The sequence below is a fragment of the Pseudorca crassidens genome, chromosome 12 (assembly GCF_039906515.1).
Source record: "Pseudorca crassidens isolate mPseCra1 chromosome 12, mPseCra1.hap1, whole genome shotgun sequence".
NCBI lineage: Eukaryota > Metazoa > Chordata > Mammalia > Artiodactyla > Delphinidae > Pseudorca > Pseudorca crassidens.
In genome coordinates, this window is record NC_090307.1 from 75,361,278 (window position 1) to 75,481,305 (window position 120,028).

A 120,028-nucleotide genomic window follows, 5' to 3' on the forward strand; every position below is an offset into this window, starting at 1 on the left:
TGCCCGCCCGCGGCCCTAACCTGGCTGGCCCTCCCTGCTCAGCAGTCGGTCTCCTAGACACCCAAGCCCTTATTCTCCTGAACTGCATCAACCCTGCTTCGTGCTGGAGCTCTCCCAGGGTGGAAATGGACCCTCCCGCTGCAGCCGGCTTCACATAAGCACGCACACACGCGCGCGCACACACACACACACACACACACACACACACACACACACTCTCTCTCTCTCTCTCTCTCTCTCTCTCTCTCTCTCTCTCTCTCTCACTCACTCACTCACTCACTCACACAGAGGGGGGGGTTTGCAGGAAAGCAGATTAAAGGACCATCTTTCCCTCCCCAGCAGCACCCAAGCAAGGACATGAGGGTCAGGGGACAGGTATGCTTTATTACTTAGTTCCCACAGGTGATCATCCCACAGCACGAATCAGACCACCCACCTGCACTCATTTACACTTTACAAAGAACAGGTTAATGGGATGCAGGGCAGCTTCCACAATGACCCAGCCCCGAGGCTACAGGGCCTGAGAGAACACTTCTGCTTCGAGGCCTGGTCATTCCGGGCCCCCACCGCACCCCACTCCTCCAGACTCCTGACCTCAGAGGAAAGAGGAGACGCTGGGTCTCACGCTAAGCGCCAGGGCCCACAGAAGAGAACTGGGGAGTCCCCAAGTGGTAATTTCTCCCTTCCCACGGCCCAGCCTCCAGATGAAGAGAATAAGGCACAGTCGGTGGTGGAGAGGGAACAAAGCCAAGAACCTGAGCTGAGGACGGGCATCCTCAGACCACAGCCCGGCTCTTCCTTTCTCCCAGGCAGCTCAGTCTGGGGCAGATAGAGCTGAGGGCGGCAGGTCCACCCAGAAGACTGGGTCTGGGGACCCTGGCAAGAGGAGGCGTGGCCCCCGCCGTTCTGCCCCACAGGCCTTGACAGGGAGTCAGGGGGAAGGCCACGTGGCTCCTGCCCACTTTCCCCTGGTCCTCAGGCCAGCCCAGATCCCCGCGGGCACTGTCGGGTTCAGCTCCGGTAGCTCCTGAGCAGGTGCCCGGCGATCACCAGCCTCTGTATCTCACTGGTGCCTTCATAAATCTCAGTGATGCGAGCATCACGGTAGTGCCGCTCGGCTGGCATCTCTGTCACGTAGCCCATGCCACCCAGGATCTGCATGGCCTAAGGCGGAAAGGAGGGGCTCAGGAGGAGAAGACCCCCACTCGAGGGGAAAAACAGGACAGGATCAGCCGGGGGAGGGGCAGCCAGCACACTCACTGCTACTCAACCCTTGGGACCTCCCTCGCCCAGGCACCGGGGGCACTCACCTGGTGGGTGATGGCAGTTGCGGCCTCCGATGCAGCCAGCTTGGCCATTGCGGCCTCCTAACCACAGGGGATGGTGGCGTCAGAAACTCGACCTTGGGCGGAGCGCCCAGCACATGGCCCTCAGCAGGGTGGGCCTGGGGGAGCCACCCCTTGTAGCAATAAACCCACGGGCCCAAGGAACCAGGACCCCGCCCAGATGTTTCCCTCAGTCCCTCCACCACCAAAGCTCTGGGCCGTGCCCAGGGAGACCCCAGCCCCACGGGCACCTTGATGAAAGGCCTCTTGTTATCCTTCAGCACCGCAGCGCGCCAGGTCAGCAGCCGGGCACTCTCCAGGGCCAGGGCCATGTCCGCCAACTTGAACTGCAACAACCCAGTCCCACCCCGGCAGTCGGTGTTTGCCCTCCCTCCCCTCTCCCTGCAAGACAGGAGGGAGGAGGGCAGAGGACACGGGAGCAGGTGAAAGCCATCTGGGAGGCAGAGCGGAAAGGCCAAAACTCTCTCCCTCCGCGGCACCGTGCCTCGTTACCTGGATGACCTGCAGCTTGGTGAGGGGCGCCCCGAAGGCCGTGCGGTTCTCGGCGTAGTTCACAGCACAGTCGAGGGCAGCCTGGGCGATGCCCAGGGCCTGGGAGGCGATGCCGATGCGGCCCATGTCCAGGGTTTGCTGTGAGGACCGCCCTGTCAGTGGCCGGCCAGCAGGGCCCCAGGGCCCCCGCCCCCGCAGCTGGGCTCACCATGGCAATCTTGAAGCCCATCCCCGGTTCCCCCAGCAGGTTGTCCTTGGGGATGCGACAGTCCTCGAAGATGAGGTTGGCAGTAGATGAGGCCCGGATGCCCAGCTTGTCTTCCTTCTTCCCTAGCGTGAGCCCAGGCGTTGGCATGGGAACCAGGAAGGCACTGATGCCCTGGAGGCCAGATGCGCCCAGTGACTTTTTCACCTGCTCGAGGCCACGCCCCTCACACAAACCACCACAGCCACCAGCTCCTGTCCCTTCCCTCCACCTCCCTCAGAACCTCGCGGTGCCGCCCTCTGCCGGCTCCTCTGGGGAAGGCGCCGCCCGGGGAGGGAGAGGGACAGGGACAGCGGCACGTGCCCCAGAGCAAGAACAGCTCCATCGGACCGAGGAGGTTTGGATCTAGAAACTCTGAACGTCTCACTGACCCTCTCTCTGGGGTCCCCACCTTGTTCTGCAAGGACCTGTCCGTGCTGGCGAAGACCACGGCGGCCGAGGCCTCCCAGGAGTTGGTGATCCAGGCTTTGGTGCCACTCAGGACCCACGAGTCACCGTCTGCCCAGGCAGTGGTGGCGGCGGCCCCCGCGTCGCTGCCGTTCCCTGCCCCACACGCAGACTCAGAGTCCACCGGCGCCTCCGCCCTCCGAGGGCACCGCCACCAACTCACCCGGAACCCAGCCTCACCCCTGGCTGGTGAGCCAGACCCGGGTCCAAGGGATCAGGGTCTGGCTCCTGAGAGAAGGCTCGAGGGCCGCACCGGCTCCCACAGCTCTCGGGGTGGGGGGATGGGGGGGGATGTGACAGCTGGGTGTCTTCAAGCCAAAGGGACCCCAGGGCCCAAGTCCCTCCCTCCCAGCTCAGCCGAGGCGAGCTCGGGCTCTGTGGCGATCCCAGCAGCCAGAGCTCCACCCCAGGCCCTCACTCCTGCCCTCCTGCCCCAGGAGGCAACGAGCAGCTGACCCAGCTCAGCACCGGCCCCAGCCTGAGTCACCCCGATTCTGAGGGGAGGGGACAGGGGCAGACCACTGTCCCACGGTGATACCTGGTTCACTGAGGGCAAAGCAGCCAATTTTGTCACCACTGGTGAAAGGAGTGACCCACTGCTTCTTCTGCTCCTTGGAGCCAAACTTCAGGATAGGCCCCAAGTAGAGGGACTGGGGGGACAGTGCAGAGCGGTCGGAGGCCTTCCAGCCCAGAACACCTGCCCGCCCGCGTACCCACCCCCAGGCCTCCTCTCTCCAGAGGCCCACACAAGGGACCAGGTCCAGAAGTGGTCAGGGGCAGGGAGCCAAGGTCGGGCTGTGCCCCGGATGTGGGGCTGTGTGGCAGAGGGCCTGCCCCCCACCCACAGGAGCTTCCCCTCCACCGGTGTATCCAGGGCCCAGGCGCGAGACTCACGTTGTTGACGCTCATGATGACTCCAGTGGAGGCGCAGCCCCGGCTGATCTCCTCCATGGCAATGGCGTAGGCCAGGTAATCGAGGCCGGCACCGCCAAACTCCTCGGGCACATCCATGGCCATGAGCCCCAGCTCACCCATCTTCTTCACCTGGCCCCAGGGAAGGATGTCATGGCAAGGGCAGCTGCCAGGGGACGGTGCCCACCCTCTCCACCCCCAACCCTCCTGCCCCTGAGCCAGTGCCTGCAGAAACTCAGGTCACATGGCCACATCCACCTACCCCAGGACCCCCGAGGCTGAGTCTGCAAGACAGCACCATTCATTGAAGCCGTCCTGTCCCCACATTCCGCCCCAACTCTACCCTGTGTCTACAGACACAACCAGTGAGCAAGCAGAAGGCACAAGAAGGCTTTAGGGGCCTCTGAGGTAGGGAGCAGAGCAGGGCAGCACAGTGCCACACAGACCTTCTTTCAGTCCCTCACACGTACCACACTTCTCCTCCCCACCACAGGGCCTTTGCACATGCTGTTTCCTGCCAGTGATACCCTTTATCAACTAGTTATTATCTCCTCCCGTCCTTGGGGCTCAGCTCAAGCATCGCTTCTGCTGCATGGCCATCTCTGACCTCACTGAGTCAAATCCTTTAATCACACGCTCCTGCAGCATCTGTGCCTCTCCTTAGTGGTGCTTGCGCAGCTGTAATTTCACACCTATTCACGTGCTTGTTCTGATTAAGGTCTCTCTCTGTGACCACGAGGGCAGAGACAGTGCAGTTTTGTCCACTGCTATATTCCAATGCCAGTGAAAGAATGAATAAAGGGGAAGAAGCTTGGAATTTTTGACTTGGAATACCAGTGGTGGTCATCGTTAATTATCAATGCCCAACACTGAAAAATGCTTTATGTGTACTCTTCAATTCGAGTCTCGCCGAAGCTCTGTGAGGACAATGCTGAGTCAACCTTATGTCACAGGTGAGGAAACCGGAGCTCAGGGAGGTGAAGCAACCAGTTCGGGGCGGAGCTTGTAAGTGGTGGGGCTGGGACTGAAACCCAGCACTGACTCCAGGACCTCAACCAGCTCAGACCCTTCAGCAGGTTCCTAGGACAGATTCCTTACCCTCTGTCAGCCTGCTCCCCACCTGGGAAACAGGGACCACAACAGAACCTGCGTAGCTTTGAGAAGAAACAACTAAAACCAATGGCCTCTACGGAGCAGGCTGGGGTAGAAGAGGGACCGTTGCTTTTCATTAGAAAATCATTTTAGGACTTCCCTGGTGGCGCAGTGGTTAAGAATCCACCTGCCAATGCAGGGCACATGGGTTCGAGCCCTGGTCCGGGAAGATCCCACATGCTGCGGAGCAACTAAGCCCAGTGTGCCACAACTCCTGAGCCTGCGCTCTAGAGCCCACAAGCCACAACTACTGAGCCCACGTGCTGCAACTACTGAAGTCCGCGTGCCTAGAGCCTGTGCTCCATAACAAGAGAAGCCACCACAATGAGAAGCCCGAGAACCACAACGAAGAGTAGCCCCCGCTCGCCACAATCAGAGAAAGCCCGCGCACAGCAACGAAGACCCAACATAGCCAAAAATAAATAAATTTATAAAAAAGAAAAAAAAAGAATCCACCTGCCAATGCAGGGGACACGGGTTCAATCCCTAGTCCAGGAAGATCCCACATGCCACGGAGCAACTAAGCCCGTGCACCACAACTACTGAGCCTGTGCTCTGAAGCCCACGAGCCACAACTACTGAGCCCACGTGCTGCAACTACTGAAGCCCACACGCCTAGAGCCCGTGCTCCACAACAAGAGAAGCCACCACAATGAGAAGCCTGCACACCGCAACGAAAAGTAGCCCCCGCTCACCGCAACTAGAGAAAGCCTGCGTGCAGCAATGAGGGAACAACGTGCCCAAAAATAAAATATAAATAAATTCATAAAAAGAAAATCATTTTGTCATTTGTATCCTGTAACCGTGTTCTTAGACTATGCTGACTTCAATGAAGCAAATCAGTAAGAATGTCTGCCATATTTTCTCATTTGTCTATAATTAACATTACTTCTGTGATTATAAGTTTGATTCCCCCCTTCCCCAAACAGTACTTACTTCATAGAACTGTTTTAAGGACTAACTGAGACAATATATATATAAAATGCTGAGCCCAGTACCTGGCACGAGGTGAGTGATCAGTGAATGGCACTGTTTAAAAAATTTTATTGAAGTATAGCTGATTTACAATGTTGTGTTAATTTCTGCTATACAGCAAAGTGACTCCGTTATACATCTATATAGTCTTTTTCACATTCTTTTCCATTATGGTTTATCACAGGATGTTGAATATAGTTCCCTGTGCTATACAATAGGACCTTATTGTTTATCCATCCTATATATAATAGTTTGGATATACTAATTCCAAACTCCCAATCCTTCCCTCCCCTTGGCAACCACAAGTCTGTTCTCTATGTCTGTGAGTCTATTTCTGTTTTGTAGATGGCTTCATGTGTGTTGTTTTTTGTTTTTTGTTTTGCGGTACGCGGGCCTCTCACTGCTGCGGCCTCTCCCGTCGCGGAGCACAGGCTCCGGACGTGCAGGCTCAGTGGCCATGGCTTACGGGCCCAGCCGCTCCACGGCATGTGGGATCTTCCCGGACCGGGGCACAAACCCGTGTCCCCTGCATCGGCAGGCGGACTCTCAACCACTGCGCCACCAGGGAAGCCCCACGTGTGTTGTATTTTAGATTCCACATATAAGTGATATCACATGGTATTTGTCTTCCTCTGACTTACTTCGCTTAGTATGATAATCTCTAGGTCCATCCATGTTGCTGCAAACGGCATTATTTCATTCTTTTTAATGGCTGAGTAGTATTCCATTGTATATATGTACCACATCTTCTTTATCTATTCATTGGTCGATGGACATTTAGGTTGTTTCCATGTCTTGGCTATTGTAAATAGTGCTGCTATGAACACAGAGCTACATGTATCTTTTCAAATTATAGTTTTGTCTGGGTATATGCCCAGGAGTGGGATTGTTGGATCACATGGTAGCTCTATTTTTAGTTTTTTAAGGAACCTCCATACTGTTCTCCATAGTGACTTCACCAATTTACATTCCCACCAACAGTGTAGGAGGGTTCCCTTTTCTCCATACGCACTTATTATTCATAGACTTCTTAATGATGGCCATTCTGACCGGTGTGAGGTGGTACCTCATTGTAGTTTTGATGGGCAGTTCTCTAAGAATTAGCAATGATGAGCAAGTGAATGGCATTTATTATCATTAAGTGACTGATAAGTTCTTGTCTTGACAGTGATGTCTGGGAGGAGGGGCACTGGTGAATCTGCTGAACTTCCATAATGATTTGTGTCCCTCCACGAAACTGCTTGTTTGATTCTGCCTTGAGTTGTTCCCATGGGAAACTCTTGTAAGACTCTAAGCTTGGGGTGGGCCTGACTGTGCTCAGGGTCTCCCGTGTAACACAGGGCAGGAGATGGCCAGTGCGTGGGAGGCAGAATGACAGCCCCTCAAAGACGAGCACGTCCTAACCCCCGGGACCTGTGAATATGTTTCCTCACGTGGCAAAAGGGACTCTGCAGGTGAGATTAAGAGAAGAATCGTGAGGTGGGGGGGCTTCCCTGGATGATCCAGGGGGGCTAATGTCATCGCAGGGTCCTTGTAAGGGAAAGACGGAGACAGGAGGGGCAGAGAAGGAGATGGGACAATGAAAGCAGAGGCTGGAGGGACTGGGATGCTGGCTGGAGGGGTGGGCGTCATGAGCCAAGGAATGCAGGCGGCCACTAGACGCTGGGAAAGGCAAGGAAGTGATTCTCCCCTGAAGCCACTGGAAGGGACGCAGGCCTGCCCACACCTTGATTTTAAGCCCAGAGAGACCCACTTTGGATTTCTGCCCTCCAGGAACTGTCAGACACTAAATGTGTACTATTCTAAGCCACTGAGTCTGTGGTAATTTGTTACAACAGCAACGGGAAGCTAGTACACAGTGATAAGTGGGACTCAGAGCTCCCAGAGATGTGTCATTTCGAGAATCGCTTAAAAAAAATTCTGTGGTCACCGCGCACCTGGGGCCAGCGGGGGTGATGCTGCTCGAAAAGCTGCATCATTGCAGCTGGTGGGAATCAAGGAGGGGGTGGGAGTGGAAAGTAGACAGTGGTTTAGGCAGGGTTGTCTCTGAACACGACCCGGCGACTCACTAAGCCCTGTGCCAGCACAAGCGTGGCATCAGAACAGAGCCCCCCCTTTTTTTTTTTAATTTTCTTTGGTTTTTGGCTGCACTGCACAGAATGTGGGATCTTCGTCCCCTGACCAGGGATCAAACCCATGCCCCTGCACTGGAAGCGCAGAGTCTTAACCACTGGACCGCCAGGGAAGTCCCAGAGCCCCTTCTGAACCCACACTTAGGGCCTGCAACAAACCTATTCCAGGGTGGAATAGTGTTTTATGGGGAATGCCTGTGCTGGGTCAGGAGCCAGGGTCGTATTCTACCAGGTGCCAGAAATACGCAGGGTCCCCAAGATTCATGCTCAGGCCTGGACAGGAACCCCGCTGAAGTGCTTTCTCTGGCCAAACAGCAAGAGAGACTGAGCTAAAAAAAAAAAGCCCCAATTGTCTCACCCTACACGCGCCACCCAGCTTCCCTGGACACTAAGACCCACCCCCTCTTCAGCCTCTATCTCCAGTACACAACCCTGGGATAAACGACAGATCAGCCGATCACACCATGACGCCATTTCACCCCAAGAAACAGAACGGGAACCAAAATTCCCAGATGGAGTGTAGGCAGGACAAGGATTATCCCATTTTCCTGTTACGGAAGGGGGCTCACGTGCAGATGGTGCCAGTCCCGGGACACCTGGATGGGGAAGCCAGAACTCCCGGCACTCGTCTCTACACCACACCACTGTCCTCTGACTCTCCTGACAGTTCTCTCTGTCTGAATAAAAAGCTGTAGGAGTTCACAATGACTGCACCCAAGCAACTTCACTAGCATGCTATTTCCCCCAACCCTTCTCATTCTGAAGTGGATCTCGAGATTTCTGGCAATATGCCATGGCCAGCTGCAGGAACATTCTAGAAAAAAATTGGAAACATGGACTTCCCTGGCAGTCCAGTGGTTAAGACTCCATGCTTCCACTGCAGGGGCCACAGGTTGGATTCCTGGTTGGGGAACTAAAATCCCACATGCCGCACGGTGTGGCCACAAAAAAAAAAAAAAAAAAAAAAATTGGAGACAATGGCAGTGGAGAGGAGAGACAGTACAATCAAAAAGAAGAAGAAATCAGGGACTTCCCTGGTGGCGCAGTGGTTAAGAATCCACCTGCCAGCGCAGGGGACACGAGTTCGGGCCTTGGTCCAGGAAGAAGATCCCACATGCTGCAGAGCAACTAAGCCCGTGCACCACAACTACTGAGCCTGCACTCTAGAGCCCGTGAGCCACAACTACTGAGCCCACATGCCTAGGGCCCGTGCTCCGCAACAAGAGAAGCCACCGCAATGAGAAGCCCGTGCACCGCAACGAAGAGTAGCCCCCACTCGCCGCAACTAGAGAAAGCCCGCATGCAGCAACGAAGACCCAATGCAGCCAAAAATGAATAAATAAATAAATAAACTTATATTTTAAAAAAAAGAAATCAGAAACAAAACAAAAAGCAGCAGCACACACACACAAAAAGACCGCATGTTCAGTTGTATAAATCATTCCTGATCTAAGCATGTTGATGGTAACTGGCTAACAGCTGCCAGGCTCCCTAATATTTTCCCCTAGCAGCCTGACCTTCAGAGCGACCTCAAGGGGAACCCCTCAGAGCTGCTACCCACGGTGGTTACTCTCGGCCCCTTGTGTCTGTGAACCAGGAGTCCAGACCTGCATCCCTGACTGGGCCAAGCCTGGTGGTCTCCAAACTCCCAAGAGAAAATGTGAGAAAGAGAAGGACCCCTTTCCTAGCAGAGTGAGCCTTCAGCACCTGCTGCCTTCATATTTGGGACACATTTAGAGGACACTTCATATAAAAATAGTGCTTTTAAGTCACTTCTAAAAGCTCACATGTTTAAAAAATCAAATTTGTCCCAGGACAAAGTCCCAGGGAGTCTGGGACTTCCCACCAGGGAAGTCCCAGACTCCTTTTAGAGAATCAAATTCCCTAACTTGTTGAAAATTTGTTGCTTTATTCAAGGGGAAGGGGCCACGGGAGCCACCTCCCCAGTTCCCACGCTGGGTCAGTGTGTGCTAAGTGCTGGGACAATAAGGACACTCAGGATGACTTAACCATAAAATTCAAGTCCATAAAGTTCAGCAAACATCTGCTGAATGCCAAGCACTTACGGAGGGCGAGGAGGTCGGGGCGTGAACAAGACCAATACGGGCCTTCAGAGAGGCAACTGTGGGAAATAACTGTTGACACAGGATACACACCATCACGTGACAAGCACACCCAGAGAATTAGGGATTATGAATGAACACTCCTGAAACACAGAGAGATGAATTCTTGCCGGGAGAGGTGAGAGGCAGTGCCATTCAGGGGACACTTCCAGGGTGGAATTCACAGAAGTCTGTGCACATGAGGAAGAAGAAAAATGGACTATGATTTGAGAGGTTTCTATGCAGTTAACTACCATCTGAGATAGGGCAAGAGGACGAAAAGCAGGTTTTGCACCTGATATATTAAAGTTACTCAATAAGGGACTTCCCTGGCAGCACAGTGGTTAAGAGTCCGCCTACTGATGCAGGGGACTCAGGTTCGAGCCCTGGTCCGGGAAGATCCCACACGCCACGGAGCAACTAAGCCCGTGCACCACAACTACTGAGCCTGCGCTCTAGAGCCTGTGAGCCACAACTACTGAGCCCACGTGCCACAACTACTGAAGCCCGTGTGCCACAACTACTGAAGCCTGTGTGCCACAACTACTGAAACCCGCGAGCCACAACTACTGAGCCTGTGTGCCACAACTACTGAAGCCCACGTGCCACAAGTACTGAAGCCCACACGCCTAGAGCCCGTGCTCCACAAGAAGCCACTGCAATGAGAAGCTTGAGCACAGCAAATGAAGAGTGGCCCCTGCTCACCGCAAGCAGAGAAAGGACCGCACACAGCAACGAAAACACAACGCAGCCAAGAATAAAATAAAATAAATTAATTTTTTAAAAAGTTACTCAATAAACATTCACTGAGTGAAGGAAAAGAAACTGGGTTCAGTTTCATACATATAAATATGCACATGTAGGGACTTCCCTGGCAGCCCAGTGGTTAGGACTCCACGCTTCCACTGCAGGGGCCCGGGTTCCATCCCTGATCAGGGAACTAAGTTCCCACAAGATGCTCAGTGCGGCCACAAAAAAAAAAAAATGCACATATACATTTCCAGGTTCCGGAGTCCAAAGCTGGTTTGGAAACACCATTCTATTTCCTATTTCCCTTTATAACATAAAAGCATTATAAACTCATAACTATTTCTTTTTTTTTTTTTCTCGGGGGCAGGGGTTAGGTTTGGACACAGAAAGAGTAAAGTTCCGCTTAGATTACAAAACAAGCCACGTGAGCAGAAACTGGCACTAGCTTTCCACCTCCTTCGTGGCCTGCCCACCTCTCAATTCTCCCCTTGACTCTTCCCCAGTAAACCCACTTTTCTTGGGGGAAACAAATTCTTCAGGAAAAAAATATTAGAAATCACTAACTAGGGACTTCCCTGGTGGTCCAGTGGGTAAGACTCCGCACTCCCAATGCAAGGGGCCCAGGTCGATCCCTGGTCGGGGAACTAGATCCGCATGCATGCCTCAACTGAAAGATCCCGAATGCCGCAACTAAGACCCGGTGCAGCCAAAGTAAATAAATAAATTTTTTAAAAGAAGAAAAAAAAAAGAAAGAAAGATATCACTAACTAAGCATCTCCTGTAGGCCGGTGGGGTCGGGGGGAAGCTCAGAGTCTACATCTGGCTCCTCCAATCCCAGCTGTGTGACTGCTGACCAAGAAATGTAACCCCTGGCTTCAGTTTCCTCATCTGAAGACTGGAGATCAATGAAGTAACTGCCTCAGGGTGTTTTGTTGAAGATTTAATGGATAAGCACCTGGAATACAGTAACCCTCAAATGATAGTTACTCCTGTTATTATTACTATGGTCATTTTAAAACACTAGTGGACACACAGCGCAGGGAGATCAGCTCGGTGCTTTGTGTCCACCTAGAGGGGTGGGATAGGGAGGGTGGGAGGAAGGGAGACGCAAGAGGGAGGAGATATGGGGATATATGTTTATGTATAGCTGATTCACTTTGTTATAAAGCAGAAACTAACACACCATTGTAAAGCAATTATACTCTAATAAAGATGTTAAAAAAATTAAAAAAAATAAAACACTAGTGGTATTATTTTTAATTTTGCAACCTGCCCTATTATCCCTGTGTCTACTGCTTTGACCCTTCTGCCTGTTTAAGCCCTGGATTCCCTTCTGTAATGGGGGGAGCTGAGCACTACCCACAATAACAGAGAGTGATAAAAGCAAAAAGCCAACCGGCCTCAATCCTTAGCGAAGGGCAACATTGAGCAACCTCTGCATCCCATCAGCCACCAAAACGACAGAGTCCAGTTTGTGTGGGGCAGGGGCAAGATCAGAAGATCTATTTCTCCCCAAGCTCTAAGACCTCAGGCAATTCCTACAACTGCTCCTACATCCTCTAGACAAAGGAAATAATAGCAGGACTCCTGATAACCTAACCAGATTACAGATATGAAAACACCTGTCCAAGATCAAACCAAATAAATGCTATCACTACTCTGAGCTAGGTCATGCATCAGCAAGTCTGGACTGTGCAGCCTCCGGGTGCCAGAATGTGTCAGAAGGTAGGAAGCTGATGCTTTTGATCTCTTCCTTCCACATCCATTTCTGCCACTATTTAGTGGCAGGATCAATCTGCAACCTTCCCCGCCTTATAAAGCAAGTAAGAGATTACAAAGCCAGAGGACTGGTGAAGAGTTGGTTGGTAGAAAGCCTGTTTCTACTGCCAGTTTTCTTGCACAAAGCAAGTCTATGTCTGTAATATAATAAGTATCATAATTTGAGGGAATATAGGAAAAATAAATCAAGTGGTCTGTCATTTGGCCAGAAAAGCCCCAATATACAGCCATGTCTTGGACAACTGCTCTGAGGGCAGCACCAGAGTGTGGCGGTATGGAGGATACAGGGGTAGTTTAGGCCCTTGACGATAATATTCCCGATTAGAACAGGGCTTCCCAGCTGGGCTTCTGGGACAAGCACGTGGCTAGGGGATGGAGCAGGGTTTTGGAGCCAATCACACCAGGTCTACTGGTCCATAGACAGTATGCCTTGGAAAATCACTTCACCTCTCTGTGCCTCAATTTTCTCAACTGTAATAAAAATAATAATAGTATTAATAGCTTCTGGTTTTCAAGTACCAGGCACCATGAACTTGACATATGTGATCTCCCACAATCCTTGCAAGCATTCCAGGAAGCCAAATGGAGATTAGACGTGCAGCTGGGGATGCCCTCAGGACTAAATGAGATGACATGATTTCAATGCTTAACACCTAAACGTTGCCCAACTAATTTTGGTGCTCAGAATGCCACTTGCCCACCCCACTTTGAGCTCCTTGGGTATTCCCACAGTCCAGGCACAGTGCCCGATACACTGTGAACACACAACATTCACTAAGCTGGAAAAGTGGCCCCAGAGCCTATGAGGCATGTGAATGGTGATCACAACTCCTGAATTCCTCAGACTGGAAAACAGGCGTGGAGAAGAGGCCAGACAGATTGGCTCTTTCACAAGTTATGTACTCAACAAATACCTATTGAGTATACTGTGTGCCAGACATCTTGCCAAGCCAGGGGATGGAGACAGCAGGAACATCTCAAACTTGTCATTATAGATGGAGTGATACAACGGCACGGGGAGGAGGGGACTGACTGGGATCTCAGCAGCCGGCAGAAGACAGACTTGGGTTCAAACTTTAGCTCTGTAACTTATTAGCTCCATGACCTTGGGCACATTTAATCCTCTCATCAATCTGAGTTTCATCAGCTGTACAAAAGGGTATGTAATAATGGCACCTTCATCTCATAGGACAGTTTTAAGAAACAGATAAGCTAGGGACTTCTCTGGAGGTCCAGCGGTTAAGAATCCGAGCTTCCACTGCAGGGGGGCGCAGGTTCTCTCCCTGGTCGGGGAGCTAAGATCCCGCATGCCACGTGGTGTGGCCAAATGAAAAGAAACAGGTGAGCTAACCCATCGGAACTTAGGACAATGCCGAGCACGTGGTCAGCATTTTATAAGCATTAACTATTACTATCAACACAACGCCCAGTACGTAGTAAGCATATCAACCATCCACCATTATTACTGTTATTCCAGAAGTTACATCCTGGCTATAGGCCTCATTCTGGACAAGGGAAACCTCCAGGGCATATTCTGGGTCCCAGGACCACCCCCCACCCCCCACTTAGGGTTCCTTGATTGCAGTCTCCGTGCCTCTGGATGTCACTGTCACCAATCATCCTGGAGCTGATGGTACCTGTACTCTTAAACTCTCACCTGAGCCGCCGGGAAGCGATGTTCCTTGTCCACCTGGGCCGCGATGGGAAAGAGCTCCTTCTCAGCAAAGTCCCGGCATGTCTGACGAAGCATCTGGTGTGTCTCGGGCAGTTCCACAGACTGGTAGATGGTATGTAAGCAACGCCAGTCCCGAGGCCGGAGAGCTGCCAATGAGAAGAGTAGTCAGTGGAAGGGGAACGTAAGAGGTCTTGCGTAGTAATAATAATAATAATAATAATAATAGTGATCCACTAACTGGGTGGTTCTCCACCACGGATGACTTTGTCCCCCAAGGGACATCTGGCAATGTCTGGAGACATTTTTGGTTGTCTCAACCGAAGGGTAGTATGGAGTGGGTAGAGGCCAGGAATACTGCTAAACATTGTATAGGACAGATACCATGACAAAAAATTATAGGCCCAAAATGTTGATAGCGCTGCTGTTGGGAATAGCACTGAATGTTTACTATGCTTGCTAAACACTTTGTACAACAATCCCACTCAATCACCAGTATAACACCAATAATAGTAAGAGCACAGCTCTGTGACCTTAGGCGAGGATCCTAACTTCACAGGTTTCTCTAAATGTGGAGGACAGCAGTACTCAGCTCCTGGGCTGGGAGGATGAGATACTGACTGTAGCACTTAGCACGGGGCCTGGCAGGCCCCAAGGAGGCGCAAGGAGCAGCCCAACTGGAGCAAAGGCCGCGCGTTGCCGGAGGGGCACGGCCAGCCCGTCTGCGTAAGGCGAGAATCGGCCTCCGGGTCCCACGCCCGCCCGGCCCGCCCCGGGCCGGAGCGCACTCACCTCCGCGGACGGGGCCGCAGGCCCGGGCGAGCAGTGTGGCGGCCATGGAGGACGGAGACCGGCAATGGCACTGGGCTTCTTCCAGGCGACCTCGGACCGCGAGCGCGGGTTCCGGCGCGGGGCGGGGGGCGGGGCCTGCGGGGCGGGGCCGGCGCGCGCTCGCTCTCCGGGGGCGGGGCCTGCCTCGGGTCCTCCTGAGCCCCGCCTCCCTCCCAAGAGATAAATCAAACTGTCCGGTGTTTGGGGAAGTCTCCGAAATCGGTTTCAGGCCGATCCTAAAGCTCTTCGAGGGGGGGGCCCTATCTCTCCTAAAATCCAATTCCGTGGCCTAAAAAGCCCTATCTGGCCTTCCCCCGCCTCCCTCCCCGGCCCCACGCCCACCATGCTCTTGCTGTAGCCTCACAGGGCAGCTTTTCTCTAATACTTGTAGCTGGTTCCTGCCTCCAAACCTTTGCAGTCACCGTTCCCTCAGCTGGAACTCTCCTTCCCTTCACTCGCTGAGGCCTGCCGTGACCGCAGGAGGCCAGTGTTTCCCCCCACACACTCTCCATCCCGTTGTTTTATTTATTCCTGGCACGTAGCATCTGAAATCTTATCAAGCCCCCTGTAAGTCTGAGCGCCAAGAGGGACAAGGGTCTTGTCTTGCGCTGGTGCTCATTATGTAGACATGGGGAGTTGGGTTGCTGGGAGGCTGTGCAGGTGGGGTGGCACTGCTGCTTCCCTGTTCCATTGTGGTCCCACCGTCTCACTCCCAACTGGGGGGCAGAGCCCCCCACCCCACCCCTCCACCGGGATCAGGGGGCACTGGTCCTTAGCGTCCGTCAGGACGCCTTCACCCTGCCCCCAAAACTACGGCGATTTCACTTGCCTGCCAAGGGTCTTGCATGGGCACAGGTGTGAGTCAGACTTCACAGGCTCCAGACACCTCCCACACGCCCCCAGGAACCCAGTCTCTACAGCTGCCTTTCTTCCCACATAACTCAGCCAGGCGTCTGTCCCCAGCACTGACCCACACGCCAAAAGTTCTGTCTTCCTTCAAGATCTTGCTCTGCTTCCTGCAGATCTATTAAAAGATGCGGCAAAGTCTTTCAAATGTTACCTTGCACTTAAAAGAAATGCATTCAGGGGCTTCCCTGGTGGCGCAGTGGTTGAGAGTCCGCCTGCCGATGCAGGGGACAGGGGTTCGTGCCCCGGTCCGGGAGGATCCCACATGCCGCGGAGCGGCTGGGCCCGTGAGCCATGGCCGCTGAGCCTGCGCATCCGGAGCCTGTGCTCCGCAACGGGAGAGGCCAAAACAGTGAGAGGCCCGCATACCGCAAAAAAAAATTAATAATAATTAATTAATTAATTAAAATATAAGTAAATTAATGGAGCCAAGATCTCAGCTTCATTAATAAATTAAAAAAAAAAGAAATGCATTCAAAAGAAAGCCTCTAAATCCACAGTACTTTTACTGTCGTTGGCAAATGCTCCGAAGTTTCCTCACCTTTCATCACTCTACCTGGGCACCAGGAAGAAAAGAGCAAGAAGCAGGAGAAAGGGGGAAATGAGTGATGTTTGTGGGCAGAGGCCAATAGGCCTTCAGGTGCCACAGACCATCTAAACCAGACTTATTTTTAACTTGTTTTGTTTGTGAGCTTAAACATAGATGTAAGTTTTATACGAAAAGTATACAAGTTTTCCAAAAGAGACACAAATCAGAAGATGGTTGCAAGGGGCTGGATAGAGGGAGGGAATGGGCTGCAAACACCAGACACTTGAGGGAACTTTCTGAGGTGATGGAAATGCCCTGTATCATGATTGTGATCATGAATCCATTTGTGAGAACTCATCAAACTGTACTCTTTTTTTTTGGTGTTTTTGTTTTTTGGTTTGTTTTTTTTTGCAGTACACGGGCCTCTCACTGTTGTGGCCTCTCCCGTTGCGGAGCACAGGCTCCGGATGCGCAGGCTCAGCGGCCATGGCTCACGGGCCCAGCCGCTCTGCGGCATGTGGGACCTTCCCGGACCGGGGCATGAACCCGTGTCCCCTGCATCGGCAGGCGGACTCAACCACTGCGCCACCAGGGAAGCCCCAAACTGTACTCTTAAATGAGGTGAATTTACTCTTAAATGAGGTATAGTTAAAACACACCTTAATGAACATGTTTTAAAAACATGTATATACATTTTTAATTCTCAAAGAACTCCATCAAAATGTAAAGCAAAAAATACTAAGCCTAAAGCTCAATACTGTGCCCTAATCACCCTAGAAACCAGCTCTACTCATTAAACCAATACTTACAGAAAGGCCACGTAAAGAAACTCAGAGCCCACCTCCACTCCATACCTGCCCGCCCCGTGACTCAAGGGGCCCAGTCAGGAGACCAGAGAGGGTACGCGCATACTGTGAAAATCTTTCTTTTATTACTGTCTCTTGTGGCAAAATAACATTTTATACAAATAAGTCACCTAGTTTACTTTGGACACAAAGACAATACAAACTGGAATGAGGACCTCAGGTGAAGGGGAAAGGGGAAGAAGGACAGACCAGGTCATTAACGCTTCTTACATTCTGTGAAAAATAGATATACAGGGGAAAAAAATAGACTTTCACAAGTTCAGTGACTTTACATGATCCTTTGTGCAACAAGGGGTAAATCCACCTCCACCAGACCCTTCTTGTACCTAAGATGTCCTGTGACACGGAATGTGAGAAACATGGTGATCTGACAATTGGGCCAGGCACGGCAGCACCCTCTGCATCAGGGGTCCACACACACAGACGAGTCTGTGCTATGATTCTGAGAACTGTCCCCATTCCCCAACCTCACTGACGTCAGAGTGACAATGGCCACCAGAAGGAAGGGACGTTACAGAAAAAAAAAGAGAGTACCCTGGGAGCCTATCGAGGGTGGCAAGACACACTAAAGCAAGACTCACCCAATCTGTACATTAGACACAGCCTATTAAGTCCATTCCGGAAATGAGTCCCACTTCAACTGAAGAAACAAGCTGAAGATTCCCCCAGCTACTGCCACGTCAAGAATCTCCAGTCTCTGCATAGCCCCAACGCCCCCAAATCACCGCCCCTATTTGAGAACTGGATGGCCCAAAGACTGTGACGTCTTCAGGAAGGCCGACAAGGCCCTGAAAAGTACTTTCCTTGCAAGACAGCTCTGAGCTAACACACGAGGAGAGGATGACCTACTTTATCCCAGGACTACTTTTACTTATTTCCTCTGTTTACTCTTTAAAACATAGAATAAAATAAACCAGGATCTTCTTTGCAGCAGCTGAAAGGGCATCTTAGCCCAAAAGCTCCACAGGAAAAGAGAGTCACTCTCCCAGGAGACTCCAGGCCAAAGGGACACGAAGGAGCAAGACACGAGAGGGAGGGGTGCAGGCAGCAGGCCCCCAGGCGCCAGCTGGGCCTGTCAGTCTGCTGGAATGTGTTACCTTTAGGCGCTTCCTCTCAGGTACCAGCTCTGAACAGAGGGCATGGTCTCCCCAGGCAGGTAGGTTTTTTCCTCCTATCTTATTGCCCACAGGTAACTGCTATCAATAGCCCAGCCTCCTTAACAACACGGCCTCCTGATTCAGCTTCTGATGAGTTCAGCTACTTTCAGAGAAGGTATGACTTCCAATTCTCTCCCCAGTTCGGGTACAAAAGCTTGAATTTCAGACTTACCCTAGCTAACACCCCAGAGAGGTAATGCTTCTCAAGGTTTCCTGAGTAGCTAGCCACAAGAATCCAGAGTCCCAGCTACAGAACACCAGACCTTCAGGAGCAGAAGATAGCAAATCCCTGTGCTGTTGGGCACAGATCAAGCATGGCCTCAAAACGGTCTCCAGTGAGACTAAAGCAAGCTCTTGGGAAGAGGATACAGCACTATTCAAGCCAGAATGCCTGCCTCCTCGGCCCTCTTCCCAGCAAAAGCTAACACTGCAGGTAAGAGACAGCCCACTAGCCTACAATACGTGGTCTGCCTGGGACACATTTCCAAGACACACTCTACTGAGCAGAGTTCTGGGCAGCTCCAGAAACCACATCCTAGATAATAATTAAACATCAAATAGTAGAAAAACTCTCCAGACTGGGTTCTGTCACAGAGAGAAGGGGTTATTCTGAAGCTCAGTGAACACAAATCTGTTGAGGGAGCCCCAGTGAGAAACAGAAGGTGAAGAGGCAGTGCTGATGTCTGTCCGGCAGTGTATGGGATGGAGCCACACGTAAGGCACCTGGATTTGCAGCCAACTCCAGTTCTGGGATTCACCGGTCTGGGGATGAGTAGCCCACCCTGCAGGGAACCCGGTCTCTTCCTCCCTCGGGGGTTAGGTGCAGTGCCAGCACACAGGGCTAACCAGGGTTTTCTCAGTGAGGAAGTTGCCAGCATCTGACACAGCCCAGACTCTGGCCTGACAAAAAGCACTGGACCACGGTTCAAGGCCACTCACGCTCTAGAATGCAAACAGGGAGCAACACCGGTCAGTGAAAGCACAGGAGCATCTGTGGCAAAGCGCTGGCCCTTCTCTCCCTGGCTCCACCTGGCCTTTCTCCCAAGCACCTAGGGAGACAGCTCTCTGGTCACAGATACCACGTACCTGGGCCCTTCCTACTGTGACCTTTCTAGCAATGCTAAACCCTGGCCGCAGCAACAGTCTTATCAGAGGGTCAGGAGCTGGGACTGAGCACTTAAATCGCCCGCACTGTCGGACAACAGTAGGGAGCTGAAGCGCAGACAGCCCATCCAGTGAGGCCTGAGGGATGTGTGAGGAAGATTTTTGAGAACACGTCTCTCTGATAGGCCACCTCAGCTGATTTCCCCCTTTCCCAACGCCCAAAGCCATTCCAAGTGGCAGACATTCCAAAACCACTCCAAAGGACCAGAATACACATTACTTAGGTCTGACCAGCCAGGATGATTCCAGGAACTACTTCAGTACAAAAGCAGGTACGACATGACCCAGATTAGCCCCGGGAGCCTGACTGATACTATCAGAAGTCTCGCCACACATCCTATATGCTGGGAATGCCACTGACATTTTATAAAGCCTCCCCACAAGAAGCTTAGAAATAAAAAAACAAAATACAATAAGGCCTGCTCTGGCCTCCAGAGATACTACAGTTCCAAGAGCAAAACTGACACATTGTATTTCAGGAGAAACTCAAAAGTTAGGAGCCAGGAGAAGCAGAGCAAGCTCATCTTTCCTCTGGAAGGAGAACAGGAAGGCACTGCCAGGTTGAAACCTCAGTGGAGCCCCAGGAGGACCGGCTGAGGATCCGGAAGTCAGACAGATAAGCGGCCCCTACGTAAGACAGATCCTTCAGTTTGGCAGCCTTGCCCACCCCAGTGCCTCAACTCCTGGCACCACTCCTTCCCTCTGCCCCCCGAGTTGGTTTAGGACGATGCACAGGCTGAGGTCAGAGTGTGCTGATGGCGACCCCGCAGGCGAGAGAGGAGTCTCAGCTTCCCACAGCGCCCCTGAACCTACAGAAGAGCCTTCTCTCCCCGGCACAGCTCTGCCTGGAGAGACCCAGGCTCAACAGGACAACCCAGAGGAGCCATGACTACATGAAAATAAACTTTCTATTTTTATCTGGATTCCAGAAGGCTTATGCTAAGTTTTACTATAGTACCTCCGTGACCTAAGGGGCAGGGAAAAAAGGAAGAAAAAATACTGGGGAAGGAAACACAGCACTGCTTGGCACCTCTCTTGGAGCACAGGAAACTGCCACCCCAGCCTCGGCTTCCTGGGGCCAGGTTCCAGATGTGTGTTGACAGACCGCAGCTTCAGCCACCTCCGTGCACCAGGACCTTGGGCCACAGCAAAGCACCTCCCCGTCCGCTCCTGCCACAGCTACTGGCCCCCGTTATAGGCATAGTCAGCCTTGTTGTGCATTATCAGCTTGTTGTCGACAAAGTAGAAGCTGTCAGAACGGGTCTCATAGGGATTTTCAATCATCAGACGAACTGCAAGTCAGGGAAAGGAAAAAAGCAAAGACTTATGTGTGAGTCTGCCCCATGGGCCAGGTGGGATAAAACTTAGCATTCCCTCTAAAATTCGTAAACCAGCCCTTCCTGAAAATGTGAGCACACGCTGTCAGAATAATGAAGTCAGAACAGAGGGAGCCAGGCCTTGAGAGCTGGGGAGACCTGGGGACCACAGAGGCCCCCAAACTGAGCATGCTGTCCACTTCAACAGAAGGATGCAACCAGCTCTGGACCTGACCCTCCGAGGCCATCGCCAGCCTGGTGCTCCGTCAGAACCCCAGGGAGAGGTGCCCGCCCGTTTGCCAACAGGCACCACAGCAGCCTGTTGACTTGGTGCTTCTGGTCCCCACCTCTAGACACTCTGGTCCAAATTCAGAAAGCTGCGCCTCACTGTGCTCACGTCCCGCAGGCAACCCTGACAACAAAGGAATCCCAGATGCGCATGGATGTAGGGGCACAAAGGGCAAGGAGCCTTCTCCAGAGGTGGCTCGGGGTATTAACTTGCCAACAATCCAGCAAAGGGTGAGCTTGTCTTGGGATCCAGATTTAAATCTTCTGTTTGTTCTGGCAGTTGCCCCGACCTCTTTAACCGTAACTGGAGGGTCAAGAGAACTGCGAGTCACTACCTCTGGTTGGTTCTGAGTCAATGGTCACATGCTATTCTGAATCCTCTGGAGGAAATGCTGTTGCTGACCACAGTTCTCAAAAGGAGAGCTGACTGTTTCAAGTTCTTTGGACTCAGCCAGGCCAGAGTTATTTAGTTCATATCCAGAGTACTGACCCCCACGCTCTTTTAGCTTACTTGGCTTCAAGAAGAAAAAGTTACATGGCCTTAGATAAAAACTTGAAATACTGTACATAATCTTTTCTCGCAAGCATCTACACATCCCAGCCCAGCCTGGGGAGCGGGCTTCAAACGAGGATCCTAACAGTTGATGCGGTCATCAACGCCCTGCGCACTCCTCAGCAATCCTCACTTTACCTGGGAACAGTACTGCTGCACCAGTCAAGAATACCTGTCAGAAAATGACAATTTTAAGGACCTGGGATTCTGAGAAAATTGGTCGGTGTATGTAGACCTTCGCCAACAATCCAACTAAACTCCACCACTACTCACAGGATCCCACTCACATCCTGACTGCTCTAGAACAACCTTCCCTAATTCCTCACAGGGGATGCCAATGTGAGAGGGCCAGACCGAAGCCATGGGAATACACAGCCTGTTCTTCCTCTGTCATTCAGTCCATCTCCTCCCCGGCCCAGCCTTCTCCCTCCGGCGCCTTCCCCAGTTCTTCCTCCCCAGAACTACAGGGTGACTCTTCCTCAGACACGGCTTCCCTCACGTTACTCCTTCTGCTCCGAACCTCTAACAGCTTCCTAGCGCCTGCTGGATCTATTCTAACAGTTTCATCTAATTAACCTTCTACCTGCAGAGAATGAGAAAGAGGTAGTCCTCAGGACTAGAATTCTACTTAACTCACAGTTTCCCATGTAGTTCTGATTAGGGAAAAAGCAAAGGGCTAAAAGGAGTGCCGAGCAGGAGCCGGTGACTAGAACACAGTGAAACCATGACTGGCCGTGTATTGAACTGGACTCCCAGGGATTGTCAGGGGCCTCCTCTTATCTCCCTCAGCCACTCTCTTCCCCGCAGCAGGCATCTAAAAGGGATGGCCTGTATTAAAACCTTCAGTGTTCCCATGCAGGCAGAGTCAGAGTTTGAAACATGAGACAGGAGCAATAGGAAACGAGAAGCCTGAGGTCGAAAGACTAGAGACGCATCATGTCCCTATTTCTCTGCAAATGAGGTCGTTGGACTAGATGGATTTCATTTCAAGGTCTGTTCCTCTAGCCTGAAGAATCCAGGATGTTCTGAAAGTCAGGGGATACGTACTGACATCCTCAGAAAGCTGGGGAAACTCATAGATATGTTCACAAGTGTTCCTACTGCTGGGGATGCAGAAGCCGAAATCAAAGTCAAAGTTTTTCAGCAGGCGTTCCCGGAAATAGTGCCGTTCGATCATCCGGAAGTTTGACACAGGTTTGTCTCCCACCGTGAACTCCACCCTGCAGAATAAATCTCTGTGAGCCTGACTTTGCCTCCTCCCTCCTCTAAAGCCAACCCCAAACCTAACGGAGAACATTCTTCTCTGAACCAGAAGAACGTCCCCCCTTCAGGAAATGCTGGTACTCACGTGGCGCCCACGGTGCGGAGGCGGAGAAATGCTGGCGTGAACTGATAGCGGACGAAGCGGCCAGCACTGACATCCACATCTCCGCCTGCCGCCGCCGCCGCCTCCTCCTCCTCCTCCTCCTGGTCTGCAAGAGCACACAGAAGCTGAATCACCATCTCGGCAAAGAGCACGACCGATCAGCAGTACCGACACCGATATGGCAGGGCAGCCAGTACTCACTGAGCACATGCTGTAATTCCAGGCCCCGTGCTGCGCGCTTCACAGGATCCTGTGATCCTGTAGATTTTGTCTTCATTTTATCTCCACTTTAAAGACCAGGAAGCTCAGACTCAGAGAGATTAGCTAACGTGTCCAAAGTCACCCAGATATAGGCAGACCTCAGAGAGATTGCGGGTTCAGTTCCAGACCACCATGATAAAGAGAGTCACATGAAATTTCTGGTTTCCCAGTGTATACAAAAGTTATGTTTACACTTTACTATAATCCATTAAGTATGCAATAGCATTATGTCCAAAAATAACAATGCATACGGCTTAATTTAAAAATAATGCTGCTGGGGCTTCCGCGGTGGCGCAATGGTTGAGAGTCTGCCTGCAGAGGCAGGGGACGCGGGTTTGTGCCCCGGTCTGGGAGGATCCCACATGCCGTGGAGCAGCTGGGCCTGTGAGCCATGCCCGCTGAGCCTGCACGTCCAGAGCCTGTGCTCCACAACGGGAGAGGCCACAACAGTGAGAGGCCTGCGTACCGCAAAAAAAAAAAAAAAAAAAAAAAAAAAGTGCTGCTATATTCAATATCCTATAATAAACCATAATGGAAAAGAATATGAAAAAATATACATATGTATAACTGAATCACTTGGCTGTACACCAGAAAATAACACAACACTAAAAAAAAAAAAACTGTAAATCAACTATACTTCAATAAAAAAAAATTTTTTTTAATGCTGTTGAAAAAAATGGCGTCAATAGACTTATTCAATGAAAGGTTGCCACGAACCCTCAGTTTGTAAAGAACACAATATCTGTGAAGCACAGTAAAGTGAAGCACAGTAAAATGAGGTACGCCTGTAGTAAATGGAGGGAGCAGGGATGTGAATCCGGGTCCGTCAGACTCAAGGCCTGTTCTTAAACACTAAGCTGTTTGCCTTTTATATAATCTGGGGCCTTGGGCCATATCCTAACGGTGAAGTCTGAAACACCAGCTGGGTGGCTGTGACGTGGTCTCTGCTATACAGACTAGGTCTGCTGTTGACCCAGTTAAAGTGCTTGCTGCTAACCAAAAGAATGAGGCTATAAAAGTTGAAACTATTCAAAAGGCACCTTCAAAAAATGCAAAAATTTCTGACATAGCAAAGACAAATCCCTAGAAATAATTGTGCTATTTAAATGGAAGACATTGACCTATAGCCTTGGGGTACTGCACTTCCTTGGACTAATGCCTATTCCAGGCCATACCAGGCCCAACACTCCAAGCACCTGGGAAAAGGTGAAGCAGATGGGCCATGAACCAACATGTGAGACCTGAGAGAGGGTCCACAAGAGTAACGACGGGCTCTGGTCTAGTCCACTCCTGAACCCAGGAATGAAAGATTTGTAAAATGAATCAGAGAACATTCTAATGTAAACAAGGAGTTAGTTCCCTCTCTAATAGCTACAGCCACCCAGTATCCAGCAAGGGTATTTTTTCCAGTTCCAGGCTGAACATAGGTGCAGTAAAAGAGGAGTCTTTTTTAGCATCAAACATCTCTGCCTGTGACAAGCCCAAGAGGAGCTGGGCAACCAGACTGAGTAGAGGTTCAAAGTCAGAGACTCCACAGCCCTGGCTCCAACAATGGGATTCAAAAAGGATCAGACCAAACCTTCTCAGGGATTCGAACTCATCCGAACAAGTGCTGTAGGAGGGCACTGAATCAGTGTGTGCATATTCTTAGTGAATCAAGATCCTTAAAGGTAAAGACTGGATGGGTCGTAAATCAAGGTATTTTTACAGTATCTGCAGCTGACCTTCTTCTTGAGATTTAGTTTTATACTGAAATGACTATTCTGAGCCCAGTCTCATGCAAATCCATACACCTGAAGTAGCCCTGGGGTCCTGGGAACATCTTAAGTACTAGGACCTGTGGCTTAGAGATACGAACAGCACAGGCCCAGGAAGCTGGCTGGCCCTGACCCTCCCAATACAAGATTTAAGTACCCACAAGCTTGAGCCTTTAGATGCCCTGGTCAGTACTAGATTATGACAGCATAAAGAATACTGGGTGGTGAGACTTCTCTGCTGGTGCAGTGGTTAAGAACCCACCTGCCAATGCAGGGGACACGGGTTCGATCTCTGGTCCGGGAAGATCCCACATGCCGCAGAGCAGCTAAGCCCGTGCGCCACAACTACCGAGCCTGCACTCTAGAGCCTGCGAGCCACATCTACTGAGCCCATGTGCCACAACTTCTGAAGCCCGCACGCCTAGAGCCCATGCTCCACAACAAGAGAAGCCACCACAATGAGAAGCCTGCACAACGCAACGAAGAGTAGCCCCTGCTCGCTGCAACTAAAAGCCCACGTGCAGCAACAAAGACCCAAAGCAGCCCAAAAATTAATTAATTAATTTCAAAAAAAAAGAATACTGGATGGGGTGAGGAGACCAGTGCTCTAGCCTTGGCTGTATAATTAACCTGAGCTGAGACTTTTTCATGAAAGCCTTTTGACTTACCTGGGTTACCAACAGCTGTCTTACCAAATTTACAGGCTCTTTCTGAATAGCAAATCAGATGAGAAAAGCTTGGCAAAAAGAGTCATCAACACAGACCATGACTGATACTCTGAAGGACTATCTAGGCTGGTGTTCTAGTAACTAACTCCAGGGGGTGCTCCATTTCCAGTGATGTGCTCCAAAGACCTACATGTGGTCCCCTGGTCAGAAATGAATCACCCTGGAACTGCATCACAAGCACAGGAAGTGTCCATTCAAAGCTACCTTAAGGGGTCCCAAGTAGATGAGTTCACAGGTCTGGGCCTTCTGTTCATCCAGAAAATGGCAGACATTAAAGTCCAAACTAGGACTTACTGGGAAATCTGAGACACTATTTAAAGGAAAGGGCGTGAGAAGACACTGCCTCATGATCTGGACTAGAATCCTCCGTATCACCCTTCCAGAGTGTCCCCAGGACTCAAGGTTCAGGTAGGCTTCCTCACTGGAGTTTAATTTCAAGGATTCCTTTCCTAAGTGGAGGAAACATGGTAAGATCAAAGGGCAGAGGACCTTAGAAAAGTCACCTGGAAATTCTGGGCCTCAGTTCCCTTATCTGTAAAATAAGGATAATAACCCCCCAAGGAGGTGTGAGGATTACATGAACTGATGTAAACAGAAAGATGTGGAACACAGTGACCAGCGCAGAGTAGATACTCAACAAACATCAGCCTCTCAGCACAGCTTCAAGCCAACAGGCCCACAGGCAGGCTTCAGGAGGCGGCTGGAAGCAGGCCGCTGGAGTCTGTGACACAGGATGCAATGGCACACAAAAACTCAAGCGTGAAAGACCTTTTGCTCCAACTGTCAAGTGACTACTGCAATACTAAGGCCTACCTGACACACAAGGTTTGGCAATCTCAAAAAGCACTGTCCCGGTCTCCAAATCTCGAATTTTGAAGCGTGTGAAATCAATACTGTAGACGTTGTCTTCGGGTTTACATAAATAATCTGAAAATGAGAGAGAGACCAATGCCGTTAAACAATCCTCCAAATCCACCATTTCTTTCTCAAGTTTTGAAGCAAACTCAGGTTTTTTTCTTACACAATTCACTTAAAATACACCCCAAAACTTCCTTTTATGTTATAAGCAAAAGTTGTGTGGAGAGAATTAGGGGATCCAAGAAAGAAAAAAAGTGCATGGGCTTGTGTGGATGAAAGATTACTGTAACACTTTAGAAATAGGGATGGTAAAAGGGGATTTCTTTGGAAACACTTCAAAAATGGCCTATAAACCTTTCATTGGATATCACAGCAGGATAGAATTTTTTTTAGAAATCCATTTTAAAACATTTATGCTGATCTAATGGCTAATATGGTGCATGTTTGCTGAACGTATCACAAAGCACAGATCAGCAAACTTTTTCTGTAAAGGGTCAGATCATGAATAATTTAGGCTTTTGGCCACACAGTCACTATCACAACTACTCAGCTGTGTCGCTGTAGCACAAAGGCAGCCACGAACATGGAAATGAATGGCGTGGCTGTATTCTAATAAAACTATTTATAGACACGAAATACAAATTTTATATAACCATGTGTCCCAAGATTTTTTTTTTTTTCCAACCATTTGAAAAGGTTAAAACCACTCTTAGCTTGTGGGCTGCACAAAACCAGGTGGTGGGCCATACCTACCCAGGCAGCAGGACGGATCTGCTGTGGAGGGCGTGAGGCCAAAGTGAAGGAGAGCCCCCAGAAACCTGATCAACTAATCAAAACAGTACTGATCAAAGACAATTTCATTGATTTCTTTCTCTCATGACTCCTGAGAGCATCTTCTCCACAACTCACTTTGACACTTTATCTTGTACTGCCTGTTTGCATTAGCTGTTTCATGTTTTACGAGCTGACTCTCCAATAAGATGGCAAACTTGAGAGCTACTGATTATTCTGTAACTCCCAAAAGTGCTGAGATTGGTTCTGCACCTTTAGAGGGGACTCAATAAATAACCTGCTGAACGGAACAGACTTTAAGAAGAGTAAAGAATCCAGAGGTCACCAAGCTGACTTGTGACTTTCTCCAATAAGCTGCTGAGGTGTGTTTGGGCAATGGCACCACGCTTAAGCTCCTACACAGGACCTGAGTGCTCTCCTAGAATGCCGCGTAGGGCCAGGCATTAGAGTGGCCTAATTCACCTTTGGTATCAGGAGAAAGCATGGGGTGAGAAAGGTGAGATGGTGAGCATTTCCGTACCTTCAGAGCCCCAAATGAAATCTGGGTCAGAACAGAAGCAGCTTTTTCACAATGTTTCTATGAAACAGAATAGCAAGACCTTCTAAAGATATACTCAGGCATGCAAAGGACAGTCCCAAACCAAACAGTGATGGAAAATAGGGATATGAAAATACCCAGACTCAAATTAAAGCTATTTTAGGAGATGGGAATTCCCTTTCATACAGGCTGGACCAAGGCCTATCCCCCCAAACTGTCATCCTCAAATCACTGGGGGCGGCCTCCATCTCCCTGAGGGACACCTGAGCACCCCTGGGCTGCCGACTAAAGCAATTCAGCAGATAATAGGACGGCAGCCTTTAATCCATCAAGGGAGTGCTGGTGCTTCAACGTTAGAAGTCTGGAGGACAGGGCCGGCTGGGCAAGCAGGGTCTAACCAACTGACTGCAAACTCTTAGTGGGGAACAGCAGCAAGAAAAAAGGCATCAAGTCAGGGGTTGGCCTGGAAGAGAACAGAAAAGAGGAAAACCAGGACAGGGGGTGAGCTATATATTTCTCCCCACCCCTCGTACTATCAATGAAAAGGTGTAGGACGGTTGCATTTTATGCAAGAAATGCATCTCTGACACCCTGACATATTCTTAATTCACTGGAACAAGTGTCAAAAGCAGGATTCACATTTTGGTTTTGTACGTGAACTGAAACTTTATTAATTTTTTTTTAATGCGGCACGAAATGCCACGGCAATGTATTTGAGGAAGGAGGAGTCCACCTGCACACAAAGGGGCAAGCTAGGGACCCAAAGAGGTAGGGGGCCAAGGCAGGCTGGAAAGGGGGCGGGGCTGTCAGGGGCCGGAGGGGAGGGAAAGGCAGAGAAAGCAGCTAGGGTAGGGGTCTGGGCTGGCAGAGGGCGGCAGAAGCTGGCTGTAGACAGGTTGAGGGCGCCTAGCTGGTCAGGAACTTCACTGATGGCTGGGGGGCAGCGGCCCACTTCCCAGGGTCAGGAGGATCCGGTTAAGCCAAGGCGGGCCCCCACCCAAACAGATCCAGCTGAGGAGGAGAACGGCCGGGCCTGAGGGCCCAGCGGGGACGGGCCACAAGGAAGCCTAGCGTGGCCGGACTCAGAGGAGGGCAGTCAAGCCCACGAGAACCCCTCCCGACCAGGTCTAGGTGAGGGTGGGCAGCGCGGCCCGGCCGGCCGGAGGCGCCTGGGTGGACACCCTGGGCTGGCCGAGCGGCAAGCGGCTGGCTCCGCTTAGGCTACAAGGGACCCAGGGACCGGCGCGAGGGGAGGGCGCGGCCTGCCCCGCACTTACTCTCTGTGACCCGGCTGAGGCGCAGGACGTGCTCGGGCCGGATGGTATCCAGAGCCAGCAGCTCCTGCTCCGTAACCGCTGCCCCGATGCCGTCGTCGGCCGCGTGGTGGGGCGCCTGCCGCCGCGCCTTAAGCCTGTTCAGGACGCCGCCGCCAGCCTTCTTCTTCTCCTCCTTGCCAGTCACCAGCCCCCCGGGCCCAGCCGCCGACCCCACGGCCGCAGCCTTAGAATTCGACCCGCTCATCGCTCCGCCGCCAAGATGGCCGCCGCCTCCGCAGCCGTAACTATGGAGAGCGGGGGCGGGGCCGGGCCTGTGGGGGCGGGACCTGCGGGCCGCGTCGCTAGCGCCCTCCCGCCAGCGTTGGTCCAGCCAGGTGGCTGGCACCTTAGCACTCCAGATTCTCCATCAGGCCCCCGAGGTCACCCCAAATGTCTAAAAAAATATCCCGTACAGTCAAATGACTTTCCATCACATAAAATGTAGACGAGGCATCTTGAGAAAATGTTTTTTCATCTGTAGTCTAGGAGGTAAGACAGTTCTTGCTATGCAAAGGCAGCTTTCCAATTAGATTGCCATTTCTAAACCGTACTGTGTCAGGCTTTGGGCTAGACATTGGGCTGGGCTACAGGGAATATAAGAATACGAAAGAGGGAGGGATTGAGTCTGCTGTATTCACCACTGTATTCAGGCAGTCTAGCTAATGCCTGACACATGGTAGGTGCTCAATGATGATCGAATGAATGAATGAGTGAAGGAAGGCCTGAACAGCACCGGGCTACGGAGGAGCTCCCACTTTGTTGGGGAAGACTGTGAAGTACATAATTCATCATGTGGCCCTTCCTCTAGATCAGCCCAATAAGTATGAATGAACCAGAAGACAAAACAGACTGCTAATTGCTGAAGCAGAGGTGCTACCAGAGCACACAGGAGGGGTCTAGGGGCTAGGGGAGAGGCTTCAGGGGTGACATCTGCACTGAGCCATGGAAATTAACCATGATTTCAAGGACTGGAGGAGGTGAGTGGGAGGGGGGAGGACACTGCCCTCTTATACCCCAAGTGGCTCCTTCTCTAGAGATTCTGGATCCACACCCTTCTCTGTTGGAGGCTTGGGCCTGACTGATGCAAAGTGTGTGTGCTAGGTTGATGTCACCTCTTAGATAGACTCAGGCCGAAGTGAAACTCTACCCGTCTCCCCACTGGTCAGCCTCAAAGCCTTGATTTATGCAGGATTTGCTGGATCCCTCTCATCCGAGGGGTTTGGGAGTGGCTGACAGGCCTCGCCTGGTTCCTGGACCAAATCCAAACCTGACTCCACCTCAGCTGCCCAGCCTGGTGGAACAGTATGTGGCCAGTTCCTATCTAAATGCTGTCCTGTCTTTGAGAGATTACCACCTGGGGGGAGACTTCCCAAACTGTTCAGGGAAATTTTAAGATGTGTACAAGAATTACACATTTGCACATTGCAATTTCCCTTTGCAAACAATTCTTTTTAAACTACTCAGCAGTAAGTGGTTACTGAAGAATTTCCAGAACTCTTAATATGCTACTTGATTGTGAATCACCAAGAAGGGAGTTTAGCATGGAGCCATTTCACACAATCACTTGCTGACTAAACATTTGTCCTCAGCAACAGGACTAGAGTTACCTGGATCCCAGCTTTTCTCTTTTTAGGGATGATAACAAACGTATTGACGCGTTTACCTGCAATTCCACATCCGGGAACTTAGCCTACATGTATGCACAAAGATGTTTACTGCAGGACCATTTGTAAAACTGAAAAATTACAACAAGTTATAGTTGCACCCATTCATGTTATGAAGCTGTTAAAAAGAATGAGGTCCATCTCTACTTACTAGTATGGAGAGATCTCAGATAGTTTGAGGTGGGGGGAGCAAAGCACATAATCCCATTTGTTTAAAATTTGAAAGTAGGGCTTCCCTGGTGGCGCAGTGGTTGAGAGTCCGCCTGCCAATGCAGGGGACATGGGTTCGTGCCCCGGTCCAGGAAGATCCCACATGCCGCAGAGCGGCTAGGCCCGTGAGCCATGGCCGCTGAGCCTGCGTGTCTGGAGCCCGTGCTCCGCAATGGGAGAGGCCACAACAGTGAGAGGCCCGCGTACTGAAAAAAAAAAAAAAAAAAAATTGAAAGTATATGAGTATTTCTATCTGTAACTACACAGGAAGGGGTTTGGATATACACTAGAGTTAAGTGAGGTTCCCTTGGGGGAGGAGAGAATTGGAAGGGATTAAAGGGGGATATATTCACTTTTGACACTCTTTAGAGCTACTTCTATACTATTTTATCACAACAAGCATATGATCATGGGCTGCTTGTATACCTTTAAATAAATAAATAAATAAAACTAACTAACTAACTTAGGATCTGCATCTGGAAGGCAGACTCTTAAGCCAAAGGAGACTTATTATAATCTCTTAAAATTTAAAAGCCACCTCAAACTTGATCACTTTTTTCTGCTCAAAAATTTTTAAATAAATACTGCCATATAAGGGAGTTGAGGCCTGTACTCTCTCTGATCACTACCTATAAACTGTGGTTAAAAAGCAAAAGATTATGTCTTTAGGAGAATAGAAAACACACAGAAAGAAAGGAAAAAATCCTTAAATATTCCTTTTTAAGAGGCAGTAGGAAAAATTAGGGCTATAACCTCCAATCTGCCTCTGTCTCTCCTCACCAAATCTTTCTAAGGTATGTCAAAAGGCTCTTTAAAAAAAAAAGTTTTCTGAAAAGTACATATACTAATTCCCTGTTGGGTGGAAAAAGAAAAATAGAGATTGACTGCATTAAATAGCAACCCCAATGTCTCCTTGGGCCAGACGTGGGAAGACTGGAGTGGAAAGGCTGGCCTCCCTTTCACCGCAGCTTGGTGCTCTTCAAGTCCCTCTCCTTAAGCTGGTTATTTTCCTCACTGTAAGAGGTGTGACAGTGGCTGTTTTCCAGAGCAGTCCCAGAGTTGCCAGGCAGTCTGCCTCAAATCAGGCCAGGCAGGTGGGGCCCAGAGCTGATGAGGCCAAGGTAAGCAGGACATCAGAGGGCTTTTTTCTGCCGAGCCAGGGAAGTTCAGTCCTCCTTCCTGCTGCTTCCCTAAAGATGGCATCCACCGAATCAGCAAGTCGTGGCTGGGACTGCAGGCAGGCCTTGTGGTCTGGGAAACAGAGCTAGTGATTTCCATAGTACCCAAGTCACTTCTCTCCCTGGCTGAGGGCTGTTCTTTAAAAGCATTAATTTATTATTTATATCCCACCTGTTTCCGAAAAGGATTCATGGCATATTCCAAAGTCGTACAGCACAAGACTGGTGGGTGGAAATTCACATAGCCTTGCTGAGGGCAGAACTTTCAAAATTTTAAGTGCATATACCGTTTTTTGTTTTGTTTTGTTTTTGGCCGCGCTGCGCAGCATGTGGGATCTTAGTTCCCTGACCAGGGATTGAACCCGAGTCCGCTGCAGTGGAAGCGCAGTCTTAACCACTAGACTGCCAGGAAAGTCCCGTGCATATACTGTTTGATTCAGTAATTCCTTAATGGAATTCTAAAGGCACACTTGCACATGTGCAAATATATTATGTAAATATGTGTGTACGTACATATAAATATATAAAAATACATATAAAATGAAAGATATACACCAAAGATAATACACCTGTATATCCTCTAGGGATTAAAGAGGTAGGACTAAGAAAGATGAGTTTTCACATTCTGCACCCCATATAAATTTTTTTTAATATTTTATTTATTTATTTATCTGTTTGTTTTTGGCTGTGTTGAGTCTTCGTTGCTGCGTGCGGGCTTTCTCTAGTTGCAGTGAGCAGGGGCTACTCTTCATTGTAGTGCGCAGGCTTCTCATTGCGGTGGCTTCTCTTGTTGCGGAGCATAGGCTCTAGGTGCGTGGACTGCAGTAGTTGTAGCACGCAGGCTCAGTAGTTGTGGCTCATGGGCTCTAGAGCGCAGCTTAGAAGTTGTGGCACACGGGCTTAGTTGCTCCGTGGCATGTGGGATCTTGCTGGACCAGGGCTTGAACCCGTGTCCCCTGCATTGGCAGGCGGATTCTTAACCACTGTGCCACCAGGGAAGTCCCCCGATTTTTAAAATGTACTTACGCACTTTGTATCACTAAGTCTTAAAAGGCTACTTTCTTTTTAGAGAAAGAATAATATAATAAACCTCCACGTAACCAACACCCAGCTTCTTCAGTTATCTACATTCAAAAGGTTCCTTCTTAAAAGTAGTACATCATGACGTTAAGAGCACAGGCTTTGCGGTTAGACAGAGCTAAGTTCCAGTCCTCACTCTGCCACCTACCAGTTATGTGACTTTGGGCAGGTCATTTATGCCCTGTGAGCCTAAGTTTTCTTATTTATAAGTCAGCCTAGTCACGGGTCTTTCCTAGGGTTGTAAAGAGGAGATGAGGGCTTCCCTGGTGGCGAGTCCTGGTCCAGGAAGATCCCACATGCCGTGGAGCAACTAAGCCTGTACGCCACAACTACTGAGCCTGTGCTCTAGAGCCCACGAGCCACAACTACTGAGACCGTGTGTCACAACTACTGAAGCACACGCAGCTAGAGCCCGTGCTCTGCAACAAGAGAAGCCAATGCAATGAGAAGCCCACACACCGCAATGAAGAGTAGCCCCTGCTCGCCACAACTATGGAAAGCCTGTGCGCAGCAACGAAGACCCAACACAGCCAAAAATAAATAAATAAAATAAATTTTTAAAAAAGGAGATGAAAACAGCAACGAAAAGCACTCTGCTGGCGCCAGGGAGAGTGTTTCATGAATGGTCGCTATGACAATACATTTAAGTGGCCTCTTTCTCCAGGACCCCTCTGCTGAGGGCAGGCACCCTGGGCAGGGAGAAGCCATGGAGCTGGATTGAAAAGTGCGGTGACCAAAAAGAACAGTCAAGTCAGAGCAGAGAGGAAATGAGCTGGGGACCAAGGCTTGAGGAAGCAACAGACGGAGTCAAGTAGAAGCCGTAAGAAAACCCAGGAGAGGAAGTCTTAGGACAAGGCCCCAGCCAAAAACTAAGTGGGGTTATTTTTCACTAATATAAGTGGTTAGCAACAAACAAAACTAAGACTCTTGGGCCAGAGTACCGCGGTGAGGTGCCTACCATCTCAGGTTGCTAGAGAGCAGAGGCCTGCCCACTCCACACCTCTGTGCTTCACCTCTGTTCACCTCTGTTGACTCCTCACCATTGCTATGGCAACAGGCTTTCCAGTAAATGTTGGAAAAACTCATCTCTCTTCCTCTATGGGGGGTGGAGGGGCATGGGGTACTAAGTATGGAGAAAGGTCCGACACACCGGCTCCAGCCAACCGGGAGCCTGATTTCCTTAGTGAGATTAAGATCTGGACCCAAAAAAAAAAAAAAAAAAAAAAGGATCTGGACCCAAGAGTGGTTTAACCCAACCCCCCCCACTTGGCCCAAGATCTTCTGTCAGACAGTTTCCCTCCCTGCGAGTCCCTAGAGCAGGGCTTCTTCAGGTCTCTTCCCCATTTGGCAGCTCATGCGAAGCTACTTGAAATAGTAACAGCCAAGTCTAAATTAGTAAAGAACTCCAGTTATGGGTGGGTTCAAGCTAAGAATGAGGCTCTGTGGGCCTCCTGGCTTATTTGGGCCCTGAGAACAGACTCCATCCACACAGGCTTCATTCTTAGAGCTGAGCACTGAATTCTGCCCTTCAAGGGATAACTGAGGGAGGTAGGCCAAGCTCTCCCTCCCATTCCCCAAACCAGCAGCCTCCATTCCTGCTTGGAGAAACACAGCACATGGCATCAGGCGGGGAGTGGAAGGCTGCAGAGAATAATGATTAAGAGCAAGAGTCCTGGTGTAAAACCTCAGTTCTGCCTTTTGCTGGCTGTGTGGTCTTCGGCAAGTCACCTCACCTCTTAAAAGTACCAGCTGGTTGGTTGAAGATTAAACAGAGATAACATCTGTAAAACTGCTTGGCCTTGTGCCTGGCCCATTTCAAAGGCTCAATAAAAGATATCTGTAATTATTATTCTTATAGCCTTAGAAAGATCATGGGCTTTGCAGACAAATAGACTGGGTTTGAATCCTGGCTTGATCATTTACTGACTAGCCTGGGGTAAATTACTAAAGTTTTTTGAGCTTCATGTTCCTCAGCTATAAAACATGATGGATAAATTATAGGGGAAAAAAAAATCCTTCCTGCTCTTTCTGCCCCTTCCCTTGTCAACACTGACAACACATCAGAAAAGGAAAAAGCAGAGAAAACCATCCCATGGCTTAGTCTGTCCACAGGCTATTGTGGAAGCTGAGGGGAAAACGGGAGGGGAGGCAGCAGGCTCAGTGTGCCTTGGAAGTGAAAGTGTCATGGCCTGGTGTTCCAGTGAAAGTGGAAACATAACAACTGTTTATTTTTCCTTGAATGAGCTGCTGGTTGAAATGGCCAGGCAGCATTTAACAAAACTCCGTTCCCTTAACCAAACATCCTGGTGAAAAGAAAAGAAAGCTCCCAGACTCATCACGGAAGAACCCTTAGCAGCCAAGAGAACCCCTGGGTTTCCCTCTTCCCACCCCATCACGTCACTTCTTTGCAATCAAGTTCAAACTCAATCCCAACACAGAGTGTCACTGCAAATTGTTTATTAAAACACAAAGCAATGGACAGTGAAAAACATCCTGATTTTTTTACTTTTTGGTGGGAGTAGGGTGGGGCATGGAAGGGGTAGGGACAGATGGAGACAGCCCAGAAGGAAAGAGCTCTATCCACCCCTACAGCTTTCCCGGGCCAGCCAGGTTCAAAGCCCCTCAATCACATCTCACTGTGTCGCTGGAAATGCGTGTTGTGGCTACAGACAGAGAGTAGGTTTGGCCTCTGCAGGGAGAGGATGGGAATCTAGAGTTGGAGCTACAGGGGCTACTAAGAACTTGACACTATCGTCCAGTACTTGGGTACAGAATAGAGCAGCCAGGCCGGATCTAGAGGGGTGGGGTTGGTTTCCTGACGAGCCAGGTTAGGCCAGTAGTGGTTGAAGAGGCTGCCCTGAGCTCTGAATGGGCAGCTGGTCCAAGCGTGGGAGAATTTGGTGGAAGGAAAATCCAAGGAGGGAACTAATCCAGGGTCAAATTTCTCTTCATTCCCTGGATCATGACACACCAGGGAAGACAGGAGTCAAGGATGTCTCATTCCTGGTTCTGCCATAATGCCTCTCCCTGCCAACTCTCCCGTCCCACCTGGCAACTCAGCCCTCCTTTCCCGACAGTTGTCCTTTGAAAGGACGGAAAGCGCACTTCAGATTGTTGTTGTTTTTCCTCGTACTGAAATAAAGCCCCGAAGCTCAGAATAGAGGTGAGAATGGAGTTCTGCTTTTCCTGGTGCTACGTGCTCCCCTCTCACAAGACTGCCTGGATGCGAGAGGTGCCAGGGCCCTCTGTGCCAACTCCAGCAGGCACTACTGTTTCCCAGGCTGCCAGCACAATCCTGGCTCCTTGTTTTTATACTCCTGGGGGGTGGGGAGGGGGGAACCCGTCCCAAGAGATCCATCCTGCTCTTTTCCTGCCAACCCAGCCAGGCCCCAAATCATCTGCCCTTATCCAAATGATTTGGCAGCCTACAGCCAGCTTGCCAAATGCAGCTGGGCAAGGACAAACCAGCGGCAGCAAGCCACCCATGTACAGGGAAGAAACCGCCCTCGCTGGGAAGCGGACCCACTGGTGCCAACCTAGTCTTGTAACAAAATGAGGAAATCTAGCCCTCTTGCCCCAGGAGAGATATAAATACAGAGAGTCCTAGCTCAGACTGAAAGGGAAAAATTACTTTGATCTCTCCTAAGCTTGAACATGAAGGCTTCTTTGCAATTTTCTTAGAGCATTTGATCCCTAATTACATCTTCCCATAGAAGAAAAGCAGATTTCTTCTCTGGTTTCTGAACTGATCCTGGGTGTTTCTGGTTCTGCTTCTGCACCATCACTTAGCCTCGCCCCAGGCTCCTTCCCCAGGGGCCACAGTGGATGGAGGTCCAAAGCTTACCCTCCCTCCCCAACTTGTTTTTTGAAAACAGAAGCATCTATTCGTCTCTCACTCTGGAAAGCTCACCTGCTCTTCTAGGTCCTTTTGGAGAGGCATGGAGGACAGTATTAATGTTGCCACTTGATGCCATTAAGGCTCCTCGAGGCAAGAAGACACCTGAATTAGGTCAGAGCCAGACAGCAAAGGGGAGGGGGAGGAAGGGACTGTGAGACCCCCTGCCCAGACCTGAATCTAGAGGGAACGCCCACCCTGGCTCAGAGCAGGAGAGGACAAGGCACTGTGCTGACCGGGTGGGTCCTTCCCCAATCCCCTGGGAGGGTCAAGAACCTGCTGATTCTCCCCCTGTGCTTCCCAAGGTGAGCCAATTTCTAGGGAAAGGAATATAAGTGCTAGGAAAGGGAAAATACTGCTGCTGTTTTCTGAAGTTCAACTGAGATTTTAGAAGCCATGGCCAGGCCTTCCCAGGAGAGGGCAGAGGCAGGATATGGAGGAAGAGAAATTCCTTAAAACAGAAGCTTCTCCAAAAAGAAAAGAAGTCAAATCACAATTCTAAAACTGGATTAAACAGTTCCCAGGCAAAGAAAGGGGGTGGTAAACTTAACTCAAACTTCACCCCATCTCTTCCAAGCCTAAGTGACCTCTACTGTGATCCTCCAATTTCAGGCCAGTATCTCTTAGGCAAACAGTGGGAACAAGAAAACAAGATCACACTCTCAAACCAACAGGTGGGCCTGCAGGCCCTGTGGTCCTCCTGCAATCTGACACCACTGACACAAAGAGAACCACCTTTCAAGTCACCAGAATGCAAGGTAAACACTGAGCAGCTTCTCCTCAATAGTGGAGGCTTTTTTAGAAAAATGTATCTGGTTTAGGGGACATGGGTCCCAAAGATTGTTTCCTGGCATGATGTTCCCGTCAGCAATGAGTGAAGCCCCCAAAAAGTCTGTTTAGAGGCCAGTTGGTCCCTGACCCAAATCAGGGCTACACTGCAGACTCTCAGCCCACCTCCCTCAGACATCTTTGCCCAGTCCACCCGGAAACTGAACCCAAGCCACACTTCTGGCAACAAGAGTTTCACCTTGGCTATCTGCTCTTGGCTTTGGCCAGCTGGGCTCAGGAAGATCTAAAACCCTAGGACAAGCATGGATCCAGTAGAAGAGCCCAGGCCTCTCCTTCCCCATGCCTAATGGGCGTGACTTCTCACCTCCCCAACCCCACCCAGACTCCCCTACAGCGCAGCCTCTCAGCCCCTAGCACCAGCTCAGGATACAGACGTGGGGACAAACAGTGCAAAAAGCAAAAGATGAACAACAGAGTGATTCTTGACATACACAATACAAAAATAAAGAGTACCCCATCCCCACCCCTTTAACCCAAACTTCATGTACCTATATCATCTTGAAACAGCCAAAAAAAAAAAACAAAAACTTTCAAGTTCAGCATCACAAGCCAACCGTAACCAGCCCTGGGCAGCTCTGTGATCTGGGTGTGCTTGGCTCCAGGGGACTCTACCCCGGCCCCCTCCCCATACTTCTTCCTGTTTCCTCACTTCCCCTTTAGTTTTTGTGAGCCACAGAAAGATGTTCCTTCCTTTCAGGCACAACCAAAGAGGAAAGTGCCCGTCCCTATCCCTGAGCTCAGGGGGAAAGGGTGGGCTTGGAAACAGAGGCAGAAGCAAAGCTGCTTGGCTTACAGTACCGTTAGGAAATGGCCCCAGGAACCAGGGTTTCCTTCTGAGACTCTGAGTCACCGAAGGGAAGGGTTGAGGTGAGGAGGCGGGGAGCCCTCCTTCCTCAGAGAGACCCAGGCAAACTAATGAACAAGGCAAAATGGAGGCAGCAAGTCCTCCCGCATCCTGTTTACTCTACTGGCAGTAGCCTACGGCTTTGGAGAGCTGTGACGGAATGGGACTCGAAGCCCCTGTCAGAAGCCCAATTAATAGTCAGGATGTCCACTGCCCCAGGCAGGTGGTCCCAGGACCAAGGCTTCAGGACATCATCCTATAACGCAGGAGCTTCATGAAGCACTCCAGAAGTGTTCCTCTGATTATAGCTTCAGGCCGCAGCTGTCCAGCTGCCTGACTCAGTACCCAAGTATCGAGGCCTAAGTCACAGCTGAAATAAAGGGCTACGACTCTCAAAGGACTAAATGCTGACTTGGAGTAACTCATTAAGAACCAAAACCCAGGACATGAGCCCAAGGGCTACTTACTTTGTCACATAATGAGCAGTTCAAATATATGGAGCTCTTGGAAAACATATCCAAAGAGACAAACTCAAAATTAAACGCATTGTAAAAGGATGAGCCTGGCCTGAGATTCTATGCTGCTCCAGCCCAAGCATAAGCTAATCCTGTGGCTTTCCATCCACAAAATTCCTTGTAGCTTGGCTGGGTCCTCCCTCATTGCTCCCCTAACTGGGAAAAGGATGACAGGGACCAGAAAGGAGAGGAACAAGGAAGCCTCACTTCCTGCAGAAATTTTCCCGTGGAATTCAAGGCAAACACTTAGAGGCTAAGGGTGGCTTCAGAGCTGCCAGGACTATGGCTGACTGGCAATCTTTCAGCCCCGTCACATCAAGAACCTGGCTGAGACTTGGACAAGGAAATGAAAGGACAAAAAGGGCACGCTATTAAGGTCAGTGAGAGGCGTCACTGGGCCAGATACAGACAATCAGTCTAGCTCCTTGGGGCAGCTCTAGACTTAAACCAAAACTGGTTGAACCGTGACATGGAAGGATGTGGAAATAAATGAACATCAGGTACTAGATACTCTCAACAGTGGTCAGTCACTTAGTAGGGCTCAAGTCTCCGAGGTTGCTCTTAAGTTACGCTAACATAAGCCTTTTCTGATCCAAAGACCAGAAGAGACTTTTAAGGTCAAGTGTTCTGTTGCTGCAGGCTGGAAAGCATCCCTGTCCCCTGGCAGCAAGACCCTACAAAGGGGCCAATAAAAGAACTGCTGGGTCAGGTCCTCCTGGCTGCTGGCTCAGAGATCCAGGGAGGGAGGTACCAGTAAGGTGAGGTGGTAGAGGATAAGACATTCAAGCAGAGGGAACCCCAAATCCCTATGTCTCCTTCCCTTCTTGGCAATAACTTAGCGGGATGGTTGAGAGAGAGATTTCAAATGAGCCAGGTTCAGAAAAAAAGAGAGAGAGAGAGGAAATCAAGTCCCCAACAGGCACTGAAATCAAAATGATTCGTTTGTGGTAAGAAGTCAGAGGCAACTTGAGGACCTGATATAAACTAATCGTCTCGGATACCAGACAGTTCTCTAACTGGCACATGTCAGGGAGACAAGCAATGACAAAGCTCAAACACTTAAGGTGGAACCATCATTGGGCTAAAACCAGAAAGGCTTCCAAGTAAGGAAGTATCTACTTTTCTTTCTTCTTTTTAATCTCCCTTCCGTTTTCATCTTTATCATACAAATTGTACACCTTCTCTCACACACACACACACACACACACACACACACACACACACACACACACTTTGAATCCCAGGACATCTGAAAACTTATCTGGACATAACTTCAGAACATACCCAACTCCCAGCGCTAGTCTTCTCAGGTAAGAAGATGACATTTCCCTGCTGTTAATTTCTAACCTAAAAAAAGGAACCGTGTCTGCTCTGAGTTCAGAGTCCTTTCCACTGTGTTTACGGACGAACACCCTGGACCAGGTAGGATCCAGTTTACCCTCTGTACCCTGGAGAGGAAAGAGACGGCTGGGGGCCACCACAAAGAGAGAACTAGGACTGGAGCAGGTCTAGGACCAGGTGGTGGATGAGGGCTGCTCTCTACTCACTCCGCCTCTTTTCATCTCCTTTAATTTTGTGTGTGTGTGTGTGTGTGTGTGTGTGTGTGTGTGTGTGTGTGTGTGTTTCATTTGTTTGTTTTTGTTAATCACTGTAAAAAATACAGAAACCCAAACCAACATGTTTGGTTTCTTTCCCACACCCCTCCACCTGTTCAGGATGGTGATTTGTTCTCACAATCGGCAGAGGCAGAAGAGGGTTGGAATGAAGACTCCGAAGGCCACCAGGATGGGAAACATGAGGCTGCTGTTGTCCGAGGCATAGGGGTTGGGCGTGCGGGGGCCCGACTGCACCCGGTTCTTATTGGTCTGTCTTTTGAGATTAGACCCTTCATCGTATTCTTCCTCCTCCTCCTCCTCTTCTTTCTTCTCCAGTCCTGGATGAGGCTGCAGCTTTGGTACATCTGACACAAGAAGAAGAACACTTTTTAAGTAGGACCCATGGCATTTACGTGAGGCCCTTAAAGGGCAGTGAATGAGCCACAGTAAAGAGACCCTGTGACCTAAGCAGGATCCACAGGAAGGAGCAGAAACAGTTCCCAGCCTAGAGAAGAGCAGATTGCTGCGCAAACATTTGTCTTCTTTAGATTTAACTAAAACGTAGTAAAAGCCCTGAGCACGGAGAGGTTCACTATCTCCCCTTCCTGTCCTACTTCTTCAGAGCCCAGAAAGAACCAGACTGGACAAGGACAATGACCCGACACCCAAAGATTAACCTTTTCAAACCTCTCCTCCTCCCTCCTACAATCCCACATTCCCTTTTGATTCACACAGCAATCAAGGAAAAGCTGATCCACAGAGTTGTGGGTTCTCAGCACACACTACCCCTCTGTTTTCTGTCCCCTCCTGAGGGACTCTGGCTACAAATCAGTTTGGTGGCAAGACATCCTCTGGGATGTCAAAACAATAGGATGCGGAAAAAAAAAAAAAAAGGATGCGAGCCTCGGTGCTTCCAGGATGAGGTGGGGAAAGGTACAGAGGTGGGATGGGGGAGAAAAGTCACTAAGACAGAAACTTTCTCTGCAAAAATCAGCCTGGGAAAGCTGGCAGCCACGACCCTCAACCCTGAGAAAGAGATGTACTCTCAGGCTGGATCCCAAGGACAGGGAGACATTAATAGATGAAGTTTTGCTCAGTGCAGCCCAGCAATGCTGCACTCTCTTGGAGCACACCAAAACACTCAAGGACCCTTCCTTCTGCCTTTTTCTTCTTTCTGCCCCCAGGACACAGATGTCAAAGAAACAGAATAAGGATGAGTTTTAGGCAATTCCAAATGACTACAAGGCTCAGGGCACACCATGGGTAACATTATTAATCCCAATTTATAGTAGGGTTAAAGGATTTTGTCCAAAACCAATCCGCTGATTAATTGGCGGCAGCAAGATATGAACACAGATCTTACTCAGAAGCTTACGGCTAGCACCATGCTACACTTCACCCCCGGCCACCGGACTCTGGGTTCCCCACAATCTGGCTTTAAGTATTAGTGTTTTCAAAACAGCGATCAGCTAAACCATCCCCCCAAGGGCTTCCTCAATCATATCCTTCAGACCACGTCAAAAAACAGATCAGAAACACAACTTACCGTCCACTGTCCCAGCCATGATGTAGAGTGCACAGACTTTGGGATTGTCATAGTATCCCTAGGAAATGGGAAACAGCGGTCAACCCCACACAGCAGCAAACATCCCCCCTGCACCCATTCTTTTGAGCTCATCCTCAGCTGTGAGGGCAGAGTAGGAGCGTTACCTTGACAAACTCGATGTAGAGTTTCCCTGTGAAGGTGGACACCTCCCCCTGGACACTCAGCTTCCCCTTTCTGATGCTCATCGGGATGATTTCATCATGAGCTGTACTGTGTCCAACGCGATCGAAGATATCCAAGTCCTTCACCACAACATGGCCATTCAATCGCACATCAAATACCTGCCAAGATGAGAAAAGGAGACAATGTCAAAACCACCCGCTTCACACCCCTTCCCCAGTTGGACATGAGGTACCTGCCTGGGCTTCAAGTTCAAAAGTAATTCAAGGAATGACAGGACTGGATATACTCCAGGGTGGCTAGAGTCCTTTACCTGAGCTAAATCAAAGCCATGTTCCTTCACTGTCAAGGTCGCACACTGGCCGTAGGGAACAAAGAATACAAACAAAAAGCTCAACATGGAAAGAAGGAAATTCAGAGGAAGGGACAGGAAAAGAACAGGGCTAAAAACAAGAAGGTGCTGACAACCAAGAAGGGAGAGGCTATAACCAGGAGGGCCTTAAGAGGATTAGTGGCCAAGAACTAGGATTCTGGCGTAGCCTTCTGTCACCAATCCCAAGGCAAGTTCAGTCGTGTCGTAATGGGACACAGCTGGGCAAAAGGAATCCAGCTTTGGGAGTTCCCTGGCTGCCTAGTGGTTAGGATCCTGGGCTTTCACTGCCATGGCCTGGGTTTGATCCCTGGTCACAGAACTGAGACCCTGCAGGCCGCATGGTACAGCCTTTAAAAAAAAAAAAAAAAATCCAGCTTTTCCTCAAAGCTCATCTGTTCCTCCCTTCTGGGAACACGTCTCACACTCTCTGGCCCTTAGCAGAGGGCTATCCGAAAGTGGTAACATCCCACTGGTCAAGCAGGGGCCTGACCAGGCCTCACCTTCTGCTGGGACTGTGCAAAGTAGACCTCGGCAAATTTCAACACCAGTACATAGTCCCCCTCCTCCTTGATGGGCACTTCGTAGCCAAAGGTCTCCTCATTGTACCGCTCTGTTTGATACAGGATCTGGTCTTCGGGGTTGGAACGCAGAATTGGCAGTTTCATGCCATAGTCAGAGGCTGGGCACAAAAGACAAAGAGAAACCATGTCAGAGGCAGAACACAAAAGAAGAGTGGAGACCCCAGAACCACCAGAGGCATTTCCAGAGCAATGCTAATAACCCTCCCCGTGGAAGGGGCCACCTCCATTGCACCTGGCTCTCAAGAGACCAGCCACAAAGGCAAGAATCAGATAACCCGTTACCAAGGAAGAGTAAAATGAAAGAAACCAAGCACTAATCACCCCAAGAAGCTCCCATAACCCTCACAGCGGAACTTTTTGAAAGCATGTGAAAATGACTTTTCCCCAACTATATCCAGAGTGATGGGAAGGGAACAAGTCTAACTCATTACTAGAACAAAGCACTATGCTACAGCTGCTGGGCTCCCTGGTGAGGGAGAACTTCAGAGAAACCTCATAAAACCAGGGGGATGGCCAGGAACACCGCAAGACAATTAAGTTCAAAGAATGTTGTTTTTTTCTCATTCAGAAAAGCTCAGTCTAAATAAAAAACAGGATATCTGTTAGGAAAGTCATTCTTCATTGTCTTTACTACAAATTAAGATACCAGCTTTGGCTGCTTTTTATAATTATTTCATTCAAAAAGTTCCAAGGATGGTCAAAAGAAATATGTTCATTAAAAAAAGGATGTGATGGGCTTCCCTGGTGGCGCAGTGGTTGAGAGTGTCCGCCTGCCGATGCAGGGGACACGGGTTCGTGCCCTGGTCCGGGAAGATCCCACATGCCGCAGGGCAGCTGGGCCCGTGAGCCATGGCCACTGAGCCCGCGCATGCGGAGCCTGTGCTCCGCAACAGGAGAGGCCACAACAGTGAGAGGCCCGCGTACCGGAGAAAAAAAAAAAGGATGTGATGTTCTCTAATTTCCTTTGGGTCCAAACACCTTACTTCCCACAGACTCATAGAACTCAACCTCACGCAGGCTCTTGAACTTTTCCCCAGACAAACCGAAAGGAAAACAAGCTCCTACGATAATCCCAGCACCTGACACAGGCCCTGGCACATACGTAGGCACTCAATATGATTCGCTGAACAAACAAATGGTAACAAAGGAGGTGCCTGCAGAGCAGTCAAGCCATGCACTCCTCTCCACAGGGCCAGAGCCACCCTAGCAGGGAAAGAAAATGTGCCACGGTCCTATTGGCACCTCTGGCCTAAGATGCCCAGGTCCAGAGGGAGCCACCTTTCCCGTTTCAGACAGACAAGGAATAAGGTGGAGTAATAGTTAAAAAGTTCTTACTTGGGTGGGTATTAGAAGAGCCAAAAACCTCTGTTGCCCTCAGCCTGCCCCCAATCTTAGTAGGAGACGGGTCTGTACATGTTTTTCTTTCCCCCACGTTACAAACCATACCCAGGTCTTTCCTCAAATATAAGATTCCACACTCCGGCCCCAGAGATGACTAGCTATGCTTTCCAGGGCTCCATCAATCTATTGATACTTTCCAAACCACAGACTTAGCAGTGATTTCAGTACATGGGCCTAGTCTCTCCTCCTCCTTGGAGAAGTCTTGGAATTAAGATTTTAAGACCATCTTCCAATCTCACATGGTGACTCTGAAGACATCTGGCACCTAGATCCTTTGGGTGACGTTTGAGAGCGGTCATCCCGGGAGCTTTATCTTCTGAAACTCCAAGGGAGAGGATCTTTTATCTCTAAGGGAGGTAAAAGAGTAACTAAAAGATCCAATGGCTAAGGTCAAGCCCTCGGAAAAATAAACAGAAGTGTTAACAGTTCCTGTAAGTGAATGGCAGCCAGGAGATCAGATGGACCGATGAGACAATGAACAGGAAACTCATTGCACTTTTGTCTCCAGACATTTTTTTCTTCCTATTTCTCCTCAAGAAATCAAAGAAGGTGGGGGCTGAGTAGCACTGCAAAGGATGTACTGCCAACTGCCCCAGCTCTGTTCCAGGCTCAGACCACAAACCTGTAAAGATTAAAAGATTGCCAGTCCTCTTCCACCTGAGTTCTAAGAATCTCCCTCTTCCTCAAAGACCGTGATCCTTACAAATTTGCAACAGTCACTAGATTTGCTTTTCAGAGACACAGAAAAGGTTGTGCATGTATACAGAATCATTTTCCCCCCCTTCCAGCATGGAAAAAGTGAGAAACTGACGGTAATATAATCTGTGGCACTCTCAGTCCCACGGCTATGAAAACTCAGCCCTGTGAGCAAAAAACTACTTAACAATCTTGGAATTACCTTTAAATATTTTCCCAAGTGGCTTTCCAAGGAGATTTGCCACAGGCAAAGTTTTGCCCAAGTCCCAAAAGAGACAATAGCAAGGAGGACTTTTTCTCCGCCCCCACCCCAGCCTTTATGCATTCACAGCTAAGTTTCTCTGAAATACAGTGTACACATGCAGCACACCACTGCAGCTGGTACGACATGGTTCAGATAGTTAACCAAAGGAGGGGGACCAAAGGGCCCACACTATGTCCCCAGCTTTTTAGCTCTAGACAATGGAGTCAGCAGGCTACGTGAAAAATTCAGCCCAGGTTTGAAGGTAAGAGGGGCCTGGATTTGAATCCTGGCTCTGCCACCTACTATGTGATGTGGAACAAGTTGTCTTCTCTAGGTGTTTTCTCACCTTGAAAATGGGGTATCACCTACCTAAATTCTCTACCAGTGAACTGCTTCTAGGAGGGCCTGCAAACAAAGTCTGCCCCTTATGTGGCAGTATAGGAAGAGAATTCTAAGCAAATCCCTTGGTCTTAAGCAAATCAGAGGTAGCAGTGTCTCTCTCACACTATCTTTTCAAGCTCTTATCTCCCCAAAGCCAAATCCTTCCCCAGCCAAAAGGAAAGGGTCTTCGTTAGGTCTACAGAATTAGTCATCCGATGGGCTCAGGCCCCTGGCCAGCTTTTTTCCCCTCCAGAGCCACATTCTGCTCCACTTTTAATTCCATGTAAAAGGTCATTGAGCAAAGAAAAAGATAGAGACACTTTAACCTACTCTGGACAGGAGAACTTTCAGACTCGTGTCACTGATTTCAAAAGCATGACAAGTTTTATGAAGGAAAACTGAAGGCTCAAGAGAGGGAAAGCGAATACTTCAAGGTCATACAAATGACTAGCGGGCATCCTTCTATGAAGAGGAAATATCTCCTAAAACCAAGCCAAGTTCAATGCCCTCAAGCCAAATAACCAGGTCTTTTCCACCACAGAGTCAAGAGGAACCCAGAAAGAGCAAGTTAAAAAGAACCTGGAATGCACAGCACACCAAAATCCCACACGGAGCGCTTCTGAATCACTCTCGGTAGTTGTACCTCCATCTGCTGAAGCACACAGGTTGAAAAAAGCCTTTCCCAGGCTGTCAGCATCTTCTATGAGCACTAGCTATCCTCAAGGCAGAAATGAAATTCAATAAACATTATGAAGTGCCTTTGAAAGCAAAAGCCACTGGGTGCCCTGGCCCACTCACGGTTACGAGAATGCTGAACTACAAAGACGCTATAGAGAAACAGCAAGTTCAAAAGCAGGCCAAACTCCTATCTGGATTAACTTGGCAACAAATACCTGAATTCATTCAACATAAAAATGGACTTTCCTCGCGTGCTGGAAACAATATCACAGGCATGTGGGAAAGACAGACATACAGCTCCTACCGCAATTACTATAAATAGCTGCAGGAGGCAAGGGTCTCCAAATACCTGGCAACCCTTACCCAAACAGTGCCAGAGAAGGGCAGGCAGAGGGAACCGCTGCGCCACCCTTGGTGGTGCTGACTCCTTCACACAGAAAGAAACTAAAGAGCTGCCTTCTGAGAGAGGAAGATAAATCACTTCTCAGCCCCAGACCTAAAGCCAACAAAATGCTACTCTCAGGAGCCCTCTAAGTGCAATGTTGCAACTGGCTGGTCCAAGCTACAACAGCCTACAAGCCAACGACCGCCCTCTACTCTCCATCCACGCCTTAATACTGCTACAATTCATACCCAAATGGACCGCCAGAGTGGAGCTGGGAACCTCTTTATGGAGTGGCAGGGTCTGTCTGAGACAGGACTCCAGTACACATGAGCTTTGGTAATTTGGTAAGTCGCATACTTTTACCTGCTACAATAAACTCTTCCAAAGGAACTGCGACCATGAGCCAATAACCCAAGGACAGAGAGCCTGGCTGAGTGCTGACCAGACCAAAAAAAAAAACCAAACCCACCGGCACCAGCAAATTAAAACAACGATTTCTGAATAAGGGGAGTAGCTGGGGACTAAACCTGTGTGGTCTTAGCTCCCTCCTCTGCACAACGGACCAAAGAGGATAATGTAACCTATGTAAAGCCTGGTATCTGTTAAGTGAAAGGAACCATCTGCACACTGTCTCACCATGGCTATCTCTAGAGGCAAAGTCCATAAACGGTCTCCTTCCTCCCTGCCCACACCCATGAAGAAAGAGGAAGGGTCCAGGATGGAGATAGCAATGACCTCCTGCTATTAAGTCTGGCTTTGGCTGCTGTTACAGCTGCTAGAGACCAGGGCCCTGACTCAGCTGAACCCAGGCTACTGAGACCTACATGCCAGGGCTAAATAAATTCCAGAGCTAAACTGAAGACAAACATAGTGCTTCAGAAAACAGCTCTGTGTCCCAACACCGTGACATGTATGGAAGCAATAAACTCCCCAATATAACAAACTCCAGGACACTGCAATTAACTTGGTTGGAAGAACTAAGTTAAACCCTTTAGGAAAGGCAAGAGCCAAATCTGGCATTGTGGAAAAAAGAGTGAGAAAGTCTGTCTCCTACTTTTCTGAAGATGGCATATTGCCAATCTGGCAGCCTCTGAACCCAGCATACGGCATAAATCTCTTTCCAACACATGAAGCGACGAACTTCCTTCTTAATCCTGTTTTCCAATCCTACTAACAGAAGAAACAGAGTCTAGAGCAGATTTTCCCAAAGGGTGGTCTGCAGATGTCCTACATCAGAAGCCCTGGGTGCAGAAACCTGGGTTTAATCTACAGGTCTGGAATTTGTATTTTTAACCAGCTCCCATGGCAGTTCTTACACTAACTTTGAGAACTGTGCAGCTCTGTCAAAACTACTGTTGCTCAATCAATTAAGTCAAAATCATTTTTCCCATAAGCTGGAATCACACCTCTCAGGACCACTTAGGGTAGGTTCTCCGCACTCGCAGACGGAATATTCAGACCTTACGCTGGCTGACCCAGCTGACACACCACCACCCCCTGTGCAGTATGGTTTCGACATAACCGCCCTCTGGAAAGGGCCTGCAGCTTCTACTTTTATGCACACACATGCCCCGCTCCAAAGGGGGTTGGGGGAGGAGGCTACAATCAAACTTTCCTGGCCCATCCTCTTCGAAGACTCCTTTCCATTCTGGCTAAGAATCAAGCCCCGCTCTTGCAGAGAGGGCAAAGAAAGCGGCCCATTTCTGGGTCGGCAGGAATATACCAGAAACTGACTTGAAAGGCGAGCAGAACCTCCGGGTCAGGGACAGCGATAACCGAAAAACCCGTGAGGCCTCAAAGTGGCAACAGGCCGCCCTCGTCTTTACTCTCCTAGCTTGGGTGGAGGTGAGGGGTTAAGAAATGCAGGATGCGAGGTCCAAATATCACTTCTCGCCAACTCTCTGCCTCGACGGCTCTAGGTAGCTTCGAGCCAATGCCAGGCTCTGGGCTCTGATCGGGTTCCCGAGGAAACCGTAGAGAGAAACTTCGCTCCAGAGACGTGGCCCCAGGGTCGAGGAAGGGGCTCGGGGCCCGCAGCCCTCGGCGCGCTGCGCCGGGCACGGCAGGCCCGGAATCCGGCGGCTCAGCCGAGGAGCTCTCACCTCGGCCCACCCGGCCTTCCAAAGGGTCCTTGCGAAAGTGGATGCCGTGCACGTCCACATGCGCCTCTCCGCCGGCGTTGACGGCCCAAATCACGCTCTCGGGCAGCCCGGCCCCAGCCGAGCCCACCACGCCGAGCCCCGGTCCCCGGAGCGCCGGCAGCAGCAGCAGCAGCAGCAGCAGTCGCAGGAGCGCCACGGCGGCTCCCTCCACCGCCCGGGCGCCCAGCATGGCGGCCTCCACAGCGGGGGGCAGCCTCCGCCGAGCCTTGTCCTCAGCCCCGCCAGGCCGCCCCGGACTCAGAAAAACAGCGCCACGGGCCGCTGTGCCTCAGCCGCCGGAGACATGTCGCTCTCAGGCCTACTTCTCAGCCACGGGTGCCACCTCCCACCTCAGGAACAACCTACCCCACCTCCCAGCCCCGGCCACGACCCTGCAGCCAATCAGCACCCGGCCCTCATTAACTACCCACCACCCCGCCGGGAGGCGCCCGCCCATTGCCTGCCAGGCGCGGAAAAAGGCGTGGCTACTCCCAGGAGCTGGCCCAACCACCAAGGCACGTGAGGGAGCGCGCGCAGAGTTGGGTTGAAGCGGCGGTTCAATGCGGAAGTGGCGAGGTGGAAGCGCCCAGGCGGCCCCGGAATCCCACAGCTGAATAGGAAAGGGGGCCTAGCGGGGAAGGTTTAAAATAGGGCGCACTGACACGTCGCCAGCACTTCCGGTGTTCCAGGTTTTGGGGACCGAATAGGCTCCCGAGGGGGCGCTGCCGACTTTCCCGCCCCCTTTCTTTCTCAGGGAGAAGCATAAGCATACGCTCTAGTAGGAGAAGCAATGATCACTCTTCCGACCTGAGACTCGGCCTTTCTCCCCGCGTGAGAAGAGAACCCATCCTCCTCTAGAAAGGCCACAGGCACAGGTTTTCAGGGCAAGGTTCTCACGAAGATCCCGCCCCCACCCCTTAGCGGGCTCTGGGCTGGTGGTAGCGTCCAGACCGCCGCCCAATCAGAAGGCTCCAACGCAGCGGAAACGCGTGGCTTGGGGGGAGGGGCTCCAGGCTACCCATATCTCCATGGCGACAGCCTCGGGCAGGCCCCAGCTTTGGAGGGGAGGGGCTGGGGCTTTGCCGGCTCCGGCAAGGACTTGGAGGTACCCAGTATGGAGGTCCAGGCTGTCCCGTACAGGCATGACCCTAGCTTCCTCCCTGCTCTTTGGCAGTTCACCCAGCGCTCTCCTGCCTTGGCGATCCCTGCGCTGTGGTCGCTGCCCGAACTCCCACTTCTCAGAGAAACTGAGGCCCAGAGAGGGGAGGAGCGTTGCCCAAACGGTCAAACCGCAAGTTTAGGGCGGAGCCAAGGCAAAACTCCATTTATCCATTTGTTCCACATTATTTATCAAGACCCTACTACTAGGGTTGTCAGATTTAGCAGATAAAATACAGGAAGCCCAGTTAAATTTGAATTTCAAATAAATGGAACATACTCATACTAAAAATAATTTATTGCTTGTCTAAAATTCAAATTAAACTGGGCTTTTTTGCATTTTATCTGACAACCCTGCCTACTACCTGGCAGGCAATTAGTTTTGGGCAGCAGTGAACAAAACTACACCCAGGATCTCGCATGAGAATCACAGTCCTGACTCAATTATTTAGTTAGAACAATGAGGAATGCTATGAAGGAACAAAATGAGGTACGGAAAAGGAGTGTAGGTGGGGAATTTAAATGCACCCGAATTCCTTCCCCAGACCCCAAGAGCAGATTCCCACAGAGACAATTTCTGTAGTATCCTCTACTGGTCCCACTTTTTTCCCCCTGTTTTGCAAGAATCTGGACTTGCTTCCTCCCACAGACTTGTTTCCCCTCCCAAGGCCTCTTTGGGGCCCTGCCCTAGAGTGTCGAATCCTACTTTCCTCTGAAACCTGTCATCTTTGGAGGAACCTGACAAGTCAGAGCTTGAAGAGCCCTCAGTGCAGGGGCGTGGTGCAAATGGGGAAACACAGGCACAAAGAGGTGATGGAGACTTCCTCCCTCCTGTAAAGCCTATGTTCTGGCCATTTACTACACTGCTTCCAGGAGCTCATGTTTATCCTCAAGGCAGTCTAGTCTAGGAGGCACTATCACAGAAACGATTAAACTTTTGAAAAGGACCCAGAAACCCTAACCTTAAGCCTTCTCCCAGTCTCCTAGATCCTTGGTCACCCCAGGAGGTAAACAAGATAACTGGCTAGCCCCCCTCCCCCAAACTAGGCCCTTCAGAGTCCATGCCTTTCTGGGCTATCCTTGTACCGAGGGGCCTGGCCCCGCTTTTGAGGTTCAGATGCTTGTCGATTAGGCTACCTCTTAGGTAAAACAAAAGTTCTGATACCCTGGAGGCGGGATGAGCATGGGATCTGAGTTAGACTTCCTGGGTTCCAAACCCTGCTCCACCATTCACTCACCATGTGGTCTTGGGCAACCTCTCTGAGTTTCAAGTTTCCTCAACTGTGACATAATAATAGTTTCTACTTCAAAGGGTAGATGTGAGAATTAGAGAAGGTAATGCAACCATTTGACTCAGCAATTTCACTCCATTTCACCCAAGAGAAATAAACACATATATTCACACAGACACTTGTACATGAATGTTCATAGCAGCATTATTCATAATGGCCAAAAAGTAGAAGTAACCCAGATGCCCATCAACTAATGAATGGGTTTTTAAAATGTGGTATATCTATACAATAGACTATTCAGCCAGAAAAAGTAACAAAGTACTGCTACAGACTACAACATGGATGAACCTTGAAAACATTGTACTGAGTGAAAGAAGCCAGAAAAAAAAAGGCCACAAAGTCTATTATTGCATTTATATAAAATGTCCAGAATAGGCAAATCTATAGAGACAGAAAGTAGCTTATGGTTTGTCTGGGGCTGGGGAAGCAGGGAGATTGGGGCGTGATAACTAAAAGGTATAGGGTGTCCTTTTGGGGTAATGAAAATATCTAAAATCAATTATGGTATGATTGCACAATTCTGTGAATATACTAAAAACCACTGATTTGTACATGTTAAATAGATGAATTGCATGGTATGTGAATTATATCTAAATAAAACTGTTACCAAAAAGAAGAGGGAAGAAGAGGAAGAGAAGGAGGTGGGTGGAGGAGGGAGGGGAGAAGGCGATGTACATTAGAATAGAATAGACATTAGAATAGTGGCTGCCACAAGCCAAGCACTCAACCAGTCGTTATCCTGGAATGAAAGGGTCCCTGAGTTTTTGCTTTCTGCAATGTAACCCCACCTGCACTGTGACAGACTGCCAGAGTTAGGCTTTTTTAGGAATGCCCAGAGCTCATGATAAGTATAATCACTGAGGTTGCAGCCTCCTCAAACTCCTTTCTGCTGGAAGACTCTGTGCCCCTTAAGGGTGACAATGTCTTCTGTAGGCAGCACCCCCTCACCCTGGGGCAGGTGAAATTGGTGGTACCATTTAACAGGGTATTTCCTAACAGAAGAATTGGGCCCTTCAATTCAAGCTCTTTCTCTTATCTCATGAGATTCTTACAGTGTTTGAAAGCCCCATAGCCTACTATCCCCATGTATATAATAGAGGAAACAAGCCCGCAGGGATGGGGGCCAGCAGTTTTCAAATGATGGGCGTTGCTCCTGCAAGCAGAAGTTGGTTGCTACAGAATGGGGTCTCATCTGAGAGATTCTGGCTCAGGGGCAGTCTCCTGGGGGCAAGGCGACTTGACTAGGGCGGAGGGAGTCAAGTTTCTAGCAGCTGAAGGGTTATCAGGAGTGGGACTCAGGGCTGGGATGGCAGTGGGGGCAGGAGACAAAAGGATTAGGGTTGCAGCTGCCAAGCCAGACTGGAGGTCCTGACCCCAAGGCAGGATTACATCCAAAGTCCCTGACCTAGGGAATTCCCTGGCAGTCCAGTGGTTAGGACTCCGTGCTTCCACTGCAAGGGGCATGGGTTTGCTCTCTGGTCAGGGAACTAAGATCACGTGGTGTGGCCAAAAAAAAAAAAAAAGTCACTGACCTAGAGGAGTCCCCAAATAGCCCCAGGCCTGCTCTCAAGGCTGGCTGTCCACACAGCAGAGAGTGTGAGCTCTAGGAAAGCAAGGGTGTCAGTTCCCTGGTGGCACTGGGCCCAGGCCATTTCTCTCCAGCCTCCAGTGTCTCCTGCCTGCTGTGGAAGGTCAGCCCCATTTGAGAGCCCAAGGACCCTCAGAGTGGCTGCATCCCCACCTCCTTCAGCTGGGGCTGGTTTTCTCCAAAAATTACTTCAAGTCTTCAGAGGAGCAGAAACTCTCATTCATTGCTGGTGGGAATGGTCAGCCACTTTGGAAAACAGTCTGGCAGCTTCTTACTAAACTCAACATACTCTTACCATGAGATCCAGCAATCAAACTCCTGTGTATTTATCCAAAGGAAGTGAATACCCACGTCCACACAAAAACCTGCACACGGATGTTGACAGCAGCTTTGTTCATAACTGCCAAAACTAGGAGGCAACCAAGATGCGCTTCAATAGGTGAATGGATAAATAAACGATGGTACATCCAGACAATGGGATAGTCTAATATTATTCAGTGCTAAAAAAGAAATAAGCTATCAAACCATGAAAAGACAAGGAAGAATCTTAAAAGCATAATACTAAGTGAAAGAAGCCCATCTGAAAAGGCTACATACTGTATGACGCCAACTATATGCAGCAAAACTATGGAGACACTAAGATCAGCGGTTGCCAGGGGTTATTGCAGGGGGTGGGGGGATGAATAGAACACAGAGAATTTCTAGGGCAGCGAAACTACTCTGTGTGATATTATAGTGGTGGATACATGTCATTATACTTTTGTCCAAAGCCGTAGAATGTACAACACTAAGAGTGAACCTTAGTATAAACTGGACTTTGGGTGATAATGGCATGTCAATGTAGGTTCATCAATTGTAACAAATGTACCACTCTGGTGGGGATGTTGATGGCGGGACAGCGGTGTAGGGGTCGGGGGAGTGGGGACGTGGTAATATGGGAACTCTGTGTATTGAAGCTTTCTACTCAGCTTTGCTGTGAACCTAAAACTGCTCTAAAATATAAAGTCCATCTAAAAAAACCCTACTTCAAACCCTCCAGAACCTTCTCAGGGTGGAGGATCTGCCTCCATGGAGTGACAGGAATGGAGATTTGAGAGTCAGACAGAACTGGGTTCAGGTTCTTTCTTAGTGGCTCCCCAGCTCTGTTACTCCTTTTCTCTCTAATCACTTCTCTCCTAAAGTGCAAATAAGATCATCCATCTCATAGTTGTTGCAAGGATTAAATGAGATGGTTTAAAAATGTACCTAAATTATTTTTCTCTGTTTGTGGAAGAAAGATAAATGTTTTGTGGAAAACTCAGAAGAGAATTTTACAAAGATAAAATTCACCATAATTCCATCCAAAACTGGCATAAGGCATAAACTCAGGCCCTGAGAGAGCAGGTTCTCAAGAACCATTGTTTCCCAGCCATTTGATTCTCACCTCAAGAAGTTGGGAAAATAGAATGTCCCCATTATGCAGATAAGAAAATGAAGTTCAGAAGGGTTAGATGAATTGCCCACACAATGAAGAGGCAAAAGCTGTGGCTTTTTTGGCTTCTAATCTACTCCTTTTCCTCTGAGCCAGGCTACCTATCAGACACAGATTGGTGCAAATCACAGCTCCACCATTAATTGCTGTGTGACTTTGGGTAAATGAATTCACCTCTCTGAGACTCAGTTTCCTCATCTGTTAAATGGAGAGAATAATTATACATGCCATGTAGGACTGTAAGAAGTAAAAAGAAATGTTTTAAACAAGGAAAATAAGGACATGTTTTAGAAGCTAGCATCATGGGACCCTTGAGCCCAGAGCTAAGTACTCAATAAATATTAGTCATGGGTGTATGGAGGCATGGACCCCTTGATTCAAAGCCTAGCTCAACTTCTTAGAGCTATGCAGCCTTGGGAAAGTCATTTCTCCTCTTTGGGCCTGTTTCCTCAACTGTAAAGTGGAAATAAGATCCACCACGTAAGGGTGTTAGGAGCCCTTAATGGAGTAGGTCTTCAATGCATAGTAGCTGTGAATCATTTAAGAAGAAATAATTATAACATGTGACACTGGTAGTTTGGTAAATAGAAAAGGCCTTGGTGAAATCTTCAGGCTAAGGAGTTGGGAAAAACCTTTCCACCCCAGGGAGGGAAAAGCCAAAGGGTCCCACAGTTCAAAAAAAGTAGAAAATGGAGGAGCTGTTTGGAAGCCCCCAGGGGCAATTTCACCTTGACCCACAAAACTGAAAAGGGGTGTTTCTTCCTATATAGATAAGGATCAGAAGAACAAAGCATGCTATTAATTAAGTCTTGCCTATTTTAAGTTTATGGAATATTTTTCCCCTTTAAAGATAAGCTCACAATAAAAGTTCAAAAGGTAAACACAGAGAAGGGGAGGGGGCCAGCCCTGCCTTCTGCTCAGCTCTCCCTGCCAGCCCTTGGTCTTGGAGGTGGCTGGGTCTGGTCCCAAAGCCAAGTTTCCATGCCTAGGGCCTCTAGTAGTTAGATAGCAGGGGGATCAGAACCACCCAAAGAGTCAGGGAACCAGCCCACGGTGTCTCCTGGTCCTGCCCCAAGTAGGCAACTTGAACCAAGAGAAACCTGGCTGGGTCTCCAATGTCATGGGAGGGAGAATGGACTTGGCTATTCTTTGCTTCCCCCAGGAGGATATGAGTCACAGGAAAGTTGCCTGGGACAAGGACAGAAAAAAAACAAATGCCTTCCCATCTGGGTGGCCTTGGGCAAGTCACTTCCTTTCTGCATTTCAGTTTCCTCACCTGTAAATGAGGTGGTGAGAACCCTCAGCCGCCCAGGGTTGGAATGAGGATTATATAAAAGCAAATTTCCAAGAGTGCCTTACACAGCCATCGTCAGCACTCCCTATATATTAGCTGTTCTTATTATCTCCCAGACTCTTCTTATGTTAAGGACACAATTTTTTGGAGTCAGGAACACCAGGGACGGTCTTGGCAAGTCACAACCCCTCTCTGAACCCCAGTTTCCTCATCTGTAAAATAGGGTGGTTGTATAGATGGAGTGAGATGATAAATGAAAGGAACTTAACACATACCCAACAACACCGCATAAATAAATGAAGCAGCTGCTGTATCCTTTCCGTTCTCTCCCCTTGACCTGGGCAAATTAGGGAAGCAAGAAGAAATACAATAGCCAGTGCTTGCAAGCCAGGTTACTTGTCAGCTGTCCCTTTAGACTTGAACTTTCCACCATGATGGAAATGTGCCATATCTGCACATCTAGTACAGCAGCCACCTGCCACACGTGGCTATTGAACTTGTGAGATGTGGCTGGTACGACCAGGGAACTAAATTTTTACTGAATTTGAATTCACTTAAATTTAAATAGCCACATGTGGCGAGTGGCTACCATATTGGATGGTATTACAGATGAGAAAACTAAAGCTTCAGCAACTGACTTAAGGTCCCAGAGATTGTTAATGATTGATCATCAAAGACTAGCATCTAGGTCTGCCCAACTCCCAATCCTTTGTCTGTTTTCTGATTCCATGGCACTGCCTGTGACTTTGAGACCCCTGTAGCACAAGGACATGGTCCCCAAAGATCCGACATTGGAACAGAGTGAGACCTGAGGTCAGGAAGCCACCAGGAATGGGGCCTGGAGCCCTTCCTGCACCCGACGGCAGTGGTCACAGATGGCTGCCACCCTCTGCACCCCCAGGCTTTTTGTGGATTTTGTTCATTTGTTCAGTAAATAATTGCTGAGTACCTACTAGACACTAGAGATACTGCAGTGAACAAGGTAGATGTGGTCTCTGCCAACATGGAACTTACATTCCAGTGAAGGGCAGGGGGCATCAAACGATTAAAAAAAAAAGTAATATAATAAATGTATTAGGCCAGAAATTACATATATGCTCTAAAGAATATAAATGAGATGTGGCAGTGGCTTCCTTCCTTCCTTCAACAGGGAAGCCAAGGAAACATTCAAGCCCAGCCCCAAGAAATGAGAAAGATCCAACAGCTACTCAATGAATGCAGGGAAAAGCATTCCAGGCAGAGGGAACAGCATGTGTGAAGGCCCTGAGCCAGGCCTTCTATTAAGCATTATGCATGGATTATTTCTCCACAACCCCCCCAGGTATGTGCAATTATTATCATTAATAATGGATAACAAGGCTCAAAGAAGAAGAGGGACTCCCTTAATACCTATATCCCTTAACCTCTCTAAGTGGCAGAGATGGGTTAGAAAGCAAGTTCATGTTACCACCAAAGCCCATCCCTTGATCATGAAACTCAGCCCCTTTGTCCTCTTTCGAGGAAAGACAGACATCAGTAAGATCATTGGAGCAGGTGGCAGGCACCTCCAGAGGGGTGAAGGGACATTCTGGCCCTGCAGCCTAAGCCACAGGCACAGCCAACAGCATCAGGTCCACTTTGCAGGACCATACTGTGCAGATCGTCACTCCCTGGTCATAGAGCCAGATCCCAGACTTAAGCTGTGATTATCTTGTCACTGTCAATGAGAGGTTCAGCCACAGTTATTAAAGAATGCCAAGGCTGGCTCTCCCTTCCCCTTTCCTTGAGAAGGGATCACGGAGGCATGAAGACACATGGGAGAAGGGATAGGGAAATAGGGAATAACAATGCAATAATCATAAAAATAGCAAAAACCTGTATCAGGATTACTATGTGCCAGGCACCACTCCAAGGGCTTCAAGTATACTAGCTTGTTTTGTCTTCAAAACAACCCTGTAACCTCATCCCCATTTTGCAGATGAGGAAACTGAGGCCCAGAGGGTCTTATAACTCACCCAAGAAGACATAGCTTATAAGTGGCAGAGCTGAGATTTGAAACCAGGTGGCTGACTCCTGAGTTCACACTTTAAAAAACAAACAACAATTAAAAAGAAAACCTTTTTATTATAAAATAAGACAAACAGAAAAACATACAGAATAAATGTACAACTTAGCGAGAGGCAAACACCCTTGTAACTACCACATGGATCAATAAATAGAACTTTGGGAGTTCCCTGGCAGTTCAGTGGTTAGGACTCAGTGTTTTCACTGCCATGGCCCTCGGTGCAATCCCTAGTTGGGGAACTAAGATCCCACAAGCCTTACACAAGCCGCATGGTGTGGCCAAAAAAAAAAATAGAACTTTGCCAGACTCCCCAGAAACTCCCCTCTCTGTGCCCCATCCCAATCCCAGCCCTCTCCCTCTCTCTCCCTAAAAGGAACCACTGTTCAGACTTTTTTTTTTTTTTTTTGGCTGCACAGGCATGTGGGATCTTAGTTCCCTGACCAGGGGATTGAACCCACGCCCCTGCTATTGGAAGCGCAGAGACTTAACCACTGAGCTGCCAGGGAGGTCCCCATTCAGATTTTTATAGGAATAATTCCCTTGTGTTTCTTTATGTTTTTTTGTTCCACTGGAGTGCACATCTCTAGACACTGTCATTTATTCAGACCCATTTTTGTTTGTTTGTGGCCATGCCACATGGCATGTAGGATCCAGGATCTTAGTTCCCCAACCAGAGATCAAACCCATGCCCCCTGCAGTGGAAGCACGGAGTCCTAACCACTGAACTGCCAGAGAAGTCCCTATTCAGGCCCGTTTTTTAAAAAACCTTGATACCTGGGACTTCCCTGGTGGCGCAGTGGTTAAGAATCTGCCTGCCAATGCAGGGTACACGGGTTCGAGCCCTGGTCTGGGAAGATCCCACATGCTGCGGAGCAACTAAGCCCGTGCGCCAACACTGCTGAGCCTGAGCTCTGGAGCCCGCAAGCCACAACTACTGAGTCTGCGTGCCACAACTACTGAAGCCTGCATGCCTAGAGCCCGTGCTCCGCAACAGGAAAAGCCACCGCAATGAGAAGCCCGCGCACTGCAACGGAGAGTAGTCCCTGCTCGCCGCAACTAGAGAAAGCCCGTGTGCAGCAACAAAGACCCAATGCAGCCACAAATAAATAAAAAAATAAAGGCTTTAAAAAAAAAACCCTGCTGTATAAAAAATAAATAAAATAAAATACACGGCTTCCCTGGTGGTGCAGTGGTTGAGAGTCCGCCCGCCGATGCAGGGGACACGGGTTCGTGCCCCGGTCCGGGAAGATCCCACATGCCGTGGAGCGGCTGGGCCTGTGAGCCATGGCCGCTGAGCCTGCGCGTCCGGAGCCTGTGCTCCGCAACGGGAGAGGCCACAACAGTGAGAGGCCCGCGTACAGCAAAAAATAACAATAATAATAAAATAAAATACAAAAAAAAAAAAGAAGTCCCACCTGAGCCGCTCTACCCTCCAAGGTCTGCGGTAGGGTCAGGCCTTGCCTCTCTGACCAGCATCATCTCTGCTCCTCCCTCCAGCCCAGTACACCAGGCAAGTGGAATTCTGCTTCGTTTCCCAAAGGAGCCACACTCTCCCTTACCTCCAGGTCTTTGCTTCCGCTGTTCCTTCAACTGGAAACACTCTTCCCCTCACTTCCTCTGACTGAGCATGGCTGAGCCTTCAGGTCCTAGCAAATCTGTCCCTTCCACCCCACTAGATTGGGTGGGTATGTTTTAGTACCCTCACTTCTCCTAGGCTAACCTCATAAGTAACCTAGTAACTATAGCACTTATACCACTACATTAGCTTTGTCTGTTTTCTTATCTGTTTCCCCTTCCAGTCTGAGCTCCTAGAAGACAGGGACCCTGGCACAGGACCTGGCACATAGTAGGTGCTCAATAAACAGTGGTTGAATGCATGAATGAATGAGTGAATGAGTTGCACTTTACAAGTCACAAGAAGGCAAATCCAGGCCCAGTTTAAGACCTTACAGACAAGGAGAACTCTTCTAAGATGACACCCACCCACCCAGGGGTGAAGACGCAGAAAGAATTCCTACCTGGGATAGGGTCCATCTCGGAAAATGGGTCTCAGTTCTTGGAAAGTAAGAGAAACTTTTCTTCAAATGATCTTATTAGGAACCCCTAGATATAAGACAAATTCAAGGGGAGAAGCACTAGTTTCAGCATTGGCGAAGGCAGCAGCCCCACCTCTGGGCCTCCCCTTGACTCGAGCACTCCTCTGAACAGTGGTCTGTCATCTTCTCAAGTCGCTTTATCACAGCTGCCTTCTCTATGATTTTAGGAGGCCACAATACTGAGGACAGAAGTGTCCTAGCTGACACCCTAACTCTACCCTCTCCCTGAGGTGCCCCCAAGGGTTCATCCTGTCAGCTGACACAGATGCCCCCAGAAGCCCCCTTTCTACAAATGGCTCCTCTGGCCCTCCAAGGTCACTGGATTTCTGAAACAGTGTAGATCTGGGGGTCTTTGGGCAGAGCTAGGTACAGGAGCAGGCAGGGCTGCAGGCCTGCCTACTGGGGCACAGAGCCAAGGGCTTAGTCTCAGAATTGGATTATTCAAGGGAATTTGGAGCTCCCAGACACCCTAGCCTCTGGGACACGGGGATTACCCAGGCCTTTGTGTGGAGGGGTGCCCGGGGGTGCCCACAGTCCTTCCCTGCAAGATCCGAGAGCACGAATCCTCCATCTACCTTCTGCTTCCAGCCTTTAGCCCACAGCACACCTGCCTCCCTCTTGTCTGGGATTTACAGCAGTGTTATTCAAATTGAGGTCCTGAGAACATCAAGCATGCCCTGGAACTTGTTAGAGATGCAAATTCACTGAATCTGAATCACTGGGTGGGGCCCAGGCCTGGGGGCGGGGCTAACAAACCCTCCAAGCGATTCTGATGAAAATACTCAAGTTTGAGAACGACTGGCTTGGAGAACATGGGTCCATCCCACACACCTGTCCGATTATGCCGCAAGCCTGTCAAAGATTCTGGGCGACTTCTACCCACAAACTTCTCCTTTGGATTACTTCAGCCCTTGGCTTATAGAAATTAATTGCAATGATTACAATGGATCCTGTTTAATAATGCCACTTTGCACAATTTCACAGCCCCTGGAGGTGGGCAATGCAATACCCTGAGATCATTTACTGTGGACTTTATTATCCCCTTATTGCACATGAGGAAACTGAGGTTCAGAGAGGAGACGTGACTCGCCCAAAGTCACACAGCAAGTAAATCCAGGACCTAACGACTATACCATCCTGCTTCTCACTCAGCAGAGAGTCTGGCAGCTGATTCCATTCTAATACATTCGTGTCCTCACACACACTGCGATTTCCTCCAGGGCAAAAACCTCGTTATCACTTCCTCAGGGAAGCCTCTCCTGATCTCCCCAGAGAGTAGTCCAGGCCTCCTTATCCTACCCCACCAAAGGTCCCTGCATTTTTCCTTAAAAGCAGGATCACAATTCGTAATCACATGTGGATGTGATTATCTCGACCAGTGTGAAATCTCCAGGGAGGCCGGAAGTGAGGCAGACCCTGCTAGATGCTTACGCAACCAATATCCAGTCTCCTTTCCTTATAGAACTTGACCTTGTTTGGGGTAGCAGCAAATCCAGCTACATCACTATATGCCCCAGTCTCCCTTTCAGTCAAAGGTGGAAGAGGCTGGGTGCCTAATGGGAACTCAGTACAAGTCAAGGGCAGGGAGGTTCACCCAGTTCTGAGCGCGCAGCTGGTACTCAGGAAACGCGTGTGTCATCTAACCAGGCTGGAGAAGCAAAGACCCCCCCCACGGCCGCCTTTCTCTTGGAAATATTTTTATTGGTTCTGAGATAACAGGGCTGAGGCGAGGGGGGGCGGGCACAGAGCTAAGGGGGGCGGCGAGAGGCTCTGCCCCGGGGGGCAGACATGCTGTGTGGGGCGCCCCCAGTCAGCAGCGGCTGGGTCTATGGCACTTGGCGCCCGGCCTGACTTCCGCCGGCCTGGCGCGGTGGCCTCCTCGTCGGCGGGCGCCCCCCTTTCCAGTTGCAGGAGTCGTGAGTCTTTCACAGTGCGGAGGGGCGGGGGTCCGGGGTGGGCACCTCCCCGGGGTGCAGGCAGGCCCCATCCGCCAGTACGTCCCGGGCTCTGGGCGGCGGCGGCGGCGGCGGCGGCGGCGGGATGAGGCGAGCTCCGGCTTCTCTTCTCCCCGCCCGTGGAGCTTGGCAGTCCTGGAGGGGCCCTGGCGGCCTCAGCGGGACATCATCCGGACAAACTCTGCGGTGGGGTGCACAGGAGGGGGTGGGGAGAAAGCAGCAGTCAGGGCCCAGGACGCTGCCTCCAAACCTCCCTCGGATCGGTGGCCCCGTGTCTATTGCCGCGGCCCCTGACCGATGCTGGTCCCCAACGTCCACCCAGCATCTTCTTTTTTTTTTTTGCCAGCGCCACACGGCATGCGGGATCTTAGTTCCCCCACCAGGGATCCAACCGCGCCCCCTGCAGTGGGAGCGCGGAATCCTAACCGCTGGACGGCCGGAGAATTTCCCCCATCCAGCATCTTCCAATCCACCTTCTACACAGCAGCTAGCAGGAGTTTTCTATCTGCGTATCTGACCCCTCTTAAACCTCTCATGGTCCCCACTGGATAACGTGCTGGATGCTGACACGACCCCAGGGCCTCCCTGTTCTGACCCTAGCGGACATCTCCAGCCTCACCTGTCACCACTCACCTCCAACCACTAAGCTCTGACTCCACAGAGCTCCCTGTCAGCGCCTCAGGGGCAACCAACACACGCCCCTCCTGTTCACCTCTCAGCTTTCCTGCAGCCTATCCCTGCTCCCTTCTCTTTTAACTCGACTTCATTTTTTAGACCAGTTTTAGGTTCACAGCAAAATTGAGCAAAAAGTACAGATTTCCCATACGCTCCCTGCCTGCCATACACACGCACGGGCTCCTCCATCGTCAACATCCTGCAGCAAAGTAGGACGTTGGTTACAGTCAATAAAGCTACGCTGACACATTATCACCCCGAGTCCACGGTTACATTAAGATTCATCCTTGGTGTTGGACGTTCTGTGGGTTTGGACAAATGTAGAATGACATGTATCCCTATTGTACTATCATACAGAATAGTTTTATTGCTCTAAAAATTCTCTGTGTTCCCCGTCTTCATCCCTCCCTCTCCTCACAACCCCTGGCAACCACTGATCTTTTCACCGTCTCCGCAGTTTTGTCTTTTCCAGAATGTCATATCGTTGAAATCACAAACTATGTAGCCTCTTCAGACTGGCTGCTTTCACTTACTACGCATTTAAGGTTCTTCCGTGTCTTTTTATCACTTGATAGCTCATTTCTTTTTAACGCTGAATAATATTCCATTGTCTGGATATACCATAGTTAATTTATCCATTCACCTACTGAAGGACGTCTTGGTTGCTTCCACGTTTTGGCAATTATGAGTAAAGCTACTATAAACAACAAATCTGTTTGCAGTTTTTTGTGCAGATATAAGTTTTCAATTCCTTTGGGTAAATATCTCTTCCTTCTTTTTCACCTGCTGGCTCCTACTTATCTCTTAAGCCTCTACTTACTTATAGCCTCCTCCAGGAAGCCTTCCCTAATCCCCCCCTCCCAGCGTGGCAAAGGTGCCCCCACTGTGCCCCACAGCCTGCTGTACTTCCCCCAAACAGCATGGACCATACTGCTGGCTTCGGCTTTCCTCGCTGGTCTTGGGCTCCTCAAGGCAGGGATCAGGTCTTGGCACACACTAGGTGTACAACACACGCTGGTAGAATGAATGGGGGATGCTGGGCTTTCAGGGAAGAGCCGGCATCTGTGGGAGTCACTACCTGGACATGGGGTGACCTGAAATGTTCAGCTCTCGTGGTAGCAAAGCCTTCTCTCCATTGCCACACTCTCTTTGACCTTGAAGACCAGCTACTCCCCAGAAAAGGCCTCCCAGCCTTTGTGTTCTGGACATATTCACAGTCTTGCTCATGGTTATCTTGCCTTTCTGCTCAGAATGCACGTTCCTGGAGTGCAGAATCAATGTTTTGCTGTTTTGTTTTTTTTTTCCCGTATCCCATGGTGCCTCGGACGGTATCATGTACAGTGTAATGTATGTAGTGGTTGAGATTCCAGGCCTGAGTTTATGACCCAGCTCTGCCTCTTACCAGTTAGGAAGTTATATTACTTCTCTGAGCCTCAGTTTCCTCATCTATAACATGAGGTAATAATGTGCAGTCCCTAGAGTCATTATGAAAATTAAATGAGATAATATGTGTAAAGCTACTTACTACAGTGACTGGTATACAATAACTGTACAGTTATAGATGATCACTATTATAATTATTATTAGTTATTTTAAAAACACTTTTACTGAGCGTTCATTATGTGTCCGGTACTGAGTTCTGTGGGAATGACAGAGATAAAGAAAGCAGGGTTCCTCTTCTCCAAAAGTTCAGAGTCAAGCAGAGATATAACTAGCATTTAGGGGCCAGTGTGAAGAATGAGGGTGAGCCTGAAGTGCTGTGAAAGCCCAGAAAAGAGGAAGTTCTATCTGGGGAATGAGGAAAGCAGTGTTTGAGGGAGTGGCCCCACTGCTGGGTCTTGAATGATGAATAGAATTTAGGACCAGCGAAGAATAGGACAAAAGGCATCCTGACAAAAAGAACAATGTATTCAAATGACAGCTTGTGAGGTTCATGGACCACCTATGGCTTTAAGGTGGAGTGTGAGTGAAGGAATGGTAGGAGCTGTGGCCAGAGAGGTGAGCTGTGGAGAGATTTTAGGGGGCCTGAGTGTCAGGTTGAGGAATGTGGTATTCAGAAAATACCTACATGGATGGATGCAGGAGTAGGTGGACAGATAGATGGAGAGAGATGGATGGGGGCAGATGGACACAGGGATGGATGGATGGATGAGTACATGGATAGAGATGGGAAAATGACTGTACAGACTGATGGACAGATCAGTGGAAGTATGGGTAGAAATATAGGCAAATGAGTAGAGATATATAAATGTATGAATGAATGTTGAGAGGTAGAGATGCATGGATAGCTGGAGAGAGGTACATGGGTAGATGGATGCATGGATGAATGCATGGGTGAATGTAGAGAAGAATGAATAGGTGCATGGATGGATAGATAAGGCCGTAGATAAATGGTTCTATGGATAATTGTTTACACATGGGTGAGTGGGTAAATAGGCACCTGGACAGATAAAGAGATAGATGGATGAAAAGATGGAAAGATAGATATGGAAAGATGGACAGATTGTTGGATGGATGGACGGGTGTAGGGATGGAAGCAGATTAGAGGGGTGGCAGGATGGAAGGGTAGGGGGATGGGAAGTTGGAGTGCACTGATGATTGCATCATGGATACACACGTGGAGGGCTCTGTGGATGCCCACTACTGCCCTGGTTTCTCTTCCACTCTCAAAACCACTTCCACCTACCTTCAAAGTCCACTCGTCCATCCCCATTGAGGTCCACATCTCGGATAATTTCCTCTATGTCTCGGTGTCCCACCTGATGACCCAGGAGTTTCCTCATGGCCTCTCGTAACTCACTGGTACTTATCTCCCCATCACCATTGGTGTCAAACTAGAGAGGGCAGGAAGGAGGGAGGAGTAGCTACAACATGGAGACTGTTGGAAGCAGATCCCAAGGTTGAGCCCCTTCTCCAGCACCACTGTCCCGCCTTCCCCGGATCCCTTCTCTGTCCAAGCTCCTTCCCCTGGTCTGGGATCCAGAGCTCACATTTCCGTCCCAGGTTGGAATTCTAACAAACTCCCTGCCCCTGCCTGTCCACTGCCCATCACTCACCTCTCGGAAGGCATCTCGCAGTTCCTTTACTCCAATCATATCTGCCGTCTCCGCCAGGAGTTTAGGTCCCATTAGCTCCACAAAGTCATCAAAATCCACATGGCCACCCACTGGGGACAGAGGAACAGGCTGGATCATCCATCTAACCACTGCCCATCTGGGACTTCCCTGGCAGTCCAGTGGTTAAGACTCTGCACGTCCACTGCAGGGGGCACGGGTTCGATCCCTGGTCGGGGAACTAAGATCCCGCATGCCACGTGGCGCAGTCAATAAATAAATAAATATATATTTAAAAGAATAAAAATTTAACCACTGCCCATCTCCAACTAGGCAACTGAGGGAACTGCCAACCCTCCTTGACCTGCCCAGCTCGAGGCCCAGGATATAAGCAAAGGCCAAATGAGGACAGAGAGGTGACCATGGACCGGGGATTGTCACAGAATGGCTCAGGGGAGTGGCTGGAGTTTGACTAAAGGAACAAGTCAGGAAGTTGACAGGGGTGGATACGGAGGGGAGAAAGAATTATTAGGTCACAGAGACAGGCAAAGAATTTCAGAGAAGGAGAGACAGAGACACACATGCAGAAAAGCGGAGAGAGAAGCAGAAGCCGTGGGCACCTGGCCCACCTGCCCCCACCTTTCCCTCGTTGTGCAAATAGAATTCACCTTCCAAGCGGCCCTCAGCGGGGAGAAATACAGGGGACCTGCCCCCTGGGGTCTGCTCACAGCACTTTCAGCCAGTGACTGAGTTTGGGGGATAAATACCCAGCTGAGAGGTAAGGGCTGGGGACAACTCCGAGGTGGGCCTGCTACGCCAGCTTCCCGAGCTCCCTGCAGAACTAGACTCCATCACCCACAGTGGCAGCTGCTCCAGCGCCTCCTGCCTTGGCTCCTCGTCTCCGCCCTCTCATCTCCCTACCCCCTACCGATGCCGTCCTGCCGCTACGGAGTAAACTACCGCACTCAAACCCCTGTCTCCTGGTCTGCTCCTGGGAGAATGAAAATGAAGACAGAGAAAAACATAATAATGGTATCCTCTGTTCACCTCTTACTGTGTGCCAGGTATTGGGCTGTTTTAAGTACGTCCAAAAAAGAAAAACAGACTCACAGATACAGAAACAAACTAGTGGTCACCAGTGGGGAGAGGGAAGTGGGAGGAGGGGCGAGATAGGGGCAGGGGATTAAGGGATGCCAACTACTATGTATAAAATAAATAAGCCACAAGGATATAGTATACAGCACAGGGAATAGAGCCAATATTTTATAATAACTTTAAATAGAGTACAATATATAAAAATTTTTGAATCACTATGTTGTACACCTGAGACTAATATAATATTGTAAATCAAGCATACTTCAATAAAAATAAAAAAGAAACTTCCAGAATAGGCAAATCTGCTTAGATAGAAAGTAGATTAGTGGTTGCCTAGGGCTGGGGAGGGACTTGGGGGTAATGGCAAAGCGACACAGGGTTTCTTTTGGGGGCCATGAAAATATTCTGAAATTGATTGTGGTAATGGTTGCACAACTTTAAACATACTAGAAGCCACTGAAGTGCATGCTTTAAGTGAGCCAGTTGTATGGTCTATGAATTATATCTCAATAAAGCTGTTACCAAAAATAAAAATAAAAAATAAATGAATAAATACACCATGAAAAAATAATAAAGAAATAAACATACCCCCAATTGACTTCCTGTGCTCTATTCCCTCTATCCCACCCCTCATTTTACAGGTGAGGAAATCGAGGCACAGAGAGAGTAGTTTGCCCCAGGTCACAGAGCTGGGAAGAGGTGGGCCGAGAACTTGAACCCAGGCAGAGGACAGCAAGGGCGAGGCTGGGGAGGGAAGGAGGTACCCGGTGGAGGGACTCACAGTTCATGTTGATCTGCTGAGACAGCTCAATAAGCTCCATCTCGGTAGGCATGTAGCCCATGGTGCGCATGCAGTTGCCCAGGTCCCGGCAGTTGATGTAGCCGTCCTTGTCTTTGTCAAACTCTCTGAAGGCCTCCCGGAGCTCTGGGGAAGCGAAGGAAGCAGGGGAGGGTTGGTTGTGGACGGTGGGGTGGGGGGTGGGGGGATGACCTGCAGAGTCTCTGGGGCAGAGGCAGCCCGAGGGTCTGCTGACTCTTGCATTCCTCCAACGCCTGGCTCCACAGATGATGCCTGGCTCTGCACCAGGCCCCGTTTGCAGGAGGCCGAGATATCTCTGCCTCTCTTCCCACCCACCTTCCTCTCCTCATCTTTCTGGATGGCTGAGCAGCCCTCTCCCCTAAGGGGCCAGTTCTTACCTTCAATCTCCTCTGGCCGCAGTGATCTGTCCTGAAACAAAAGAACATGTCCTATTAGCAGCTGCAAGGGGCCCAGAAGTCGTACATGGCCCAGCTGACGGCCGTCCCAGTGGCAGCAGGCACTGGGCGGGAGGTGATGGGGCAGCAGCGGAGGCATGCCTGGACCATGTCCTGGAGGGGAAAGGATGCAGCCCCACCTGTCCCACAGACATGGGAGATGCCCAGGGAAGTAGGAGCCCTCTCCAGCCTGGGTACAGAACCTCTGGGCCCCCAGCCCCTTATTCCAGACACAAGAACGTGTCAGCGAACAGAGCTGGTCTGGAGGCCAAAACCTGTAAATAAAACGGGGTTAGCGGGAGGTCACAACAGAAAGAAGAGGGCTCTACCCAAAGAAACCAGGAAGAGTAGGGGAGAAGAGGCCTGCAAAGCAATGGGAGAAGCGAGGGGCCGGGGGGGAAGTGGGGGCCCAGACAGGCACCCAAGAGGGAGGAACAGGAGGTGGAGGAAGAGCTGAGGGAGTGGAGGCAGGATGTGGCTGTGCCCTGATTCCTGGGCACCGCCCCACCTTCTCCAGTTTGACCCCCATCCTATACCTCGCCCTGTCACAGGACACAGCATAGGACCCCGGGGGCTGCCAGTGCCTCTGGCGGCTGCCAGGGTCCAAAGTGCACGTCTGCAACCTCAAACAGTGCCCAGCTCTCCTTGGGGAGTCAAGGAAGCCCTGGGACGAGGCATCTGAACAGATGGCAGAGAAATCTCCAAAGAGCAGGCCCAGAGGAAGCAGGGGGCAGGCTCCGGCTGGTGAGGTGTCAGTCGCCCCAGGCCTGCCCAGGAGGGAGACAGACTGGCATGAAATGGATGCGGTGCCCAGATGGACATGCTTAGCAGGCTCCAAAACTGGTCCACGGGGCTCATCCTCTCCATATGTCACAGCTCTCTGCCTTTGGGCAGGGAGAACACGGGGCAGGGTGTGCCCGCCCTGAGGAAGTGCACACCAGGTGTGGGCACACCGATTGCAAACACAGACACACGGGTGTGCCACAGCGAGCGGACCACAGCGAGCATGAGGCATCTCAGCTGTGCACATAGGCTGTTCTAGCCAACAGGACCAGGGCGGGTGAGAGGCTGCTGCCCACCTGCTCCAAACTGGCCCCAGGGCAAGGGACCCCAGTGCTGGAAAATCTGAGAATCTTCTAGAAAGGGGCTGCTGAGCAACATTTTGTGGGACCACCAGCTGCGCAGGAAGGACCCGGCTCTCAGAAGTGGCCGTACGTGGTAGGACAGTGCTGAGAGCGTACGTGAGCCTGGAACGAGTAGGCTGCAGGCTACCAGGTCCTGCTAGCGGCATTTTTAGCTGAAGGTAGGACTCACCTGAAGGTGTCTGTTTCTGTGAAATAATCGTAAGGACTTCCACTTTAAAAACCTGTCACTGTTCACAGGGAGGGGTTGTCACGCCCTCTAATACCTACCTAATCCTACCTCTATGCTCACTGGGACAAGTGACACAACCTTTCCCACCCTGCAGGCCTCAAGTAGCCTCTCACATCTCCAGGACCCAGCTCTGCAGCCCCCACCCTACTTCTTATAAACCCAGAGCCAGGGAGCAAAAAAGCTGGGTACCCCTTGGCAGTGTGCCCGTGGCCGGAGCTGGTCCAACTGAGTCCTGCTGGCCGGTCCCTGAATCATACACTCCCCAGGGCAGAGCGGCGTGAGGATGTGTAGTAGAGCCGGGGATGCCCACCGATGGGGCAGAGAAACCATGAGCACCGATTTGGGGGGTCAGGTGGGAATGGAGCCCACCACACCTCTCACTCCTCAACTTAAGCAGTCGAGGGATGACCTTGGCCTCTAGAGTCAGATGGACTCAAGGGCAAAGCCCAGATCTGCTGCTTCCTAGATGTAGGATCTTGGGCAGGTCCCTTCAACCGTGTGCGCCACAGTCTCCTCATCTGTAAAATGGGTTAATACCAATACTCACCTTACACGGCCTTTGTGAGCATCTGTGAGGCAAGATGCGTAAAGTGTTTAACAGGTGGCATTTAAACCTACTGATGTTTGAATCTGTAACATCACTATTAATACCTTCCTCCCTGTGACTGTTCAGATACCCATGGGAGGGCATCCAAAGCAGTTGTCACATGTGACTATTTAAATTGGAATCAAAGAAAATTAATAATTCACTTCCTCAGTTGTACTAGCCACATTTCAAGGGCTCGGTGGCCACAGGTGGCTAGTGGCTCCTGTAGAGGGAGGGCAGCGCAGATTGGACAGTGTTTCCACAGAAAGTTCTACTGGATGGTGCCGCGTATTCAGTACTGTTGTTCAGAGCACAGGAGGTCTTTGAGTCAGTATCCCTGAATCTGAATCCCACCTCTATCACCCACCAGATGTTACCTTGAGCATGTTACCTCTCCAACTCAGTTTCCCCATCTGTAAAATGGGGAGGATAATAGCACCTACCTCTTGGAGTTGCTCTGAGGCTTAAGAGAGGTGATGAGCCAACGCACTTAGCACAGTGCCTGGCACATAGTAAGTGCTTAAAAAAAAAAACAAAAACACCCAAGCAATATTAGCTGCTATCATTTCTTGCTGGTGGATGTGGACTCTCCAGGGCTTTGCAGCCATCAGTGGGAAACTTTGGGGGTCAGATTCACAAGTTGTGGGTTTGAGGTGTATCCGTTGGGGGACGCACACTGCTGAGTACAGAGCCCCCTCTTCTTCCCAGCACCTCTTTCCTCACGCCCTGTGAAGCCAAGTCGAGCGCGGCTCCACCGGGGCCAACTTACGTACAGGCTGCCTGTTCTCCGCGAAGCCCTTACGCAGGAAAATGCAGGCTGGGCCCAGCAGGTTGTGCATGACGGCGCAGTTCTGGGCCAGCATCAGGAGCGGTCCGGGGAGCTCGCCGCTGGCCGCCAGCCCCTCCTCACTCGTCTGCACCACCGTATAGCTGGTCTCCTCCTGGCGCATCTTCAGCCAGCACCAAGCAAATACAAAAGAGAGGCGGGGCATCACCTCCCTGCCCAGCTGGGTCCTCCTGGCCCCAGCCTGGCTCCTGGTCCTAGAAGGGGCCCTTCCCAAGAGCAGACCTTGCAAGGCAAACAGCAGGGTGCAGAGAGCCCTCAGGATGCTCTGGGGCAGGCATCAAACTGGTCCAACAGGTGGAGTCCCCAGTCCTTGGCCAAAACGGATGCTCCAGGGAGAGCTGGGTCTGATACACTCTGTGTGGCCCATGTGCAGACACAAACACACATACACACACACGTGCACAGAACCACACACTCGTGTGCATGCAGAAGCTCAGAGAGAGAAGCAGGCAGAGGGAGGCTTCTGTTCATTCAGGGAATAATGTCCTTTCCCAAGATGCTCCCAATGTCCCAGCGCAATTCCCGGGGCTAAGCTCCCCGACTGACCTCTGACCCTACCCCCACTGGAACCCACTGGAAGGCAGTGAGAACCATCAGAACTGGTGACACAAAGAGCAGAGGCTCAGCTAGCCTGAGAGACCGGAGGCTGCAGACACAGGTGCCGCAGTGAACAGAGATGAAGCAGGCAGGTGTGAGAGGCGGTGCCTGGGGCAAAACGGATGCTGTGTGTCCCCTTTGAAGGGACAGCGTTATGTAACTCCAGCCCTGTGTTGCCAGATCTTCTGATTTAAAGCACCAGGTGGGCTAAACAAAGCACATCTGTGGGTCAGATTCCACCTAGTGTGTGGCCTTGAGACTAGAGGCTCTCTACCACCAGCAATTCTCCTCGTCCCTCCCGCCTTCACTGGCACCCTGCCCAGCCCAGCCTGCAGGACCTCTAGAGGCTGAGGCAGGGGCCCTCTCTGCTGGTGGAATATAGCTGGGCTCCCAGGCCACGGCCAGCCCACCCTCTTCCCTGATGTTTCCCATGCAGCTATAAAAAGTCAACACTGCCCACAGACTGTCCCCTTAGGGCAACAGCGGCAGCCAGACACAATATTCTCTTCCACCCCAGCCTCCCGGCCAGGATGCCCAGCACCGCCCCCCCCAGAATCCAGGTGAGGGCAGTCTGCCTTCGGCCCTGAGCTTGATGCCTCCCCGCCCCCCGGCGTGGGGATTTGGAGCCAAACCTTCCAAGGAAAGACAGAGTGGTGGAAACTTAGAGGGCTGTCTTTGTCCAAGAACGCCAGAGCTGCATGCCCTGCCCGTCCATCCTGCTGTACCTGCTTTCTAACAGTTTCCTCCAGCTCAAGGAAGGCCACGCCCAGGAGGAGATCCCACGACCTAACAGGTAGCCTGTCCTCCTAGGCAGACAAGCAGAGCAACCTCCCCCATCTCACCCTGTCCTCGTGGTCCTCCTCCCCGGAGCCCCACACTGTGGAGCTATAGTCTAGACTCTCTTCCAAATTCCTAAGCCTCTTCCAGGCCTAGAGATGAAGGAGCAATATTCTGGCTCCTCAAAGGGAAAGCAGCAACTCAGACCCGAGGTGCAGGACCTCAGTCCAAGGCCTGAGTCCAGTGAGTGCAAAAAAGTGTCACCTTAGGTAATCTTAGAACTTGAGGGGTGTCAGACATGACCAGGGTCCATTCTGGTTTGATGACCAGGAGAGGTTCAGAGCCTCGGCCACACTTGCATAGGCTTCGGGGACATGTCTTGAGCCAGGGCAGGACCAGAGAGACCTTCATGACAGAGGGAGCCCAGGAGTCGACCGTGGCTTAACCCCAGGAAACAATCTCAGGAGATGTTGGTAGAGAATCAGCCTTTTCGTTTCTGGCTGATTCTCACTCACTTGGCTTGGATGAGCACACCCAGAAGGAGGCAGCAGGCAGCACAGAATTCCGAGGGGAGCTTGAGTATAACTGGCTTTGGACTCAAACAGTCTTGGGGACAAATTCTGGCTTGCCGCTTGCTTGCTATGTGACCTTTGGCAGGTCATTTTACCTCTCTGGGCTCTGGTTTCCTTCTCTGTCCAGTGGGTACGATCAGGGCAACTCACAGAATTCTGTGAGAGGTAAATGGGCTATTGCACAGTGCCTAGAGCAGCGTAAGGGCTGACTCTGTGGGGTTGCCATGGTGATGACAATGATGATGGCAACGATGATGACAATGATGATGATGATGCAACTTAAGGGATGCTGGATGCCAGAAGGCATTTACATCTGGCTGCAGAAGAAGTGGGAGAATATTTGCCAATCAAGAAAGAAGTGAGAAGGACAGAGAAACATTTGCTCCTACGAAGGAGGAACCAGTGATGGCTGGGAAATTTCCACTGCAGCTCTTGATCTTAACCCTGCCTGGCACCAAGTTGCCCCAGGACGCTTCTGTTCTTCCCTGGCCAGTGATGGTACCTGACAGCCCAGTCCTGCCCTGCTCAGAGCCTGGAGGAGACCTCCTCTTTCCATTACCAATTCCCAGCTACTACTTAGGAAGCCAAGTGGGCAGCGGCCCACAGGCTGACAATGTTTCCTGGCACTGAGGGGACGTCTCCTGAGTGTGGCAGGGCAACAGGAGGGGCTGGCACGACTCATGACCTAACAGCTCTCTAACAACACAAGCTCGCCAAGCACAAGCTCCTTCTCACTGAAGGTATTCAAGGAGAAGTTGAGTGAGGAAGCACTTGGTGAGGTGGGCGAGAGCATTGCCCAGGGAGTGGGAATTTGGGCTAAGATGACCTGTAAGGTCAGGTTCGTTAATCTATGAATAACATCTCTGACAGCAGGAAAAAGAGAGAGGCAGCCTCTCACAGAGGCAAAAATAAAAACAAAATACCAGATTGGGATTGACATATATATACTAATATGTATAAAATAGATAACTAATAAGAACCTTCTGTATAAAAAAATAAATAAAATTCAAAAAAAACAAAAAAAAACCCACAAAAAATACCACCTCTGGATTTACACAGACCAGGGTTTACATCTCAGCTCTGCTTCTGGTTGGCTGTGGGATCTTAATAACGCTCTTATCTCCGAGTCCAGCTCCTTTCTCTAGAAAATAGCCAAGAGAACTACTGGGTGGAAAAGAGCAAATGAGATAACAGGTGTTGGAGATCTTGCAGATATTCAGGAAGAAGCAATGATTACTATTATACAAATACATGAAATTGAATGCAATATGTTTTATGATCTTCTGCCCTACTCCATGGATGCAAAACCTCTCCTATTTCCCTTTTTACTTCCATCCCCCTTCTCAGAAAACCCAGAGTGGAAAAGCTAATAACACTAGCTAACATTTACTGAGTACTATATTCCAGGCAGCGTTCCCAGCTCTTTCCTTGGCCCCCAAAATCACCTTGGGAGGTAGATGTTAGTATTTCCACTTGATGGACAAAGGAACTGAGACCCAGAGAGGTCAAGTAACTTATCCAAGGTCATATGGCTAGAAAGAGGAGACCTGAGAAGTCTGACTCTTAAGCCCTCTGCTGTATAAGGGAAGATGGGTTGGGTAGGACAGAAGGACAATACTTGTTCTTTAGTTTACCTCTTGAAACTCTGGACAGAACCCAGGGAAAGGTCCTTCGCCCTGTGGTCCTCTAAACTAATTCAGATCCGTTTCTGCTTCTCTGCAACAGTGTGGAGGCCACCTCTGATGCAAAAGACTCTCCTTTAAGATGACAGATGATTGGGGGGTGTGTGCACAGAAGAAACAGTCAACCCTCAGAAGGATCCAAGGAACAGTGAAGATTAAAAGGAATTTGATGTGAGCAGCTTAGCTAAATGAGGAAGATGATGAGCAGAAAAGCCTGAAATGTCCTAAATTGAGAGGCTGTCAAACTAACAGAGGAGATAGAATGGGGCTGGGGGTAGAGAAGCCATTAGCTAATCTGAGACCTTGGGTTAGTTACTTAACCTGAGTGGCAATCAAGTTCCTCATCTGGTAAATAAAATAATTTGGAGGAAAACATCCCTCACATTACTTCTTCCTTTAAGTAATATCTATGAGTTTCTTCTATGGCCTGACTACAGAGGACCAGAGATACAGGCAGAGCCCACTTAAAGCAAGACCTTACAGATATAAGCCCAGGTTTGCAGGAAAGATGATTTGGAGGTGATTATTTGCTTTCCTAAAAGGATTCTTGCAAAAGGATATTACCGTGGTGTGTAAGCAATACATCCACTACAGAAAGCAACTTACAGATGCCTTTGCTGTACACTCTGTTTCTCGATGGAAACAACCCTGGGGCCCCAAACCAGTCTGGTTCTAGCTGTGAGTCTTTGACCTGACTCAAGAATTATCAAGGGTAGAAGGGGACACCTGGCTTGGTTCCTCTCAGGAGCAAGACGATCTACTTCAAAACCCACAACTCTGAAGGCTTAGAAACCACCAGAGAGGCTCAGAGACGCTCAAAGGAGATGAATGAGCCCCCATCCTAATGCCGGGAAGGAACCAGCAGCAGCAGGGTCAAAGCCCAGCTCAACCCTCTTCTGATCCTGTTGGCTCCAAGGGGGGGTCTGTCCACTCACATCCTAAAGATCCATGCTTTTCATGGAGCTACGTGGCTTCTTTCCTAAATCTTGCACAAATTCCCAAACACGGCGCCCCATGCAGCTTAAAGTCCCAACTTCAGCTCAGAGCCTGGGACATAGAAAACTGTGATAGGAGGGAATCTGGAGGTAGAAACAGGGAAGCAGCTCTAGACAGAACCCACGGGAAGGGTAGCAAGTTTCAGAGGCCCACCCTCTCTGCCCCCAACTTCTGGGGCAGAGGGCAAGATGCTCCAATCCCCCACCCCAGGCTTTGGGCCCTGATCACTCCAGAAACATACCTTCCTTGAGAGATTTCTCAGTGGAGACTTGACACAGTTGCCCATCCTAAGCTGAGGCAGCCCCTCTCAGGATCCCCGGGTCCATGAAGGAGGCTCCTGGGGGCTAAGAGACCTTAGTCTGGGTCCCCACCAACCCTAGCCTCCCTCTGCCTGCGCCGTCTTCCTCCAAGACCGATCTGAGTCCTCTCTCTTGCGCGCGTGCTCTCTCACTTGTCTGCCTGCTCCTGTTCCCAGATTTTTTTTTTTTTTTTTTTTTGTAGATTGTGTGTGTTCATGTGTGTGGGTTTAACTTTCTGGACACTTTCTTAAGGAGACGAAGGTAGGAGGGGAGAGTGCAGGCATAGAGGAAATCGCCCGGAGAGCTGACGGCAAAGGGCAGCCGAGCTGGAGAAGGCTGCCGGATCATCTACATCAGATTACAGCTGAGGCCTCTCCCCAGTCCATTCCCCTTCCCTCGGCCCCTCCTCTCTGGCTGTCAAATCTGCAGAGAGATTGCCTCGGGGAGGGGAGCCCAGAACGGCAGCTGCAGCTAGGAATTAGGCCAGCAGACCCAGAAGGGGAAGCAGGCTAGTTTGGGCCCCCAAAAGCCAGGGTGCCTCCCAGCTTCCAACCTTATGTGTGCATTCACACACACACACACACACACACACACACACACACACTCACACACACACACACACACACACACACACACACACACACACACACACACACACACGCAGGCGCTCAGGGACAAACACGCATCTTAATCACCCCCGCCATCGCAGCTGGATTGAGAGCAGGCAGCTCCAGTGAGGCCCTGGGAGATCTTGTGACGAGTCTCCATCACGCTCCATTTTTCACACTTGCCTCCTCACCGAAACGGGATGAGGCTCCAGGGCTGGAAGCACAGCTAAGCCGACGCAGCTCCTTCGGCTCCCTTCACTGTGCGCGCTCTCTCCGACCCAAGGGAAATCAAGAGCCGGCCCTGAGGGGGTCCTGATGGAGGCAGTGCTGGCACGGCGGGCGGCCGTGAGCGAGCGAGGGCGACAAAACTCCTAATCCTCTGCCTGATCCCCATAGAGGATCTTTCACCGGTTTCCTTGGGGGTGCAGAGAGGCCGCCCTTTGCAAAGCGGTCTTCAAGTTCCCATGAATGAAACTTTTTAGGTAACTGGCACGTCCTCGTCCCTCCAGCTTCCAGCTTTGATGTGAATTCATCTCAAGCCTCAGATGTCACCTCTGTGACCTACAGCCCCAGCCAGACGACCCAGGAGAGGAAGTGTCCCCGTTTCCCTGCACCCGGCTTTTCCCAGCAGGGGTCACCAGAGCTAGGCTGGGAAGCCGAGCTCTTCCCAGGCCCTGAAGCAAAACCCTTTACACGCAAGGCTGAGAGTTTCAGTCCAGAGGGGCTCCTCTCGCAGGAATTTTTGTCCAGTTTTGGGTGGCTGGTCAGAGCTCCCGTTAGGGGAAGATGGGTGGGGACGCTGCCCAGAAGGTGCCACAGGCCAGCTCCCAGGGAGCTGGGGAGGGAGGTCCCTGGATAGCTTTTGAGGACCGTGGCGCTGACGACGATGGAATGGTTTATATTAGTCGGGGAGTCTCTCAGCAGCCTGGTTCCGGCCTCTGGAGGCCAGAAGGAGCCTGGGTGGGGCTAGGGGGGCGCTGTTGACACTTAAAAGGGCAGGAAAGGGGGTGAAGATGCTGCCGGGGAGCTGGTATGGGAAGAGCAAACAAAAATGCCTTCTTCAAAGACCTGTTCCTCGGAAACAGAGCCTGAAGGCAGGGTCGTGGGAAGAGCAACGGACTCAGATGGATGGGAAGGATCTGGAGGTCTGGGGCTGAGTCCTGGCTCACATGGCAGCTCACATGGCAGCCCTCAGTTCCCTCGCCTGGTGATACGGTGCGTGCGGGGAAAGTGCGTGGCACAGGACAGGTACCGGATAAGGAATTATTGAAACGGAAGAAGGAAGTATCATTTGTCCCATGTGCTTGGCTCTGGGAAAGTTGTGGGAACGAGATACACACGGTCCCTGCTTTCAGGGAGCTCACATTCTGGCAGGCGGGCAGGAGATATTAAAGGGCTATCAACATACTTAATCTCAGTTCAGGTAAATGCTATGAAGGAGAAACACAAACACTCTGAGAATGTGAGACAGGGATCTGACTTAGTGTGGAGGGATCAGGAAAGACTTGTAGACAAAATGTAGAACACTGCCCATCTGCAGACTCTTTTGAAAAGCTAGGTCTCACCGCAGACCCCAGAGGGGAGATGAGTTAGGCTCCGGGTACAAATCCAATTCGTATGAACTAAATGGGTGGATACGTGAAAAGGCAGCACAGTGGGAAGCAGGGGTTCTGAATGCTGGCTGCAGACTAGAATCATTAGGGACCTTCCCCAAGGATGCTGATGGAGTAGGTGTAAGTGAGCCCCGGACGCTGGTGTTGTTTAATACTCCAGGTAATTCTAACCCACAGCCAGTGTTGAGAACCACTGATCTAGAGGTAAAGAGCTCAGCATACAGAGTCAGACAGACCTGCGTTCAAATCTTGCCCACCTGCCTAGCAACCACGTGACCTTGAGGACTTCTTAATCTTTCTGAGCCTCAGTTTCTGTATTTATAAAGTGGGTACTCTAATAAGGCTTCCTTCATAGGACTCTTGTGAGGAGTTAATAATACATGCAAAGGGCTTGGCACAGTTCCAGGCACATAGAAGGTGCCCCTTCCCCTGCCCGGTGGCGACGTTGGTCCTAAAGGGCCCAGCAGGGCCTCCATTCACTCAGCAGGGCACCCACAGGCTCAGACCTGGTGGCTCCTGCCCCCCGCAGGCCAGTGCAGAGCACAGCACATATTTGTCGACCTTGGGATACACCTCTGTCCTTAGAGACAAGGAGACCAGGAGACAGCAAAACCAGGCCCTTGTGGAAAAGTCCACGCACTTGGAAGAAATCCCATCCTTTAGCGAAGAGGGTGCTGACACCAGCTTGAGGCTTAAGGGCAGCCAGGGATTCAGGATTCCAACCCAGAGCTTGCTTAATCTATTTTAGGTTGAGCAGATGGGGTGTGTGGTGGTTATGTGTGACAGGAGTAACTACTGATCTTGAGGAGGCAGATGGCTTGACCTTTGGCAGAAAATTTCAGAGGGCTGAATGGTGGGGGCTTCCCTAAGGAGTAAAGCACATCCCACGGCCCCGCCTCCCCATCAGTATGCACTGTGGCAGCAGCCCCTGGGCCTCCAGAAGCCACGCTTAGAGTTCTGGAATGGAATAATAGGATCAGAGGGATGAGAAGGATAAACCCATTGCTGATTATTCCTGATTAGGAGGGAGGCTGGCTTTGGGCCCTGATCAGTCCTATCACCAGCATTTGAACTTGGATGGCAGCCCAGTGTTAAGACACTTGGGGAAAGCTGGGTCGTAACCTGAGAAGTGCTTTGTGGATGCTTCTGACAAATAGGAAACGCGCTTCTGTGACTTTCCACCGGCCAGTATGGTGTGGCACTGGCAGGTTGTTTGGAGACAGACACACCACATCACAGTCCTGCCATTTACTTACACTGTGACCTTTGGACAAGCCACTTCCCCTTTCTTGAACCTGTTTCCTTGTCTCTAAAATGGGGCAAGATAATGCTAAGTTTCACAGGTTGCTATGAAGATAAGATAATGAGAAGATACTTTGTCCATTGTTTACTGGGCTCTAGACAGAGGTTGAAAGTGCCAATGTTGCTTCTGCAAAACCTACGACCTGACATCGAGTGATTCCTATCATCTACGATTGAGCTCAACCACAAACTGACCTTCTCTTCCCCTTCCCCAGGACCCAGAGAAAGGCCACAGGGACTCCCAGCCGTCTCAGAGAACAGTAGGGAGTGACTTGGCTGGGCAGGAGTAAGTAAGATACACAAGCCATCATTCTAGGCACACAGGCCTAGTGCACTTGAATCCGTTAGGATCCGAACCATATGGTCCCTCTCCCTCATCTAAGCTATAGGAACCAAGAAACTGAAGTGCAGAGGCTGGAGATTCATTCACTCACGCATTAAATACCTTGACCCTCTTACATACAAAGCAGTTTGGGAATTGGGCTAGCCTACTCAAATCAGAAGAGATGTCTCTATAGTTAAAGAAAGGGGATGGGACAGAGCTATGGGTTTTTTTCCTCTTTGCCTCATCTACAAGAGGTGTTTCTTCCCAAATTTAGGGTAAGGAACAGAAAGACTATTCTTAAAATAGTTTTCCAAGACCCAGTGCCAAGAGTTGCCCCCAAGTCATGCCTGTCCTCAGTTAATTTTTGATACCACATCTTCTCTCTAGGCAGCTGGGTGGCTCGTCCTTAGCTGGCTACAAAGAGGGTACTAGAGGAGGTCCTTTGTCATTCAGCTCCTTTTTTTGTTTTTTTAAAATTTATTTAATTTATTTATTTTGGCTGCATTGGGTCTTCATTGCTGCGTGCGGGCTTTCCCTAGTTGCAGCGAGCGGGGGCTACTCTTCGTTGCAGTGCGCAGGCTTCTCATTGTGGTGGCCTCTCTTTGTTGCGGAGCATGGGCTCTAGGCACGCGGGCTTCAGTAGTTGTGGCATGTGGGCTCAGTAGTTGTGGCGCATGGGCTTAGTTGCTCCGCGGCATGTGGGATCCTCCCAGACCAGGGCTCGAACCCGTGTCCCCTGCATTGGCAGGCGGATTCTTAACCACTGCGCCACCAGGGAAGTCCCTGAGTTCCTTCTTTTAATGGCCTTCCTCACTTGGCTCAGAGACAGCTTTCAAACTACCTGACGCAGGCCCTCGTTCTGACAATTACTCTTTTAATAATAGTATTAATGAAGCCTGTGCCCTTTTCCAGCACTCACTCTGAGCCAGCCCATTTGACATCCTTAATCTTGTATAACCCTCATAAGAGCTCTGCAAGGTAGTTTTTTGTCAATCTCATTTCTGGATGAAGAAACCCAGACCAGAGAGGGAAAATAACAGGCCCAAGGTCACAGCAATAGGAAGTAACATTGCTGGGACTGGAACCTGCAGCTCTATCTCCTAAGCCACCATTCCATGCCTTAGCCTCAAAATCACACCGTCTCCCTGCAGGCAGTAAGGATGCTCTGTTAGGTCACTGGAAGAACCCTAATTCCTGTTCCCCCTAATGAAAGAGTCCATCTTGGTACCTTCAGTGTCACTTTGGCCCCTGGCCCTCCCTGACTCTATTACAAATGGAAAGAATTTCTGACACAGTCCTTGGTAGTTAATCAACAACAACAACAATAATAATAGCTAACATCCATAGACCCTTGCTCTGGGCCAAGCTCTGTGCATATCTCCATATCCCCTTTTATTCCCCCCGAAAACCCATTGAGATACTATGATTATCCCTATTTTGCAGATAAAGAAACATAGGCTTACTGAGGTCAAACGATTCACTGAAGGTTAAAAAAAAAAAGGAACTTGGGAGACATGAAAAATATACTTCCCCAGGGCTATATTTTGCCCAAGGCAGATCCTATCGGAAAGTTTCTATATTCAGAATCTCATTTCCCTTCTCTTGGTCCTGACCCTGTCTCTAAGGACAGAAATCTCAATGCAAAGAGAAGGGACGGAAAGCCTAATTCTTGCAGGAGACTGGAGACTCTGACACAAAGTCCCAGGCCGGGTTTTGTTGCTGTTGCTGTTGCTGGAGCAGATGCCTTAGAGCCGTCAGCAGGAAGGCTAGACGGGATGTGCCCAGCTTTAAAGACAAAGCCTGCAGCTCCAGGGGCAAGAGCTTCCAGAGGGAGCTAGTAAATATTTGATGGGACCTTCCAGTTCTTCCTGACTCAGGTGACCCTGGTGACATTTCAGAACACAGAACTGGAAAACAGCCTTCATTTTATGACTGAGGAAGTAGAAGCAGAAAAGCACATGAGCTGAAATGCTCTGAGCTCACAAAGGGCCCAGGCAGGCAACTCCTGCAAGACTGCAAAGAAAGGACCCTTTTTCCAGAAACGAAGTCAGATCACCAGCAAACTAAATAACCAGAGTGTGTGATCCTGGGCCAATGACCTACCCTTCTAAGCTGCTAGATTGTAAGCTCCAAAGTAGCCAGAACCCTGGCTATCCTGTCCACTTCCGTCTCCATAGTGCCCAGCAAATGCCTGGGCAAAGTAGGCGATCAAAATATATTTGATAAATGGATAGTTGTCACCAATTCAATGACACAGTGTCCCTTTTGCAATCCAGACCACTCCTGCCCTAACACCTGACACCCCCTCACTAATACAGAAGCCACTGCAGTCAACTCTTCAACATAACACTGCACTAACTTTCACAGCTCTGCATTCAAATCTCTACTCTGGAGAACCGTTTCCAGATAACTTGGCTAACGAGGGCTCCTGGCAGGAACAAAGCCACACTGCTGCCCTATCACGCCACCACAGCAGCCCCGTGCAACCCGAGTCTACGTGCAGCTGCCTTCATGTCAGCTGCCTTCATGCCTCCACCGGCATCAGCCACTGCAGAGTAGTATTTTGAAAAGGAATGTGCAGATCTGAAACAAAACACGCACGGCCTCCTTGGAGCATGGGCTCTAGGCAGCATGGCAAGCCAGGAGCTTGAAACGGCTTCTTTACGCTATATCCTAGCACAGAAACGCACAGGCCCCACCTTCGCCCACACAGCACGCGACACTCTGATCAGACCTGTGTTACACCCCTCCTCGGCTGCTGCAGAACTGTGTCCATGCTGTGCCAACGAGTTTGACTTAATTATGGACTCAGAACTAGAGGAAATCCTGGCTTTGCTCAGGAGTTCACAGGTTCCTTTCTGCTGAGCCTCTCTCCTCAGCAGCACAGCCCCTAACTGTAGACCTGGATTATGACCACGGGGCCATTTTTAAAGGGCAGATGCCCAGCTGCTTGGGGTTCTTGAGAGAAAAGAAACAAAACGAGCCACTCATGACCCCTTAGTGACCTTTCTGACCCTAGAATACACACTAACTCAGACTAGGGGTCTCTAGGTGTTATTCCATGTCCCACAACTCGACAACTGCCCACCGTCTTAATGGCATCCCTAGAAGACAACCTCCTTAAAATATCCCCAAAGTTCCAGTTTGAGCCATAGCTCTGTACATCCCTCCATGACTACCCAGACACTCCTCTTTTCTCATATTTTTACCTTTCCTAACTTTTCCCAGGTCTTTGGGGCCACCACAGGCAATGGCTAGGGTCCCTCATCCCCAAGCAAGGCTGTGTACCCCGAGGTCCCCACTCTTGATCCCCAGACTCCATGCCCATTGCTCTCTTGGGTCGCTCATTGGCCGTCTTGGCCAGAGGCCGGAGGAGTGGGTTTGGTGCCACCTGCTCGGAGCACCCCTCCTTGACCCCTGCAAATTTCCAGGCGGTTTGTGGAGGTCGCTCCCCGTCCAGGACTGGCCCATTCCGGCAAGTGGAGGGAGGCTAGGCGGTGGGGCCTCGTCCTGAAGACGCCCGGAGCGTGGACAGCGCACAGGGTGCTGAATCAGGCACGGGGGAGGAGGCGCGCGGGCTAGGGCGCCGGGCGGCGGGAGGACCAGAGGAGCGTGACCCGGGGACCCGCGGGCAGCGGGAGGAGGGCTGTGGGCGCGCAGCCGCGGCAGGGTCCCGAGCGCCTCTCCAGGGAGCGGGCGGGAGGCGCGGCCCTTACCTGGCCGAAGGCGGAGCTGAGCATGGGGCGCAGCTGGTGGAGGAACGGGTCTGCCTCGGACGCGGCGGCTGGAGCTGAGTCCCCGCGACCCGGGGCTCGCAGAGAGCCCCGGAGGCCGAGCGCCGGGGACAGCCCCCGTTCCTCCCCATCCCGCCCGCGGGCCGGCGGCAGCGGCGACGGCGGCGAAGGTCGGGACGCCGCGGCCGGCGGCGCCTCCCGGGGCCTGCAGTGCGCCTGGGGGAGCCCGCGCCGGCTCCCCCGCGCGCCCTCCTCTCGCGGCGCCGGCCGGCACAGGGGCCTCCGCGAACTGGGGTCCCCGGACGGCGGCGGCGTGCCCGGGCAGGGGCCGGGCAGCCGGCGGCTGGACAGCACTGGCTCCCGGGCAGGGCCCTGGCGGGCAGCCCGGCTGCCCCCACTCGCCGCCGCCGCCTTCAGCAGCGACGTCTTGGACTCGCTTTTAGCGATGTGCGAGCTCATCGCGGCGGGGCCCGCGCTCGCATGGCCCGGCGGGGGCGGCGCGGTGCGGCGCGGCGCTGGGTCCCCGGCGGGCAGAGAGCGGGGCGCCCGGCGGGAGCCGAGCCCGAGGACGCGCTGGAGGCGGGCGCCGTCCCCCGGCCGCTTAAATGCGGCCCCGTCGCCGCCGCCCATGTGACAGCGCAGCCTCTACGCCTGGAGCCCCGAGCTCCCCGGCGGCTGGCGGTGCGAATCTGGGGGGGCCGCCGGCTGTCCCAGAAGAGCCCACCCCCGGCTCCCCGGCGGCCCAGGTACCGCCGCGCCCCGCCCCTTGCCCCGCCCCGCGCTCGAGGAGCCCCGCTTCCCGGCGGCCCCTGGCGGCTGAGGAGGCGCTGCGGCGCGTAGCCGGGAGCGCCGGGAGAGCGAGGGAAGGGGCTTGGCGAAGGGCCCCAAAGATGCCCAGACCTTGGTGGCGCCGGCAGTCCCCCTTAACGTGCCCGGACGTTTCCAAATGACCCAGAACCGCCAGAACGTCCAGAAATGCTGGCGGGGTGCAGTGTCCACGGGGTACAACTTTGGAAAAGATGACGAGAGGGGTGAAGGAAGTAAACTCAAGACCCAAGGAGGATGAAAGCACGCTATGCATGACACCACCACTACAAAGCCCAGAGCCAGAACGGCGTGGAAGGACACTGCTGGAAGGAAAGGCTCCACTCTATGGGGGCTTCACCCACTCCCAGTACCCTAGAGTGGGACCAGGATGACCCTGGTGAAGCAGCCACAGGATGTTCAGTTCTCAGAACAGAAGCCAGGTGGTATCCGCTTAACCTGGGCTTTGCAGGGTCTGGTGATGCTCAAGTCTCAGGTAGGACCCATTTGCTGCTCCTCCAGCTCTTGTCCCCCCTCTCACCCTCTTGCCCTTCTAGATGTTAAATTCCTGCTCTTGGTAGGCAGCCAGGAAGTCACACAGGCCTGGTTTGAATCTCAAACCCCTGCTCTGCCACTTACCATCTGGGTAACTTGGGCAAGTGTCATCAGCCTCTCTGAACCTTGTTTTCCTCTTCTGTAAAATGCAGATAATAATCATAACTAACTTCTCGGTGACATCCGATGACACCATCACATAAAAGTCCTAGTCTAGTGTTTGCAACAGGGCCGCACATGCAGTTAAGCTAGTTCCCTTCCCTCTGCGCCTATGAGGCCCCATCCCCTACTCTTGTTTAGTAATCAGATACTGGAGATTTGAAGGAGTGGGGTGTGAACCTCCCAGGCTCTCCCTGTTCTGGTCTCTGGCCCTGATGCCATCCATGCAGGAGAATAGGGCAAGTCTGGCGCCACCAGGGAAGCCCTAAGGAAAACAGGATGGGTGGGAAAAACAACTGCCCAGAGGCCAAAGTGAACAAGGGAAGTTCCTCTTGTTCTCCAGCAGCTGTTCCCCCCTCACCTACTCTCAGGGGCTGAATTGCCACATCAAATCCTGGGAGTTTAGGAACTCCCAGGTTCCTAAAGCACAAATACTGAGGCCGGCTGGGGTGCAGTAACCCTGACGCCTCATTGCCATGTCCATTCTCTCGGAGTCTGAGGTCAATCAGTGTTTTTTACCTGTTCCAGCCCTGAGAATAATCAGTGTTGGGCAGGATTAACAACAAATGTACATTCTGGATAAATCGCAGGAGATAGAGTACCTTATCCGAATCCCCCAGGAGTTTTTTTTTTTCCCCAGGAGCTTTTGAAAGCAGTGGGCTTGAAGGGTATTCTAAATCCCCGCTGTGCCCCTCTTGGAGAGCTTTCTGAAATTCCCTAAATATTCTTGGGCAAGACCTCGGTCAGAGACGAGTTTCTGAAAAAGTGAAGAACTTGGTTACATCACCTATGATCTTAGAGTAAATAAAACAAATCAAGATTATGTTCGTGGAGCGAATGGATGAAACACTTGCCTCCAGATCCTGGATTATCGTGGATATAGGCCAAGATGCCATTTCATTTGTAAAATTCGTTACTTTGGTCATTTATTTAACAAATCCGTCTAGAACCAGGCACTGTGTTAGGCACCTGGGAGACACAGATTCATCCATTCATTCCACAAACACTTGAGTGCCTGTTGTTTGCCAGGCACTGCGTTAGGTACCAGGGACATGGTGGTGAACAAAACAAAGTCTGTATCCCTAGCAACAAATGAACAACTAGAGACGCACAGATAATTAATAGTGACCAGCTGGTGGTTTAGTGCCGTGAAGAGATTAAAAGCAGGTAGGAGAGGAGGGCTTAATGGAGGATGCTATCTTAGCTGGTGATTAGGGAGGGCCTTTCTAAGGAGGGGATGTTTGAGCAGAGGTCATAATGAAGGAAGGGAGCAAGGTAGGCATATATTCAGGGGAAGCACTTTTCTGGCAGAGGGGAGACAGTTCAAAAGTCCCGAGGAGGGGATGAGCACAGTCACAGAGAAGCAGAGACCAGTGGGGCTGGCATGAGCAAGGGGGAGAGTGATAGAGATGAAACTGGAGAGGAAGGCAGAGGCCAGAGAGTCCAGGGCTTTGGGGTTTTGTTGTTGTTGTTTGATTGTTTTTTGGTCATGCGGCATGCGGAACTTCCCCGACCGGGCATCGAACCCGTTCCCTCTGCATTGGAAGCACGGAGTCTTAACCGCTAGACCACCAGGGAAGTCCTCTGGAAGTCCAATTTGTTTTGTTTTTAAGTGTCCAGGGAAGCCACTAGCAGGTCTGTAGTAGAGGCGAGGCATCTGGTTGTTTACATTGTTTGAGGAGCATTGGCAGCTTTGCAGCAAGTCCATTGCTGGATGGCAGTGTGGCAAGGGGGAGACGGTCGGGTGCTGTCGTGTGGCACAGGCGAGAGAGGGTGGTGGTTTGGACTAGCTTGATAGTGGGGGAGGCGGGAAGGAGTGGTCAGATTCAGGAGATGTGTACAGAATCACAGTACGATTCAGTTCCTGCTCTCCGGGAATTTGCAAAAACAAAAAAGAGAGGATAAACCCCGCTATAATATAATGGGTAGCATGCACCAAGGGAAGGACAGGCAGGCTTATATGGGAGCACCAAAGTGGAATCCTTAGGGGAGTTGGAGAAACATCGGAGAGGGTGACATTTGAGCTGCGTTTTGAAGAAGTGAAATTCCACCAGGTGAATAAGGAAGGTAAAAGGAAGGTCATTCCAGGCAGGGGGGACAGCTTTGGTGAAGGCTTGGGAGTGTGAACCTGCAGAGGGTGTCTGGAAACTATCTAGTGGTTTGGCGGGGAGGGGGGATAAGGGCTGGAAGACAGGCCTGGAAAGGTGGCTGGAACCAGACCATGAAGGCTCTGGAATGTGATATTCAGGAGTCTGTCCTTTATTCTACAGACAACAGAGTCCTCTAAGGTTTTTTGAGTGTATATAAGACATAAGCAGAACTGTGTTTTTGAAGGTCATGCTGATGTGTCGTGGAGTAAACTAAAAGGACACTGAAGGCAGGACCAACCAGGAAATTAGGCTCATTTATGTAACAAAATGCTTGAGTGCCCACCATGTGCTAGGCATTGGGAACAGAGCAGTAAATAAGGGAACATCACGCCTTTCTTTATGGATTGTAAGCCTGATGGGGAGGTAATAAGGCCTAAATGTAGAGGCCGGGTATTCAGGAAATATTTCCGAAATCTCACCGTTAAGACATGGGAAGTTCTGCATGTGGAAAATGAGAATGGCTTGCCTCTCTGATTATTGCTATAATGGGAGTATAGTTACTGCAAAGTATCCTGCCACATAGAAATAAATTTTTAAATAATCCTTTTGGATTATACATATTTTTATAGCTTTAAAAGAAAGCACTTTCACATAAAGCCTCTCACTTGCCTTTAAATGTTATACAAATTATAATTATTAAATAATTACATGTATAATTACATTATATTATTTGACTGCAAAACCCTTGGTGAAAGTTGTGCAAAAGAAGAGCTGTTTTGGAGTGTTGGAAAGACACAAGGGCAGTGAAATAGAGAAGATGGGTCTGGGACCACGACATTAGTCTAGAGAGAACAGTGTGTTTAGCTATCTTTGCGTCTCATTTCTTTCTTTCTTTTTTTATAAATTTATTTACTTATTTATTATTTATTTATTTATTTTTGACTGCGTTGGGTCTTCGTTGCTGCACGCGGGCTTTCTATAGTTGCGGCGAGTGGGGGCTACTCTTCATTGCAGTGCGCGGGCTTCTCATTGCGGTGGCTTCTCTTGTTGTGGAGCACGGGCTCTAGGCGCACGGGCTTCAGTAGTTGGTGGCACACATGCTTAGTTGCTCCGCGGCATGTGGGATCTTCCCGGACCAGGGCTCGAACCCATGTCCCCTGCATTGGCAGGCGGATTCTTAACAACTGCGCCACGAAGGAAGCCCCTGTGTCTCATTTGTAAGAGCATCCATTCAGATGAGTAAAGCAGGGTTAAGGGCAAAATTCTTAAAATGTACACGGATCTCTCATTTAAAATACCTCCGTCTGATGTTGTCATGTCCCTGTAGCAGACTCCTTTAAAAAGTGTTCTGTCCTGAACAGAACCGTATGTCATGTTCAGAGTCGTGAAAAAGGTGGGGACGATTTGGACAGCGGTGCTTGGATTACTTCTCCAGGACGTTTCTTGTCTAGCTGGTTCCTTTCTGCCATTGTCAGAATCAAATTCCGTACTTAATCTCTTCCTTGTTTTCAGATGACGAAAATCTCTCTGTTAGGTTTCAGAAAGCTGGGATTACAAAATGTTCTTATGGCTTTAAGGCCTCTGTGGTGATTGGGGAACTCGGGAAAGGATTGGATGATAATTTTTTTCCAGGGGGTGGGGGGAGGGGACAGTCAGTGGACTGAATAGGGGATTCCTTTTCAGAAATCTGCCTTTGGACCCAAATGTTCATCACTTAAGAGGATTCCAGGATTTTTAAAATAAAATGAAAAGGGATGTGGGTTATAAGAATATATATGTATATGTCAAAACTGAACTGTACATCTGAGACACCTAATCCTGCTGTGTATAAATTATAACTCAATACAAAGAAAAATCAAACAAGCGGGACAGACAGAGCAAAAATAATTAATACTGACAAGTAGAACCAACTACCAAGCTGTTTTAGGGACATGAATTATGATTTTCAAAATAGTGGTGACTGAATTCCATTGGGAAGAGGCTCTGACAGTGAGGCCAAGGTTGTCACGAGCTGATTCCTACGTAGGCCATTAACCATCCATGGTTTTGGGGGTGCAGTTTGTACCCCTCCTCCTAGCTAGCAAGTTCTGTATTTATTTGTTCCCTGGTTTCAAGAGCAAAGGAGAGAAAAAGCATAGATGAGAGAAATTCTGTCCCCTACCGATGACTGATTGGTCAGAAGTTACCATCTTCTTTTAAGAACAGCATACCTGATCTCCAAATATTAAATATATCATCATCATCATTGTCATTAAGAATATTCCTTATTTTCTTTCCCTAGTCCAAGGCAGTTCTCAGCCTCTCTGAGATCTTGACTGGATACAGGAAGTGAACTCACCCCCCGACCCTCGCCCCACCATTACTCCTTTAATACTAATGCCACACACCCCTATACTCTAGCAGTGTAGGCACATGCACTCCATATACCATTCACCAGAAGTCACCATTACATCCATACAGTTTCCATCAGCTGAAATGCAACCCATGTCCAGATGACCTAAGGACACTCCAACCATGGTGGCCTCCTTTATTATCTGTCTCCCCCACTAGGCTGTATGTTCCACGAAAGCAGAGACGGGGTCTGTTTTATTCACTAGTAGATATCCCGCACCTAGCAAGGTGACCGACACATAATAGCATAGTAGGTACTCACCTGACATTGAGTGAATGAGTCACAAATTGAAAGAAGCAAAGCATTCGTTGTTTTTATAGAAATTAGTCCCCTATGCTTGGACTCAGTGGGGGGAGGGGATGGAACTGAAAGAAGATTCTACATGATTAGGTTTGTTTTCCTCCTTCAGACAGATCGTTTCTGTCATCTGTATATACAACCTGGATCGTGAGTGACCAGCCAGCATAAAGGTACATGTGACCTTCAAGGACCAGCCATGTTTGTGCCACAGGCAGGAGGGCTCTATCCTTTAATTGCCTGGAAGTTCCATCCAAAATCCGAGTCAGCCAACAGTCCAGTCTGTGAGCAGGGCAGTTACATCTGCAGCACTTGGAGGTGAGCCTGGCCCAACACCAAGCAGACATCCTGGTACCGCGCGGTTGGAAACAAAGTAGCAAAGGAGGTTCACAGTGCTGCATGGAAAGGTAGAGCTGCTCATGAAATCACCTAGGGACTTCCCTGGCGTTCCAGTGGTTAAGACTTTGAATGCAGGGGGTAGGGGTTTCATCCCTGGTCAGGGAGCTAAGATCCCACATGCCTCACCCCAAAAATCCCAAACATAAAAGCATAAAACAGAAGCAATATTGTAAAAAATTCAATAAAGACTTTAAAAATTATTCACATCAAAAAAAAAAGAGATCACCTAAAATAAGAGCCTCTCAATGGACTTACATATTAGCAGAAGGATGGGAGGCACTTGGGAGCATAAAGATATAACTATTTAACAACTGATATGGACGTATTTCAATATTTTCACAACCAGAGCATGTCAGCTGATTTCTGGTCCAAAGTATCAGTAGAACTATACCCACCACAGGATGCTCAAGAAGCCTTTGCTTCCTTGGAGGCTGCCGTTTCCACGTTTTTAGATTAGCTACATAGGCAATATCTTTGCCTGGATATCTAAACATTGTGGTTCTCGCTGACAGGGCCTTGCTGGGAGGCTCCTTCCCTTACAGAGTACCGAGATAATTTTCCCGAAGCAAGGATGACATCACTGGCCTGAAGGCGGATCCAGGCAACTGCCCTATCTGGGGAACAATCATTCCTGCAGGTATGTGACTCACAGAGAGCGAAAGAGCGAGAGAGAGCGAGAGAGAGCGAGAGAGAGCGAGAGAGAGCGAGAGCGAGAGCGAGAGAGAGAGAGAGAGAGAGAGAGAGAGAGAGAGAGAGAGAGAGAGAGCGAGCGAGAGAGAGAGAGCGAGAGAGAGAGCGAGAGAGAGAGAGAGAGAGAGAGAGAGAGAGAGAGAGAGAGAGAGAGAGAAATTCAGAGACCTTATCAAGCAGCTCTCTGGTCTCCCAGCTCTGTCACAGCCAACCCCGTCCCTGGGCTGTGTGTAACCCAGCAACAAGGATGGACCCGGGGACCAGCTGGATGAGGAAGGTCTGGAGCTAAACTCTCCAAAGATGCTCAGCCTTTAATGGAGGAGGCCTTTTAGAAGAGATCTGGCAAATTCTCTGCCCTGGCAACTTCACTTTCTGTTCTCTTTTTATCTGCTTTCTGTATTTCCAATTAATCTTGGAATGAGAGCCCAGGGCAAGAAGCCAGCGGTGCCTGAGGAATGCTAAAGAGCAGACTGAGCCAGGGAAACAAATGCCAGTGAGGGACCCCACAGCAAAGAGACGGGCACCGTGAGCAGCTCTCCTGTTACCATGAGGCTTGCGAGGCGTGTGTGCGGGTCTCCGCGTTGGCACCATCTGCTAGTTCCTCAGGAGGACAGAACAAACCAGTGAGGCGTGGAGATTAGATTATGTAACGCTCGAGGACTGCTGTTTTCAAAGAGGAAACGAATGGAACGAATTGATTTGCTTGTCAGAGTCATGTCACTAAAGGAGACGCCTTCCCTCCTCTTCCAAGAGGACCTCATTAAAGAGGGGGACGATTTTACAGATTGAGAAAGTATGAGACCACAGTCGAGTCCATTCACAAGAGCAAGTCCTATTTCCAGAATTGCACTGATAAATCCTCTTCTGGTCCCCTAGCCTGAAAAAATGACTATTCAGCCACTACCTAAAAGGTACCAACACGGCAAGAAACATAACTGCCTGTTGCCAGCCACCAGATTCAGAACCTTGCGCCTTGCCTGAACTGAACTCTCTTGCTTCTGGGGAAGGAAGCAGCATCTAATTTTGAGTCCAGTGGGGTCACAGGTATATTCAGACCTCTAAACAAGTGCTTCTGTGATAGAGTGGGAACGTGTTCTTAAAGTACATGCATCAGGAAGGAGAATTCACTGCATTTCTGGGATAATTTTGTCATTGCCGGGCTTCTCTCAAAATGCCCAGCATAATACTTTTTATAGAATGTTCAGTAGATCCAAAGAATGAACAAATGATAACCTTGAACCTACTGCCAAAGGGCCATTCCTAAAGACACATTGTCTAAGACACCAAGATTTAAATGTCGGGTATTTATTCCACTTGGAAATGAAGCCCGTGTACCAGATATTTTCTATTTGCCCTTTTTGATCCACCATGTAGCCTGGGATACTCCCCTGTACAGACTCCATCAACTTGAGCCTCTAGCTTCCATTTGGGTACAGCCAGTGGGAGGCGACAGCAGCAGCAGACTGGAGGGCAGAAGGGCAGTGAGGGTGAAGTATTTATTTCCCTGGTTCTCTCCCTGCCAGATCGCCTCAGGTTGGTTATGTCTTTTGATAAAAGGTCACTGCTCCCTCTCAAGGCAGCCCTTTCCACACAGCTCTCTTTCTGGGTTCCGGAATTTCTCCCTCCCTTCAACTTTTAGATCTAGGAATGGTAACGACCCCAGCTATCCCTAGCCCCCTGGGTACTGCACTACCCCTGTGGCTTCCCTACACTCTACCCAAACCTTTGTAAATAGTCCCTTTATTAAAACCTCCTCAAGTTATCTAATTTGAATGTACCATCTGCTTCTTATACAGAACCTGACTGATACACCTACCACACATGTCAGTCTGTTCCAGGCCCTGCACCACAGTTTAAAAAAAAAAAGCAAAATTAATAATACGATATGCTACTACTTTATAGTTATTCTCCATGTTCACCTTTTCACAAGGCTATGATAACAACTTAAAGATAACACCTAATTCTTCCTTACAACATAATTGTGCAGTAGTGTTTGTATGAGCTAAATATAATTCGAGAACAAGCTTTTTCATGCCATCAAAATTCATGTGAACAACTATGAAGAGAGAGTTGCAGAACTGATGCCCCTGACTTGAGGTTTAGCAGAAGATTTATCCCAATATTTAAATCAACCACGCAGATATTCAAATGCCTACTACGTGGCCAGAAAGATGGAAATCTTACAGTGAGGAATAACATCGCTACGGGCTCTGACATGGTGAAATGCGGTCTTGTTTTATGCTGTAAATGTGTTCCTAAAAAGTTGAATAGAGATTGTATTTCCATAAATCAGAGAATATGTTGTATGATCAGGGGGACCTCAATATTTGAATAATAATTTGGTAAAATAATCAGCCTTTGATCTTTTGAACCAATTCTGTTTTTTCATCCATCTAAAGTACTTCAAATGAAATTTATCTTTAGTCTGTAGGGAGGATTGGTCTCCTTCCGTGCTCTTGGAATAGCAGAAATTGTGAAATGGAATTCAGAGGAAAGATAAGGGAACTACCATTTATAGACCACACACAGAATGCTAGGCAATTTGCATCTGTTAGCACATTTAATCCTGGAGGTAAATGCATATTCTACCATTCCCTTATTTTCTCCTTCTGAAAAATAAAAAAACCCAAAAAATTACTTTGACAGGTGTGGAATTCAAAATCCTTTTTTTTTTTTTAATGAGAAAGCAAGGCAAAAATATTATGCAGTGAAGGATCATAAACACCACATTATTCCCCAACCTCAATGGCTTTCCACTGCTCTTAGGATGAAGTCCAAAATTGTTCACAGGGCCACTGTTCTGCCTCAGTTCTCTCAACCATCCAGGCTTCTTCCCACTTGAAGGCCTTTGCACTCTGTCCCCAGATCTGTCTGCAACCTCTTCCTCTCCCTTCTCCAGACTAACTCAGACTCACCCCTCCAGTTTCCCTCAGTTCACACTTTCCAGGGAATATCTGTCTCCCCAGCTGGGCCTGTGTCACTGTGTCCCTATATCCGGACGCCCGTGAAGAGCTGAAGGCTCAATTGTTGCCTGACTGAACCCAGGAGGGCTGCCCTGCCTGATGGTGGCCATTTCTACCAATTCTTTGGTCCCAGAGGCCCAGCAAGATATCTCTCAAAAATGAAAAGGTCAAAAGAACCTCTTTGAGGTTCTGGAAGGTCTTTGCTTTCTCTCTCCCCCTCAAGTGTATACCTAGGCGCTTCAAGACCTGGAGCTCCGGCTGAGATGAGAACATGACAGGACCGAGTCCCAGTGGGAACATAACGTTCCTTCAGCCTTGCACCTTGGGCTTGTCTGGCATCCAGCCACGTGACTTTTGGAGGCTGCGCATGCGCGGGAGGATTAGTTCTCTCGTTATCTCTCCACCCTCGCCCAGATGTTGCAGCTGCACATTTCAACCTGGTCCGCTTAAAAGCGGGAGGCAGTGTAGGAATGGGAAAGGGATTCAGGAGGTCAGTGGGGGCGGTCAGGGTGGGCTTGGGATGTATTGAGCATCGTCCAGTGGCAGGCATTGGACTAAATTACCCCAAGGGCTTTATGTAGTAGGGATTGCTGTGTCTATTTACAGATAGAGAAACTGAGGCTCCTGTGGTTTGGGGGACTTGTCCACAGGCATAGGTAATGACAGTCCTGGGATTTGAACCAAGTTTCTCTGGCTCCCAAACGCCCAAGCTCTCTTAGGCCCTCCCTCATCTTTCAAAAGTAAAGTTTGTTTTCCCGAAGTGTGGTCACCACTGGGAAGTGGTTCCCTCTCTCCATCCCTAGTAACTCTGAGCCAGCTGCCTGCCTGGGTTCATGTCCTGGCTGTATGATTTCAGACAAGTCATGTCACCACTGAGCCTCATCATCATCTGTAAAATGACAGTATTGCCTGCCTTCTGCTACTCAGGAAAATTAATTCTTCTAACAAAAACGTAGTGACGCCTACCAGATGCCAGGTACTGTACTGTGTAAGTTCGGGGTGTGCAAAAACAGAAGAGATCGTGTAATTAAATGAGATAGAGTATGAACATGCTAATAATCTCCAAAGCCCTTTAATAATATATGTAGTGTGTTAGATGGTAGCAAGTGCTATGGATAAAAATGAAGCAAAAATGAAGCAAGGAAAGGGAATAAGGAGCGTATTGCATGGGTGCAATTTTAAGTAAAAGTGTCAGGGCAAGGCCTCCCTGAGTTGTTGGTATTTGAGGAAAGACCCGAGGAGATGAGGGAAGAAAATGTGCCAGGGATTGTTCTAGAAACCTGGGCAAGTTTGGACCCATTTCCCCTTAAGAACAGATAAGATCTAAAATGGGCCTGGCACCCCCAATGAAGGCTGCAGTGCTCCTGTGGGCCTCCCTCATCCAACAGTGGGCAGTGCTGCTGTGGGTTTCTCACAGCTGGCTCCAGAGGAAGTGAAAACAGCCTGTTACAGATATGAGGATTCACAGCCAACAAGCTCTTCCCTTGCATCTCCAGAGGAGTTGGTGTTTCCATCAGTTAATTGGAGAAGGGTCAGCCATGCCCTTGGAAATGTCTACTTTTTGCTCCATTGAAAACAAAAAGAAGCAGGAAGACAGAATTAGGACCTGTACTGACATTTTGCTGGAATGTCCCATCCCAAACACATGTAGAGGCTCATTCACACAGATGCATCTGCTCAAAGCCCCTAACGTAGATATAAGGGTGCTGGCATATGCCTGATTACAGACCCGAAAGCTCTGCACAGAGAAGCCTAGTCTGGGAGAAAAATATCAAGCCAGGCCTTGGCCAGCTCTCCTTTCAGCAAATGTTAAAAAAAAAAAAAAAAATGTATATCACAGGAAGCAGTATGAAGGGATAGAGCCCTATGACTAGCCAAACTGGGAGGCCACTGAATCCAACAGACTGAGGCCCAGAGAGGGGAGGTTAGCTGTCCAAAGTCACACAGCAAGTTTGTGAAAAATCCCAGTGAATTCATGCCACCAACAAATACTTTTTGAGTGCCATATATGTGCCAGGCACTGTTCTAGGCACTAGGGTTACAGCAGTAATCAAAAGAGACAAAAATTCCTGTCCTCCTGGAGCTGACATTCTAATTGAAGGAGACAGAAAATAAAATGATAAATTAGTAATATATGTAGTGCATTGGATGATGGCAACAGACACAGAAATGAGGCAGGGAAAGGGGATTGGGAGTATACTGTGTCGGTGCAATTTTAAGTAGAAGGGTCAGGGAAGGCATCACTAAGAAGTTGGCATTTAAGCAGAGACCTGAAGGAGGTGAGGGAGGAAGACAGGCCAGTATCTGGGGAAGAGTGTCCCAGGAGGAGGAAGCAGAGCCAAGGCCCCCAAGGCAGGAACATTCCAGTAGTGTTCCCAGGAGCAGCAAAGGAGACACATCGTGTATGAGCTTTGTAGGCTGCTGTGAGGGCTGTGGCTTTTACTCCAGATGAAATGGAAAACCACTGGAGAGTTTGGGGCAGAGAAATGACATCATCTGACCCAACAAAAAGTCTGAAGCTATGGCTGTTCATTCGTTCATTCATTCAATCATTTATTCAAGCCTCTTAGGGGCCAGGCACTATGCTGATGACAAGCCAGACTCCCCCAGAGCGAGCCACAGGGTACCTGAGTGTGTATTTCGTGCTGATTGGAGAGTCCAGAGCAAGGAGAAGGGAGGCTGGGCCATGGCCTTCCCTGACCACTTGCCTTCCCTCCTTGCCCTGAGGCCCAGGGCGAAGGGCCCCAGGTAGCTTCAGGGCTCCGTGATCCGGAGGCTGCTAGAACCTGCAGGTTATAAATAGCATCTCCTGTGGCTGGGAGTCAAGCTGCTCAGTCTGAATGACTCAGAGTTTCAGAGCCACAGCCCCCTGAACTGTAACATAACTTCCCAACCCCACCACCCCATCCTGGGCTCCCTTGCTGACCCCCTAATCAAAGCTGGGCCTCTGCTTCTCACCATGAACCTCTCTGGCCCTGTCATTCTTCTCTGATTCCAGGCTCTACATCCTGGAGCACCAGGAGACCCACTGCTTCATTAGCTCTGGGAGGCAGGATTGTATAACATTTAAAAGCTCAAGATCTGTACTTGGGGACTTCCCTGGTGGCACAGTGGTTAAGAATCCGCCTGCCAATACAGGGGACACGGGTTCGAGCCCTGGTCCGGCAAGATCCCACATGCTGTGGAGCAACTAAGCCTGTGTGCCACAGCTACTGAGCCTGCCCTCTAGAGCCCGTGAGTCACAACTACTGAGCCTGCGCACCTAAAGCCCATGCTCCACAACAGAAAAACCACTACAATGAGAAGCCCGCGCACCATAACGAGGAGTAGCCCCTGCTCGCCGCAACAAGAGAAAGCCTGCGTGCAGCAATGAAGACCCAACGCAGCCAAAAATAAATTAAAAAAAAAAAAAAGATCTGCGCTTGGGCCCACCTGGATTTCAGGCCCAGCTCTGCTGCTTCCTGGCTGTGTGACCTTGGGCAAGTCACTTCACCCCGGGAGCCCCATATTCCTCATTCATAATAAGAATAGTATTATAGTGGGACTTCCCTGGTGGCACAATGGTTAAGAATCTGCCTTCCAATGCAGGGGACATGGGTTTGAGCGCTGGTCTGGGAAGATCCCACACGCCGCAGAGCAACTAAGCCCGCAAGCCACAACTACTGAGCCTGCACCACAACTACTGAGCCTGCGCCACTACTACTGAAGCCCGCACTCCCTAGAGCCCACGGGTTGCAACTACTGAGCCCACGTGCTGCAACTACTGAGCCCACGTGCTGCAACTACTGAAGCCCATGCACCTAGAGCCCGTGCTCCGCAACAAGAGAAGCCACCACAATGAGAAGCCCAGGCACTGCAACGAAGAGCTGCCTCTGCTTGCCGCAGCTAGAGAAAGCCCGTGTGCAGCAACGAAGACCCAACGCAACCAAAAACATAAAAAAATTTTTTTAAAGAATAGGGGCTTCCCTGGTGGTGCAGTGGTTGAGAGTCCGCCTGCTGATGCAGGGGGCACGGGTTCGTGCCCCGGCCCGGGAAGATCCCGCATGCCGCGGAGCGGCTGGGCCCGTGAGCCATGGCCGCTGAGCCTGTGCGTCCGGAGCCTGTGCTCCGCAACGGGAGAGGTCACAACTGTGAGAGGCCTGCGTACCGCAAAAAAAAAAAAAAAAAAAAAAGAATAGTATTATAGTAATAATATCAATACTATTGTGATGTTATGATGATGATAATAATAGTACCTACTTCATGGAACTGAAGTAGGTACTATTCAACAAGATACGCCACATAGAGTGCTTAGCCCAGAGCCTGGCTTATAGTAGCTGCTCAATTAATGGAGTGACCGTCCCTGTGCTCAATTAGATTATAATCTGGAGAAGGGTAATAATAAATAAGAAAATGACAGCTTTCATCTAATCTATGGAACATCTACCATGTGTTTGAGGTATGGGCTCCTGACATCTAATGCCGTATGTCTAGTCTTCATAACCAAGCCAATTTCACCATCTCCATCTTACACAGGAAGAAACAGACTCAGAGAGAGCCATATGTCTTGTCCAAGCCATACGGTACCCGGTGAGGCAGAATCTGACATCAGCAGAAAGGCTTAACCAGCCCCCGTCTGACCGTGGGGACACGTGCAGACACTTGCTCCTAGCCCACCCCACACGTGATGTGCCACTGAGTGGAGGTAGGGGGTCAAGGGAAAGAAGAGGGCAGGTGGGCGGGGGTGCAAGATATCTCTGCTTCCTCTGACCATCCCTCCCACCTCCTGAGATAAGAAGCCCTCTCTCTGCCACCTCCCCAAAGCCTAGACTAGCTCTCCTTTGGGTGATATTGAATAAAATTCTCTCTGCCTAATGGCTCCCAAAAGATGGTCTGTCTGTTTAATAATTTTTAGATGTTACACACATTGTTTAAGGATGAAGATGATGGTGACATTCTGGCTTCATTGATCACCCCCCCACTTTGATCCTCCAGAGTTGTGTCTGGTCATTCTCCAAAACCCCCAGTTTCCAGAGAAATCTCCTTAAGTCCCCGTCCCCTGCCCTCACCATGCTGGAAGCCTTATAAAGTAGTAGAAACGGCATGCATTTGGGAGTGAGATAAATCTGGGCTCCCTCTTGTCTCTGTCATTTCCTAGCTGTGTGACCTCGGGCACGTCACTTCACCTCTCTGAGCCTCATTCTTTTAGCTAATGCATATTTAGCAACGTGGTCAGGAAGAAAGTGACATTTATTCTGAGACATGAATGGTGAGAAGACCTAGAGGCACAGAAGCCTCGAGAAGGGAATAACTTTGGTGTGTGGAGCTGGTGTGGTGGGAACAGAGCGAGCCAGGGGGAGAGAGGGAGATAAGGTCAGAGAGGCAGGCAGGGGCTAGATCACAGAGTGCCCAGTGACGAGAATCCCAACTTCTCACGCTTGTGCGCGTTTGGTGGGATGATGCATAGATCTAGCACAGGACCTGGTATACTGTGGGCGCTCAATACGCAGTAACTATCATGATGATGAGTTTTCCTTGTCCTCCTCCTCCTCCCAGGGACCCTCGTGTCCGTCTCCTGCCTCTTAACCCCCTCTGCCCCACGGTCTCTCCCTGATCCCGGGAAAAGAACAAGGAGTCAGCAAGTATCACGGCAGGAAGGAGGAAGCATTCCCCATTCTCTCCCCCGCCCCAAACCCTCCCACCGTAGCCCAGTGATTTTCCTGCCTCTCACAAGGCGATTTTATTAAACATCTCGAAAAAATATTCTCTCACTCCCTCTCTCTTTATTTATAAAAATCAACTTAACACCCTGCTCCTTTGTTCTATTTGGAAACTGGAACAGCCTGGTTTATATTTAGCTGAAATCCTGCTCCTTTCCCCACAGATTCCAGCACAGCCCAATGAGCTAGAGGGGCTAAGGAAGGAGAGGGGGAGAAGGGGGCTGAGGGAGGAAAGGGCCATGGGAAGAACGGGAGGTGCTGTCCCCCAGGGGCCCAGGTCTCCGCTAAATCCGAAGGACCTGGAAGGGTAGGAGCTGAACAGTCCTTCCCAAGACTTGGGATGATCCAAGTCCAGGCTTTGCCCATCATCCTGTCACTCTCTAGTCCCATTCAGGTATCCCCAGAACAAGAGACGGGGAGATAGAATATGGAGAAGAAAGACCCCAACCCTAATCTGGAACCAGGCTTGGAAAGGCAGTATAAGGCAGTCATTAAGGATGTGGGTCTGGGTTCACATGCAAACTCTCCTCTGCCCCTCACGAGCTGGCTGCTGCCAGAGAAGTTGATGTGCTCGTTACAGTGCCTCGCACGTAAACAGTGGCCATCATTATTAATCACTGTGGGCTGAAGGAAAGCTCTCACTCCTCAAACTTCAAGGCTCTCCTCAAAAGCTGCTTCCTCCATGAAGCCTTCCCAGATTAAAACTCATATCTTCAGTGGCTTCCCTGGTGGCACAGTAGTTAAGAATCCGCCTGCCAATGCAGGGGACACGGGTTCGAGCCCTGGTCCGGGAAGATCCCACATGCCGCGGAGCAACTAAGCCCATGCACCACAGCTACTGAGCCTGCGCTCTAGAGCCCGCGAGCCACAACTACTGAGCCTGTGTGCCACAACTACTGAATCCCGTGCACCTAGAGCCCATGCTACGCAACAGAGAAATCACCGCAATGAGAAGCCCGCGCACCACAACAAAGAGTAGCCCCCACTCGCCACAACTAGAGAAAGCCTGTGCACAGCAACGAAGACCCAACGCAGCCAAAAATAAATAAATAAAAGTTTATTAAAAAAAAATAGATGTGGTACATATATACAATGGAATACTACTCAGCCATAAAAAGAACAAAATAATGCCATTTGCAGCAACATGGATGCAACTAGAGATAATCACGCTAAGAGAAATAAGTCAGAGAGAGAAAGATAAGTATCATATGATATCGCTTATACGTGGAATCTAAAATATGACACAAATGAACCGATCTATGAAACAGAAACAGAATCATGGACATAGAGAAGAGAATGGTGGTTGCCAAGGGGGAGGGGGTTGAGGGAGGGATGAAGTGGGAGGTTGGGGTGAGCAGATGTAAGCTTTTATATATAGAATGGATAAACAACAAGGTCTTACTGTATAGCACAGAGAACTATATTCAATATCATAGGACTTCCCTGGTGGTGCTGTGGTTGAGAAGCCACCTGCCAATGCAGGGTACACGGTTTGAGCCCTGGTCTGGGAAGATCCCACATGCTGCAGAGCAACTAAGCCCGTGTGCCACAACTACTGAGCCTGCGCTTTAGAGCCCACGAGCCACAACTACTGAAGCCTGCACACCTAGAGCCCATGCTCTGCAATGAGAGAAGCCACCATCATGAGAAGCCCGCGCACCACAACAAAGAGTAGCCCCCACTCGCTGCAACTAGAGAAAGCAAAGAAGACCCAACGCAACCAAAAATATAAATAAATAAATTAATTAATTAATTAAAAAATATATATCCTATGATAAACCATAATGGAAAAGAATATTAAAAAAAAGAATGTACATATATGTATAACTGAGTCACTTTGCTGTACAGCAGAAATTAACACAACATTGTATATCAACTATACCTCAATAAAATAAAAAAAACTAGGTAAAGAAATTGTGGTGTGTCCATACAATGGAATATTATTCAGCCAAAAAGAGGAATGAAGAACTGACACATGCTATAATGTGGATAGGCCTCAAAAATGTTATGCAATGTCAAAGAAGCCAGACGGGAAAGGTCGAATGTTCCATTTATATGAAGTGTCCAGAGTAGGCAAATCCATAGAGAAGGAAGGCAAATTGATGGTTGCCAGGATCTTGGGGAGAGGGAATGGGAAGTAGTAACTGCTTAATGGGTGCAGGGTTTCCTTTTGCAGTGACTAAAGATATTTTGGAACTGCATAGAGATGGTGGTTGTGTAATGCCACTGAATTGTTTGCTTTAAAATGGTTAATTGTATGTTAATTTTAAGTTCACCTCAATTTAAATATATATACATATCTGGGTTGACTTCATGGTCATGTTAATTGATATGAAAAAACATTTGATAAAATTAACACCTAATCATGATTTAAAAACAAAAACAAACAAGTCAGAATAGAAGAGAATTTCCTTAATCCATTAAAAGGCAAGGCTTCAAAATACCTCACATATATAATGCTGAAAATCTACACACTTTCCCCCCTGAAACTGGGAACAAGGCAAAAATATCTGCTCTCACCACTTCATACAACATTGGGAGGTCCTAGCCAGGACAATAAGGTGAGGAAAAAAAAAAATGGAAAAAGGACAAAGTTAAATGGTCTTTATTTTCAGATGACATGATTATGCATGTAGAAAAACCTAAGGAATTTACAAAATAAAACTAGAACTAATCATTTTATTTAACAAGATCAAAGGATACAAAGTGAATATATAATGTGTTTCTATATATAGTTGTTCCTTGGTATCCACAGGGGATTGGCTCCAGGATCCACCACCCTGCCCATGGATACCAAAATCCACAGATGTTCAAGTCCCTTATATGAAATGGGATGATACAGTCAGCCTTCCATATCTGCAGTTGCAGAACCCCTGGATACAGGAGGGTGGACTGTACTAGCAATGAACAATCGAGAAGTTAAATGTATAAAAATATTTCCAATAGCATCAAAAAACATAAAATATTTAGGGATACATTTAACAAAACATGTGCATGATTTGCAGTCTGAAAACTACAAAACCTTACTGAGACAAATTGAAGACCTAAATAAATGGAGAGATATACCATGTTCACGTATAAAATGCCACTCTCCCCAAATTGATCTTAGATTCAATACAGTCCTGATCAAAATTCCAGCAGGGTTTTTTTTTTTTTTTTGTAGAAATTATCAAGTAGACTCTAAAATGCATATGGAAAGGCAACAAACTAGAGTAGCCAAAACAATTTTGAAAAACAGGAACAAAACTGCAGCACTGAATGCTACTTGATTTTGAGAATTACTATGAATCGGTAGTAATCAAGACAATGTACTATTAGCATAAGGATAGACATATAGATCAATGAAACAGAATAAAGTCCAAAAAATAGATCCACATAAATACAATCAATTGATTATTTTACTGAAGTTCCACGATGATTCAGTGGAGAAAGGATGTTAGTACTGAAACATATCAACACAGAAGAGAAAATGAACTATGACCCCTACCTCACATCATACATAAAAACTAACTCAAAATGGATCAGAGACCTAAATGGAAAGACCAAAACTATAAAATTTTTAGGAGAAAACCTTTGTGGCCTAGGGGTAGGCAAAGATTTCTTAGGACACACAAAAGCATAAACATTAAAAACAATTCACTGGGGACTTCCCTGGTGGCACAGTGTTTGAGAGTCTGCCTGCCAGTGCGGGGAGCATGGGTTTGATCCCTGGTCCGGGAAGATCCCACATGCCGCGGAGCAACTAAGCCCATGCGCCACAACTACTGAGCCTGTGCTCTAGAGCCCGTGAGCCACAACTACTGAAGCCCACGTGCCCTAGAGCCCACACACCACAACTACTGAGCCCATGCCCCACGCCGCAACTACTGAAGCCCGCGCTCCTAGAGCCTGTGCTCTGCAACAATAGAAGCCACCGCAATGGCTGCGCACCTCAATAAAGAGAAGCCTCCGCTCACCACAACTAGAGAAAGCCTGCGCGCAGCAACGAAGACCCAATGCAGCCAAAAATACATAAATAAAATAAATAAATTTATTTTTAAAAAAATTTTAAAAAAGGCTTACGCTATATCTATGCAGTGGAATACTACTCAGCAATAAAAAAAAGAATTACCAATGCATGTAACAATGTAGATGGACCTCATAAGCATTTTTGTTCAACAAAAGGAGCCAGTCACAAAAGAGAACATACTGAATGGTTTCATTTACATGAAGTTCTAGAACAGACAAAGCAATCTATAGTCACAGAAAGCAGATCAGAGCTTGCCTAGAGCAGGGCCCAGGAGGATTGACTGCAAAGGGCATGAAGGAAAATTTTGGGGGGTGGGGGGGATGAAAATGGTCTATATCTCTACTGTAGTGTTTTTATTGTATGTAAATTATAGCCCAATAAAATTGATTGAAAAAAATACTCCATCTGCATTCAATTCCTGGGTTTGCCACTTAGGTGTTTAATCTTGGGCAAGTTATTTCACTTTTCTGTACCTCTGTTTCCTAAACAGAAAAGTGACAATAATAATAATAATACTCATAGGGATTTTTGTTTTGTTTTGTTTTGTTTAGATAACCTCCTAGGGATTTGGAAAGGATTAAATGAGTGAATGTACTGGGAACTGGGGTAGCCAACCTCCAAGAAGGCCTCCAAGGATCCCTGCCTCCTGGCATTCCTGCCCCCATCTGCCCCTACCCCCCACATTGAATAGGCTGACCTGTGAAACCTACAGGGTATTGTCGAAATGATGGTCTGTGGTTTTTGAGACGAGGTCAGAAAACATCTTGAGGATTCTGCTCTTGGATCATTCCTTCTGAGGGAAGCCAGCCACCCACCACACCATGAGGACTCTCAAGCAGCCCTGTGGAGAAATCTGGATGGCAAAGAACTTGAAGCCTCCTGCCAACAGCCAGCGCCAGGCTTGCCAGCCTCAGGAGTGAACTACTTGAGGTGAGCGGCCAACAGCTAGGCTGTAACCTCGGGAGAGACGGAGCCAGGACAATCCAGCTGAGCTGCTTCCAATTCTTGACCCACAGGAACTGTGTGAGGTAATACATGTTTATTGTTTTAAGCCACTAAGTTTTGGGGTAACTTTTTTTTTTGGCGGCGCGGCTTGTGGGATCTTAGTTTCCCCAACCAGGTATTGAACCTGCGCCCGCTGCAGTGGAAGCACAGAGTCCTAACCAATGGACCACCAGGGACGTCCCTGGGGTAACTTGTTACACAGCAGTAAATAACTAATACAAGCACTAATAATAGTAGCTAACATTTATTGAGCATGTCTCATGGGACCTACTACTACTTCTGCTATTACTAACCAGATAGTGATAAATCAATAATCCTTCATCTGTCCATCTAGGAACACTCTGCACCTTTTCCCACCCTGCTGTGTGCCCAGGGAGACTGACCTCTTCAGACTCAACATCCCCAGACTTCTAATCAGGTTTGGCCAATGGGGAGCCCCAGGAGGAGGTGGAAAAGGGAAGGAAGAGGCAGGTCAGGATGTTTTTGGGTTTTTTTTTTAACATCTTTATTGGAGTATAATTGCTTTACAATGGTGTGTTAGTCTCTGCTGTATAACAAAGTGAATCAGCTATATGTATACATATATCCCCATATCCCCTCCCTCTTGCATCTCCTCCCACCCTCCCTATCCCGCCCCTCTAGGTGGTCACAAAGCACCGAGCTGATCTCCCTGTGCTATGCAGCTGCTTCCCACTAGCTATCTATTTTACATTTGGTAGTGTATATATGTCCATGCCACTCTCTTTCTTCGTCCCAGCTTACCCTTCCCCCTCCCCGTGTCCTCAAGTCCAGTCTCTAAGTCTGTGTCTTTATTCCTGTCCTGCCCCTAGGTTCATCAGAACCTTTTTTTTTAGATTCCACAGATATGTGTTAACATACAGTATTTGTTTTTCTCTTTCTGACTTACTTCACTCTGTATGACAGACTCTAGGTCCATCCACCTCACTACAAATAACTCAATTTTGTTTCTTTTTATGGCTGAGTAATATTCCATTGTATATATGTGCCACATCTTCTTTATCCATTCATAGGTCAGGATGTTTATTCCTCTGCTCCCTCCCTGCAGGGCACCTCAGGCTGGCTGCTCCCTCAGCAGAAGGGCACAGCTTCTCTGAAGGTGGTTCTCTCCACACATCTCCTTCTGGGCAGTAGAACTGCTCCCTGGGCCCAGGCTGCCAGGCCTGACAGCACTTTCCTTACCCCCTGCTCACACCTAAACTGTCCCTTTATTCAGCCTTCCTGAAAGTGCCCAATTTGAACATGCCATCTGTTTCCTTGTGGGACTGACTGGCCACCCTAATTAAGATCCCCTACTTTAGGGAAGGAAGTGGAAATTCAAAGAGAAGCAGGGAGATATCTCAGAAACAAATGAGAAAAGAATAGAGGCCACCCAGAGGTGTGCTCTGCAGATAGCAGGCATTAATGATGCTTGTTGAATGTCTGAATGAATGAATGAATGACTTGATGAGCACCGGGGAGGACCCTGCTACCTTGAAGGTAATGGATGCTAGACCCAGATGTTAGCATCTGAACTACTTCAGACAGACAACCAATGACCTGCCCCTGGCCCAGCCTGAGTCGGCTTCAGGGAGTCTTGCCTTGAAAGGAATAACACACAGACTGGGACACCAAGGAAGCAGCTCCCCACCTCTGTGAGAGACTCCAGATTTATTTTTGAAAAGCAAGCAAGGCCTGCGGGCGGCCCTGGCAGAGCTCAGAACTGGAAGGGAGAGCCAGGCACAGAGAGAACAGACAGCGACAGCAGAACCCATGCCACGTCCCTGTGACGTCAGCCCCGCTCTCTGTGACATAACATTGCCCATTCCCCCCCATGCCGCCCCCCATCCTGAGTCCCCTTGGGAATTGTTTTTTAACTGTGGTAAAATTTACATACCATAAAATTTAGCCTTGGAAATTTCTGAGCCACTCCCACCCCAGGCTGAAAGACATTGAGGACTGGATACCAAAAGGAACAGGGAGAAAATACTTGCATCCAAATGGTGTGTGAGGTTTTCCTGGAAAAATCCTGCAATTGGAGGGAGGGTCACCACTCCAACTGAGGCAAAGTCTGGGGACCAAGGATTAGGAAAGAGTTGATATCCCCACCCTACCAGATCGTGGGGAGGCGGAAGCGGCTGTGGAGCGGGGAGCAGAGAGCAAGTGTCAGCTCGAGTCTGAGCTGCAGGGGCAGAAAGTGAGCGGTGGGGAGGCAGCTAACGAACCCTAACGTGTGCAGTTGGAAGCAGAGGTGTTTGCTACCGGGTGGTGGGGGTGGGGGTGGGGAGTGAGGCCAGAGGGAGCCATCAAGGCCTCGGAATAACTCCTGCTTCTGCCAGGAGACTCTGGAACTAATCAAGGTGGGGATAATCCGAAAATCCATCAGAGAGAGGTTGCGAGAACCCTCCTGTCTCCAAGCGGGGATTGGAGGGGAGGGAAATGAACAAAAGATGTGGTTTTCAGGGAGGAGCTCTTGTCCTCGAAGATGGTGCGAGGCTTTCCTAGGGCCTCAGTCAGAGGGGTACCTGTAGCTACCCTCTGTTGGGTGCCTGCTGTGTGCCCAGGGCCGGTGCACCGGCTGAGAACGTGAGCTCTGTCATCAGCCTGCTGGATTCGAATCCCTGTTCTATTTTTTGCTGGCTCTGTGATCTTGGACAAGTCACTGTGCCCCCATTCTGAGCCTCAGTTTCCTTATCTGGAACATGGGCATAAAATTCATACCTGCCCTGTGGGGTATTTGAGAATAAGTGCTCGATACATGAGGATTTTTTTTTTTTTTTTGGCCATGCCACACAGCTTGCGGGATCTTAGTTCCCCGACCAGGGATCGAACCCGGGCCCCTGCAGTGAAAGCGCTGAGTCCTAACCACTGGACCGCCAGGGAATTCCCTGAGGACTTTTAATACAAATCTTTCTAGTGACCCCGGAGGGTGGGTTTTCATCTCCTCGTCGTCCAGGGGAGTAAACTGAGGCTCAGAGAGCCCAAGGCCACATGGTTACTAAGTAGAAGCATCAGAATTGTGTCCCTTCACTAGGCCCGGCTGCCCTGGCCCCTCCTCCCCGGGGGGGAGGGCAGTAACCCAAAGCCCCTCACTTACCACCTGTCTCCAGGCCCCATGCAGGGAGGCAGGACCAGCACGGACACTGAAAACAGCCTCCAGGTGACATATGTGGGGTCCAGTGGGGAGAATGTTGCCCTCAGCTGGCTGTGAGACCTTGGCCCAGTCCTTTCTCCTCTCTGGGCCTGTTTCCTCAGTTTCAGAACACGGGGGTAGTGACAGGTGATTCTAGTCCCAGAGAGTCTAGATTCTCAGTCACTGCTCTCTTGTGGATGTCTCAGGTAGGGGGCAGTGAGGAGGGGATAAAAGAGAGACCTGGGCAGCTGCAAGGCAGTCTTTTTTTTTTTTTTGGCCCTGCAGCATGTGGGATCTTAGTTCCCCGACCAGCTATTGAACCTGCACCCCCTGCATTAGAAGCGCAGAGTCTTAACCACTGGACCGCCAGGGAAGTCCTAAGGCAGTCTTTCTTCATTGCTCCCCTCCCTTCCTCTGGGGAATGAATGGCTCCAGGCAGAGGAAACGGCAAGCACAAAGGTCAAGAAATAAGAGGGAGCGTGGCATGTTTGGGGAGCTGCAAGCAGAATCATCTAGCAGCCTGGCTTATTCGTCCATTCGATTTATTCGACCCAAGTTTATTACCGCAATCCAGGCACTGTACAGGGCACAGAGCAGTGAACAACGTAGACGGACCCAGCATCTTCATGGGGCTCACATTCTAACTGGGGTAACAAGTAAACAAACCAGTAACCAAGATAATTTCAGGATGGGATGAGTGTTATGTGAAAAACAGCAAATTTTTTAAAGCATCTACAATGGGCCAAACATTGTTAACATGTTAAATAGTTTCATCCTTACTACAACCCTATGAGGTAGGCACTATTATCATTGGCCCCACTTTACAGCTGAGGAAACTGGCACAGAAATGTTAAGTAACTTGCCCAATGCCACCCAGCTAATAAGCAGCAGAGCTGAGATTCAAACCCAGGCCATCTGGCTCCTTTGTGCCCGCTGGTGGGAAGGGCATTAAATAGGGCAATTTGTGCAGGGAAGAGCACTCTGAAGACATGACATTTGAGTGGAGACGCATGATAAAACACCAGCCCTAGGAAGTCCAGGAGGAAGGAGGATCCAGATGGAGGGAACATTGAGTACAAAGGCCCTGAGGCACGTAGGAGCTTGACAGGTTGGAAAGAAAGCAAGGAGGCCAGCTTTAGCTGGAGCAGAGGGACAGGAGAAGAGGTCAGAGGGGTGCAGGGCAGACACACAGAGGTGGGAAGAGGTGCAGAGGACACTCCTGGGGTCCTCCCAGCTGCCCCCGGGATGCTGAGGAAGTGGTCCAAAGCCCCCTCCTCTCCTCACTTTGGGCCAATCAGGTCCAGGCAGAGTTGAGCTTTTCCCCCAGGGCCTATTGCTGGGAAAGGACCCCAGCTGGGCTCCTGCCCACTGTTCATCCTCCGTGACTGATGGGGACCGGCACAAGGAAGAGCTCATTTCATTCCTCTCTCCTTATCCTAAATCTGCATCCTCCCTGGCCCTGCACTCCCCACACAACCACAAATGAGGGACTTCCATCCTTCAGCAGAGGCCAGCTCCTGCCTTCAGGGACCCTCCAGGCCTGAGTCCAGTCCCAGCCCAGTGAGGGGTAAGGTGATCCTCAGCCTGGTCTCAGAGAGCCTGAGAGTCTGGAGTCTGGCCTCTGGGAGAAATCTTGGGGTGGGGGGAGGTGGAAAGGACTCCAAGCTCCTAGTCCTATAGGCTTGAGTTAGAATCCAGATTCCACCGCTGTGTGGTCTTGGGCAAGTGGCTTCACCTCTCTAAGCCTCAGTTTCCTCATCTGAAGAATGGGGACGATAATAATACCTACCCCTTAGGGTCACTGTGAGAATTAAATATCCCTGAAAGGGAGTTTTCAGGGGGCTGGAAATGTTCTACATCTGTACCTAGGAGGTGGTATATATAAAATTTAATGAACAAATTTGAGATTTGTTTGGTTTACTGTATGTACATTGTAGCTCAATTTTTTGAAAAGCGAAAAAGCGAAAAAGCCCAGATCTTGAAGAGAGAGGGTCTGCGGTTAAATTCTGGCTCTGCTGCTAACCTGCTGTGCAACTTCAGACAGGTTGAGGAACGAAACTAAGCTTCAGTTTTCGAATATGAAAAATGGAACTAGAAATACCCATCACTCTGAATTTTTGTAAGAATTTTAGATTAACGTTTGTAAAACACCAAGTAATGAGCACATAGTGAATGTTAAAAAAAAAAAAAAAAGTGCAAAGTGACTGGCCCATGGCTGGCACCACATAAATGTTCCCTGGTATTAGTATTAGGAGTCCTATAGCTATTCATTCAATGAATGGAATCTTAGCATCCTTCCATGTTTCCTTGATCATTTATTTGGTGCCTGGATGCCTGAGAAAGCTCAAACTCAGCATGTCTAGGACTGAGTTCTTATTCCCTTCACCTAAGTCTTGCTCCTCCCCCAGGCTTCCCCATCTGCCCAGTGACACTGACTCAATCCAGAAAAGTGGATGTCACCCTGCTTGCCTTCTCCACCCCCTTCCCTCCCCAGCCCCTCATGGACAACTCATCACCAAGACCTGCTGTGTTGAACTGTCTCCAAAGATGGCCTCCAACCATCCCCCCCCCCCCCGTAAGGGCATGCTGACGTCCCGTCAAGAGGTAGAGCTAAACCACATGCAAAAGAATGAAGTTAGACCCCTACCTCACTCCATATACACAGCCTCCTGGACTTCCCATGGCTGGCATCTTATGTGTCTCCACTCAAATGTCATGTCTTTAGAGTGTTTCTTCCCTGAACAAATTGCCCTATTTAATGCTCTCCCCACCAGTCAGCACAATGAAGCCAGATGGCCTGGGTTTGAATGTCAGCTCTGCTGCTTATTATCTGGGTGGCATTGGGTAAGTTACTTTACCTCTCTGTGCCTGTTTCCTCAAAATTAACACAAACTGGATCAATGACCTAAAAAGCTAAAACTATAAAACAATTAGAAGAAAATATAGGAGTGAATCTTCATGACCTCTAATTTGGCAATGAATTCTTAGATTTGACACCGAAAGCATGAGCAACAAGAGAAAAAATAGATAAATGAGACTTCATGAAAAGTAAAAACTTTTGTGCATCAAAGGACATTATCAAGAAAGTGAAAAGACAACCTATAAGATGGGAGGAGGTATTTGTAAATCATATATCTGATAAGGATCTAGTATCTAGAATATGCAAAGAACACTTACAACTCAACAACAAAAAGACCAAACAACCCAACTGAAAACTGAGCAAAGTACATTTCTCCAAAGAAGATATACAAATGGTAAAAAAGCACATGAAGAGATGTTCAACATCATTGGTCATTAAGTAAATGCAAATCAGGACCACAGTGACATATCACCTCACACCCCCTAGGATTGCTTTAATTAAAAAAAAAAAAGTTGGCAAGGATATGGAGGAACAGGAACCCTCATACATTGCTGATGGGAATGTAAAATGGTACAGCTGCTGTGGAAAATAGTTTGGTGGGTCCTCAAAAAGTTAAACCACACCACATGACCCAGCTCCTAAGTATATACCCCAAAGAATTGAAAACAGGTGTTCAAACAAAAACTTATGCACAAATGATCATAGCACTATTCACAATCACCAAAAGATGGAAACAACCCAAATGTCCATCAGATGAATGGATTAGCAAACTGTGGTATATCCATACAGTAGAATAGATCAATAATTCAGCCACAAAATGGAACGAAGCACTGATACATGCTACCACATAGATGAACTTCAAAAACATTGTGCTAAAGAAACCAGACACAGAAGTTCACATATTTTCTGATTCCTTTTATATGAAATATCTAGAATTGGCAAATCCATAGAGACAGAAAGCAGACCAGTGATTGCCAGGGTCTGGGGAGAGGGGGAATGGAGAGCAATGGCATAATGGGTACAGGGTGTTCTTATGAGCTGATAAAAAGAAGTTGAAATCAGGGAGAAGTGTTGGTTGCACAACATTATGAACGCACTAAATGCCGCTAAATTGTACAAATTTGATAAAAGAGGTAGTGCGTATTTCCCCTCGCCTCGAACGAGGCTGGTCTTAGGACGGGCTTTGATTATTACGATGCAGCCGAAGTGACGTTCTGGGACTTCTGAGCCAGGCCTTAAGGAACGTGGCAGCTTCCGCTTCTTGGAAGCCAGCTGCTATGCTGTAAGAAGCCCAAGCCCCATGGACAGGCTACATGGAAGTGAACTGAGGCCCCCTAGACGATAGCCCCAACTGACGGCAGCCAATATCTACTACCAGCCTTCTGTGGGTGAGGCCACTTCAGAACCTTCCAGCCATCCCAGTGCCCCAAGCCACATGAAGCAGAACTGCCCTGTCACCTGACAGAATCATGAAAACTAATAAGTTGTTGTTTTAAGCCGAAAAGTTTGGGGGTGATTTATTACCCAGCAATAGGTAACCAATTCTACCTCTAAAACCTTCACAAAGCCACTCATTTCTCTCCATCCCCCCCCCAGCACCCTAGTCCAAGGCTCTCTTTTCCCCCCCAGGCAGCACCCTCTTCATCAAACTTCCCACCTTCAGTCCAACCTCCTGAGGTCCATCCTCCCTTGAAACCAGAGGGAAACTTCTAGCCCCCGATCTCATTCTCCCAGCCCTCCAGATGGTATCCAAGCCCCTTAGTGTGGACAGCAAGTCCCTGAATGACTGTCCCCATCCACCTCTACAGCCCCAGTGCCCCTCACCCATACCTCTAGCCCCTGCTCCTCAGAGTTCCCAGAATTCAGCACTTCCTCTCCTAGCACAAGCCGTCCCTCTATCTAGAACACTCTTTCCTACATCTCTTTCTTCTCCTGGCTAACCATTTTTCTCCTTTTGGGCCTCAGTTCAGACATCACTGCCTCCAGGAAGCCTTCCCTGACTTCCAGGCTGAGTTAGGTACCTCCTGCTGGCAGCCACTTGCTCCTGTTCTTACACCCTCATCACAGCAGCTGCCCTGTATTGCTCTTGTTATTTGGGCAACCTCTTTCTCTCACCACACCCTGAGCAATTTCAGGGAAGAGACAAAGTCTTCCTTGTGTTTTCAGAGCCTAGCACAGGCCTGGCATATACTGGGTACTCAGAGAAACCCAGGGGAACAGAGGTGGGAATTCGGTAGTGGGGGCTGAGGACCAGCTCACATCTGACATGGGACTGCTGTGTGAGTGAGACTCAGCTGTGGACTTCCCCTGCCCCTGCACTGAAAAGGTCCTGGCTACTAGGAGGGGCCTGGAGAAGAAAGAAATCAGGGAGGTAGAGTACAGCCCTCCTCCATGCACTCAACTCCTCCTACCTGGGACTTCCCTGGCGGTCCAGTGCATGCCATGAGGAACGGCCAAAAAAAAAAAACCTCCTACCCAACCTCCAGACTGCACCAACTGAACGACTTTGTCCATCTCCCCGGTAAAGAGACAGTGTCATGCAGCGGTTTGCATGAGCTCTACAGGCAGGCAGGCTAGGTTTCAAATTCTGGCTCTGCAACCTCCTGGCGGTGTGACCTTGGAGGAGTGACTTCACCTCTCTGAGCCTCACTCCCTTCAGGCCTAAAACAGAGCAAGATTATGTCTCCTCATAGGTTGTCATGAGGAATAAATGGGATGCTGTAGGTAAAAATGCTTTGCATAGTAGCTGGCACATGGCAGATTCCCTGAAATATCAACTAATCTCTTCTTGCCACTGCGTGAGCTGCACCAATCTAGGCCTAGCACTGTGCCTGGCACACGGGAGGTATTCAGCCAATGCCTTAAGGATGAACGAGTGAGGAATCTGATAAGAAAACACTAACAATCATAATAGCCACAAGTATTAACTCATTCAATCTTCACAACCACTAAAGAAGCTGGGAACTATTATTGTGCCCATTTTATAGGTAATGGAATTGAGGCCCACGAGTATGTATACAGATCATGTAAGTAGTAGTGGCTGGATTTGAACCCCTATATTCTGAGTCCTTTAACCCTTTAACCACCACCCTATAAAGGCTCTCAAAGCCCCAGAGCCTGCCTCTCCCGTCAGCTTGGCTTCTAACCAGCTTTGTGATCTCGAGCATGTGAACCTCTCCCTGGGCCTCAGTTTCCCCACCTGCCAAGAGAGGATTGTGGGGGCCAGTGTTGAAGGGCACTTCCTATTGGTCTAAGAGTCCAGGTCCTGGCCAGGATCTAGCCAGTGCTGGTGACCTGCTGACCACCCAGCCCAGGTGGGGCAACACTTGGCATGGGCTGGATTGTCACAGGTGGGTCACTGCATACCGACAGCTGCACGAGCCACCCGCCCCACACTGGGGGGAGTCTGGCCTCTGCCTATTCCCGGTCCCCCAGGGCTCCTGAGGGAAGCTGAGGCGGCCACCCCCAGATGTCTATTCCTGTCCCTGGCCTAGTGCCGTGCTGGGGAAGCAACAGCTATTTTGAGACCCTTCTCCCTCCAAACATGAGCGGTGGGAAGGCGCTGGGAACATCCCGAACTGGGAGGCCGCCCGTCGCAGCCTCACCCTGGATCTGGGCCACACCAGCCCTACGGCTCTGCCCCTTTTTCCAGCTCTGGTGATGTGATCAATTCTGATCACAGCAACCACAGTGGGATAACCCAGGAGAACAGATCCCAAAGGACTTCTGCTGGAGGCTGGGGCACAGGGCAGGCTGGGCCTTTCCCTTCAGGGAGGGGACGGGAGCAGCCACAGCTGAACCCACCAGCTGGGAGATGGAACTGCTCTGAGCTTGAAATTGGGGAAGACAGGATTCAGGACAATGTATAAAAATACTCAACATCTCCTGAGCGTTCACAATGAGACAGGCCCTGTTCTAAGCACTTGACATGGAGGTAATGTTCTAAGCACTTGACATGGAGGTAAGTCATTTAATTCTCACAGAGAGGAAACTGAGGTTCAGAGAGGGGAAGTGACTGGCCCAAAGTCACACAGCTGGTGAGTGGCTGAGTCAGGACTTGAACCCAGGTAAGCTGGCTCTGGAGTCCATGCTTTTAACTGCTTTTCTCCCCTCTGGGCCTTCCAAGCCCAGGAGGCTAATATAAATTAGGGGAGTGAGCACTGGGTTGAGGGTCAGTACCCCTTTGCCATTCCCAGGCATGTCACCCAGCAAGACCACCTCGGTGAGCTCAGCTTCCTTACCTGCAAAATGGGGGTCATGATAGAACCCACGGCCAGGGTTGAGGTAAGGATTAGTAATAACATACTGTAGTGACTGGGGCTCAGTAACTCCTCTAAATTATGAAACTAACATATGCACATGGTAAAATAATATGGTATAAAAGGGGACACAGTAAAAAGTGAGGTCCCCCTCCTACGTCACACCTGTAATTCTTCTCCCCACAGTTAACCACCATCAAAGCTTTTGTGTCACCTTCTGGAAATTTTCCATGCACATAAAGAAAGAGAAGCTGAATAGGATAGTGGTTAAGGACAAGAACTGCCTGGTCCAAACCCTGGCCCTGCTGCTTACCAGCTATGTGAAGCTTCGGCAAGTTACCTGTCATATGGGGTTAATAAAACTAAGTCCCTGTTTTATAGGGTAGTTGTGAGGATTAAATGAGTCAATCTATGTAAAGCATTTAACAAATTCTCTGGTACATGGTCATCTAATAAATATACACATACAGTGGATCCTTTCTGGCGGACATTGAAGTAGCCTTTTGCTATCACAAACAATGCTGCAAGACATGTCCTAGTCTACCTGTCATTGGGCACAAGTGCAAGAATCTCTGTGGGATAAATTCCTGGTGGAGAAATTGCTGGGTCAAACAGTAGTGCCCTTGTAATTTCAACTAAGTTGGGGATGAGTGAATCCTCACAGCAGGCAGGGCAGAGGAAAAGAGGTCCACAAAGCAGGGAGGATGAGGGAAGAAGCAGGATGGTTCTGTCTCTGAGGTCCAGGGAGGGCCGTGCCTCCCCCTGCAACCCAGTGGATACAGCAGCTCCCCAGGCCCCTGGCCAGGCAGATGGAGGGTTTAATTTTATCCAGGTTGTCCCCATAAAGGTTTTATAGGGAATTGGCTGATTGGATTAGAGGAGCAGGAGCCCCTAATGAGCAGCAGCTGATTAACAAAATGCTGAAGCTGAACAATGTTCCTTTGCCACCATCCACCACGGCAGCATCCAGGCTCTGATCGGGACCCCCTGGCTGCCAAAGACACTTCAGAATGTATATGCCTTCCTTGAACATTCCTCTAGGTCCCAGACATCCCAGAAGAGGTAGAGAGCAAGGGGTCAAGAGCACAGGTTTGGGGGTAAGACAAAAGGTCTCTGTCTGCTGAAATTACTGTGAGACCTTGGACAAGTCACTCCCCTCCCTGAGCCTCAGAGAATAATGGGGCCTACATTCATGGGGTTGTCATGAGGACTAAAGGAAGTCAAGCCCATGAAGTGCTCAGTACAGGGTCTGGAACAGAGAGCCTAATAAATGGTAGCTGGCGATGGGGTGAGGGGGAGGGATAAATTGGGAGATTGGGATTGACATATACACACTACTACATATAAAATAGATAACTAATATAGCACAAGGAACAATTCTCAATACTCTGTGATAACCTATATGGGGAAAGAATTTTTAAAAGAGTGGATATATGTGTATGTATAACTGCTTCACTTTGCTGTACAGCAGAAACTAAACACCACATTTTAAATCAACTATATTCCAATAAAATTTGTTTTAAAAAAATTGGTAGCCCAGAACGTAAGGATGAAGAATAAAGCCGGCTACTCTGGATCCCACCGCAGAAGGCCCTGAGAACAAGGTACATAGTTACAGCTTCCCACCTTCATGTTATGGGAGCATTTTAGCAGTTGCCTCAACTACCTCCTAGGGAATGCGCCAGGTTTCCCAGTCCGAGAAATGGGTTGTGTGATTTACGTTTCCAAGTAAGGTTTAAAGGACTTACTGGAGCTGATACTCGGCTTTGTGTCTGATCCAAAAGGGCAAATTGACAGTGAGAACCTTCAGATGGGAAGGAGGGGAAGAGCTCAAAGGAAGTTCCCCCCCACACACACCCATTCCTCCTTTTATCTGATCTGAGACCCACTCTTCTGAGTAGTCCCACGAGTCACAACAGCAAGTACCCCATTGATCTAGGCAGTAGCCGGTTAAGAGCACAGGCTCGGGGGCAGGGAGGTAAGGATTAGACTATTCCAGCGTGAGTTTTCGCGCCTGTGAGTTCACTTCTCCGAACCACAGGCCCCTTCCTCACCTGTAAAAGCGGGATGATAATGGTTCCAAAGACTGACGGACGCGCATTCTGGGGTCAGGCACTGCCGGGGCGCACACCCGCCGCCGCCAAGCGGATCTCCTGGCCGGGGAGGCAGCCGCTGTCCACACCCCAGCGGGCAGATTCCCCCGCGGCCTCCCGCGCCGCGCGCCGGGGACCCGGGTGATTGCAAACAGCCACCGGCCTCATTAGGAGACGTGTAATTAGCGGCTGGCGCAGCCGGAGCAGACACCGGCTAATTACCGCGGGGAGCGGGCTGAGCCGCCGGCGCCGCCCCTCCCGGCCGCCCGGGACCCTCGTGTGGCCTCCAGGCAGGCCGCCCGGCCTGGTCGGAGGAGCGGAGGCCCAGGACCGCTCCGCTGTGCTTCCCCTGGGGCTATGCCTGCGGGTAGCGGTAAATCATTCGCTCAAATCTGCGTTTACTGTGCACTCATTGTGCCAGGCGTTTGCCCACGATTTCTGGTTTAAATTTCATATGCACCCATGAGGGAGGGACCATTATTATCCTGTTGCACAGATGAGGAAACTGAGATCTTGGAGACGCGAATCAACCGCCTCACAGCACGTGGCTGGTAAACGACGGAGAGGAGATTCTAATTTACGTCTGTAGTCTCTCCAGTGTATACGAAGTGGACAGCGAAACCGTGCACCGGAGGACATCAGCGGTGTGGACCGGAGCAAGGACCACGGGGTCGGATGGCCTGGAGTTCGAATTCTGATCCTGCTCCTTATTGGATGTGTGACTTTGCTGAAAGCCCCAACGGCATCTATAAAATTGGCGCGGTGTTTGGATTAAGTGAGTTGAAGGCTGGGAAGTGTTAGGGGAGTTACTTTAGGGACGGGACGGGAGGGGGGAAGTTCAGAGGCTGAGACTTTCTCCACGCACTACGAGCCTCTGACGCCCCCTGCTGACCAAAGGAGGACGCTGGCGGGAACAGTTTTTGGATAAAGAGGTGGTTTTTGGGTGAGGGGCAAAGAGCCCTGGTCCCTCAGCAGGACCACAGCTCTCCCTCTTCCCCTTACTTCCTTAGCATCCCTCTTTTAAGGTGACTTAGAGTGAGAGATGGAAAAATTGAGAACTCATCTTGCAAACAATCGGTTGTGAAACCCGACTCCCTTCAGGGACCTCACAGAGCCCACCAAGTCCATGACAGGTCTACAAATAATCAGGGATGGATATAAAGAGCTTGTTACAAGGCTGGGCATCGAAGTGCTGGGTATAACAAGAAAATCTGGAACTAATTTAAACGTCCATCGTGGGAATATTGACCAGTTTAGCAGCTGAAAAATAACCTTGAAGAACAGTTGACATTAAAATATAGTCAAATGACAAGAATGAATCGTACAGACAATATGTTGAGAGAAAGGAGCCAGACGCGCACACACAAACATGCTGTTGGAGATTTATATTTATATAAAGTATATATATATTTATATAAAGTATATTTATATAAAGTATATTTATATAAAGTTATATAAAGGACAGGCAAAGCTAATCTATCGTGATAGAAGTCAGAATAGAAGCCATTTCTGGGAAGGTTTATGGCTGGGAGAGGGCACAGGAACCTTCCTGGGTGCTGGAAATGCTCTCTTAATGTGGGCAATGGTTGCAAAAGTCTATACGTATGTAAAAATTCAGTGAGTTGTACACTTAATATGCGCTTTATGTATGTTATGCCACACTAAGACAATTTTTAAAAAAGATATTCAAGGGGAAAAAAAGAAGAGTACTAAACAGTATGATCCTATATATATATATTTTTTGTCTGCTTTGGGTCTTGTTGCTGCGCGTGGGCTTTCTCTAGTTGCGGCGAGCGGGGGGCTACTCTTCCTTGCGGTGCACAGGCTTCTTATTGTGGTGGCTTCTCTTGTTGTGGAGCACGGACTCTAGGCACGCGGGCTTCAGTAGTTTTGGCACGCAGACTCAGTACTTGTGGCACACAGTCTCAGTAGTTGTGGCACACGGGCTTAGTTGCTCCACGGCATGTGGGATCTTCCCGGACAAGGGCTCGAACCCGTGTACCCTGCATTGGCAGGCGGGTTCTTAACCACTACGCCACCAGGGAAGTCCAGTATGATCCTATTCTTAAAAAGAAAATAAAAGGAAAAATATAATTTAACATACGGCAGAAGTTCTCATCTCATACTTTTTTTTTGTCTCAGGACCCCTTTTCACTCATTAAATTATTGAGGATCCCAAAGAGCTTTTGTTTTGTGGGATATATTGATATTTACCATGTCTGTTAAAACTGAGAAGTGTTTAAAACACAATACACAATTCTCTTAGCCATCAGAGCAATAATGTCAGCACTGTTATGTGGCCTCTGGAAAACTTCACTGTCCACTCTGAGACAGTGAAACAAATAACATCTTAGTATTATTATGAAAGTAATTTGATCTTGGGAACTTCCTGAAAGAGTCTCAGAAAACCCAGGGCTTCCTGGACCTCACTGGAGAACTGCTGGCACAGGGGGAAAATGAAGGAAGAAAACCCACTACATTATAAATTATTCTCTCTCGGTGCTGGGATTATAATTTATTTTTATTTGCTTCTTTGTGCATTTCTGTTCCACACAGAAAATATAAAGACCACGGATGGTTTTTGCAAACAAAAAACAAGACAATACACCCGACTCCATAAGGTTGTTGAAAGGCCTAAGCAGTAATAACAT

General features: G+C 49.5%; 4 protein-coding genes and 1 long non-coding RNA gene across 9 annotated transcripts; 1 reads left to right on the forward strand and 4 right to left on the reverse strand.

Moving 5' to 3' along the window:
* Positions 1–364: 364 nt before the first annotated feature.
* ACADS (acyl-CoA dehydrogenase short chain) lies at positions 365–14,950 on the reverse strand. Its single transcript, XM_067700557.1, has 10 exons — positions 14,817–14,950; positions 14,010–14,173; positions 3,445–3,594; positions 3,089–3,200; positions 2,495–2,646; positions 2,047–2,217; positions 1,839–1,976; positions 1,577–1,672; positions 1,311–1,367; positions 365–1,164 (listed from the first exon to the last, which is right to left on the reverse strand). The coding sequence occupies exons 1-10, from the start codon at positions 14,860–14,862 to the stop codon at positions 1,012–1,014; spliced, it is 1,239 nt and encodes a 412-aa protein (XP_067556658.1). The 5' UTR covers positions 14,863–14,950; the 3' UTR covers positions 365–1,011.
* A 2,249-nt stretch (positions 14,951–17,199) lies between these two features.
* UNC119B (unc-119 lipid binding chaperone B) lies at positions 17,200–29,501 on the reverse strand. The gene is made up of 5 exons (XM_067700561.1): positions 29,212–29,501; positions 26,560–26,673; positions 22,983–23,106; positions 22,682–22,854; positions 17,200–20,769 (listed from the first exon to the last, which is right to left on the reverse strand). Exons 1-5 carry the CDS (start codon positions 29,453–29,455, stop codon positions 20,657–20,659), a joined length of 768 nt encoding a protein of 255 aa, XP_067556662.1. The 5' UTR covers positions 29,456–29,501; the 3' UTR covers positions 17,200–20,656.
* Positions 29,502–35,822: 6,321 nt separating this feature from the next.
* On the reverse strand, positions 35,823–50,629 carry MLEC (malectin). 3 transcript variants are annotated; one of them, XM_067700559.1, is made up of 5 exons: positions 50,494–50,629; positions 43,680–43,858; positions 42,791–42,967; positions 42,627–42,684; positions 35,823–41,445 (listed from the first exon to the last, which is right to left on the reverse strand). In XM_067700559.1, the coding sequence occupies exons 2-5, from the start codon at positions 43,842–43,844 to the stop codon at positions 41,216–41,218; spliced, it is 630 nt and encodes a 209-aa protein (XP_067556660.1). In that variant the 5' UTR covers positions 43,845–43,858; positions 50,494–50,629; the 3' UTR covers positions 35,823–41,215. The 3 variants fall into 3 exon arrangements, with proteins under 3 accessions (XP_067556660.1, XP_067556659.1, XP_067556661.1); XM_067700558.1 differs by lacking the exon at positions 50,494–50,629 and adding an exon at positions 49,648–50,447; XM_067700560.1 differs by lacking the exons at positions 42,627–42,684; positions 42,791–42,967; positions 50,494–50,629 and adding an exon at positions 49,648–50,469.
* An 11,680-nt stretch (positions 50,630–62,309) lies between these two features.
* CABP1 (calcium binding protein 1) lies at positions 62,310–84,671 on the reverse strand. 3 transcript variants are annotated; one of them, XM_067700562.1, is made up of 7 exons: positions 83,956–84,671; positions 71,395–71,571; positions 68,605–68,635; positions 68,189–68,332; positions 66,316–66,425; positions 65,946–66,093; positions 62,310–62,765 (listed from the first exon to the last, which is right to left on the reverse strand). In XM_067700562.1, the coding sequence occupies exons 1-7, from the start codon at positions 84,601–84,603 to the stop codon at positions 62,740–62,742; spliced, it is 1,284 nt and encodes a 427-aa protein (XP_067556663.1). In that variant the 5' UTR covers positions 84,604–84,671; the 3' UTR covers positions 62,310–62,739. The 3 variants fall into 3 exon arrangements, with proteins under 3 accessions (XP_067556663.1, XP_067556665.1, XP_067556664.1); XM_067700564.1 differs by lacking the exon at positions 83,956–84,671 and adding an exon at positions 76,334–76,571 and having other exon boundaries at positions 62,551–62,765; XM_067700563.1 differs by lacking the exon at positions 71,395–71,571 and having other exon boundaries at positions 62,551–62,765; positions 83,956–84,666.
* An 8-nt stretch (positions 84,672–84,679) lies between these two features.
* On the forward strand, positions 84,680–93,979 carry LOC137203779 (uncharacterized). The gene is made up of 4 exons (XR_010933292.1): positions 84,680–85,273; positions 90,383–90,588; positions 91,182–91,306; positions 91,556–93,979. It is a non-coding gene; the product is annotated as an uncharacterized lncRNA (long non-coding RNA).
* The last annotated feature ends 26,049 nt before the right edge of the window (positions 93,980–120,028 follow it).

Excerpts from the sequence above, each read along its gene's own strand:
- MLEC (XM_067700558.1), bottom strand. The coding sequence starts at position 49,876 with ATGCTGGGCGCCCGGGCGGTGGAGGGAGCCGCCGTGGCGCTCCTGCGA. Across the intron at positions 42,968-43,679 it reads TTGCACAGTCCCAGCAGAAG|GTATTTGATGTGCGATTGAA; the intron begins GTGAGGCCTGGT and ends TCATCTTGGCAG. Across the intron at positions 42,685-42,790 it reads TCTACATCGAGTTTGTCAAG|GGATACTATGACAATCCCAA; the intron begins GTAACGCTCCTA and ends CCCATTTCCTAG.
- CABP1 (XM_067700562.1), bottom strand. The coding sequence starts at position 84,603 with ATGGGCGGCGGCGACGGGGCCGCATTTAAGCGGCCGGGGGACGGCGCC. Across the intron at positions 71,572-83,955 it reads TCAGCTCCGCCTTCGGCCAG|ATGCGCCAGGAGGAGACCAG; the intron begins GTAAGGGCCGCG and ends TGCTGGCTGAAG. Across the intron at positions 68,333-68,604 it reads GCGGCCAGAGGAGATTGAAG|AGCTCCGGGAGGCCTTCAGA; the intron begins GTAAGAACTGGC and ends TCGCTTCCCCAG.
- ACADS (XM_067700557.1), bottom strand. The coding sequence starts at position 14,862 with ATGGCCGCCACACTGCTCGCCCGGGCCTGCGGCCCCGTCCGCGGAG. Across the intron at positions 3,201-3,444 it reads TCATCATGAGCGTCAACAAC|TCCCTCTACTTGGGGCCTAT; the intron begins GTGAGTCTCGCG and ends CTGTCCCCCCAG. Across the intron at positions 1,165-1,310 it reads CAACTGCCATCACCCACCAG|GCCATGCAGATCCTGGGTGG; the intron begins GTGAGTGCCCCC and ends TTTCCGCCTTAG.
- UNC119B (XM_067700561.1), bottom strand. The coding sequence starts at position 29,455 with ATGAGCGGGTCGAATTCTAAGGCTGCGGCCGTGGGGTCGGCGGCTGGG. Across the intron at positions 26,674-29,211 it reads CCTCAGCCGGGTCACAGAGA|ATTATTTATGTAAACCCGAA; the intron begins GTAAGTGCGGGG and ends TCTCATTTTCAG. Across the intron at positions 23,107-26,559 it reads TGCCAAACCTTGTGTGTCAG|ACCAGGAGGAGGAGGAGGAG; the intron begins GTAGGCCTTAGT and ends GTGCTCTTGCAG.